A 144,179-nucleotide genomic window follows, 5' to 3' on the forward strand; every position below is an offset into this window, starting at 1 on the left:
GTATAAAATATAAAGAATTAGACTGATACAGAGTTCTATATTTCTGGAATGTAAGAACTTTACTGACATTTCTTGAAGGGTCTAATCTTGGTTTGATGAATTGGGCAAAAGATATGTGGGCCTCTCAGATGGTGCCAGTGGTAAAGAATCCACCTGTCAATTAAGAAGACATAAAAGATGCAGGTCTGATCCCTGGGTAGGGAAGATCCCCTGGAGCAGGGCATGGCAACCCACTCCAGTATTCTTGCTGAAGAATCTCATGGACAGAGGAGCCTAGCAGGCTACAGTCCATAGGGTTGCAAAGAGTTGGACATGACTGAAGTAACTTACCATGTATATACATATATATGACAATAAGTAATACAGGTACTATTGTTATCCTCCCATTTGAAATGAGAAATTTGAGGTAATTTGATTTGTTCCTTCCCCTTATTATACATATAGTAACATGCTAAACCAGTATTATAAATTGTGGTACTATACCTCCAGGAACCTTGGTTTTAACCACCATACAGTAGCTATGTCTCTATTCCATACATCTAATTTTACCTTTGACTTGAGGCATTTTTAACTTGCATCTTTATGAAGACAAGGAATTTATTTATTTTTTGTCCATAATGTGCAGCATTCAGGATCTTAGTTCCCTGACCAGGCATTGAACCTGCACCCCTGCAGTGAAAGCATGGAGTCTTAACAACTGGACCACCATGGAAGTCCTAAGAAAAGTGTTTATTGATGCTTATTAAACATGAAGTATAATGAGAACTTTATATAGCATGATTGTTGTTGTTTAAACACCAAGTTATATCTGACCCTTTAGTGACCCCATGGACTGTAGCCCACCAGACTCTTCTTTCCATGTGATTTTCCAGACAAGAATACTGGAGTGGGTTGCCATTTCCTTCAGGGATCTTCCTGACCCAGGGATTAAACCCATGTTTCCTGTCTTGGCAAATGGATTCTTTACTATTGAGTCACCTAGGAAGTCCATATGGTTGATGCAGCTAGCTATATAGTCATCTACAATAAGCCATATATGTTTTTCTTTGTATTCTCTTAAAATGTCTATTTCTTTCTAAGCAAGAAACTTCTGGGAAGTTTTGTTGTGGACAGCTAAATATTTGTATTAGGTGTTCAGTGTCCTTTTTGTAGCTTTTCCCTTCTAGACATTTTGAGGTTCTATTTCATGGGAAAAAGCCCAGAAAGATTAAAAGCTGAGTAAGAAATAAATACTATTTTAATGATCTTGAGGAGACCTGTGTAATCATCCAGAAAGCAGATGTTACCATTTAGGATGTCATGGTACAAGTTGTAGAACACACTATGAAACTGACTTAAATGGTAGAGAACTTACTGTTTCGCATAAAAGTCTTCTAGAGCCAGGCTATATTTGGTACAAATGCATAAAGGCTCAATACTGACTTCTGGGACACACACACTTTCCTTCCTGCCTCCAGCACCATCTTCAAGGTGCTGGCTTTCATTTGGAGATGTATTGCTTCCTGGTTGCAGGAGGAGAGCTTCACCTCCAAGCATCACATCCTAACACAACTGTGCACAGCACAGAAAACTGTATTCAGTATCTTGTAATAACCTATTGTGGAAAAGAATATACACATCTGAATATACACATCACTTTGCTGTACACCTGAGAGCAAGACAATATTGTAAATCGAGTATACTTCAGTTAAAAGATCATATGATCCTCTCGATCTATAGAGGAAATTCATTTAACAAAATTCAGCACTCTTACATAACAAAAGTTCTGAATTAAATGGATATAGAAGGGAAAAAAATCTCAGCAAAATAAAGGCCATATATGACAAACCCACAATTAATATCATACTAAGCAATGAAAAGCTGAACAGTGAAAAGTTTACCTAAGATCAAGAACAAGACACAGATTTTCACTTTCATGACTCCTATTCAACATGTTACTAGAAGTCTTCAGTTCAGTTCAGTTCAGTTCAGTTGCTCAGTCCTGTCCGACTCTGCAACCCCATGAATAACAGCACTCCAGGCTTCCCTGTCCATCACCAACTCCTGGTGATTTTACCCAAACTCATGTCCATCAAGCTGGTGATGCCATCCAGCCATCCCATCCTCTGTCGTCCCCTTCTTCTCCTGCCCCCAATCTCTCCCAGCATCAGAGTCTTTTCCAATGAGTCAACTCTTAGCATGAGGTAGCCAAAGTATTGGAGTTTCAGTTTCAACATCAGTCATTCCAATGAACACCCAGGACTGATCTCCTTTAGGATGGACTGGTTCGATCTCCTTGCAGTCCAAGAGACTCTAAAGAGTCTTCTCCATCACCACAGTTCAAAAGCATCAATGTTTTGGTGCTCAGCTTTCTTCACAGTCCAACTCTCACATCCATACATGACCACTGGAAAAACCATAACCTTGGCTAGATGGACCTTTATTGGCAAAGTAATGTCTCTGCTTTTTAATATGCTATCTAGGTTGGTCATAACTTTCCTTCCAAGGAGTAAGCATCTTTTAATTTTATGGCTGCAATCACCATCTGCAGTGATTTTGGAGCCCCCCAAAAATAAAATCTGACACTGTTTCCACTGTTTCCCCAGCTATTTCCCATGAAGTGATGGGACCAGATGCCATGATCTTCGTTTTCTGAATGTTGAGCTTTAAGCCAACTTTTTCACTCTCCTCTTTCACTTTCTTCAAGTGGTTTTTTAGTTCCTCTTCACTTTCGGCCATAAGGGTGGTGTCATCTGCGTATCTGAGGTCATTGATGTTTCTCCCAGCAATCTTGATTCCAAATTGTGCTTCTTAGCCAGAGAAATTATGCATTAACAAGAAATAAAAGGCAACCAAATTGGAAAGAAAAAAGTAAACCTGTCTCTGCGCATGACATGACCTAATATATAGAAAACACTAAAGACTTCACCAAAAAATGTTAAAACCAATTAATGAATTCAGTTAAGTTGCAGGATATAAAGCCAACATGTAAATAAGTTGTGTTTCAATACACTAACAATTAAAACTCTGAAAGACACATAACAATACGCTGCTAACAATAGCATCAAAATGAATAAAACATTTAGGAATAAATTTAACAAGGAAGTGAAAGATCTGTATACTGAAAACTAGAAGACTTTGATGAAATAAATTTAAAGAGACACAAGTAAATGAAAAGATATTATGTGTTCATGGCTCAGAAGAAGTAAGATTGTTAAAATATCCATTCTACCCAAAAACATCTACATATTCAGTGCAGTCCTTACTAAAACTTCAAGGGTATTTTTCCTCAGGGTACAAAAAAAAAATCCTAAAATTAGTATGGAACCACATAATAATATCTAAAGCAATTCTGAGACTAAAATAAAATTGGAGGCCTCACACCTGATTTCAATCTATATTACAAAGCTATAATAATCAAAACACAGCTATATAAACACAAACACAGACCAGTGGAATGGAATAGAGAGCCCAGAAATAAATCCATGCATATACAGTCAACTGGGCTTCTCTAGTGTCTCAGTGGTAAAGAATCCACCTGGCAATGAGGGAGTTTAGTTCAGTTCAGTCACTCAGTCATGTCCAACTCTGCAATCCCATGGACAGTAGCACGCCTGGCTTCTCTGTTCATCACCAACTCCTGGAGCTTGTTCAAACTCATGTTCATTGAGTCGGTGATGCCATCCAAGCACCTCATTCTCTGTCCTGCCATCCCCTTCTCTGCCTGCCTTCAATCTTTCCCTGCATCAGGATCTTTTCCAATGAGTCAGTTCTTCATATCAGATGGCCAAATTACTGGAGCTTCAGCATCAGTCCTTCCAATTAATATTCAGGACTGACTTCCTTTCAGATTGATTGGTTGGATCTTCTTGCTCTCCAAGGGACTCTCAAGAGCCTTCTACAACACCACAGTTCAAAAGCATTAATTCTTTGGTGCTCAGCTTTCTTTATGGTCCAGGTCTCACATCCATACATGATTCCCGGAAAAAAACCAGAGTGCTGACTATATGAAACTTCATAGGAAAAGTAATGTCTCTGCTTTTTAATATGCTGTCTAGGTTGGTCATAGCTTGTCTTCCAAAGATCAAGCATCCTTTAATTTCATGGCTGCATTCGCCATCTGCAGTAATTTTGGAGTCCCCCAAAATAAAGTCTGTCACTTTTTCCATTGTTTTCCCCATCTCTTTGCCATGAAGTGATGGGACAGGATGCCACGATCTTAGTTTTCTGAATGTTGAGTTTTAAGCCAGCTTTTTTACTCTCCGCTTTCACTTTCATCAAGAGGTTCTTTAGTTCCTCTTCACTTTCTGCCACTAAGGAGGTGTCATCTGCATATCTGAGGTTATTGGTATTTCTCCCACAATCTTGATTCCAGCATGTGTGTCATCCAATCAGGCATTTCACAAGATGTACTCTGCAGATAAGTTAAATATGCAAGGTGATATTATACAGCCTTGAAATACTCCTTTCCCAATTTGGAACCAGTCCATTGTCCCATGTCAAGACCTAACTGTTGTTTCTTGACCTGCATACAGATTTCTCAGGAGGCAGGTAAGATGGTCTGGTGTTCCCATTTCTTGAAGAATTTTCCATAGTTTGTTGTCATCCACACACTCAAAGGCTTTAGCATACTCAATGAGTAGAAGTAGATATTTTTCTGGAATTCTCTTGCTTTTTCTATGATCCAACAGATGTTGACAATTTGCTCTCTGGTTCCTCTGCATGAAGCTAGACCCCATTTTATACCACTCTCAAAAGTTAAGTAAAAATGGATTAAAGACTTAAATATAAGACCCAAAATTATAATGTTCCTAGAGGAAAATACAATGGAAAGTCTCTTTGATATTGATCTTGGAAAGAAACAAAAATGTAAAAATAAACAACTACAATCACATCACACCAAAAAATATCTGGACAGCAACAAAAGCATCAGTGTATGGAATGGGAAAATATTTGAAATCATGTATAAGATAAGGGGTTAATATTAGAAATATATAAGAAACTCATGCAAGTCAAAAGCAAATTAATAACATTGGGAGTACAACCTGAACAGACATTGTTCTAAAGAAGATATAGATGGTCAACAAGTACATGAAAGAGTGTTCAACATCACGAATAATCAGAGAAATGAAAATCAAAACCACAGTGAGATATCACCTCATACCTGTTAGAATGGTTATTATGAAAAAGAGAAGAGATTAAAAAGGATTGGAGAAAGGGAACCATTTTGTTCCATTGGTGGAAATGTAAATTGGTCAAACATTATGGAAAACAGTATAGCATCCTCAAAAAATGAAAAATAGAGCTGCCATATAATCCAACAACTCCACTTCTGAGTATATATCTAAAAAAAATCAAACCACTATTTTGAAAACATATACACATCCCATATTCATTGAAGCATTATTCACATGGAAACCACCTAAATGCCCATTTATGGAGGAATGAAAAAAGAAAATGTGATATAAAGAATTCCCTGGTAGCCAAGTGGTTAGGATTCTGGGCTTTCACCACCATGCCCTGGGTTCAGTCCCTGGTCAGGAAACTGAGATCCAGCAAGCCACCTGGCATGGTGAAAAAAGAGAGAAAAAAAGTGTATATATACACATATATATGTGTATATATAATGGAATATGACTCAACTTCATAAAAAGGAAATCCTGCCATCTGCAACATGGATATTAGATCTGGGTAATCTAATAGTTAGCATAGTGACCTCAGTTGGCAATATTTATTATATAATTGAAATTTGCTATGAGTAGATCTTAAATGTTCTCACAACACACATATACACACACACTGTAAAAACGTGAGGTGATGAATGTTATCAAAGTAATACTTTTGTAACACATACATATTTCAAATCACCGCATTGTATACCTTGAGCTTCCCTGGTGGCTCAGATAGCAAAGAATAAGCCTTAATCCATATCTGTATGCCTGAATCCATATACCTTAAACTTACACAATGTTGTGTGTCAATTATATCTCAACAAAGCTGGGGAAAATATAGAAGATATCATTAATATAGAGGAAAATGGCTTTTGGTAGTCTAGGAAACCATCAAATGTTGTAGGTCTTAGGTTCATGTAGCCCTTTCTACTTCCTCCTCAAATCTAAATCTAGAAGCCAGAATTCCCATGAATACAGAGGCAGACTGTGAAAACCATAACAAATTAACAGGTTATTGCCTAAAGAGAGGGCCTCACCAGCTTGGTTTTACCTATAAATTGCAGGCAGATTAAAGATGTAGCAGGAGGGTCTTCTCTTGTCATTTTGAAGACCTTTCCTTTGTACTTTTGAAGAAGCAACAGTGCAAGAGTGCCTTTTATACCTAAGCAATGGATGTGAAAATAAAAAGTTTAGGACTTGTCAGAAGGGCACAGACCCTCAGTGGGGTCCAATTAATTGTCTGGATTCTGATCAATCAGAATATTTAACATCTTTTTCCAGGAGAGATTTTGATCAAGGGATAAAGAGTCTAGCAAGTTGGCGGGAAAAAGAGAAGCAAGCATTCCCCTGCCCCCATATTAGTATTCTTGGCTGGAATTACTTTTTGATTGATTGGTGTCAAGTGTTTGTGAGTTCTCCTGATCCTCCTCTGTGTGCACCTACCTATTTTGCCTCACCTCATTTAATTTAGGAAAAAAGGCATTCATGAATTAGAACAGTTACTTCTCTCTGAAGATTGTGCCTGTTCTTTGCACATGCAAATGCTCAAAATTCATTTTCAAATCAAGTCTCTATACATTGATACTTCTGAGGCCTTGAACCTTTCATCATGCTCTAAAAATTGTTGACTTCATTTTTTTATGGTGCTGGAGCTGTCTTAGGACTGCCCGCCTGGCTCTTTAACATCTCTCTTGCATCTGAGTATAATCGAAAGTTGGACCATAAAGAAGGCTGAACACTGAAGAATTGATGCTTTTGAACTGTGGTGTTGGAGAAGATTCTTGAGAGTCCCTTGGACTGCAAGGAGATTAAACCAGTCAATTCTAAACAAAATCAATCTTGAATACTCATTCGAATGACTGATGTTGAAACTGAAGCTCCAATACTTTCACCACCTAATGGGAAGAACTGACTCATTAGAAAAGACCCTGATGCTGGGAACAACTGAAGACAGGAGGAGTAGGGGATGACAGAGGATGAGATGGTTGGATGTCATCATTAACTCAATGGACATGAGTTGGAGCAAGCTCTGGGAGATGGTGAAGGACAGGGAAGCCTGGCATGCTGCAGTCCATGGAGTCGCAGTGTCAGACATGACTGAGCAACTGAACAGTAAGTCTGAGTTTTGGGTCTGTGTGTTTCAGTGAAGAATATTTGATTTTAGGGATGCAAATTACAAAGAACGTCTTTGTTTTGAAAAAATACTTCTGATTGAGATCTGAGCAGAAATTTAACTGTACACTCCTTGAGTAGAGTCATAACATCCTGTGTGACACTATTTAGCATCATCTCCCAAACCCCCAAAAGCAAAGGGGGCATTAATGTTTAATCACTGCAGGTCACTCTGATCTTTAGGCACTGATAATACAAAGCTAGAAATGAATTTCAATTGCTTTTCCAAGATCTTAATCTAAAGAGAGTCACACACAGGTAAGGGTGATACAATATGAATTTAGAAATTTGAACAAAATAGCACAGAGGCTACAGAAGAGATAGATCCTAAGTATTTAGGGCAGCCATCAGATTTCTGTAATTACTGTACCTTGGATAGATGTTAGTGATTGGTCATCTACCTAGCCTTATTTGTGTATATAAAAAATAGAAAATTATTTGAAACCCATTTATAAGTCTCCAATCTAAATTTCACCAAAGCTGTTGTCTTGGAAAATATGTGATAGGCCACTGAGTGGACAAGTGAGACTGTCTGTCTTAATGCCCATAGAAATAAAAGTAACACACACACACACACACACAAAGATCCCTCTTTTAAGAAGGCTCAGATTTTCCTTCTTCAATAAAACTGCTCATTTTCTCTTTGCTCCTCTGTACTTTGTCTTTGCCACACAAATGTGAAACATTTTAATGAAGTCCTACTGTTGAGAATAAAGAGCATTTTGGAGCCCTAGGAAAGCCTCACTGAGAGTTTCTGAAAGCTGTCTGAACTCACTGGGCCATCCTGGATTGGTTCTTGCGTTGCTACAAGATATTATTACTGAACTGGAAAATTTTTAATGTATCGATATTTGACAAAAGACTAATAAAAAAGACAAAGTCATTTGGAGGAGCAGTTCATGAAGTAAAAAAAACAAAACAAACAACAACAACAAAGAAAATAAAAATTTTACTGTACCTGCTGCTGCTACTAAGTCACTTCAGTCGTGTCTGACTCTGTGTGACCCCATAGACGGTGGCCCGCCAGGCTCCCCTGTCCCTGGGATTCTCCAGGCAAGAACACTGGAATGGGTTGCCATTTCCTTCTTCAATGCATGAAAGTGAAAAGTGAAAGTGAAGTCATTCAGTTGTGTCCAACTCTTAGCTACCCCATGGACTGCAGCCTACCAGGCTCCTCCATCCATGGGATTTTCCAGGCAAGAGTACTGGAGTGGGGTGCCATTGCCTTCTCCATAACTGTACCTAGTGTTATACAATTAACATGCAATTAATTTTAGGAAACACTAAAAGTGTCTATAGTTGTTCTCTTCTGCATGTTCTCAAACAAGATGGAGAAGAAGAATGAGGTTGTTTAAAAAGTTAATATTGTCAGACTAAAAACTGTTCATCTAGAGGAAAAAAAGATTTACCCAGTTAAATTTGTCAATGTTAAGAGCAGAACTAATAATAATTTTGAGCTCTATAATTTCCTTTTTTGGGGAAAACACGTAAAATAACATTTCAAAAAATATATTATTTCACCACGTATGTATCAAGTTAATGCTACAAAGAAATTGCTAAATGAAAAATATGCCTGGATTCTTTTAGCTCACAAAAATACCTGGTGTTTTATGAAACTGTGTAATATTTCTTAAATGTATTTTACAGACCAACAGCATCACAATAACCAAGGTGCTTAATGAAAACTAAGATTTCCGAATGACTTATTCAGAATCTCTGGAGATGCTATTTTACAGTTTCTATTTTACCTGGCTCTGCATGTGTATTAGTTTCCTATTGCTACTGTAACAAGTTGCTGCAAATTTATGCTTGTGGGTGCACACGTGCTAAGTTGCTTCTGTTGTGTCCGACTCTTTGCAACCCCATGGACTGTAACCTCCAGACCCCTCTGTCCATGCTCAAATGTCATCTCTTACTGTTCTGGAAATGAGTTTCAATGGGCTGAAGTCAAGATTTCAGAGGCTTTCGTGAGCTCAATCAGAAAATAAGTTTTCTTCTAGCTTCTGGAGATCACCTCTATTTCCTCCTTCACTGTTCCTTCCTTCCATCACTTCAACTCCTTCCTTTTCTTGTCCCATTTTCTACTCCTTCTCTGATCTCTAGTTCCCCTCTTACAAAAACTCTATGATTATAAGGAAAGCACCTGGTGAATGCAAAATAATCTCCTCATCTCAAGATTCTGACTTCAATTACATTTGCAAAGTCCCTTTTATCATATAGGTCTTCCCTCGCGGCTCAGACGGTAATGAATCTGCCTGCAATGCAGGAGACCAGGGTTTAATCCCTGGGTTGGGAAATCCCCTGGAGAAGAGAATGGCTACCCACTCCAGTATTTTTGCCTGGAGAATTCCATAGACAGAGAAGCCTTGTGGGCTACTCCTGGTGAGTCTATGGAGTCACAAAGAGTTAGACACGACTGAGCAACTAACACTTTTCACTTTTACCATATAAGGTGACATTTCCAGATTCCAGGGATAAGGATATGGACATCTTTGGAGGGGGGCTATTATTCGGTCTACCAAGGAGTGCTGTTTAGCAAATATAAATTTAAGAATCATTGTCGCAGAGTAGACCAGGTATCTTAGAGTAACAGGATGTTTAAATTTGTAAAACTTCAGTAATGATCTAGATCATTGGCCAGATACACATGATATTCTAAGAAATTAAAATACTAACTCAACTATTATTAGATCAATATCCCATCAAGTGTATAAAATAGTTCAACGGAAAAGTCGAGAATGGGATAAGTTTTTAGAGATTGCTTTGTTGTCCCTTATGGAGACAGAGAGGGTGGAAAGGGCATGTAATTTCTTTTAATTCATATTCCCTGCTATATTTATGAACTTTTAACATATTGGGGCATCTCTAGTGGGCTCAGATGGTAAAGACTCTGCCTGCAATGTGAGAGACCTGGGTTCAGTCCCTGGGTTGAGAAAATCCCCTGGAGAAGGGAATGGCTACCCACTCAAGTATTCTTATATGGAGAATTCCATGGACAGAGGAGCCTGGTGGGCTACAGTCCATGGGGTCACAAAGAGTTGGACTTGACTGGCCAACACTTTCATTTTAACATATTAATCATAGCTATTTAAAATTCCTTCTTTGGGCACTTCTGAGTCTGGTGTATTTAATGCTTTGTCTCTTGAGAGCAAATTATTTTTCCTTGATCTTTCTTGGTTTTATGGCTTCTCTCTCTTTGCTGAGCATCATGTGTAGAACAGAGGGGCTTGGGACAAATAGCACAGAGGTCTAGAAATGAGCATGCCTCCTCTACTAGGTTGTTAACATGGAGAATGTCAAGCTGGTTAGCCATTGATCTAAGATTGGCATTTGGTTTTGCTCTTATTAGCTTCAGTTTACCACCAACTCCAGACTCCTCTAGAGTCACCTGTGCTTCAAGGTGAAGTTGGGTTGCCAGATATTTTTCTTTTACCATCCTCAAGTCAGCTTCCCCACACACCTGCTACAGTGACTTAAAAAAAAATGGTAATATGCTTTCTGCTGTATTAAGTACGATAATTTTCTGTGACTAAAAATTACATAAATCTGTCAGATTGCGAACTGTTTTCTGTTCCTTCAGGTCACCCTTGAATCCTTATTCCATAGCCCACCCTTGGTCAGCAACATCCTTGATCAGAGCCTCTCTTATTTGGAAGAAATTTGTCTTTTTAAAGGGTTCATGTGATTAGGTTGAGCTGACTCAGATAATGTTCTTATTTTAATTTTAACTGATTAGTAACCTTAATTACATATGCAAACTCCCTTTGCCATGTGATATAATCCTGAGAGAAACACCAAGGGACAAGAATCATGACCGCACCATGGAATTCTTTCTACCACATTCTGCCTTGTAGTCTCCATAAAGCCAGCCTATATAATATGAAAAATATATCTACAACTCCCAATGTTCCCAAGGATCTCATGTCATTAAAGCTTTAAAATTCAAAATCTCATCTATACCTCATCAGCTCAAAAGTTCAAAAATGCATCACCTTAATTAGGTATGGATGAGGCTTCTAAATTTAACCTATTAAGTGTCATTCCTCACTATCTATTGGCCTGTGAAACTAAGAAGACAAGTTACCATTTCTAAATACTCCTAACATACAATGGTTAAGATAATAGATATGTACATTCCTGTCCAAATGCAGGAATAATAGAAGGAATTGAAAATATAACCAGTTTTGAAATCCAGTCTGGAAAAATCAGATGGAACCTTGATTACATTCCAGCGTGGAATAATCCTCCATGGTCCTAGTCACTGTCTGCGTGCTCTTGGTTTTGTCCTCTGAGCTTTCTTTTTTTGAATCGTTACACATTGTCTGCAGCTGACTAGTTTTGTCAGTCTGTCTCCTAGTTTTATCAGCCTGTGGTCATTTCTTTAGGAACCTTCAAAAGTACTAAACTGACCAGAAAGGGGAAAAAACAAGGTATGGAGAAGGGAGTCAAGATAGCATCGCTTTTGGTATCAAATATTTGTAGACCCATTGGTCATGGTTGTTGTTGTTTACTGAGCTCTGCCTCTTGACAGTTGTATGACCCTGCCTAACTTATGTGACTACTTTGATCCTCACTTTCTTCATTTCCAAAACGAGGCTTTATTACCAATTTCATAACATTCTTACAAATGCTAAATAGAGTAAGGCATTATTACCTTATAAAGTACTTAGCTCAGAGGCTGAAATTTTGTCAATGCATGGAAATTACATTGTTGATATTTTTTTCTCTTCCTCTTTCTTTTCTGCTATTGTGAATTCCAAACAATAGTTTCCATTTATAGTTGACATTGGGCTTCCCAGGTGGCTCAGTGGGTAAAGAATCTGCATGAAATGCAGGAGATCCTGGAGATACGGGTTCGATTCCTAGGTCAGGAAGATCCCCTGGAGGAGGGCACAGCAGCCCACTCCAGTATTCTTGCTCAGAGAATCCCATGGATGGGGAATGGTCCTATAGGTCACAGAATTGGACATGACTGAAGCAACTGAGCACAGCACAGCACAGCATAGTTGCTACTGCAGTCTCCTCAGTTCAATTCAGTTCAGTTGCTCAGTGGTGTCGGACTCTTTGTGACCTCATGAATCATAGCACACCAGGCCTCCCTGTCCATCACTAACTCTTGGAGTCCACACAAACTCATGTTCATTGAGTCAGGAATGCCATCCAGCCATCTCATCCTCTGTTGTCCCCTTCTCCTCCTGCCCTCAATCTCTCCCAGCATCAGGGTCTTTTCAGATGAGTCAGCTCTTCACATCAGGTGGCCAAAGTATTGGAGTTTCAGCTTCAACATCAGTCCTTCCAATGAACACCCAGGACTGGTTTCCTTTAGGATGGACTGGTTGGATCTCCTTGCAGTCCAAGGGACTCTCAAGAGTCTTCTCCAACAGCATAGTTCAAAAGCATCAATTCTTTGGTGCTCAGCTTTCTCTATAGACCAACTCTCACATCCATACATGACCACTGGAAAAACCATAGCCTTGACTAGACAGACCTCTGTTGACGAGGTAATGTCTCTGCTTTTTAATATGCTGTCTAGGTTGGTCATAACTTTCCTTCCAAAGGATAAATGTAGCTTTAAATGTACTGACACTTGGGTTTTACCTTCAGAGTTTCTTACTTAATTGGCCAGGAATCTGGTGTGGGCTTTGGTATTGGTTAAATCCTCCAGCTAATTCTAATGTGAAGCTAAATTTGAGAATCAATTCACAAAGTTAAAACTTTGTAAATTGTGACCACCACCTGAGCCTTCTCTATGACTTTCCCCTTTCAATTCACTCATAGGTGGCCCATACAGAGGCAGAGTAGGGTTGACCCAGACAGTGGACTCTGAGGAGTTCCTTAAGGCCTTTCTCCAGAACATCCCCTCTCAAACCCCCTTGCTGCTGCTGCTGCTAAGTCGCTTCAGTTATGTCAGACTCTGTGCAGCCCCATAGATGGCAGCCCACCAAGCTTCCCCATCCCTGGGATTCTCCAGGCAAGAACACTGGAGTGGGTCACCATTTCCTTCTCCAAGGCATGAAAGTGAAAAGTAAAAGTGAAATTGAAGTCTCTCAGTCGTGTCCAACTCTTAGCGACCCCATGGATTGCAGCCTACCAGGCTCCTCCATCCATGGGATTTTTGAGGCAAGAGTATTGGATTGGGGTGTCATTGCCAAACCCCCTTAGATACCTACATATTAATACCTCTAATAAAGCACATTTTTTAGGGAGGCTTTACAAGATCATCTTAAGATTTGTGTTGCTTTGTTGTATTTTGTTGTGTTGGGGTCCTCACATAATGTCAAGAGTACCATCCAGACCACCTGACCTGACTCTTGAGAAATCTGTTTGCAGGTCAGGAAGCAACAGTTAGAACTGGACATGGAACAACAGACTGGTTCTAAATAGGAAAAGGAGTATGTCAAGGCTGGATATTGTCACCCTGCTTATTTAACTTATATGCAGAGTACATCATGAGAAACGCTGGACTGGAAGAAGCACAAGCTGGAATCAAGATTGCCGGGAGAAATATCACTAACCTCAGATATGCAGATGACAGCACCCTTATGGCAGAAAGTGAAGAGGAACTCAAAAGCCTCTTGATGAAAGTGAAAGAGGAGAGTGAAAAAGTTGTCTTAAAGCTCAACATTCAGAAAACGAAGATCATGGCATCTGGTCCCATCACTTCATGGGAAATAGATGGGGAAGCAGTGGAAATAGTGTCAGACTTTATTTTTCTGGGCTCCAAAATCACTGCAGATGGTGACTGCAGCCATGAAATTAAAAGATGCTTACTCCTTGGAAGGAAAGTTATGACCAACCTAGATAGCATATTCAAAAGCAGAGACATTACTTTGCTAACAAAGGTCCGTCTAGTCAAGGCTATGGTTTTTCCTGTGATCATGTATGGATGTGAGAGTTGGACTGTGAAGAAGGCTGAGCGCCGAAGAATTGATGCTTTTGAACTGTGGTGTTGGAGAAGACTCTTGAGAGTCCCTTGGACTGCAAGGAGATCCAACCAGTCCATTCTGAAGGAGATCAGCCCTGGGATTTCTTTGTAAGGAATGATGCTAAAGCTGAAACTCCAGTACTTTGGCCACCTCATGCAAAGAGTTGACTCATTGGAAAAGACTCTGATGCTGGGAGGGATTGGGGGCAGGAGGAGAAGGGGACGACAGAAGATGAGATGGTTGGATGGCATCACTGACTCGATGGACGTGAGTCTGAGTGAACTCCGGGAGTTGGTTATGGTAGGGAGGCCTGGCGTGCTGCGATTCATGGGGTCGCAAAGAGTCGGACACAACTGAGCGACTGAACTGAACTGAACTGAACCATCCAGACATACTTATTTACAGTTTGTCAATGGAAGTGAAAACCTGGGTGGAGATGAGACTTACTGAGCTGGGACAGCCTGGAGTGACTATGGTCAGAAGTGTGGAGTCAGAGAGAGTAAAAGTAGATGAATGTGACTTTGTGCAAGCTGGTATAGGAGGTGTTCTAAAGGCACTGATTTTGAAATGAAGACAGAAGGATTAAGGAAGGAAAGATATATACAGAAGAACTATACAAAACAGGTCTTAATGACTCAGGTAACCACAATGGTGTGATCACTCACCTAGAGCCAGACATACTGGAGTGTGAAGTCAAGTGGACCTTAGGAATCATTACCGTGAACAAAGCTAGGAGGTGATGGAATTCCAGCTGAGTTATTTAAAAGTTCTAAAAGGAAAGATGAGAAAGATGGAGTTGAGAAAACAGAGTTCAGAATGGAAGGGATAAAAGATCCAAGAAAAAAAACAGTGACTTTACATTGTAGTTACATATACAGTTCATGTGTACTCTATGTAGTACATTTATACAATAGCTATAGCTATTAAAACATTTTCTTATGCCTTCTAGAGTGTACAGCATCCTTCCTATTATCAGGGGACATCGGAGTCTCAAGAGAGAGGTAGAATTTCAATAACAGCAACATATTTAATTATGTTGCTTAAATTGTTTAATTAAGTGGCTCAGTTACTCTGTTAATCTGTAGGCAATTTCTAAACATGCATTAAGTGCAAGGCATCCTGAAGAGTTTTAAACACAACCAATCTTCATAATCTGTATGTGAAGGAAGCAGTTGCTGCTCATATTTCCTGCTGGTGACACCTATGAATTAAACTTATTAGGGGTGGTGGCAGGAAGTGGAGGGAGAAACAGCTGGCTGGTCAGGGAGCCTGTGTTTAGTTCGAGTTCAGCTACCCACAGGGTAGGTGACTTAGTGGAAGTTGGGTCTCCTCTCTCTGATCTCTGGTCTCAACACTATATACATATATCAAATTAGATCCTGCCAGTGCTGACATTTCCAGACTCAATGATAATATACTCAGACATTTAGAAAGTCAAGGATATAGAAAATTTATATTGATTGACATTGTTTGGAAGATTCTCAGGAAAAATCACCAAAAAATTCCTGAAAATTCTGACAGCTATATAATAATTCCCCCCACCCACACCGCACCTTAGGAAATCAGGTTGTATTTGTCGATACAAACATTGGACAGGAAGCTATTCAACAAAGGATTCTGAACTTTTTCTCATAACAAAAGCATACAGAGGAACATAGGACAGAGCTTCTTCTTTTTTTTTTTATATAATTAGAAAAATTTTATTAGTATTTTTTTTAATTTTATTTTATTTTTAGACTTTACATAACTGTATTAGTTTTGCCAAATATCAAAATGAATCCGCCACAGGTATACATGTGTTCCCCATCCCGAACCCCCCTCCCTCCTCCCTCCCCATTCCATCCCTCTGGGTCGTCCCAGTGCACCAGCCCCAAGCATCCAGTGTCGTGCATCGAACCTGGACTGGCAACTCGTTTCATACATGATATTTTACATGTTTCAATGCCATTCTCCCTAATCTTCCCACCCTCTCCCTCTCTCACAGAGTCCATAAGACTGTTCTATACATCAGAGCTTCTTACAAGCTTATAATCTGTCCTTTTATTCCAAATGCAGTCAAAGAAAGCTGTGATGAGATTGTAGACCTGATCAAGATTTATAATTAAATTTTGCATGGAAATCTTGCCTTCAGGAAAGTTGATATGAAAGATCCCTTCAACTTAGCTTCTTGAGGAAGTTTCCTGGGCTTTGAGTTACAGGCTGGTCTTGATCTCTGTCCCTATCACCAGGCAAGCCATGCCACTGTAGTGACAAAGACTATTTGGGTGATTGACACCTCCCCTCTTCAGGGTAGCATTAGCAATCTCTACCTTTTATTTTGTGCAGTGCCTTTGATGTCTCTGACACATTATGTTGTACAATGCATAAACCAGCATACATGTTGTCCCAGAAATTACAGGTCTCCTAACTGATGGTCAGATCAATGGCTGATAACAAAAGAGCTCATTCATTTAATGGTAGCAGAGGCAAGGAGTAGCCTACACAGCTCAAATTTGGTTTCCACTTTATGTCTATAGACTGATTGCTTCATATAGTGAACTCACTCGTTTCCTGTAGCTGAACCTCTAGTCCCAGGGTTTAGAATAGTGGAATTTATGTAGCTGACCAAGAATGATTTGTCCAAATTGGTTACTCCAGAGATAAGATCACAAATACGCCTCCCTTAAGAAATAAAAATCTTTAAAAGAGTACAAAGCTATGTAATCAAAACAATATGGTACTGGCATAAAGACAGACACATAGACCAATGGAATAGAGTAAAGAACCCCAATGTAAACAATTGCACATGTGGTCAAATGGTTTTTTATAAGGGTGCCAAGACCTTGGGAGGTCTTCAAGGGGAGAACAGTCTTTTCCACAAATGATGTTGGGAAAACTGGATATTCACATGAAAAGTAACTAAGTTGGATCCTTATCTTACAGTATAAAAAGAATTAACTCAAAATGGGTCAAAGAGCTAAAACTACAAAAAGCTGAGAAGAAAGTATAAGGGGAAGTCTTCAATACAATAAAAAATAGATAAGTTGGAAACCAAACTTGAGCTGTGTAGGCTACTTCTTGCCTCTGCTACCATTAAATGAATGAGACCTTTTGTTATCAGCCATTGATCCGACCATGAGTTAGGAGACCTGTATTTTCTGGGACAACATGTATACTGGTTTATGCATTGTATAGCAGAATGTGTCAGAGACATCAAAGGCACTGCACAAAATAAAAGGTAGAGATTGCTAATGCTTCTCTGAAGAGGGGAGGTGTCTTTTATATATCAAAGAACAGAGTGAAATGGCAGCCTTGAAATGGGAGAAAACAATTTGAAAATCACATAAGGGATTGATACCAAAGTATATAAAAACTTCTACACCTTAAAAAAAATCAAAATATTCAGTTTTACTATTTGAAAAACATAAAGAAAGCATAAAAAGTATATAGTATATAACTCCATTAGTCAAGAATTTTAAAAATTTCTCACTTTATACTGAATAAAATCTTCAAAACAACCTTTCCTTTTTTAATCTTTGGCCATACTTCTCTCAAGATATGATCATCTACAAGAAGTTATTATTTGCATGATTCATGCTTCAGATTTTATATTTACAATTTTTAAATGAAAACACTTTTATTTTCATTCACTTAGATGGAATTTGTTGAGTTTGCCTTTAAAAAATTCTCCTAACTTCTCCCTAGGAAAGCATCCCTTGTAAGTATCTTTCCAGACTAGGATTCATGTGTATTGAGGTAATACCTGCTTTCATTTTTTTTTTTTTTCTTAGAAAGGAGGCATGGCCTGTTTTAAGAGACTCTGATTGGGTTAGATGGGATGAAAGAGTGAAAGACTTTTGGTGCTGAGCTCCCAAGTTCAGGAATCCAATTTAAGAGGAGAGAGAAAAACAAAGGAAGGCTATTCAAAGCAAAAAAGAACAGCATGTGCGTGCATGCATGGATGCTAAATTGAGTCTGACTCTTTGCAACCCTATGGACTGTAGCCCGCCAGGCTCCTCTGTCCGTGGGATTCTCCAGGCAAGAATACTGGAGTGGGTTGCCATGCCCTCCTCCAAGTCATCTTCCTGACCCAGGGATCAAATCCGCTTCTATTATGTATGTCTCCTGCATTTGCAGGCAGGCTCTTTATCAGCATGTGCAAATCCATCTAAATCTAAGGCAATTTGCTATTGTTGAAATGTAAACTGAGCTGGAGGTGGTGTGAGAGAAAAGAAAATGGGGGAGAGGGATAAAACTGAGGCGGCACCTTGGCAAAAATCAGATGACAAAGTGCCTTGTGAACCATACCAGGGATTTAAGTTTATACTTAAAGATGACAAGCAAGTGATCAAAGGTTCATGTGAGATCACTCTGGCATTAGTTGGGAGGATGGGTTGAAGAGTTAGTGAGACTCAAGAAATGTTTTGCTGAAAAGCAAGTCCTTGAGAGGGAAGTGGAATCTGGTTGACTCAAAGGTAACAAGTAGGAATAAAATGTAGGTGATAGAGTAAACAGTCTTCAGTTACCAAACACCTGTGGAGATTAACCTGGAGACTGCTGGTATGTTTTCCAGATTCTCTGTTTAATCATCTTTGCTAAGATGGGGAAGAAGGGTAGGTGTTGGAGTGGTTTTGTAGAGGAAGGGGTTGCCCAGGCCTGTATATTTAGAGGCAGAGATGCTCCATCTCTTGGCTTAGTCTACAGAACTCACCTGGATAAAACTTTTACTTTGAAGCAATGATACCCTGTCCCATCCACCTTTAAGTACCTCTATTACAATCCTATAGAAAAACAGATGAAAATGTCTATCTAATGTCTGGATTGCTCCTGTGGATTGGATTTGTTTTCTAGGAAAACTCCAGTCTCCTAAAATTTTATTATTATTACTTAAGGCAATCGCCACTGCAAGTGTCCACTGACAAAAATGAACAACCTAAAAGTTGAGAGTTATGTTTTCTCTGTAGTCTTGCTGAGGATTTAAGTCCAGGAGCCAGCCTCTCAGATTGCTCTGAGGGGCTACTCTGAGGAAGTAAGGGAGGAGCCAGGATATACAGGAGCTTTGACAATAAAAACCAGGTAGTTGGAACATTAAAAGATTATTGTTAGAGAAAAACAGATATCTCAAGTGAATGAATTCCATACACTTTTCTGTGTATGGAAAGATGCAAGACTCTAGCTCACTGAAGTCATTCCTTTGATAGGCACCTTAGCTGTCTGGGGCCAGTATCCTGTGCTTTCTCATCCTGAATCTCCTCAGCACATGCAGTCAGGGTGGCTGCAGTGGCTGATGGATTGATAACTGCAACATCCTTTGTTTACTAATATAGCAGGTGACATCTGTTATCCACACAAAGAAACCTGCTTCCAGTCTTCAAGGAACCACTAGGCACTCTTTGAAAACATGTAGGACCAGTCCTGTCCACATGTTCCTCTAGAGCTAATCACTGATATACAATGACCCTACAATTAGTATCTCAACTCTTTCCAGGCTGTCAGTTGTCTGGTTTAACTTTTTGTCTCTAATATTACCTTTTCTGTCCCCTTGCAGCTCATTTCTTTTCCCTGGGTCAAAAGTTTCATTATTCAGTTCAGTTCAGTCGCTCAGTCGTGTCCAACTCTTTGCAACCCCATGAATCGTAGCACACCAGGCCTCCCTGTCCATCACCAACTCCCGGAGTTCACTCAGACTCACCTCCATTGAGTCAGTGATGCCATCCAGTCATCTCATCCTCTGTCATCCCCTTCTCCTCCTGCCCCCAATCCCTCCCAGCATCAGAGTCTTTTCCAATGAGTCAACTCTTCGCATAAGGTGGCCAAAGTACTGGAGTTTCATTATTACTGCACAACTAAGCTGACTCCCTGGTCAAGATTTGCAATAACAATAGTTTATTGTTTTCCTGGAGCAGTCCCTTTCTCCTCAGGGCTGCCTGACCCTTTTCCTTTAACCCCTACCCTCAGAGTGACACTCTTGCTGGCTGCTGAGTAAAGGAACACTCTTCCCCATATACAGTTGTTTTGCAGGATTTGCTAGGGATTAATTCTTTCCTTTCAGAGGCGGTTTGTCAGAGACAATGAGTGAACAAAGAGGAACATTAGGAATTGGAGATAGACTCTTTGGCTTTGTCTGACATCAACTCCTATTCACTAAGCCAAGTTTCCTGATGCTGCTGTGACAAAGTATTACTGTGGGTGGAGAGCTTGGAGCTATGATGTATGCTACTGCCATGCACAGCCACAGGTCTCTGCTTGGAGCTGGAGCAGAATAAACCCCTGTTAATTTGAGTCTGAGCACATGTTCCTTCCTCATTTGCATCCTGGGTAGCTGGGCTGTTCAACCTATAAAGGAGCCTAGTGGGCTTGGCCCTTTGGGGTTCCAGATCTGAGAGTCTCATTAGGAGCTGCAGTTTGCTTTCTGATACAGTAGAACAAACACTGTGGGCTTCAGTCTCAGACTCTCATTCTCTACCTGTTTAAAATAATAATAATAAGTATTTGCTGAGACTTTAACAGAAGTGGATACATGTGAAATGTACCCATTTCCTGGAAACATGCTGGGGAGTCATTGCCTAGCAATGCATTTGTTCTCCACTCCCTGATTTCCCAGACCATTTGCCATTTACCCATCCAGACATGATGACTGTTGCTCTGATTTCTCTGGCTCTCTGACCCCACTTTAGATTTATACCTTAGTGAATTGGCTCAGGAACCACTACTCTAATTTATCTTTCCCTCCACTTTGTCCCACTACAGTCTATCTGATATAGTCCTGGGACAATGATCATTATGGTTGTAAGAATTCATCCACCAGCAAGGTCACCTCCAGCTTATAATTATAATGGAATCTAAGCTTTATTGAATGTGTCTATGTGTATTAGTTGCTCCGTCGTACCTGACTCTTTGTGACCCCATAGGCTGTAGCCTGCCAGGCTCCTCTGTCCATGGGATTTTCCAGGCAAGAATACCGGAGTGGGTTGCCATTTCCTTCTCCAGGGGATCTTCCTGACCCAAGGATCTAATCCAGGTCTCCCACATTCCAGACAGATTCTTTACCATCTAAGCCACCAGAGTTTCAATACAGGAGACCTGGGTGCGATTCCTGGGTCGGAAGATCCCCTGGAGAAGGGAATGGCTACTCACACCAGTATTCTTGCCTGGAGAATTCCATAGACAGAGGAATCTGTCGGGCTACAGTCTATGGGGTCACAAACTTGGCTGAATGAATAACACTTTTTTGAATGTATATAATTTATATTATTATTGATGAACTTACTTAGAATTAAATTTATATTTATTAATATATATTATAAATATAGTTCTAATACCTTTAATTATAATTATATAATTTTTACAGTAAAGGCAATAAATACTGCAAAACTCAACATTTCATAACATCAAGGTTCTGAATAGTACTGGGAACTGTATCCAATATCCTGTGATAAACTATAATGGAGAAGAATATGAAAAATATATGTGTGTGTGTGTGTGTGTGTGTGTGTTTAACTGAGTCACTTTGCTGTACAACATAAATTAAACACAGCTTTGGAAATAAAGTATACTTCAATAAGATTTTTATAAGTTCACCATTTCATAATGATTTTAGTGCCCCTGACCCTTGTATATGCTCTTAACATTATTTATATGTATAATATTAATAGAAGTACATGTGTTATGGTGTCCAATGGTACATCTCTTCCAAATTCTGGATTCAGAAGTATCACATTAATAGTTTAAAATCAGCCATGAAGCTATTTAGATGAGAGAAATAGACAAATGCTGCAAACCAAACCTTGGTTAACTGTTGTATTGATTGCCTACATAAAGGATCACCGAATGAAGGCAACTGGGGCAAATTTGGCTTGAAAGCTAAGACTTAATTTTACATTTTCAAAGAGTTTTAAACAAAAATCAAAGAAGGCCCTGCTACACAGACTTTATGTGGCATGCAAAGCTTAAAATATTTAGTACCTTGCTCTTTACAGAAAATTTCCTCACCTAGTACAGAACAAGTTTTGATAGATGATGGCTATTGACCAAAATCAGCCTGTTACTTGTTTGTATAAATAAGTTTAACTGGAACACAACCAGGCTCATCCATTTATGTTTTGTCTATCTCTGCTTTCCTACTGCAATGGCAGAGCTGAGTATTTGTGACAGAGACTGCATGCCCTGCGAAGCCTAAAGTATTTATGCTATGACAGTTAATAGTAAAAATTTCCGACCCTTGGCTACACTAGAGAAATTCATGAAGAAAAGTTAGTAATGCAGATTAAATTTCAAATATATTGTGTCTCTAGTTGTTCCATTGCAAATAGCGCAAAAATTTAGGGAACTTTCTTTGTGTTTAATCTTTGTTAATTTGATTAGTATGCGTCTCAGTATGTTTCTCCTTCTTCTGATTCATGATGATGTATGACAGAAACCAGCACAATATTGTAAAGCAATTATCCTTCAATTAAAAATAAATAAATGAAAAAAAAAAAGAATCTGACTCAAGAGAGGGTCTACAAGATTTATTCCATCTACAGACATTCTACTCTGATGGTTTGTCAAGTTCATAGAACTATCCTTGAAAACTGTAGATTTTACTGAATGTGAACTATACCTCAATAAATCACTATAGCTTTTTACAATAGTTTGAAATCATGGAGTGTAATATCTTCCACCTTGTTCTTTTAGGGGGGTCTTTTAAGGGGGTCTTATGTGTTTCCATACAAATTTTAGAATTATTTTTCCTAGTTCTGTGGGAAAAAAAAGAAAAAACAACACCTTTGATATTTTTGATAGGAATTGCATTGAACCTGTAGATTGCCTTGAATAGTATGATCATTTTAACAATATCAATTCTTCCAATTCCAGAACACAGTATGTTTTTTCACCTGTTTATCCTGTCTTCGGTTTCTATCACCAGTATCTTATACACACACCTAGAGTGTATGTGTGTCTTTTACATATAAAGTGAATCTCTTGTAGGCAGCATATACATGGATCATTTTTTTTTCTTCATTCAGCCACTCTGTGTCTTGTGATTAAAGTGTTTAGTCCATTAACATTTAAACTAAATAATAATAGCTATGTATTTATTTCCATTCTGTTAATTGTTTGGGGCTTTTCTATAATTCTTTTCCATTTCTTTCTTCTACTTTTGCTCACTTCCCTTGTGAATTGATGACTATCCTTAGGTTTGGGTTTGGTTATTTCCCTCATATTTTGTGTGTGGGTATCTATCAGGTTTTTGGTTTATGGTAAACATTATATATGTAAGCTGATGATCTCAAATTTAAATACATTCTAACACCCTACAATTTTTATAATTCCATTTCACATTTAATGTTTTCAATGTGATATTTTACAATTTTTGTGTGTATTCCTTACCTACTTATTGTGGATATAGATGATTTTACTACTTTTGTCTCTTAAGCTTTTTACTAGCTTTTTGGTCATCTACTATATATTTGCCTTCACCAATGAGATTATTTTCTTTTATAGTTTTAATGTTTCTAGCTGTGATATTTTCTGCTTAGAGAAGTCCTTTTAACATTTCTTATAAAACCAGTTTTGTGATGTTGAACTCTTTTAGCTGTTTGGTTGTAGGTTTTTTCCCTTTCATCACACTGACAGTCAACTCTCTTATGGACTGCAAAGTTTCTGCAGAAAAATCAGCTTATAGTCTTATAGGAGTTCTCTTCTATATAGTTGATTTTCTCTAGCTTCTTTTAAGATTTGGGAAACATGTGTACACACATGGCAGATTCATATTGATGTATGGCAAAACAAATACAATATTGTAAAGTAATTAGCCTCCAATTAAAATAAACAAATTTATATTAAAAAAAGATTCACTCTTTATCATTAATGTTTGCCTTTATAATTACAATGTGTTTGGATGTGGATCTCTTTGGGCTCATTTTGTTTAGGACAGTCTGTATTTCCTGTTTCTGATCTGCTTTTACCCAGGTTAGGTAATTTTTCAGCTATTATTTCTTCCAATAATTCTCTGTGCTTTTTCTCTCTCTTCTCCTTCTGGGACCCCCTATAATGCTAATGTTAGTAGGCTTGATATTGTCCCAGAGCTCTTTTGAATCATTCTCAATTTTCTTAATTCTTGTTTCTTTCTATTCTATGATTTTCATTTCTTCATGTTCCAATTCACTGATCCATCATTCTGTATCATCTAATCTATTGTTGGTACTTTCTATCATATTTTCATTTATTGTATTCTTTGAAAACCTCACTGTGTTCATCCATTTTTTCTCCTGTGTTCAGTGAGCTTCTTTATTATCTTGAACTCTGTGTCAGTTTTATTGTTTATATCCACTTCATTTAGTTCTTTTTCTGAGGTTTTGTTTACACCTTCATTGGAAACATATTCTTCTATCTCTTCATTTTGCCTAATCCTTTTTTACTTCTATAATTAGATCAGTTATGCTTCCTGTTCTTGGGGAAGTGGTTTTGTGTAAGAGACATCATATGCAGTCCAGCAGCTCTCTCCTCTCTGGTAAGGATTCCTCCTACATGGGCTACATGTGCCTCTCTATTGTGGTACCAACTCTTGTGTGAGTACTGGTAGCTGAAGCTGGCTCCAAGCCAGGTTGGCTTGAGATCCTGCTTTGTGTGGTCACTGTGATCCCACTCAAAACCCAGGTAGGCTTTCATGCAGTTGACTGTAGGGCTTGGTGATGTTTGGTGACTCTGGACCTGCCAGTAGGCAAGCCCATGTCCCTTCATGACTGGTGGCATGGCATAGGAAGCATGGAGAAGCTGCCAGCCCACTGGAAGATAGTAAGTCTCCAGGATTAATAGGCTAGAAAGACAGTTCCAAAATGGTGCTTGCCAGTGCTGATGTCATTGTAGTAAAATGAGCTCCCCAAAATGACTGTGACCAGCATCACTGTCCTTAGGGCCTGCCTCCTCCCTCTCCAAAAGGCTCATCAAGATCAGCAAGTGGGTCTGACTCAGACATCTTTCAATCTACTGCCTTTGTGCCAGGACTCAGAGTTTGTGAGATTTTGAACATGCCGTTCCAGGCCAGAGTCTCCATTTTCTATAGTTCTCTGGCTCTCCCTTAGGTTAGACTTGCTGGTTTTCAAAATCAGACATTCTGAGGGCCCATATTCCAAGATCAGGAAGAAAGACCTCCAGACTGAGGAGCCCTGGGTGGGGCTTGTTCCCCTTTCTCCTTGGGGAGAACCTGTATGACTGTGACATCCTTCCATTTGTAGGTCACTAAGCCAGGGGTGTGGATCCTGACCATACAACGTCTCCCTCCTTCCTACTCATCTTACTGTCGTTTTTTCATTGTATCTTAAGTTGTGGAGAATCATTTTTGTTACTCTTCAACTCATTTACATAGACAGTTGCTCTGTATTTAGCTTTAGTTTTGGTGTACCTGTGGGAGGAGATGAACTCAATGTCTTTCTACTCCACCAACTTGGATACACCCCATTAAATAGTGTTTTGAAAAATCAGAGCTGGCAGTGGAGAAATAACTATATATTGCAAAAAGTTCTCAAGTGTCAGAAAAAGAACTGGGTTCAGCATGAGATCTTTCAGTTTCTAATTTGATTCTTTCAGGATTTAAGTTCCTCTGCTCTATAAAATTAAGTCACTACAGGAAATGGTCTTCCAGGCACTCCCCATGCCTTACATTCTGTGCAAGAGGGGAATCTCAATGATAGCTGCTGAATTTAGGCCCAAGTTGGCATGTCTGGCACATAAATGACTTAGTCACTTAGGGCCAACTCATAGAAAGTGGAGGAAACTGTGCCACTGCTGGAGAGAAGACACGTATGTCACATCGTGAGCTGGGCACTTCACAAGGTGACATGCACAAGAGTTACAAGGTGTCAGGAACAATGCACATAAGTCAAGGAGGATGCTAATATCCCAAGTAGACCTAGTCATAAAACCTCAATGATTAAGAAGGGAGAAGTGTTTAATTAAACTTTGTATTTTGAGATAATTACACTGGACATTTAACTATAGGAAATCATACAGAAAAATTCAATATGTCCGTTTTCCTACCCTCCCTAGGCGGCAATGTCTTGCAAAATTACAATACAAAATCAAGCAAGGTATTAACACTGATATAGTCAAGATATCAGAGACGGCAATGGCACCCCACTCCAGTACTCTTGCCTAGAAAATCCTATGGACGGAGGAGCCTGGTGGGCTGCAGTCCAAGGGATCACTAAGAGTCGGACACAACTGAGCGTCTTCACTTTCACTTTTCACTTTCATGCATTGGAGAAGGAAATGGCAACCCACTCCAGTGTTCTTGCCCGGAGAATCCCAGAGATGGGGGACCCTGGTGGGCTGCCGTCTATGGGGTTGCACAGAGTCAGACACGATTGAAGCAACTTAGCAGTAGCAGCAGCAGTCAAGATATAGAACATTTTCATCAGCAGAAAAATCTCTCGTGTTCCCCTATCATAATTACATCCACTTACCTTGATTCTTACTCCCTCCTTTAATACCTGGCAAACACTAGTATAGTATATGGGCTTCCCTGATAGTTTAGTTGGTAAAGAATCTGTCTGCAATGCAGGAGACCCCAGTTAGATTCCTGGGTAGGAAAGATTCAGTGGAGAAAGGATAGGCTACTCCAGTATTCTTGGGCTTCCCTTGTGGCCCAGCTGGTAAAGAACCCACCTAAAATACTGGAGACAAGGGTTTGACCCCTGGATTGGGAAGATCCCCTGGAGAAGGGAACAGCCACCCACTCTAGTATTCTGGCCTGGAGAATTCTGTGGACTATATAGACCATGGAGTCACAAAGAGTTGGACACGACTGAGTGACTTTAAAAAAAAAAAGAAAAAAGAACACTAGTATATTCTACTTATCTTTATTTTTTTTTTATTTCATGTTATATAAACAGAATCAAACAATATATAGCTTTTAGGGGTTGACTTTTTGTGACTCAGTGAAATTCTCTGGAGTTTTATCAAAGTTGTTGCATGTGTCAATAATTTGTTCTTTTTGTTATTGAATAGCATTTCATAGTTTGTTTAACCATCCACCTGTTAAGAATCTCTGAGTTGTTTTTTATCTACTAGGAATAAGGTCACTCTAAACATTCATAGACCTAGTGGTAAAGAACCCACTTGCCAATGCAAGAGACACAGGAAATGCAGGTTCAATTCCTGGGTTGGGAAGATCCCTTGGAGAAGGAAATGGCAACCCACTCCAGTATTCTTACCTGGAGAATCCTATGGACAAACTAGCCTGTCAGGCTACACTCCACAGGGTCACAAAGAATGGGACATGATTGAAGCGATTTAGCAGTCATGCAAACATTCAGTTGTGTAAACATGCTTTCTTTTCTTCTTAAGATTTATTTATTTATTTATTTTTGGTTTTGTTAGGTCTTCATTGCAGTGCTTGGGCTTTCCCTAGCTGTGGTGAGCAGGGGCTACTCGTCGTTGTGGTATGTGAGCTTCTCATTTGCAGTCTCTTCTCTTGTTGCAGAGAATAGACTCTAGAGTGCTGGCTCAGTAGTTGTGGAACATGGGCTTTGTTGCTCTGTGGCATGGGGGATCTTCCCAGACCAGGGATCAAACCTGTGTCCTCTGCATTGGCAAGCAGATTCTTAAGCACTAGACCACCAGGAAAGCCCTCGAACATAAGTTTTTATTTCTCTGGAGTGGGTGAACAAAAGTACTTAGTCAAGTGGTGGTTGCATGGTTAGTATTATAAGAAGTTGGCCAGCTGTCTTCCAGAGTGGCTGTTCCATTTAATATTCTCAACAATAATGTTTGAACAACCCAGTTTCACCACGTTCTCGCTAACGCTTGGTGTGGACACTATTTTTTTTTTTCATTTAAGTCATTCTGACAGGTGTACAATCATTTTTTATTGTGGCTTTAATATGTATTTTTGTTCCTGATCTTATATAGTATCTATATAACCTTTTTGGTACAATATCTCTTCATGTCATTTGTCCAGTCCAAACTTAATAGCTTGTTTTTGCTGTTTGTTTTGTTTCGATGAGTTATTATATATTCAAAATATTACAGATTTACCCTACTGAAAGTAGAGTGTTCCTATGAAACCTTTCTTAGCCAAAATGGAATAAAGAGAAGAAGCATTTAACCTAGGACACATCTTGCTAAGGGAAGCACAAAATAAATCAAGATAAAGCACAGATGCCCAGAGTCGCAGTTCAAGGTTGCATTGGCTTGATCCTGAGATGTTGAGTATAATCCTTGGAAGGAGCTGAGGAGAGCCACTCCTGCTTTTCCTCAAGACGCAAACTTCCTCTTTAATAGTTCCTTGCAAAACAAATGCTGAACGCTATTAGCCTTTTTTTGCAAATCCAAAAATTTTCTTGGAATTTTTTTCAGTTGGCAAAAACAAATGCTTATGCAGACTTTCCTAAGGGTACTGCTGTGTAAGGTGAACTTTTGAAAAGTGTGGATACGTTTTCCAGATATATGGTTACAAATACTTTCTGCCAGTCAATGGCTTCTCTTTTCATCATCTTCATGAGGTTTTTCTCAGAGCAAATGTTTATATTTTGATAAGATCAATTTTTTCAAATTTTCCTTGCTTTTGGTATCATCCTGAGAATTCTTTGCTTAACCTGATCCTGAAGACCGTGCAGATGTCCTTCTATGGGTTTTTGGCAAAATATTTGGAACTTTATGTTTTATGTTTAAGTTCTGATCCACTTTGAGTTAATTTTTGTGTAAGGTAAGATTTGATAATATTTTATCAATGATTTTTATGTTTAATTTCATGAGAGATATTGGTCTTTAGTTTTCTTTTTTTTTAGGTAAATAATTTTTAATTGAAGTATAATCGACTCACAATATCACATTAGTTTTGGGTGTACAACATAGTGATTTGATACTCTTACACATACAATTATGTAAAGTTTAAAAATGAAATAAAATTAAAAAAAAGAAAAAATGGAGTGTACAATTCTGAAGAAAATTTTAGGTAAGCCCTTGGTTATGGAAATTAATTTCTAAGAATAAGGAGTGTAGTCAGTAATATTGTACTACCTTTGTGTGGCGACAGTTGATAACTAGACTTCTTGTGGTGATCACTTAGTTTTCTTTTTTTAACATCTTTCTCTGGTTTTGTTAACAGCTTAATATTTTATAAAATTAGTTGGAAATTTTTTATTCTGAATTTTTTTTTTCTGGAAGAGATAGTATAAAACACAGGTTATAGATAGATAGATAGATCGACACAGGTTCAATCCTTGGTCTGGGAAGATCCCATTAATTAATTTAATTAATCAATTCCAAGTATTTAATTCTTTAATATTTGTCAAAATTGTAGGGCTCTACATTGTATAGTTGGAATTTTATAATAAAACTAGGTGGGCCTAGAATTTCTTTGGGGGAAGACTTTAAATTACAAATTCAATTCCTTTAATGATTAAAATAGTACTCAAGTAGTATTCAAGTATTTCATTTTGTTAATTTGTGATTAGCTTTTTTCTAAATTGTCACATATATGGATGTAAAGTTGTTTACAAGTATCTCCTAATTATCTCCTTCCTGATTGCAGGGTTTACTGAGATATCCCCTACATCTTCTATTTAATTCCTAATATTGGGGAACTGTGCTACTATTTTTCTTTTTACTTTTGCAGTCTTATCAGAATTTTATCAATTTTACAGATTAGTTCTGAATAATCAACTTGATGCAGTTATAGTGTTTTTAGTGGTTGCTCGCTTTTTTTTTTTCTTATCACTTTGTTTAGTTTTCCAGTGGCTGTAAGTGAAAGTCACTGAGTGGTTTCTATCTCTTTGTGACCCCATGGACTGTAGCAGGGTTTTCCTGGTGGGTGGCATTATTGGTAAAGAACCTGCCTGCCAATGCAAGTGACACAGCAGACATAGGTTTGATCCCTGGGTTAGGACAATCCCTTGAAGGAAGGCATGGAAACCCACTCCAGTATTCTTGTCTGGAGAATCCCATGGACAGAGAGCCTGAAGGGCTACCCTTCAGGCTCTCTGTCCATGGGATTCTCCAGACAAGAATACTTGTCTGGATCACAGAGTCAGACACTACTGAAGTGACTTAACATGTACTCATGCACCGTATGTGATAGTTTTATAATTTTTGTTTCAACCATCAAATATGATGTAATAAAATCATCATTAAGATAGGCTAGTATATTTCTCCCTGCATTCATCTGTTTCAAACTTTTCCTTTCCAAAGTTTCAAGCCTTCTTCTGTTACATTTTCTTTTGTTTAGAGATTCTTCTTTAGCAAAGCTTTAGAGATAGGTGTACTAACAACTTATTCTTCTAATTTTCCTTCATTTGAGAGTATATTTATTTCCCTTTCATTTCTGCAAGATATTTTTGCTGAATCGAGAATTCATGGTTTGCAATTCTTTTTCCTTCAGTATGACTGACCTTTAATAGACTGCATGGGAATTGGGGTGTCAACCCTTCCACCATCAAAAACATATATAACTTTACAGCTGGCCCTTTGTGTCTGCAGTTCTGCAACTGTGAATTCAGCTAACTGTGGATCATGTGTACTGTAGTCCACATTTAATGAAAAGAAAAAAAAAAAATCTATGTGTAAGTAACCCCATTCAGTCCAGATGTGTGCTGTTCAAGTATCAACTATACTTAAAAAAAAAAATGTTTTATTTCCTTCTGGCTTCCATTGTTACAAATGAGAAATCCACTATTATTCAAATTGGTGTTTCCCTGTAAGTAATGTATCTTTTCACTCTTGACACTTTCAAGATTTTCTCTTAGGCTTACATTACCCAAGTTTAATTATGATATGTTTTGGCCTTGACTTCTTTGAGTTGATCTTTTGCAATTTGTTCACCTTCTTGAATCGATAGGGTTTTGTCTTTTGCCAAATTTGATGTTTCTGTAATTATTTTTTGAGAACTTTTTCAGCCTCAATTTCTGTTCCATCTCCTTGAAATTTGATGATACAAATGTCAGGTCTTTCATCTTTCAGGTTTCCTGAAACTCTATTTATTTTTTCACTCTATTTTCTCTGTGTTGCCCAAATTAGAAAAATTATATTAATCTGTCTTCAAGTGTTCTGATTTTATCATTTGTCATCTCCAATCTACAGTTGAACTCATTCAGTAAGTTCATGTTTGTTTGTTTTGGAATGGGAGCTATTTCTTATTGATTGATTTATTTTTATAATTTTTACTTCTAATATCTTTGTTTCCAAAAAATATATAATTTTAAGTTGAAACAGTTTTACAATGGCTGCTTTAAAACTTTGTCAGATAATTCCAGCCTTATAATTCATCCTGGTGTTTGTGACTGTAGATTTTCCTGGTTCTTAGTTTGAGTTGTTTATAGTTACATTCTGGGCTTTCTAGATAGTCTAATATGAAGCTCTGGATTCTATTTGTTATGTTTTGTTTGTAGACCTTCTTTTTGATGTGGCATGATATCAGGGTGGCTGTGTTTTCTTAGCTTCTCACTGGGCCCTCCTGTCCTGGTGAGGCAGAAGCAGGGAGGATGAACCCTGTTGATAACCAGCTTCAACTCACTCCACCTCATTAAGACTCTTTGCTGCTGGGTGGCAGTCGGAATACTGCCTGCTTCAGCTGTGGTGGGAACAGGAGGATCCCCTACTCAGCCTTACTGACACTTTGCTGTGTGCCCCTTGCTTTTGGTAGAAGAGTGATGGAAGATCAGCTCCTTGCTCAGCCTGTCTGACAATACCCAGAGTATAGATGGTAGCATACTGCTTGTATCCAAGGGTAGCAAGAAGATGGTGTGGAAGATCAACTTTTTGTTCACCTGTGCTAAACTTGCCAGGGCTGAAGACTATGTAGTTTCCACTAGTATTTGACTGGAGTAATCTGTTGCTAGGCCACACTTGCTTGCACTTTTCCTAGGGAAACAGACTGCATGTAGCTTCATTTTTCTCTGACTATTGGTTATTCTGGATCTGAGGCTTCCTCAGCACCTTATGTTGCTCTTAGTCACTCATTGTGTCCAACTCTTTGTGACCCCATGGACTATAGCCCACCAGACTCCTCTGTCCATGGGGATTCTCCAGGCAAGAATACTGGAGTGGATTGCCTTGCCCTCCTCCAGGGGATCATCCCAATCCAGCAATCAAACCCAGGTCTCCCACATTGTAGGCAGATTCTTTGTGGCCTGTCCAAGCCACCAGGCAAACCCAAGAGTACTGGAGTAAGTAGTCTATCCCTTCTCTAGGGGAATTTCTCAACCCAGGAATTGAACTGAGATCTTCTGCATTGTAGGCAGATTCTTTACCAGCTGAGCCAACAGAGAAGCCTCATTAGCACCCTACCTAGAGGCAATAAAAAGACCCAGAGAACCCACCACTGTGCTGTTCCTCAAGTCCCAAGGGACATATCAAGCAAGCAGTCCATCTTCTTTCTACATTTCAGAGACATTTCCAGCTGGATTATTCTGTTATGTCTAGGGCTTTTCAGCTATAAGATAGAGGGCCTTCAAGGAATGGGGTGGCTCCATCTTGGCAGAAAGAGAAGGCCATGAGGAGAAATTTTTATGTGAAATATTTTTACTGTCAGGTGACTATATGTGCCACATAGCTCCATAGATGAATGCCTAGGGAGTGGCTGTTTCACTAAACACCTTGTTAAAATGTGAGACCACTGAAACCCAACAGAAAGTAGGAGGAATGCGTTTTCTCCCCAGCTTCTCCAGCAGGCTAAATGGGGATCCACTCATTATTGGTGACTCTGACCAAAAGAGTTCATTTCCAAGGTAGCCCTTGATATCCAGCATGGCACTTCTGGTCCTCAAACAAAGCTGGCTTGTAGAAAATAAAAACCTCCACAGGTGCTGGATTTTTCCAGTAATATCTGCGCTTTGAATAGTAACCTATAAAACATGAAGACATTCCTAAGAGAAAAGTTCTTAAAAGTTGGAAGTCCTGGGTTAACCATGCCTATTTATTGTTAAAGGTTGCTGCAACTTGGAGTTTATATTATGCAATAATTCTAAAGTTATTGTATGTTAATATTCAATTCAGTTCAGTGCAGTATCTCAGTCATGTCGGACTCTTTGCGACCCCATGAATCGCAGCACGCCAGGCCTCCCTGTCCATCACCATCTCCTAGAGTTTATCCAAACTCATGTCCATTGAGTCAGTGATGCCATCAAGCCATCTCATCCTCTGTCGTCCCCTTTTCCTCCTGCCCCCAATCCCTCCCAGCATCAGAGTCTTTTCCAATGAGTCAACTCTTTGCATGAGGTGGCCAAAGTACTGGAGTTTCAGCTTTAGCATCATTCCTTCCAAAGAAATCCCAGGGCTGATCTCCTTCAGAATGGACTGGTTGGATCTCCTTGCAGTCCAAGGGACTCTCAAGAGTCTTCTCCAACACCACAGTTCAAAAGCATCAATTCTTCAGTGCTCAGCTTTCTTCACAGTCCAACTCTCACATCCATACATGACCACTGGAAAAGCATAGCCTTGACTAGACAGACTTTTGTTGGCAAAGTAATGTCTCTGCTTTTGAATATGTTATCTAGGTTGGTCATAACTTTCCTTCCAAGGAGTAAGCGTCTTTTAATTTCATGGCTGCCCTCACCATCTGCAGTGATTTTGGAGCCCCAAAAAATAAAGCCTGACACTGTTTCCACTGTTTCCCCATCTATTTGCCATGAAGTGATGGGACCAGATGCCATGATCTTCATTTTCTGAATGTTGAGCTTTAAGCCAACTTTTTCACTCTCCTCTTTCACTTTCATCAAGAGGCTTTTGAGTTCCTCTTCACTTTCTGCCATAAGGGTGGTGTCAGCTGCATATCTGAGGTTATTGATGTTTCTCCCGGCAATCTTGATTCCAGCTTGTGCTTCTTCCAGCCCAGTGTTTCTCATGATGTACTCTGCATAGAAGTTAAATAAGCAGGGTGACAATATACAGCCTTGACGTACTCCTTTTCCTATTTGGAACCAGTCTGTTGTTCCATGTCCAGTTCTAACTGTTGCTTCCTGACCTGCATACAGGTTTCTCAAGAGGCAGGACAGGTGGTCTGGTATTCCCATCTCTTTCAGAATTTTCCACAGTTTATTGTGAAAATAATAGGGTCTAATATTCAACAGACCCTATTAAATATAATACATGTGTTATCAACCTCTTCATAACACAGCATGTGTGGCATAGACCCACTTTCCTAGCCAATTCATAGTTATCAGTTGAATTTAAGCTTCTAAGTAGTGTCTCCAAGTGCCATTTTTTTTTTTAATTTCCACTGAAACATAGTATAGTGAAATATCTGAGTGCTCATGAAGGAATCCTCATGTGGAGATTATGAAAGATATTTTCACTTTTCTGATTTTATAGCTTCCAAAATGTTGGGCTGTTTCATTATGACATATAATCTGTGGGCATAATGCATTCTATGATGATTTATATGGACCAATGAGAATTTTGTGTTTTCCAATTTTATTTCTGAACATTTCCCCCTCTACTTTCCTACTCAAATTCTTACTCTTATTAGGTCCATATCCTTACCGTTCTCTTCACACAATTAGTATAGCAGACTGCATTAGTCAAAAAAAAAAAAAATCACAGCAATATTTCCAGTCCCACACACTCTTCTAAAACACCACTATTGTTCATCAATTGGTTTTCCCCTTTAACCACAGCAAATTTTGTGGCCACTTTGATGAGCAGAATGTGATAGAAGTGATACCAACTGACTTTTAAGGTTAGATCATAAAAGTGACATGGCTTATAACTGGCTCTCTCAGGGTGCCTTTGATACTGAACCAAATTTGAGTCTACTTTCTGGCACATGAAGCATGTCTGTTTCCCCAAAATTTTAGACTATGAAAAATTTTCCCCTACATTTTACTTTAGTACTTTCATAAAGTATGCTTTGGGGAAATTCTTTAACATAACCTCCCTCTCTCTCTCCCCAAGGTAATGAAACTCTGTGCAAGAACAAAATGGAGTTCATCTCAGAGACAACTAGAGGTGAGTCTTTGTGTGAGAGAATTTGATAGATTATAAATTGACCTTGACAGGGGCATACTAGCCTTTCACCCTGTTTTTGACTCCTGTCTCCTACCTGTTTCCATTTTCATGTTTGCAACATGCTGCTTCCTGAAATGTGTCCCTAAACTCTGATCTCTAGTGGAAGCTTCAGAAAGGAGGGTAGAGAAGAAAGGCGCTTAGAGGAAATATTAAAAGGATAAGTTTGCTTGAGGGGACATGACTCAAATTTCATGCCTATTCAGCCCAGGTAACCTTTAGAAAGAGCAGACAAGAAATTACTAGTAAATATCTATGTAGTAAGGAAGAGAGTGCACTTACCAGGAGTATCATTTGAGCCATACATTTCTCCTCACAAATATTTGTGTGTGTGCATGTCAGGGAGACCGTGCTGATGTCAGTGAGAAGGAGATGAAACATATGGGAAAGGAGGAAGACAGGTTTGGTCTGGCAGTGGTAGAATCAGGAGTCTTCACTAGGGTATCTGCTGTCTATAGTGAGAACCAACAATTGTGGCTTATCTCACTTATTTTCCACTCATCAGCATCCATCATAAAATATTAATAACTCCCTAATTCCTGATAGGTTCTGAGGATGAGTGAAACTTAGTTTCAATCCATGAGAAAGATACCAAGGAAGTATGATACATCTTTCACTAAAAAATGACCTTAATTATCACCTCTTTGCAAGATGATGAGCAGCAACTCCCACCCTTTGTGTCTGGTGGAGCCTGGGTTCTTCTCAACCAATGTCAGATGGTAGAAATGGCACTGGGGCATTTTCAGGTCGCAGCACACCTTGAGGACTTCTGCTCTTGCTTTTGAAGCTCCATCAGCTGCCATACAAATAAGCCCAGGCTAGCAAGCTGAATTTTGGGGAGACATCTGGCCCGGTTCTTCCATCCCCAAACCAACAGCCATGTAAGAAAAACTATCCTTAAGTCAGCCAGACCCCAGGTTGCACATAAACTGACTACAGACACATGACTGTTCCCTAATAGGTCAACCCAAACTAGCTCAGGTTGGTAGACTACTCCTCTGAATCTTAGATTCAGGATCAATAATAAATGATTATGGTTTTAAGCCACTAAGTTTTGAGATGGTTTCTTAAGCTGTGACTATTAACTGATCCAAGGAGAAAGAAGCATAAACAAATCAAATAAGTGCAGTTTTAGAGGTAAGCCTAGGATGCTTGTGTAGCCAGAAAGAGGGTGACTAATAAGCCTTATAGAGACTATGCATGGTTTAAAAGATAACTCTCAAGGAAGATTTAGGCATTAACCACATGGTGAGCATATTATTAGCAGAGCATATGTAGGGGCAAAAGCACACAAGTGAGCAGGAAGCGCCAAATGTGTGTAAGGAAATAAAGGCACTATAGGGCTTTCAACATGCTGGCATGCATGCTTGCTAAGTTGCTTCAGTCATGTTTGACTCTTTGTGACCCTATGGATCATAGCCTGCCAGGCTCCTCTTTCCATGGGATTCTCCAGGCAAGAATAATGAAGTGGGTTACCAGGCCCTCCTTCAGGGGCCCTTCCCCATCCAAGTATGGAACTCTCATTCTCTTCTGTCTCCTGCATTGGCAGGCAGGCTCTTTACCAGTAGCACCACCTAGTGGGGCCCTTCAATATGTTTGAAAGTGAAAGTGAAGTCGCTCAGTAGTGTTCCACTCTTTTCGACCCCATAGACTGTAGCCTACCAGGCTCCTCTGTCCATGGGATTTTCCAGGCAATAGTACTGGAGTGGATTGCCATTTCCTTCTCCAGAGGATCTTCCCAACCCAGGGCTTGAACCCAGGCGTCCCGCATTGTAGACAGACGCTTTACCGTTTGAGCCACCAGGGAAGTGAGGAAATCAAATAGAAAGGGGAGCAGAGTATTGCCTTGTTAAGAAGCCTGCATACCTAGTTCAGTGACCTTTCAAGGCTCGAGTCAGTCCCCACATTCTGAGGCTGACCTGTCTGCTCTCTGCTCAAAACTAGTGTCCACTGTTCTGGTTTTTCTTGCTTTCTGTAATATTCCTTATCTTTGCCTTTCACTGGGCATTTACACAGCCCATGGGAAATTATTTAGTTCTCGTACTTGTAAATGTGTCAGCTGTGAGAGAGCTTTCTCATCTAAAGATTCCACATTTGTTTTTGTCTCCATAACATCTCTGTTTCAGAACTGCAACAACAGCAGTTAATGAAAAGAATGATAATTCACCTCAACTAACATTTGTTGGCCATCAATTATTTGTGAGACAGTGTGTTCTCTGCTTTCCATTCAAATAGAGTGGGATTAATTAGATACGAAGACAAGTCCCTGGGGCTCTCTTGGGCCTAGAGCTTCAACTGCTCATCTGAATATGGCTGAGTATCAAAAACAAACTGAAGCAGACAAACATCTCAGGGACGGGAAGCCATGGACCTACAGAGAGAGGCATAACGCCAGCTCGGCATCAGCAGCCCTGTGTTTGGACCCAGTCCTTCCACTTGCTAACATTCTAAATTGGGGAAAATTCCTTGCTTCTCATAGCCTTGGCTTTAATGCTTATGAAAAATGTATAATAATATTTTTATTTCATTTTGATTAAGTTAATTGAAGTAGCCACATATGACTCGCAGCTACTTTATTGAACAACACAACTCTAGAGTCTGAGCACCCTGGATTCAAATCCTGTCTATCTCACTTGGTAGTTGTGTGACTTTGGGAAATATACTCAACCTTGTTGTGCCTTGGTTTCCTAATCTGTAAAATAATTATAAAAATATTTTAAAAGTTATTGGGAGGCTAAAATGAAATATGTGGGCTTAGTAGCTGATATGCAAAGAGCATTCAATAAATATATTTTGTTATTTTATTATTTCAAACATTTATAATTTCACAAATATATGGATTATCATTGTCTTCCTACAAAAGCTAATGAGACATATGACACAGGTTTTATCTACCAATTCTGTGTTACAGATGAAGTACAGGAAGCTTAGGGCCTGACTTGAAGGGCAAAGGTATATGTGATCCAACAATGCTTGAGTATTTGTTTGCTGGGTGTTCAGGATCTTCATGACACTGTGCCGAGCACAACCAGGGTTACAGAAGACATGTGCAACACAGACCCTTTTCTCAAGCTGCTTAGTGTCCAACAGCAAGATGAATTTGATACATGAGTGGTGGGGGGAGTAGGAATCAATGCTCTGATAGCTGCATAGTTCTGATCATGCCTATCAATGGTCCAGCAACATCCTTGGAGACAGTCCAATCATTCAACAGTGGCTTAGGAACTGCACCAGGCCCATAAAACTTAATATCTTATTCAATGTTCACACCCATCTTTCAACAGTATTAAAATTATCTGTGGTCCACAAATGAGCAAACCAAGAATTTGAGAAGTAAAACAATTTGACCTAGGACACTATCTGGTCTGTGATATGATTTTGTCCAACTTTTGAGCTAGTAAGCTAGCTTACTGTATTGAGGGTGTTGACAGAGGACACAAGAGTCTTGGATCAGAGACAAAAAGTTTATGACTCACAGCACAGCAAGCAGCATAGTTTAAATGGTTTCTCCTGAACCCTGAGTCCCATCACGTTCCCAGATGGGTGCTATGCATGTAGTAGGTTTGTATCACAGCTGAAAAACAGGGCATGGGAAATCTATTATCTTATAATGAGAAGCAAGCAAAACTGCTTTGTTTCCAGCGGAGACTTGACTTCATCCCCCAGGGTTGTTAGTAGAAAATATTACCCTGGAAGAGGGCTCAGTAGAGAGTGGTTGATGCTTTGCATGTGGGACCTACTCTGCTAGGAGGGTTCAGGGAGATTTAGGGCCTATGGCTGATAGCCTCTCCCAAAGATCCCCAGCACAGGTGGGGCTAGTGGCAAAGAAACTGCCTGCCAATGCAGGAGACTTTTTTTTTTTTTTAATTTTATTTTTAAACTTTACATAATTGTATTAGTTTTGACAAATATCAAAATGAATCCACCACAGGTATACATGTGTTCCCCATCCTGAACCCTCCTCCCTCCTCCCTCCCCATTCCATCCCTCTGGGTCGTCCCAGTGCACCAGCCCCAAGCATCCAATATCGTGCATCGAACCTGACCTGGCAACTCGTTTCATACATGATATTTTACATGTTTCAATGCCATTCTCCCAAATCTTCCCACCCTCTCCCTCTCTCACAGAGTCCATAAGACTGTTCTATACATCAGTGTCTCTTTTGCTGTCTCGTACACAGGGTTATTGTTACCATCTTTCTAAATTCCATATATATGCATTAGTATACTGTATTGGTGTTTTTCTTTCTGGCTTACTTCACTCTGTATAATAGGCTCCAGTTTCATCCACCTCATTAGAACTGATTCAAATGTATTCTTTTTAATGGCTGAATGCAGGAGACTTAAGAGACACAAGTTTGACCCCTGGGTTGGGAAGATGCCCTGGAGGAAGACAAAGCAACCCACTCCAAAACTCTTGCCTGGAGAATTTCATGGGCAGAGGAGTCTGGCAGGCTACAGTCTATAGGGTCACAAAGAGTCAGACATGACTGAAGCAACTTAGCACAACAACAGCAAGAAGTGATTAATGGTCTTTGGTTTTAAATCCAATATAATATGGCAACTGCAAGTCACACAGGCAAATTCAACAGTCCTGCCCTCCTGGAGTGCTTCTGACATCACCCTGTGCCAGTACTATTTCAAATCCTAAAAGATGATGCTGTGAAAACTCAATATGCCAGCAAATTTGGAAAACTCAGCAGTGGCCACAGGACTGGAAAAGGTCAGTTTTCGTTCCAATCCCAAGAAAGGCAATGCCAAAGAATGCTCAAACTACTGCACAATTGCACTCATTTCAAGTAATGCTCAAAATTCTCCAAGCCAGGCTTCACCAATAAGTGAACCGTGAACTTCCAGATGTTCAAGCTGGTTTTAGAAAAGGCAGAGGAACCAGAGATCAAATTACCAACATCCGCTGGATCATGGAAAAAGCAAGAGAGTTCCAGAAAAACATCTATTTCTGCTTTATTTACTATGCCAAAGCCTTTGACTGTGTGGATCACAATAAACTGTGGAAAATTCTGAAAGAGATGGGAATACCAGACCATTTGACCTGTCTCTTGAGAAGCCTGTATGCAGGTCAGGAAGCAACAGTTAGAACTGGACATAGAACAACAGACTGGTTCCAAATAGGAAAAGGAATACATCAAGGCTGTATATTATCACCCTGCTTATTTAACTTCTATGCCGAGTACATCATGAGAAACGCTGGACTGGAAGAAACACAAGCTGGAATCAAGATTGCTGGGAGAAATATCAATAACCTCAGATATGCAGATGACACCACCCTTATGGCAGAAAGTGAAGAGGAACTCAAAAGCCTCTTGATGAAAGTGAAGGAGGAGAGAGAAAAAGTTGGCCTAAAGCTCAACATTCAGAAAACGAAGATCATGGCATCCGGTCCCATCACTTCATGGCAAATAGATGGGGAGACAGTGTCAGACTTTATTTTTCTGGGCTCCAAAATCACTGTAGATGGTGATTGCAGCCATCAAATTAAAAAATACTTATTCCTTGGAAGGAAAGTTATGGCCAACCTAGATAGCATATTTAAAAGTACAGACATTACTTTGCCAGAAAGGTCCATCTAGTCAAGGTTATGGTTTTTCCAGTAGTCATGTATGGATGTGAAAGTTGGACTGTGAAGAAAGCTGAGCGCCGAAGAATTGATGCTTTTGAACTGTGGTGTTGGAGAAGACTCTTGAGAGTTCTTTGGACTGCAAGAAGATCCAACCAGTCCATCTTAAAGGAGATTGGCCCTGGATGTTCATTGGAAGGACTGGTGCTGGAGCTGAAACTCCAGTACTTTGGCTACCTTATGCGAAGAGTTGACTCATTGGAAAAGACCCTAATGCTGGGAAGGATTGGGGGCAGGAGGAGAAGGGGATGACAGAGGATGAGATGGCTGGATGGCATCACAGACTCGATGGACATGGAGTTAGGAGTTGGTGATGGACAGGGAGGCCTGGCGTGCTGTGATTCATGCAGTTGCAAACAGTTGGACACGACTGAGCAACTGAACTGAACTGAATTGTGCCAGTGAAACTTTCCTTGTTATAAAAAGTTTAAAAGACCTAGATTTTTTACCTGCAATCTGCATACAGTATTTCTAATACTTATAAAATATTTCAAATACCATGTCATCCTAAGTTTATATGAAATGCAGAGGAAATTTACATGCCCTGCCCAAGGCAAACCAGAAACTTGGCCTCAGGAAAATGTATCACAATTTATTTTTCTCTCCTTACCTTCTGTCTTTCTCATTTCCTTATTATATTCATGTCCAACATTCTTTCACAGAAAAAGCTGGCCTTTCGCTGCTGTCAGCAACCACAACGCAACCTTCCTGACATGGATCCATTTCCCTGTAGTGCCCAGCATAGAGCCCTGTGACACCCAGAAACAATCAATACCTCTCAGCTTCCTGTGTTTACCTTTCGTGGGTGCCCAAGGAGATTCATAGGAGGCTGACACTTTAATACAAAAATATCTGCTAAAAGAGCGAGGAAAATAAATTAGTCTAGGGAAAATTTAGCTAAAATTGGGCAATTTTTATAGCATTTAGAGGATTATTCTCTTTCATTAAGCAGAACGTAAATGATCAAACAAGTGATTTGATTTCATAAAGGGAAAAGTCATTGTATAGTTCTCAAAGAAGCAAAAGAGACACAGATGTATAGAACAGTCTTTTGGACTCTGTGGGAGAGGGAAGGGGGGTTGATTTGGGAGAATGGCATTAAAACATGTATAATATCATATAAGAAACGAATCGCCAGTCCAGGTTCAATGCAGGATACAGGAAGCTTGGGGCTGATACACTGGGATGACCCAAAGGGATGGTATGGGGAGGGAGGTGGGAGGGGGTTCAGGATGGGGAACATGTGTACACCCATGGCGGATGCATGTTGATGTATGGCAAAACCAATACAATATTGTAAAGTAAAAAAATAATAATAATAAAAATAGTATGATGTACCATCAAGTACAAAAGGGTTTCTTTCTCATTCGTTAGCCCCTGCAAATAGGATCTTTTGATGCCTCCTCTTGGGACTTCCCAAGATATTTTACCACATTTGTGAAAAACTCTTTTTTTCCCTATTTTCTACATGAGTCACAAATGAGCACCCAGGTAGTTATTATAGTATGTGGGGGCTCAGTCGACCCTAATCAGGGCCAGGACATATGAGCAGAACCATTGCTCGTGGCACTGTTTGCTTCTGAACATTTTTCAAGAAATTATAGGGAGGGATGACAGCTCTAAACCAGCTTTTTGCTGCTATGGGAGGCCTGAACATTAATTATAACTCTTTAGAAAATTGTTCTAATGACTTTGTGGATAAGGAGAGATGTCAAGAACTCCCTAAGTCCTCTTCTGATTCAAATTTCACTAATAAGTTGATGTGTTAGAACTCTCCCTCCCTAACTGAGGGATTACTTTCTCCTGCCTCCTATTTAAGTGGAGTCTTTAAAGCAGAGAAATTATTTTTTAACTTTATGTGTCTTAATTGGTAAAAGTTAAGTGTTGCATTGTTTTTCTTTCACTGGATTACACATTCCTTCAAAATGAATGGAAAGGAAGTCATATCATTAGTTGACTATCTACTATGTGCTAGACACTGTAGTTTCATATTTGTAATCCTCACAATGCCAGAAGCTGAGTGTTGTTATCTTCATTTTATTTTATTGTTTCCAGTTTATTTGTTTTTATTGAAGCATAGTTGATTTACAATGTTACATTAGTTTCAGGTATATAGCATAGTGATTCATTTTTATAAATTACACTTTATTAAAAGTTTTTCCAAGATGATGGCTACAGTTTCCTGTGCAATAAGTGTGTCATTGTTACTTACCTGTTTTATACACAGTACTTAGTATCTCTTTCCCTTATCCTTATCTTGCCCCTCCTCCATTCCTCATCACACTACTAACCACTAGTTGGTTTTCTATACCTGCGAGTCTGTTTTGCTATATACATCCATCTCTTTTATTCTTTTAGATTCCACAAATAAGTGACACCATTTAGTATTTTTCTTATTTCACTAAGCATAATATTCTCTAGGTCCATTCAAGTTGCTGCAAATGAAGAATTTTACTCTTTTTTATGGCTGAGTGATATGCCATATTTGTATGTATTTATATACCACAGTTTCTCCATCCCTATGTCTATTGATGAGCACTGGGTTTGCTTCCGTATCTTGGCTATGGACATAATGCTGCTAGGAATATTGGAGCACATGCACCTTTTCAAATTAGTGTTTTCATTTTTTTCTGGATATATCCCCAGGAGTGGGATTGCAGAATAATATGGTAGTTCTATTTTTAGTTTTTCTTGAGAACCTCCATACTGTTTTCCATAGTGGCTACACACATTTATATTCTTAGCAATAGTATAGGAGGGTTCCCTTTCCACAACCATCCTAATCAGCATTTGCTTTTTTGTAGACTTTTGGATGGTGGCCATTCTGACAAGTGTGGAATGGTACCTTGTTGTTGCTTTGATCTGCATTTCTCAAATAATCAGAGCTTTGAAACTCTTTTAATGTACCTGTTGGCCATCTGTATGCTTTCTTAGGAAAACTGTCTATTTAGGTCTTCTGTCCATTTTTTATTGGGTTATTTGTTTTATTGATATCGATTTTCATGAACTGTTTATATATGTTGGATATTAACCCCTTGTCGGTTATGTCAGTGGCAAATATTTTCTCCCCATCCATAGGTTGGCTTTTAATTTTTTTGATGGTTTCCTTTGCTAAGCAAAAGCTTTTAAGCTTAATTACATCCCATTTGTTTATTTTTGCTTTTATTTTCATTTTAGAAAATGGATTTAAAATATTGCTACAATTTATGTCAGGGTTCTGCCTATGTTTTCCTCTATGAATTTTATGGCTTCGGGTCTTACATTTATGTCTTTAATCCAATTGAGCTGGTTTTTATTTTGTTTTTATGGTATAAGGAAATGTTCTAATCCCATTCTTTTACATGTAGCTGTCCAGTTTTGAAGAAGAGATTGTCTTTTTCTCCACTATATGTTCTTGTTTCCTTTGTCACAGATTAATTGACCATTGGTGCACGGGTTTATTTCTGGGCTCTCTGTTCTGTTCCATTGATCTGTGTGTCTGTTTTGTGCCAGTACCAAGTTGTTTTACAACATAGTTTAAAGTCTTAGAGGGTGATACCTCCAGCTTTGTTCTTTTCTCTCAAGATTGCTTTGGAAATTCAGGATTTTTGTGGCTCCATATGAATTACAGAGTTTCTCTAGTTCCTTCAAAAATGTCATATTTAGATAAGAGTTAAGAAGTCGAAAGTGTTACAATATCTGCCCATGTTCACAGAGCTGAAAAGAGGTCAGGCTGGTACCTAACGCTGGGGCTGTCCCCAACCCTGTGTCCTTCTGTTTGGACACTGCTGTCTTGCTCTCTCTGCAGATAATGCTGACCTGCCTGCCTCAATGTCATACAATAGAGCAGTAACCTGTGGTCTAATGCTCACCTCATATGTGGACCATGTTGTATTTTAACCTTTTTACTTAATTCCTGATGGATTACCACTGCAGAAATGTAGACATTTTGTCCCAGATTTAGAGACTCTGAGATTCAAAGTGTGGCCCTTTCAGAAAATTGGCCACCTCTGGTCTTCAAACATCATTTTGCAAGACAGAAAGAGGCCTCAAGGTAGAAGTGACTTGACTGCATGAGTACCTGAGAGACAGATAGGGCTGGGAAGGGGACCTCACAACTTCCATCCCACCAGCTCAGCTCCTCTCACAAGGCCTGAGTTCTGAGATGGAGGGCTGTCAGTGAAAACTTAAGAAGTCTTTTTCATGAGGAAATCTGCAGGACACAAAAAAATACAGTGTTGTTTCAGGGCCCAGGGACCAAGTGTGACACACAAGGCAGAAACAAGCAGTTTTCCAGTTCTGTGGTGAGATAGCAGAAAGTAGGCATGAGGAAGTTTGCAGGGACCACATGATACCTGGAGCAGGAAGACATGCCTGGACAAAGAAGTATCTCTTCATGCCAGGATCCTGGCCACCAAACTCTGGGAGGATGGACACACTGGACTCCTGTAAGCCATGCTCCAGCCTCTTCAGTTCAGTTCAGTTCAGTTGCTCAGTCATGTCCAACTCCTTGTGACCCCATGGACTGCAGCACACCAGGCTTCCCAGGCCTCATAAGACAAAGAGGCCAAAGATGGAATGGGGGTCTTTATTATACAGCTACAGGACATAAGCCAGAGAGCTCCAAAAATCAATGTTATTTCAGAAACATTTACTTCCTTAAGCAAGAGAAATTCAGTTTATATAAGTGATGATGTTACATGGAAGCATAATTCTTTTTTTTTTTTTCTTTTACTTAGGAAAAGGCTAAATTTAGGTCACATGATAGTAATTCCCTTTCCAGGAACCAAATATATTGTAGGCCAGGGGTGAATGTTTTGGGAGCTAGGATGGGGAACAGTGTTCTAACAGGCTCTCCCGAATCCATCCTTGGTATTCTCCACAGATCCAGCGGGAGTGAAGGACTGTGAGCTGATAAACATTGAACAATTCACTAAGTACATAGATGTTCACCCTCACAGGGCCGAAAACACCCAGGTGTGTGTAGGAAAGAATGAGCATAGTAACCTGGGGTTTGAGTAACAGGCAAAAGCTGCCATTTACTCAAATGTCAGGAAAACTTTCAGGCAAAAGTGACTTCTGAGATTTTTCTTCAGGACAAGTCAGAACGAGTTGGACAGAACAGAGACAAGTTGAGACACCATATAGCTTGTACACTCCTTGAGAACAAAGCTTGTGTACATTGTAATAGTTTTAGTAAAACTGTTAATATCTAGTTTTTATGAAAATCAAGGTACATGGTGATTCATTCTTTCATTCTTCCAGCATTCACTGACTATCCACAACCCACCTGCACAGCTTGGAGGTACATGGAGGTACACGGAGGTACAAGGTACATGGCAATTCATTCTTTCATTCTTCCGACATTCACTGACTATCCACAACCTCCTGGCATATCTTCAACGTGCTCACTCTGAGATATGGGAGCAACTCAGCTGCATCAGTAAATGTGAGAGACCAGTTGTGCCAGGTGTGGTGAGCATTGACAAGGAAACAATAAAATCACTTACTCTGTTTCTAGCATAGACCACATTTTAGGAGAAACACTAAAGAAATGTAAGACATGGCAGCTGTATAAGTCCTTTTCATTTCCACAAAAGAGCTACCAGTGGGGGCTATTCCAGCAATTATTTTAAAGATATCTAATTTTCCAATTTTCAAAAAGAAATCTTTTTAAAAGAATGAAAATTTTTCATTTAATTAAATATTGTACTAGACATACTGCAGGACACCTGGCAACTGTTTAGGATTATTTTTCAGTCCTAGCTCTATATCCCACAGATAATTAGGGAAAGAGCAAGTTAGAAGGGTTAGAAATCCCTGCTGCTGGTGCTGCTGCTGCTAAGTCGCTTCGTCATGTCCGACTCTGTGCGACCCCATAGACGGCAGCCCACCAGGCTCCCTCGTCCCTGGGATTCTCCAGGCAAGAACACTGGAGCAGGTTGCCATTTCCTTCTCCAATGCATGAAAGTGAAAAGTGAAAGTGAAGTCGCTCAGTCGTATCTGATTCTTAGCGGCCCCATGGACTGCAGCCTACCGAGCTCCTCCATCCATGGGATTTTCCAGGCAAGAGTACTGGAGTGGGATGCCATTGCCTTCTCCGTAGAAATCCCTAGTCAGAGGCAAAAAACTTGAGGTGAAGAGAATAGAAAAATGTCCTCAGGAAGAAGTACATTCTTAAGTGAGAAGTTTCCCCAAATGTTGCTGAAGTAAATGACCTATAATTTTGACCATACAAGCCGGATAAACACAACTCACCACACTGCTTTGCTGTTCACACTGCACAGCCATAAAAGCTTCAACTGAAAGGATGTTTCCCATCAGAAAATGTGTCAAATTTTACATTGAAACCTACTAGAAAAAGAAGGCAAGATTCACCCTACAGATACATTTTCTGGATAAATTTATTCCTTAAAGCAAGTACACATGGCCAAGTACAAATAACTGGCTCATTTATCTGGTATAAGCCTCATTTCATGGACCAGCATAAAATAATCCTGACTTCTTACATATTCTATAGAAAGCATATCATCACTGATAATAAATTCATAAATTCTTACTTTTTTTGGCTTAGTTCCTTGAGGAAAAAGAGATAATATTTATTTTTTAGTCTTTTCCCTAGAATCTAGGTTAATGCCTGACACATATTTGTTGAATGAATAAATGAATGAATAGCAGGAGTTAGGAACAACTTCTGACCAGAAGTCAATATTGAAAGCAAAGACACAGACACATGAATCTGCCTTCAACCCTCTTGCAGGGTCCTTAGGTTCTCCTGTCATCTCAGATCGTAAGCTTTCCACACAATAAAATTAGAGGCCTGTGAAGATCCCCAGCAGGACACCTGTTGTATAGAAAAGGCGTTCTATACTCTGAGAAGCTTAGCCACTATTCACTAAGTTCATGCCATGTTTTCATAAAGATGAAGATAGACAGGGTACATTCCTTGATACAAGATCTCTTTCAATTTAACTGGAGAAATGAGACAGCAAAAGCATAACAAAGTAGTGAGCAAGTTTGCTATAAATAGCAAAAAGCTATTACAAAGTGGTGTGTGAGATACAAAGGAACACATGAACATTGTTTTGGCCTTGAGAAGACTTTGGGGAGGCAATCCCTACTCACTTGTGCCATCACAGGTAACAGCAACACCAACACCAACATCTGGTGCACAGAAAGGACCCAGACTTGGTGGAATTGAGCTCAAGCCCCTCCCACTTCATTGTGGGGCAAGTTCAATAACTCAGGGTTGGATCCAGATTTTCTGTACTTAAGGTATATACTGTTTTGATGTGTCATCATTAAGTTAAAAGAATGCAATTATAAATTGAATTATAAGAGTGATTATTAAGAATTAAAAAGTATAAATCATAAGATATTTCTGGAGACATGGACAGTCTGATCCCTTTTTCTCTTGAATACTAGAAATGTTCAAATAGAAATGCTTCCTGGGGTTAGTCTAGTTTCATATCCATAACTGGAACAACTCCCAGAAGCACTGGCAGGACCTTGCACAAGTGAAGACACTGAAAGCTTAAACTTCCCAGGGAATTTGCCTTTTCAAATCTCTTAAATTCTTGCCATCTCTTTTTTTTTTTTTTTCCTAACAGTGCTGTGTGGTTTGTGGGATCTTAGTTCCCTAACCAGAGATGAGTTCAGGGCCACAACAGTGAAAGCACTGAGCCCTAAACACTGCACCACCAGGGAACTCCAATTCTCAATATTCTTACTTATAAAATGCATAACAGTAAATCTCAGAACACTGGTTCTATAAGAATAAAATAAAAAATATACATGAAATTACTTTGGTTAGCTAAACTTTTGAAGGTTGAGAGTATGTGTGCAGTGTTCCATGTTGGCTAGAGCCTGCATGCAAGACATCGAAAGTAGGATTGACATGGAGAAAAGAGTGGTGTGAAGAAGGCTAAGGACTGTGTGCTGGCTGGACAACAATGATGTGAGAACAAGTCAGAAACTTGAATTGTATCCTAAGAGCCAATGAAGTAGGAGACAGTGGAGATATCGATGGCTAAAGCATTCTGATATAATTAAAGGAGTATTTTGAAAAATGAATTTAGGGTATAATTGTGACATATCATTATCAGGCATTTGGTACTTTAGCTCAAATATGCAAATATAAAAATTATGTCTGATATTGGAAACGAAAACACTGTCTTGTGAAATGGAGGACTGGGCATATAGGTTTTAACAAGGATGTGAAAAGTGATTAGAAAATATCCTGAAAACTGAAAGAATAGGTTTGTGATAATTCTGTGCAGAACACTTTGAGACAGGCTGAGATCTGGGACCATTTGCTGCAGTGCTTGCACCTGGACAAAATTCTCCTCCAGCAACAAAATACAAAGAAAATATAGGAAACTAAAAATAACTGCATGCATGTGCAGTTGGAGCAAATTCTGGACAATAAGATAAAAGAGACCAAAAATCCCAGTTGTCACTTCTGAAGAGCGGGTAACAAAAGCAGAGTATTGTGCCTGCCCCCTGCATACAACACCACTAAAGGGGTGGGCAAACCACATACACCACCCTCCTCCAGCCTGACCCCTAGACACACCCCTGCCTTCACTCTTTATAAGGAACAAGCTCATCCCCCTTCACCCTCAGGGAGCAAGCAAGCAAAGGAAAATGCTTCTTGATCTCATTCCCCTCTGCTATAGCAGGAACCCCAGTAAAGCCTTCCCTGAATCTTTGCTGGCCTCTTATCAATTTCTATTGCTTGGGGAAAGCCAAGAACTCTGATGGGTAACACCTTGACTCCTGGAGGGTATCTGATGAGAAAATAGCTGTATACCTATTAGAAGGAGACACCAAGGGTAGAAGGGCTAGATGGCCATAGACCAATAGAATTGGCCACAGAGTAAAAGAATCAGGGATGACCTGGATAACCATGATGGTGTGCTCACTCACCTACAGCCAGACTTCCTGGAGTATGAAGTCAAGTAGGCCTTAAGAAGCATTACTACAAACAAAGCTAGAGAGGTGTGATGGAATTCCGGATGAGCTATTTCAAATTCTAAAAGATGATGCTGTTAACCTGCTGCACTAAATATGCCAGCAAATTTGAAAAACTCAGCAATGGCCACAGGACTGGAAAATATCAGTTTCCATTCCAATCTCAAGGTAGGCCAATGCCAAAGAATGTTCAAACTACTGCACAATTGTACTCATTTCACATGTGAGCAAGGTAATGCTCAAAATTGTTCAAGCTAGGCATCAACAGTACATGAACCAAGAACTTCCAGGTGCACAAGTTGGATTGAGAAAAACAGAGGAATCAGAGATGAAATTGACAACATTCGTTGGATCACAGAAAAAGCAAGAGAATCCCAGAGAAACATATATTCCTGCTTCATTGACTATGCTAAAGCCTTTGACTGCATAGATCACGACAAACTGTGGAAAAATCTTAAAGAGATGGGAATACCAGGCCACATTACCTGCCCCTTGAGATACCTGTATGCAAGTCAAGAATAAACAGTTAGAACCAGACATGGAACAATGGATTGGTTTGAAACTGGGAAAGGAGCATAGCAAAGGGCTGTATATTATCACCTTGTTTAATGAACTTATATGCAGATTACATCATGCAAAATGCTGAGCAGGATGTATCATAAACTGGAATCAAGATTGCTGGGAGAAATATCAGCAACCTCAGATATGCAGATGACACCACCCTAATGGCAGAAAGTGAAGAGGAACTAAAGAGCCTCTTGATGAAGGTCAAAGAGGAGAGTGAAAAAGCTGGCTTAAAACTTAATATTCAAAAAATATAGATCATGGCATCTGGTCCCATCACTTCATGGCCAACAGATGGGGAAAAAATGGAAACGGTGATAGGTTTTATTTTCTTGAGTTCCAAAATCACTGTAGATGGTGACTGCAGCCATGAAATTAAAAGATGCTTGCTCCTTGAAAATAAAGCTATGACACACCTAGACAGCATATTAAAAAACTGAGACATCACTTTACCAACAAATATCCATATAGTCAGAGCTGTGGTTTTTCCAGTAGTCATACACGGATGTGAGAGTTGGACCGTAAAGAAGGCTGAGCACTTAAGGATTGATACTTTCAAACTGTGGTGCTGGAGAAGACTCTTGGGAGTCTCTTGGACAATGAGGAGATCAAACCAGTCAATCCTAAAGGAAATCAACCCTGAAGATTCATTAGAAGGATTGATGGTGAAGTCAAAACTCCAATACTTTGGCCACCTGATATGAAGCATTAACTCATTGGAAAAGACCCTGTTACTGGGAAAGATTGAAGGCAAAAGGAGAAGAGGGCAGCAGAGGATGAGATGGTTAGATAACATCACCGAGTCAATGGACATGAGTTTGACCACCTCAAGGAGATAGTGAAGGAAGAGAAGCCCGGCAGTCCATGGGGTCACATGCAGTCCATGGGGTCACAAAGAGTGGGACACAATTCAGTGACTGAACAACAACAACAAGCATCGAAGCATCAGCTTTCACATCTGTAAAATGGATAATATAATAATACCTGCCCTCAACTTTTTATTTATTCATATATTTTTATAGGGGTACACTGAGAAAAGACTTGAGAGAGATATCCTCCAATGAGTTTTTATTTTGTTTCTTGGAGTCTATATTTTGTTTGTGGGGTAAGATGAGGCAAGAATGACCAAGGTTGCTTTTTGTTCATTATCTCTTTGTGTGTATGTGTGTGTCTGTCTGTCTGTCTGACTGATCACCCAAATGCGGCTAAGTACATATACAGCCTCTGCTCTCTTTCACTGACCAAACAGCACTCTTTCCAAGAAATTGTATGCTAATAAATAGAATTCATGACCTTGCCCTTCACTTCCCAAACAATAAGATTTGTTTTCTCTGATTCTCTGTTTAATCTGGGTAAACACTTTATTTTTAATAGGCAAACACAGCCTATTTCTGAAGGATGTCTCTGAAAGCACATCTACATTTTTCATCATATTTTCTGCATGTTTTTTTAAACCGACATTGAAATAGAATACCCAAAGAGGTTCAGTGGGCCAATAAAGCAAATGTCTTTTTTAAAAAATGCTTGTGACACGATCCAAATGTCCCCATCATTCCCATTCAGACCCTCAGCTCCCATTACATGTACATCAGAGTTCTCAACATTCACGTATTCATATGTGACTGGCCTCAAAATTTCATTTTCCTTTAGCAAATCAATTTTAGCCAATTTTCCCCAAGGAATATGCAGTGAGATTTCCAGTCCCAGATGTAAAGTGCACTCTAGGGACCATAGCACCTCTGGGATGTGGCCCACAAGTCTTCAGAGAATTCATGTCCTCTGCCAACTACTGCGTGTCCATAGTAAACACTAGTTTGCCTTCTCTCAAAATCTTGAAGCTGGTATGAAATGTGCATTCATTCAAGTACTTGACAGATTTATTTAGAAGTTTCTATTTGGGGATTTTTTTTTTTTTTCTTAAAGACTTAAAATCCAAACAAACTGCGTGTGCTTAATGACAAAGGGGAGCTGAGCCTACTAGGATACTTGAGTATGCTGCGCTCATTCCCGGCCCCTAGAGAGACAATGCAAAACAAGACCAAACTTTGCAAAGGAGAGGGTTTTTGTGTATTTTTTCAGTTGGTTTAGCTTGGATTTTTTTTTTTTTTTTTCGCAATTTCAGTTTCTATTTTTTATTTTTGCTGTGAAGGTAAATTACTTTGTGAAGGTATTAGAAGTGGCCCTTTGACAGCCAGATAGGACTGAAGTAAAATTTCCATTTTAGTCAAACTGGCTTCATGCACTGCAATTTTCTTTATCCCCCAGTTTCAATTCAAGGCTCCTCTAGTGATATCACGCTCAATCAAAGCCGACAGGTTATTTCTATTAAAGTTTGGGATTGAATGGAGACTAACTAGAAGAGTACTTCTATTGCTAATATTTCATTCCAGGGGCAGAAGGCAATACCTTGGGTAGAGCTAAGAAGATAAAATTTCTAGTTCTGTTGAAATTGAAAAACAGCTTGTTAGGGTAATTCAGTTTATTTAAATAAAATCAGTTTATTTTGATGTCCCCTCTGAACTACAGAGCTCCTAACTCCTTTGTTGCTCCTGCCTGCCTGCACTTTCCTGAGGCTCTTAATCATTACTCTCTCAGGAGACCTAGATCTTTACACTGGGCAAAGAGGACAGCAGTGACAGAGTCTGCTGACCTGCCAATTCCTGGTATTTGTGCAGGAGGAGAATCCATCTTATTGGATAATCTCTGGAGGGGAGGGGGAAAAAATACACATTTCTGCTTTACACAGGCTTTAACTACCCTGTTACGTTGGGTCCAAGTGTTAAAAAAAAAAAAAAAAAAAGAAGCTAATTCCCAATGATTATATTGGCCTCTGTGAAAGCCAGAACTGTCACTAGGTGTATATAAAGAATTCAGAGGAAGATAAAATAACAGTTAATTAGGCACACATATAAGTGTGTAACTATTGCTTTTCCTTTTGGAAAAGAGAAAGTGAAACTCAACTAAAAGTCAAGTTCTTTTTTTTTTATTAATGTGTTTCTCAGGTGGCTCAGTAGTGAAAAATCCACCTGCCAATACAGGAGATGCTGGAGATGCAAGTTTTATCCCTGGTTAGGGAAGTGGCAACCCACTCCAGTACTCTTGCCTAAGAAATCCCATGGACAGAGGAACCTGGTAGACTACAGTCCATGGGGTCACAAAGAGTTGGACACAACTGAGTGGATGAGCACACATTTTTTTTTTAATTATTTATTTATTTATGTGGCTGTGTCAGGTCTTAGGGTTTCCAGGGTTGTTCAGTGGTAAAGAATCTGCCTGCCAATGCAGGAGATGCATCAATCCCTGGGTCGAGAAGGTAATGTCAATCCACTCCAGCATTCTTGCCTGGAACAGCCCAAGGACAGAGTAGCCTGACAGGCTACAGTCCGTAGGGTCGCAAAGAGACAGACACTGCTGATCACCAGGACACACCAAGTCTTAATTGTGGCACTCAGGATCTTCAGTCCTCACTATGGTATGTGGGATCTTTTGTTGCTGCATACAGACTTTTCAGTTGTGGCATGTGGGATCTAATTCCCTGACCAGGGATCAAACCTGGACCCCTTACATTGGAAGCATGGAGTCTTAGCTATGGACTATCAGGAAAGACCTAGTTAAGTCCTTTTGAAACAGGCATTTGTTTGTCAGAGGTACAGAAGATGATTTTGCAGAGGTCTAAACTTCAAAAGCAAATCAAAAAGCCCCTAAAAGTATATTTGCCAATATAAACAGAATGAGGCCATCATGCTTTTATGCATCCATCAATACTGAAGGAGCATCTATAGACATATAACATCTGTGTAAATAGCTCTTTGCTCAGCACTGTGGCCAACTTAAAGTTTGGGAGATAAAAATATTGAATTTGGATGTATCGCAGCACATACAACTTCCACAGCTCAGATATTAAAATGGGAGGAGGTGGAGTTTCAGAGCTGAAAAGAATACTTCCTGGGTCAGTTGAAAGTTCATTGTATATCATAAGCTCTTTATATCATAAGTTCAGCAGTTCAGGTTCCTGCTCTAACTCTGTCCCTATTTAGCTGTATGATGAGAGGCAATGGTATAACCTTTCCCAGTTTTCCTACCTGTAAAAATGAGGGTTACATAGAGTGATCCAATTCTATAAGAACTTCCATTTGTAACATGTGTAAGATTTTAGCAGAGATAAACACTATGGATAATTAAGAAAGGCTCTGTCATTCATAAAAGGACCATGAGTCTCTACCATGGACTAGGGCAGAGCTAGTGCTAGGGTGCAGACATGAGCAAAGTAGGCATGGTTTCTGCCTGGCAACTCACATCACCACGAGAGACTGTGAAATAGCAAACTAGCATGCAAATAAATGCAGAGTAGCAAACTGAGTTAAGTATTTAAAAAAGTAGCAATATGGTACTAGGGGAGAATCAGAAGATTGACTTTTAAAATATTATTCTCAATGTTATGATACTGATAAAAGTGTTTAGGATTTATTGACTACTTTCTCTTTTAAAATATTTAGATTTATTTATTTGGTTGTGCCAGATCTTAGTTGCAGGATCTTTGATCTTCACAGTGGCATGTGGGATCTTTAGTTGTAGCAGGGGAACCCTCAATTGCAGTATGTATTTCCCTGATCAGGGATCAAACTTGAACCCCTTGAATTGGAGTGTAAAGCCTTAGCCATTGGACCACCAGGGAAGTCCCTGAATACTTTCTTTATATCCCACCCATTGTTAAGCATTTTGTGGTTATAATTTTATTTAATTTTTATTTTTTTAAATTTTATTTTATTTTTAAACTTTACATAATTGTATTAGTTTTGCCAAATATCAAAATGAATCCTCAACACTTTGAAAGAAACAGTGAAAGTGTTAGTCACTCAGTCATGTCCAACTCTTTGCAATCCTATGGACTGTAGTAGATCATCAGGCTCCTCTGTCCACTGTATTCCCCAGGCAAGAATACTGGTGTGGGTAGCCATTCCCTTCTTCAGAGGATCCTCCCGAACCAGGGATCAAACCCAAGTCTCCTGCATTGCAGGCAGATTCTTTACCACATGAGCCACCAGGGAAGCCCTCATCCCCTTGAGGTAAGTGTAATTATTAAACTCATGAAAGCAGAGGAGGAATCTGAGTTGATGGATTAAGTAACTTACTTATCTGACTTAGGAAGTGGTAAATGCAGAATCTGAGCAAGTCTCTTTAAATACAAACTTAATTTCATTTTAATAACTGTTTTTTTTCTGTCCTCTACTGAAAAGATTTGCTTTAATTTATTTTTCCTTTCCCCCTACAGTAATACAGAAAATTGAACATTTTATTCCTATTCCTCAAATGATTACCCTTAATTTCTAATAAATATTATTGAAACATAATTTATGTACAATAAGATGCATAGAATTTAATAATGCAGTTTGGTGAATTTTGACACACATATGTATAACCACCACAATAAACAAGACATGAAACATTTTCATTACCCATAAATTAACATTATTATGCCATTTTTCAGGCTATCCCACTCTTCCCAGCCCCAAGCAACCATTGAACCCCATTATGTCATTAAAATTCAGATTTAGATTTCCTAGGTAATATAAATGTATTTTACTGTATGTACCCCCTATTATCTGCTTCATTCACTGTTTGTGTATGAGATTCATCCATGTTGTTACGTGTATTGGAGAGTTAATTCTGCATTATTACTGAGGTATATTCATTGCTATGGAATTACCACAATTTGTTTATTCATCAGTTGATAGGCAATTGGATTGCTTCCAGATGTTCAAGCTGGATTTAGAAAAGGCTAAACCAGGAGATCGAATTGCATCATTGAAAAAGCAAGAGAATTCCAGTAAAACATCAACTTCTGCTTCATTGACTATACTAAAGACTTTGACTGTGTGGATCATAACAAACTGTGGAAAATCCTTAAAGAGGTGGGACTACCATACCACCTTACCTGCCTCCTGAGATACCTGTATGAAGGTCAAGAATCAACAGTTATAACCAGACTTGGAACAGTGGACTGGTTCCAGATTGGGAAAGGAGTAAGTCAAGGCTGTATATTTTCACCTTGCTTATTTAACTTATATGAAGAGTACATCATGCAAAATGCTGGTCTGGTTCATCCAGCACAAGCTGGAATCAAGATTGTTTGGAGAAATATCAGTAACCTCAGATATGCAGATGATACCACCCTAAAAGCAGAAAGCTAAGAGAAGCTAAACAGCCTCTTAATGCAGGTAAAAGAGGAGAGTGAAAAAGTTGGCTTAAAACTCAACACTCCAAAAACAAAGGTCATGACATCTGGTCCCATCACTTCATGGTAAATAAATGAGGAAACAATAGAAATGGTGACAGACTTTATTTTTGGGGGGCTCCAAAACCACTGCAGATGGTGACTGCAGCCATGAAGTTAAAATACGCTTGCTCCTTGGAAGCAAAGCTATCACAAACCTATACAGTATATTAAACAGCAGAGACATTACTTTGCCAACAAATGTTCATACAATCAAAGCTATGATTTTTCCAGTAGTCATCTATGAATGCGAGAATTGAACCATAAGAATACTGAGCCCTGAAGAATTGATGCTTTTGAACTGTGGTGTTGAAGACTCTTGAGAGCCCCTTGGACTGCAAGGAGATCCAAACAGTCCATCTTAAAGGAGATCAGTCCTGAATGTTCATTGGAAGGACTGGTGCTGAAGCTGAAGCTCCAATACTTTGGCCACCTGATATGAAGAGCTGACTCATTAGAAAAGACCCTGATGCTGGGAAAGATTGAAGGCAGGAGGAGAAGGGGACAGCAGAGGACAAGATGGTTGGATGGCATCACCGACTCAATGGATATGAGTTTGAGCAAGCTCTGGGAGATGATGAAAGACAGGGAAGCCTGACATGCTGCAGTCCATGGGGTCCCACAGAGTCAGACATGACTGAGCGACTGAACAACAACAGCAATATAGAAACACAACTCTTTTGTCCATTGACTTTTTTTCTGAAGTCTTGACAAATTCACTCATAGTTTTAGTAGCCTTTTTGCAGATTTAATAGGACTTTTAAAATTCATGTTACCTTTGAGAGAAAACCATTTATATATAAATATAATTTAATTTTTATGGCTTTGTTTCTTTTTCATGTCCAATTTCTCTTTCAGAAAATGTGGAATGAAAGTGATCAGAGTGAATATTCTTTCTTTGTGCTTGATCTCAGGGAGGAAATTTTTAGTCTTTTACAGTTAGGCATAAATAATAATGTAGTTGTACTTTGAGAGGGGGATGCATTTTCTTTATCAAGTTGAAGAAGTTTCTTTTCAGAGAGGTTAAGAAGCATAAAAAATAGTTAATTTTATCAGATGATTACTATACAACTATAAAGATAATACTGATTTCTCCATTACTTTGCTAATGAAGTGAATCATAATGACTAATACCTTAAATATTAAATCAAACTTGAATCCTTAAACACCACACATGATTGTAATGCATTGTTCCTTTTATTTTTTCAAATTCCATGTGCTAATAATATGTGTTATTGGTTGAATTGTGTCTATGAAAAAGATGTGATGAGTCCTAGCCTCCAGATTCTATAAATTTAAACTTATTTGGAAATGGGGTCTTAACAAATCTGAGGTCATTTGGGTGCATCCTAAGCCAATATGATTGACGTCTTATAAAAAACAGAAACTTAGACACAAACACACATGCACAGAGGGAAGATGATGTGAAAATGGAAGACTGTGATAAAGGAGGCAGAGATGGGACTGATGTAGCTTTCAGCCAAGGAACATTAAGGATTTCTGGCCTCTACGTGATGCTAGAAAGAAGCAAGGAAGGATTCAGATTATCAGAGAAAGTATGGACCTCCCAACACCTTGATCTCAGATTTCCAGCCTCCAGAACTGCAAAAGCATAAACGTGTGCTGTATTAAGGAACCCATTATGTGGTCCTTTGCTATGAAAACCCTAAAGAACTAATAAAATGTGCAAGAATTTTTGTATCTATTTAGAAATCAATTGTCAATTTTCAAAAAAAAAAAAAAAAAACATGAGCCCACTTGAATTTTGATTTGCATTCTGTTGAAAACATAGTTCAATTTGACGAGAACTGATATCTTAACAATATTTAGTTTCCCAGTCTAAGAATATAACATATTTTTCTACATAATAACTCTTCCATAAGCGATAAGTGAAAGCCATTCATTCATGTCCAACTCTTTGCAATCCCATGGACCTCAGCCTGCCGGGTTCCTATGTCCATGGAATTCTCCAGGGAAGAACTCTGGAGTGGATAGCTGTTCCCTTCTCTACGGGATCTTCCTGACACAGGAAAAAACTGAGGTCTCCTGCATTGCAGGTGGATTCTTTTTTTTTTTTTTTTTAATTTATTTATTTTAATTAGAGGCTAATTACTTTACAGTATTGTATTGGTTTTGCCATACATCAACATGAATCCTCCACGGGTGTACACGTGTTCCCAATCCTGAACCCCCCACCCACCTCTCTCCCCATAGCATCCCTCTGGGTCATCCCAGTGCACCAGCCCCAAGCAGCCTGTATCCTGCATCAAACCTGGACTGGCGATTCGTTTCTTATATGATATTATACATGTTTCAATGCCATTCTCCCAAATCATCACCCCCATCCCTCTCCCATAGAGTCCAAAAGACTGTTATATACATCTGTGTCTCTTTTGCTGTCTTGCATACAGGGTTACTGTTACCATCTTTCAAAATTCCATATATATGCGTTAGTATACTGTATTGGTGTTTTTCTTTCTGGCTTACCTCACTCTGTATAATTGGCTCCAGTTTCAGTCTCTTTAACAAGTGGTGCTGGGAAAACTGGCCAACCACTTGTAAAAGAATGAAACTGGAACACTTTCTAACACCATACACAAAAATAAACTCAAAATGGATAAAGATCTAAACATAAGACCAGAAACTATAAAACTCTTAGAGGAGAACATAGGCAAAACATTCTCCAACATAAATCACAGCAGGATCCTCTATGACCCACCTCCCAGAATATTGGAAATAAAAGCAAAAATAAGCAAATGGGATCTAATTAAAATTAAAAGCTTCTGCACAAGAAAGAAACTATCAGTTCAGTTCAGTCGCTCAGTCGTGTCCGACTCTTTGCGACCCCATGAATCACAGCACGCCAGGCCTCCCTGTCCATCACCAACTCCTGGAGTTCACTCAGACTCACATCCATCGAGTCAGTGATGCCATCCAGCCATCTCATCCTCTGTCCCCTTCTCCTCCTGCCCTCAATCCCTCCCAGTATCAGAGTCTTTTCCAATGAGTCAACTCTTCACATAAGGTGGCCAAAGTAAGCAAGGTGAAAAGACAGCCTTCAGAATGGGAGAAAATAATAACAAATAAAGCAACTGACAAACAACTAATCTCAAAAATACACAAGCAACTCCTGTAGCTCAATTCCAGAAAATTAAACGACCCAATCAAAAAATGGGCCAAAGAACTAAATAGACATTTCTCCAAAGAAGACATACAGATGGCTAACAAACACATGAAAAGATGCTCAACATCACTCATTATCAGAGAAATGCAAATCAAAACCACAATGAGGTACCATTTCACGCCAGTCAGAATGGCTGCGATCCAAAAGTCTACAAGCAATAAATGCTGGAGAGGATGTGGAGAAAAGGGAACCCTCTTACACTGTTGGTGGGAATGCAAACTAGTACAGCCACTATGGAGAACAGTGTGGAGATTCCTTAAAAAATTGGAAATAGAACTGCCATATGACCCAGCAATCCCACTGCTGGGCATACACACCGAGGAAACCAGAATTGAAAGAGACACGTATACCCCAGTGTTCATCGCAGCACTGTTTATAATAGCCAGGACATGGAAGCAACCTAGATGCCCATCAGCAGATGAATGGATAGGAAAGCTGTGGTACATATACACAATGGAGTACTACTCAGCCATTAAAAAGAATACATTTGAATCAGTTCTAATGAGGTGGATGAAACTGCAGGTGGATTCTTTACTGTCTGATCCACCAGGGAAGCCCAAGAATACTGGCATGGGTAGCCTATTCCTTCTCCAGGGGATCTTCCTGACCCAGGAATCCAACTGGGGTCTGCTGTATTACAGGGAGATTTTCTACCAACTTAGCTACCAAGGAAGTCCTTCTATAATTAGCTTCTAGTGTCATTGTCTGGTTTCAGCATCAAAGTAATATTAGCCTATGTAATGCCCTAATAAATTCTTTGCTTCTTTGTCTTCTAAAAAAATCTCTGTAGTATTCATGTCATTTCTTTCTGACCTATCTCACAAACTTGACCAGTAAAACTAACAGAGCATAAATATTGTTTATGTAAAGACTTTTATTTAATAATTCAATTTCTTTAGCAGATATTGTCCTACTTCTATTTCTTCTTGGCATAGTTTTGGTAATTTTGCCTTTTAAGAAATGTTTCCATTAAATTAAGTCATAGTATTTATTTCTATTAAGTTGCTCATAAATTTATTTATTGTTCTTTAAACATTTGCATCACTAAAAGTGATTCCTATTTTATTCCTGATATTAATAAAAACTTGTCTATTTTTTTCCTCATTAGTCTAGCTAAAAATTTATCATTTTATTGACTTTTTTTTTTCAAAAATAAACTTTTGATGTTAAATCCTTTATTCTTTGCCCATTTTCTATTCAACTGATTTCCTCTTTTATCTTTAGTATCTCATTATTTCCATTCACTTTTGGTTTAATTTTCTTTTTTAGTTATTTTAAAGTTTTAATAATTTCTTTCAGATTTACCACTTTTAAATATAATAATTTAAAGCTATAAATTCTAAGTACTAATTTATCAGCATCCTACAAATTTGTATGTGCTTTGCTTTTATTTTCATTCAGTTTACATTTTTTTAATTCCCTATGCTATTTCTTCTTTTAAAATTTAATTAAGACTGTATTGCTTAATGTAAAATTATTTGGGGATTTTCTAGATGTATTTCCATTATTTGTTTCTGAATTTTCTGGAATCATAAAATATTTTCTATAATATCAGCTATAAAATTTTCTTAGACCTCTTTTATATAACAGCATGTTATCTACTTAGTGAATTTCCCTTAATCATTTGAAAACTATTTTCTGTGGTTTTGTGTTGTGGTGTTTGGTAAATGTTAATTAGATCAAGTTGATCAATAGCATTATTGAAGTCTTCTATTTTCTATAATTTTAATTTTGGTTATTTGTTCTGTCAATTTCTGAAAAAGATATGATAAAATATCCAAGCACAGTTGTAGGATTGCCTATTACTCTTTTTACCTTTGAAAGTTTTTTTCTTGATGTATTTTGAAGCTTTGTAATTAGCAGCATAGTATCTAGAATTTTTATTTCTTCCTGTGAATTGATCTTTTTGTGATGATAAATTATTTCTTTTAGTTCTAATTCTTCTTTATTTTCCTGAAGTTTTATACTAATACAACCCTTCCAGTTTTCTTATGCTTATAGTTTTTATATTACATCTTCTAAATCGTGTATTCTAACTTATCTCTGTCTTTATATTTAAAATGCATATTGTGTAGAAAGCACAGAGTAGGTATTAAGCAACTTGGAAGTTGCCACATCATCATAGCAAGCAACAAGTTGAACTACCTGAAAAATCCACAACTCTTATTGGATCTGCAGAAGAGGATCCAGACCAAAATGCTGCCCCCAAGGCTAGAGATACACACAGCTGAATATAAGGAGCTCGTGCTTACTGGGGCAGAGACTCAAAAGTGGAATCCACCATGGGACTTAGAGCTGGGGTAGGAAAACTTGAAGTGCAATTAACAAATTGTTCAAGGCTTAGTGTGGCAAGAATGAGAGTTAACACTCCAGGGGGACCCACACAAAATTGTGAGATCTACCTTCAGGAGCTCTAGCAGGTACCCACATAAAATATTGAAGAAAAATCACTTTATGCTTCTAAGCAAGGGAAAAGTCAGAGAACTCTGTTTTTTTTAATGTCTGGCACTCAGAGGAAACTAATCAGAGCCTGACATGATGAGTTATTATGAGAGCCTAGCTGACCAGGGAAAGGAAAAATAACCAAGTCCAGCAAAAATGATCCAAGTCTAGCCATCCTGTCCCATCTAAAGAAGGAAAAGAAAAACAAAAATAAGAAAGTCTTCTGAAGCTCACAGTCCAGGAGCATAAGCTCACTAAAGGACTGAGGCCTAATCAAAGAACATTTGCCTCCCCTGACAGCTCACCACCACATTACTTAAGGCCTATTTATAGCAGTTTCTTTTACCTAGTAACTCATGCCTGGCTATCAAGGAAAAAAAAAAAAATGTAAGCCATACCAAAATGCAAAGCAAACAATTTGAAGAGACAAAACAAATATCAGAGAAGGACATGACAGAGATGCTGAAATTATCAGATCAGGCCTTAGAAAGCATCACTACGAACAAAGCTAGTGGAGGTGATGGAATTCCAGTTGAGCTATTCCAAATCCTGAAAGATGATGCTGTGAAAGTGCTGCACTCAATATGCCAGCACATTTGGAAAACTCAGCAGTGGCCACAGGACTGGAAACGGTCAGTTTTCATTCCAATCCCAAAGAAAGGCAATGCCAAAGAATGCTCAAACTACCACACAATTGCACTCATCTCACATGCTAGTAAAGTAATGCTCAAAATTCTCCAAGCAAGGCTTCAGCAATATGTGAACCGTGAACTTCCTGATGTTCAAGCTGGTTTTAGAAAAGGCAGAGGAACCAGAGATCAAATTGTCAACATCCGCTGGATCATGGAAAAAGCAAGAGAGTTCCAGAAAAATATCTATTTCTGCTTTATTGACTATGCCAAAGCCTTTGACTGTGTGGATCACAATAAACTGTGGAAAATTCTGAAAGAGATGGGAATACCAGAACACCTGATCTGCCTCTTGAGAAATTTGTATGCAGGTCAGGAAGCAACAGTTAGAACTGGACATGGAACAACAGACTGGTTCCAAATAGGAAAAGGAGTTCCTCAAGGCTGTCTATTGTCACCCTGCTTATTTAACTTATATGCAGAGTACATCATGAGAAACGCTGGACTGGAAGAAACACAATCTGGAATCAAGATTGCTGGGAGAAATATCAATAACCTCAGATATGCAGATGACACCACCCTTATGGCAGAAAGTGAAGAGGAACTCAAAAGCCTCTTGATGAAAGTGAAAGTGGAGAGTGAAAAAGTTGGCTTAAAGCTCAACATTCAGAAAACGAAGATCATAGCATCCAGTCCCATCACTTCATGGGAAATAGATGGGGAAACAGTGGAAACAGTGTCAGACTTTATTTTTCTGGGCTCCAAAATCACTATAGATGGTGACTGCAGCCATGAAATTAAAAGACGCTTACTCCTTGGAAGGAAAGTTATGACCAACCTAGATAGCATATTGAAAAGCAGAGACATTACTTTGCCAACAAAGGTCCGTCTGGTCAAGGCTATGGTTTTTCCTGTGGTCATGTATGGATGTGAGAGTTGGACTGTGAAGAAGGCTGAGCATCGAAGAATTGATGCTTTTGAACTGTGGTGTTGGAGAAGACTCTTGAGAGTCCCTTGGACTGCAAGGAGATCCAACCAGTCCATTCTGAAGGAGATCAGCCCTGGGATTTCTTTGGAAGGAATAATGCTAAAGCTGAAACTCCAGTACTTTGGCCACCTCATGCAAAGAGTTGACTCATTGGAAAAGACTCTGATGCTGGGAGGGATTGGGGGCAGGAGGAGAAGGGGACGACAGAGGATGAGATGGCTGGATGGCATCACTGACTCGATGGATGTGAGTCTGAGTGAACTCCGGGAGTTGGTGATGGACAGGGAGGCCTGGCATGCTGCGATTCATGGGGTCGCAAAGAGTCGGACACGACTGAGCGACTGATCTGATCTGATCTGATGATTAAACTGCTGAAAGTTCTAATGGATAAAGTAAAAAGCATGTCAGAATACATGGGCAGTGTAAGCAGAGGTGTGGAAAACCTAAAAAACAAAGAGAAATGCTAGAGATCAAAAACACTATAACAGAAGTGAAGAATGCCTTCAATGAGCTTAGTAGATTGAGTACAACTGAGTACAGAATATTTGTGCTTAAATTTGAAGCCAGATTTATAGGAATACAAATTTAAAAGCAAGAGAAACAGGAAAAAAAACTAAATGGAATATCCAAGGACAGTGAGACAACTACAAAAATGTAGCATATGCATAATGGGGAATACCAGAAGGAGAATACAGAGAAAGCAACAGAAAAAAATATTTAAAATAATAATGATTGATAATTTACCCAAATTTATATCAAATACCAAACCAGAAGCCAAGGAAATTCAAAGAACACCAAGTAGGATAAATGTTCCAAAACTATACCTAGGCATGCCACTTTTACTCCAGAGAATCATTTTTTTTTTTTTAATCCCAATAGAAGCCAGATGGCAAAAACAAAACAAAAACCTTGCATATGGAGAAATGAAGACAAGAATTACATCAGATTTCTCCTTAAAACCATACAGGAAAAGAATGTGATGAAATATTTAAAGTATTGGGAAAAGCTCCACCAACCTAGAACTTTATATCATGCAAAATTATCCTTCAAAAGTGAAGGAGAAAGTGAAGTCACTACGATGACAGAGTAGGAAACCCCAGCCTCTATGACCCACTAAGAAAGGTAATTAGACAGATATCAGTGAATAAAACAGCTCAGGGAATCCTCAGTAGTTCATTTAAGAAGACTCAGCAACACTATGGAAAAAAACACCTTATAATAACAGCAGATAAAGGGTAAGAAGAAAAGCTCCATTTTGCCTGCATCATCCCATCTCCCAGGCTGCCTTAGAGCCAAGAGGAAACTTTCTGACCTGAGAGAATTCCTCTCACTGGAAAAAGGAAAGCAGAATGAGTGACCAGCTTTGGGGGCACTTCAGGAAGGACCTGCCTTGGTTTCACCCTACCAAAAGCCTAGTATCTGAGAGGTCTGCTGCTGCTGCTGCTGCTGCTAAGTCGCTTCAGTCGTGTCCGACTCTGTGTGACCCCATAGACGGCAGCCCCCCAGGTTCCGCCATCCCTGGGATTCTCCAGGCAAGAACACTGGAGTGGGTGGCCATTGTCTTCTCCAATGCATTAAAGTGAAAAGTGAAAGTGAAGTCGCTCAGTCGTGTCTGACTCTTAGCGACCCCACGGACTGCACCCTACCAGGCTCCTGCATCCATGGGATTCTCCAGGCAAGAGTACTGGAGTGGGTTGGCATTGCCTTCTCCAATCTGAGAGATCTAGGGACCAATAAGAGCAAAGAAGGAGAGCAGGGACTGTCAGGACCAACCTTGTAGTGGGAAGAACTGTGGTTCTCAATACCCTGCTCTATAAAAGATCCCAGCAGCCTTCACCACTGAGGATCTCAATAAATTTTCCAGATGTTTCAGAGCCCTGCAGCACTGAAGATCCCACCACAGACTCTAGTAAACCGCTTTGTAGAGAACCCCAGCAGTTTTTACCACTGAGGGAACCAAAAACCAGCACTGCTAACACAGACTCTCTGCAGATTTCACCACTGAGGGCCCCACAAATTGTGTCAATCTCAGACTCCAGCTGTCTGAGTAGCTCTTGGCCCATGGCCCCCATCCCAAAGTCACCCAAGACACTAGTACTTCTGCAGATTCCTTTAGCCCCAGGATCCACACTGATAACCAGCCCTTGCCTCTATAACTGTGCATGTGTACAATGACAATACAGGATCACATGACTGGACTCCCCCCCCAACCAACAACCATTACCATGGCCTTGCAGCCCAGGCACCCACATCTGCTCAGGCCTTAGAGTAACCCCAACTCCAATCACTAGCCATTATTCTGCAAATGCACACAGTAAACTCCATGCTATGATATACCTGTATACCAGCAGCCCTGACTCCTTTCACTGTTCTGTAATACTGTGTACATGCCTACAGCTAAACCCTGCAGCCATACAAGTGTATATCAACAACCAAAGTCCAACAGCTATTTTTAGGCCCAGGTCTAGGTGAGCTTTTGCCACTAACACTCATGTATGCACACATATATAGCCACTGAAGCTGTGCACCCACATGTTGTTTGCCTTGACTTCTGTCACTGGCTTCTAGCGGCTCACCTTCACAGCTAGCTGAACATGCACACTGACAACCACAGTCATAACTGCTCATATACTGGGAGCATGTCCTGACCTTTGCCACAGTCCTACACTGCTGTGCACACTCACAACTAATACCTAAAGATACACACCGTTAGCCCCATGTCATACAACAGGTCTTCAATGCCATGCTTGTACCTTCAGGTAGATCACATAGCTTCACAAGTACATACTGATAACCCAGGCCCCCAATTCTGCTTGAGCACCAATCTGGCCCCAATTCCCATCACCGTAACTGTTGCTATGCATGTGGCCATTCCTACAGTCACATAAAGGAATACTGACAGCTTAGGTTCACATAGATGTTCATGGACCCACATTCCTAGGCCCTACCACTAGCCCAGGCCCTCACCACTACTGGTGTGCTTATAGTCAGCTGCTGCCAAGATATAGTCACCTGTAACCATCCCAAAAGTAAGTATAGGTATACTACAGTCTCCAGACACCACTACTGCCTACCCTGGTTCCATGCTGTAAAAATGCAAATGAAGTCCCCACCAGCCCTTGAAATTACTACAGACCCCCCTCAGCTATTGACATCAAAGATTATGCATTTGGTTAAGTCATGGACCTTAACTGCCTAAGTCAACAAGGCACCACACCCACACTAGACCAGAAGATACCACACACCCTACACTTGGTACCAAGTACCATCAGACCCTGCCCTCTCGACCATGTCTCCACTGCAGGTAAAGATCTTTCCTAACCAAAAAAGTTAATAAAATTTGGAAGAGGTGAATATATCTTCAAATGTGTGGTCACCTAACCAAGGCAACAGAGATCATGAAGAATAAGAAAAACATAACACTCCCAGAGAAAGGCAATAAATTTCTAAAAACTGACTCCAAGGTGGTGACGATCCATAAATTTCCTGGTAAAAAATTCAAAACGATTATTCTAAAGATGATCAGAGAGCAGGAAAACAGTTATCAGTTTAATAAATCAGAAAAGCAATACAAGACAAAATGAGCTGTAATATGAAGAGTTGGAAAGCATGAAAAAGAGCCCAACAGAAACTGTGAATCTGAAGAATACAGGGATGCAACTAAATAATGCAATAGAGAACTTCAATAGCAGACTCATTCAAGCCGAAGAAATAGTGAACTCAAAAATAAGTCACATGAAAGTATACAACCAAAATAGAAAAATAATTAATGAATTAATTAAATTAAAAGGAATGAAGAAACCTTACAAGACTTTTGGGACACCATCAAACTAAAATATACACTTTATAGGAATCCCAGAAGAGCAAGAAATGGCAGAAAGTTCATTTTAAGAAATAATGGATGAAAACTTCCCAAATATTAGGAAAAATATGGACATACAGGCCTGTGAAGCTCCAGGTCCCCAATCAATATCAACTCAAAGAAGACTTCAACAAGACATATATTAATAAAACCATCAAAAGTCAAAAACAAAGAGAAAATCTTTAAGCCAGCAAGAGAAAATGTCATACATAAGACTGTAAGCAGATATCTCAACAGAAATCTTGTAGGCCAAGAGAAAGTGAAATAATATACTCGAAATGCTGGAAGTAAAACCTGCCAACAGTTTTTTACTTGGCAAAACTAGTCTTCAGAATTGAAAGAAAAAAAAGTGATTCCCAGACTGCCCCCCCCCCGCCCCCGCAAAAAAGAAAATTCAAGGAGTTCAAAACAAATACCACCTTTAAAGAAATGCTAAAGGGAATCAGATCAGATCAGTCGCTCAGTCGTGTCCGACTCTTTGCGACCCCATGAATTGCAGCACGCCAGGCCTCCCTGTCCATCACCAACTCCCGGAGTTCACTCAGACTCACGTCCATCGAGTCAGTGATGCCATCCAGCCATCTCATCCTCTGTCATCCCCTTCTCCTCCTGCCCCCAATCCCTCCCAGCATCAGAGTCTTTCCCAATGAGTCAACTCTTCACATGAGGTGGCCAAAGTACTGGAGCTTCAGCTTTAGCATTATTCCTTCCAAAGAAATCCCAGGGCTGATCTCCTTCAGAATGGACTGGTTCGATCTCCTTGCAGTCCAAGGGACTCTCAAGAGTCTTCTCCAACACCACAGTTCAAAAGCATCAGTTCTTCGGTGCTCAGCCTTCTTCACAGTCCAACTCTCACATCCATACATGACCACAGGAACAACCATAGCCTTGACTAGACAAACCTTTGTTGGCAACGTAATATCTGTGCTTTTGAATATGCTATCTAGGTTGGTCATAACATTCCTTCCAAGGAGTAAGCGTCTTTTAATTTCATGGCTGCAGTCACCATCTGCAGTGATTTTGGAGCCCAGAAAAATAAAGTCTGACACTGTTTCCACTGTTTCCCCATCTATTTCCCATGAAGTGATGGGACCAGATGCCATGATCTTCGTTTTCTGAATGTTGAGCTTTAAGCCAACTTTTTCACTCTCCACTTTCACTTTCATCAAGAGGTTTTTTTAGTTCCTCTTCACTTTCTGCCATAAGGGTGGTGTCATCTGCATATCTGAGGTTATTGATATTTCTCCCAGCAATCTTGATTCCAGCTTGTGTTTCTTCCAGTCCAGCAAAGGGAATACTTTAAGCCAAAAAGAAAGTATGTTAATAAGTAACAAAAAAATCACATAAAAGTATAAAACTCATTGGTAAAGCTGAAATATACAGTCAAAATAAAAATATTCTAATATTGTAAGGGTGGTTTGAAAATCACTTACAACTCTAGTATGAAGATTAAAAGACAAAAGATCAAAAATAACTATAGATATTAATTTGTTAATGAATATACAATTAAAATATGCAAATTGTCACATCAAAAACGTAAAAGGTATGGGGGGAGGGTAAAAGAGTTGAGAATTTGTGTGTGAACAAAGGTAAGGTGTTATCAGATTCACATAGACTGTAATAGATATAAGAATAGATATAAGAAATTTTATATGTGTCATGGTACTTATGAAGTAAAAGTTCACACCAGGTACAGAAAAGATAAATAATAACTGAAAGCATACCAAATTAAAATCATGAAATCACAAAGGAAGACAGGAAAAGAGAAAGAAACAAACTGAGAATCTATGAGACACTTAAAAAATAGTAACCAAAATGAAAATGGTAAGTTATCTATTAGTAAGACTTTAAACATAAAAAGACTAAATTCACCAATCAAAAGACACAGAGTTGCTCAATGAAAAAAAAAAAAAAGTTTCAACTATATGCTGCCTACAAAACATTCACATCAGCTTTCAGACAGACATAGACTGAAGGTTAGCAGGTGGAAAAATATGCCCCATAAAAATGGAAACAAAAGAGTAGGTACACTTATTTAAGACAAAATAGAAAGTCAATTGAAATAAGAGGCAATGAAGGTTATACAGAATAAACATCAACTCCTCAAGAGAAAATGACAGGAGTGAATACATATGTATCCAGTTTTGCAACACTTACATATATTGAGCCAATATAGACAGATCTGAAAAGGAAAAAAACAGCAGCACAAAAGTAGTAGAATATTTCAAGACCCCACTTTCAACAATGAACAGATCATCCAAACAGAAAGTCATTAAGAAAACACTAGACCTGAACTACGTTTTAGAACAAATGGGCCTAACATATATAGAGAATATCCATCCAATGACAACAAATACACATTTTCTCAATCATACACAGAAGGCTCTTTGAGAAAGATTATATATTAGGCCACAAGAAAAGTCTTAATTTTTTTTCTTCATATTTATATTTCTTGTTTTTAATTGAAATATAGCTGATTTTCAGTTTTGTATTACTTCCTGTTGTACAAAAAAAGTGAATCCTTTATGCATATACACATATCCACTCTTTTAAAATTATTTTCCCATTCAGATGATTATAGAGTATTGAGTAGATTTCCCTGTGCTATACAGTATGTCTTTATTAGTTATCTACTTTATATATAGTAGTATACATAATTTCAGTCCCAATCTCCTAATTTATCCCTCCCCCCTTCCCTCCCCATAATTGTAAGTTTATTTACCACATTTGTGACTCTATTCCAGTTTTGTAAATAGGTTCATTTATATCATTTTTAGATATAAAGTGATGCAATGTATTTGTCTTTCTATTTCTGGCTTACTTCCCTCAGTTTGACAATCTCTAGATCCATCCATGTTGTTATAAATAGCATAATTTTATTATTTTTATGGCTGAGTAATAGTCCATTGTATATATGTACCATATCTTCTTTATCCATTCCTCTGTCAATGGACATTTAGGTTGCTTTCATATCCTGGATGTTATTTAAAAAAAAAGAACTGCTACAATAAAAATTGAGATGTATGTATCTTTTTGAAACATGGTTTTCTCCAGATATTTGCCCAAGAGTGAGATTGCTAGATCATATGGTACTTCTATATTTAGTGTTTTTTAGGAACCTCCATACTGTTCTCCATAGTGATTGTACCAATTTACATTCCCACCAACATTATAGAAGGGTTCCCTCCACACCCTTTCCAATATTATTGTTTATAAATTTTTTGATGATGCACATTCTGACCAGTGTGAGGAGATACCTCATTGTAGTTTTGATTTGCATTTCTCTAATAATTAGCAGTGTTGAACATCTTTTCATGTGCTTTTTTGGCCAGCTTTATGTCTTCTTTGGAGAAATATCTATTTAGACATTCCACCCATTTTTTATTTAGATATTAACCTGCATGAGCTGCTTGTATATTTTAGAGATTAATCCTTTGTCAGTCACTTTATTTGTAAGTATTTTCTCTCATTCTATGGGTTGTCTTTCTGTTTTGTTTACATTTTCCTTTGCTGTGTAAAAGATTTAAGCTTAATTAGGTCCCATTTGTTTATTTCTGTTTTTATTTTCTTTACTCGAGGAGATGGATCAAAAAAGATATTGCTGCAATTTATGTGAGAGAATGTTCTTCCTATGCTTTTTGCAAGCTTTATCCAGCCTTATATTTAGGGCTTTAATCCATCTTGAGTTAATTTTTGTTTACTGTGTTAAAGAAAATTACAGGTCAATATCATTGTTGAACACAGATATAAAAGTCCTCCACAAAATACTAGCAATTCCAATCTAAGAACACATTAAAAGGATCTTACAGTATGATCAAGGGAGAGTTATCCCAGGGATGCAAGGAGTCTTCAATATAAGCAAATCAATCTATGTGATATATCATATTTACAAATTAAAGAATAAAGCCATATGACCACCTCAATAGTTGCAGAAAAAGCTTTCAACAAAATTCAACATCCATTTATGATTAAGTTCTCCAGAATGTGGACTTAGAGGGAACCTACTTCAACATAACAAAGGCCATATATGACATACTCACAGATAACATTGTTCTCAATGGTGAAAATCTGAAAGCATTTCCTCTAAGATCAGGAACAAGGATGTTCACTCTTGCAACTTTGATTCAACATAGTTTTGAAAGTTCTAGCCACAGCAATCAGAGATGAAAAAGAAATAAAAGGAATCCAAATTGAAAAAGAAGTAAAACAATCTCTGCTAGTGGATGACATGATACTATACATAGAAATTTCTAAAGATGCTACCATAAAGCTAGTAGAATGAATCAATAAATTTGGTAAAGTTGCAGAACACAACATTAATACACAGAAATCTCTTGCATTCCTATAAACTAAGAAAGGTTGATCAGAAAAAGGAGGAAATAATAATCCCATTTACTATTGCCTTAAAAAGAAAAAAATACATGGTAATAAGGCAATGGCACCCCACTCCAGTACTCTTGCCTGGAAAACCCCATGGACGGAGGAGCCTGGTAGGCTGCAGTCCATGGGGTCGCCAAGAGTCGGACACGACTGAGCGACTTCACTTTCACTTTTCACTTTCATGCATTGGAGAAGGCAATGGCAACCCACTCCAGTGTTCTTGCCTGGAGAATCCCAGGGACAGCGGAGCCCGGTGGGCTGCCCTCTATGGGGTCGCGTCAGACGCGACTGAAGCGACTTAGCAGCAGCAGCAGCAAGCCTACATAAGGAGGCATAATATCTGTACAAAGATACTGATGAAAGAAATCAAGGTGACAGAAACAGATGGAGAAATACACAACTTTCTTGGATTGAAAGAATCAATATCATGAAAAAGCATACTCTACCCAAAGCAATCTACAAATTCAATGCAAATGCTATCAAATTGCTAATGGCATTTTTTATGGAATTCAGTGCAGTTGCTCAGTCGTGTCCGACTCTTTGCAATCCCATGGACAGTAGCCTACCAGGCTCCTCCATCCATGCAATTTTCCAGGCAAGAATACTGGAGTGGGTTGCCATTTTAGAACAAACAAACAAACAAAAAATTAAATTTGTATGGAGAAACAAAAGATCCTGACTAGCCAAAGCAATCTTGAGAAAGAAAAACAGAGCTGGAGGAATCAGGCTCCTTGACTTCAGAGTATACTACAAAGCTACAGTCATCAAAATGTATGATACCAGCACAAAAACAGAAATTCAAATCAATGGACAACAATAGAAAGCCCAGAGATAAACCCACATACCTTTGGTCAATTAATCTATGACAAAGGAGGCAAGAATATACAATGGAGACAAGGCAGACTCTTCATTAAGTAGTGCTGGTAAAATTGAACAGCTTCATGTAAAAGAATGAAATCATAACACTCTCTTAACACGACTAACAAATTTTAAGATATTACAATTATATAAAATATCTCTTCCAAGTACAATGATATTGAACAGAAATTAATAACTAGAGAAAGCATGGAATATTCACAAATATGTGAAGATTGAACAACACACTTCTGAATAACCAATGGGTGCAAAAGCAATAAAAAAGGAAATAAAAGAAATACCCTGAAAGAAATGAAAATAAAAATACATGCACACAAAAAAAATCCTTAAGGTATGTGGCAAAAGACATCTAAGAGCAAAGTTTATAGTGATAAGTGCCTATGTTAAGAATAAAAGAAAGTTCTCAAATAAACAATGTAATTTTACAACTCAAGGGACTAGAAAATGAAGAATAAAGAGCCTAAAGTTAGAAGAAGGCAGGAGATAAGAATGATCAGAGAAGGAATAAATGAACAGAGACTAGAAATATATATAGAAGATCAATAAAACTAACAGATTTTAAAAGATAAACATAGTTGAGAAAACTTTATGTAGACTGACAAAGAAAAAAACATGAGAAGACTCAAAATCATAAATGTAAGAGAAGATATTACAGCTGATACCACAGAAATAAAAAGAACCAGAAGAGAGAACTTTGAATAAATATATGTCAACAAATTCAATAACCTAAAAGAAATGGATAAATTCCTATAAATATAAAACATGCTCTTACCATTTTATCCAGCACTCATGCTCTTTGGTATTTACCCAAAGGAATTGAAAACTTATGTCCATACCACACAAAAGCATGGTTTGGACCAACCATGGTTTAGACTGTGAATGTTTAGACCAACCTTTTTCATAATTGCTAAATTTTAAAAATGAGAAGTCCTTCAGTAGGTAAATAGATAAACAAATTGTGGTATATTCAGACAAGTGACTATTATTTAATTATTAAAAAAAGAGCTAACAAACTTAAGAAGTGGAGGAATCTTAAATGCTACTTAAATATTAAATATTTAAAAATCTTAAATATTACTAAGCAAGAGCAGCCAATGTGAGAAGGTTAAATACTGTATGACTTCAACTGTAAAATATTCTGCAAAAGGTAAAACTATAGGGTAAGTAAAAAGATCAGTGGTTTGATGGGAAGGGAGGCATGAATATGTGGAGCACATAGGATTTTCAGGGCATGAAATATATTATATTGTATCATAGTGATAGATACATGATATATTTGTGAGGACACTAGAATGTACAACAGCAGAATTTGACCATCATTTAAACCACAAACTTGCGTGATTATGATGTGTCCATGTAGGTTTATCAGTTGTAAAAAATGAACCACTCTTTGGGGGATATTGATAATGGTGGAGGTTATATGTATGTGGGAGCAGGAAGTCTCTGAAACTTCCTTTTACTTTACTATGACCTTTAAACTTTCCCCAAAACTATGTCTTACAAAATCTATAAATATATTAAAATACTTATAATAAATGTTTTCAGTCCTTCATCTGCTAAGTTTCATCCCTCTCCCATTTATGGATCTGTTTCTTGTGACTGAATTTGACCTTGTTGTGAGTCACCACTTGCTGTCTCTTTGAATATCTAATTATTTGTACTGGGTGCTGGACAATGTGTTGAGTTATATTATTGGGTATTTGGAATTAATCACATCGTTTTAAAGAGTGTTGAAGTTTGCTTAGCAGGAAGTTAAATTATTTGTGGATTAGGTTGGTTTTAATTCTTGTTAAGTTGAATGTAGTGTACCCTTTAGTACGATTTTATCCATACTGTTAATGGGTGACATTTTTTATTACTATTGATTCAGTGTCTTCAGTGTAGTTTATCTCATCCTTATACAGGATGAGATTCTTATACAGGAAGAATTTGAACATCTCCGAACTCTACGTGAATTCCAGGCAGCATTTACTTTGTAACTCTTCATAAAGTGTTCTTTTTTTGTCTTCCTGGAAGTTCTACTTATTCATGTGCATTGTAACATAAAGCCAAATATTCAAGACTACCACCTATGAAAATTTGTGAAGACTTTCTTGTCTATATCTCTTTTCTTTGATATTCTTCTCCATGAGTGTCATCCAACTCAACTTTACTAGACTATTCTCTCTGTCTGATCAATTCAGCAAGAGTCTTGTCTTCTGCTTAAGTTGCCCTCCCTAAGTTGTGGTCCAGAAAAATGCCTTCAGTATAAAGCTGGGGCATTCTGAGGGCTGGCTGGCCATATCGGTCTTCTTTCTTTCCAGGATCACAGTTATGAATCACAGGTCAATTTTGTCTTTTTTATGGCAGGAGGGTAAGATTGATTTTGGTAAGTGCTTCATGCCCAAAGCAGAAAATTACACGGAATATCTCTAGAATTAACGATAATACATTAATGACGATTTTGTGATTATTTTATTGAATATAAAAGTTTGTGGGATATTCACTTGAAAATAATCATCAGGCAATTGAATATTTGGCAACTCATGTAGTGATGCAGACAGGATGTATACTGAAGAGCTATTTTTATGGAGAGAATTTATGACAGGAGTGGAAGTAGGGACAGTCATAGTCAAGTGATGGTACATTTAAAAAGTTGCTGGATGTTAGAGTTGTTAGAAGCAAGGAAGTATAGTAACTACATTTTATGAATTAAATTTTATAATTTTTTTCAGAAGAATATGCATTTGATATTGCAGGAAATAGCAGTTTGGATTTTTCCCATTATAAATCATTTAAATTACAGATCGTCCTTGATTTATGATGAGTATGTCCCAATAACCACATTGTATATTGAAAATATATTAAGTTGAAAAACATTCAAATATACTTGACCTATGAAACGTTGTAGCTTAGCCTATTCTACCTTGCAAGTGTGCTCGGTCACTCAGACGCTCAGTCTTGACTGACTCTTTGGACATCCCATGGACTGAAGCCAACCAGGCTCCTCTGCCCATGGACTTTTCCAGGCAGAATACTGGAGTAGGTTGCCATAGGGAAAGAGCAAATTAGCCAAGATGGCACAGTCAGGCTCTCTTGCCCCATGGCCTCTTGCCCTTGCCACACATTTTGTAAATAATGATTATGTAACAGCTGAGATCACTTATAGCACTGCACATGCCCATCACGAGGTACCCACTCGGTTACGGATACTTTGTGCAGTATGCCTGTATGAGCTCCACTTAGAGTGGCAGTATTACTGCTGCCTCATAGCTGTGTTTGTTGGGTCAGCCATGAGAGGAGAGAATATAGTCTGTCTGCTGCTATGGCTGCTGTGCCAGCTGGGAGAGAATAAATATGTCTGCAGTTCCTATGGCTCCTGAGTGTTCTTCCAGCTTGCCTGCTTGCACCTTGTTTAGCATGGGTTCAATGAACAGCGTGCACAGTGAGATACAGTGAGACAACCGGCACTGTGAGAAGGGTCAGCCATACCGTCACCATTTCCGATTCTACCTTATTGTGGTTATTGTTGTTCAGTCACTAAGCTGTGTCTGCTATTTTGCAAATCAGTGGATTGTAGCCTGCCAGGCTCCTCTGTCCTCCACTCTCTCCTGGAATTTGCTCAAATTTATGTTCATTGAGTTAGTTATGCTATATAACAATCTCATTCTCTGCTACCTGTTTCTCCTTTTGCCTTCAGTCTTTCCCAGCATCAGGATCTTTTCCAGTGAATCAGTTCTTCTCCTGAGGTGGCCAAAGTATTGAAGCTTCAGCTTCAGCATCAGTCTTTCCAATGAATATTCAGGGTTGATTTCCTTTAAAATTGACTAGTTTGATCACCTTGATTCTATCCTAAAAATGCTCAAAATACTTACATTAGCCTGCTGCTGCTGCTGCTAAGTCGCTTCAGTCGTGTCCGACTCTGTGCAACCCCATAGACGGCAGCCCATCAGGCTCCATCGTCCCTGGGATTCTCCAGGCAATAACACTGGAGTGGGTTGCCATTTCCTTCTCCAATGCATGAAAGTGAAAAGTGAAAAGTGAAAGTGAAGTCGCTCAGTCGTGTCCGACTCTTCACAACCCCATGGACTGCAGCCTACCAGGCTCCTCCGTCCATGGGATTTTCCAAGCAAGAGTACTGGACTGGGGTGCCATTGCCTTTGGCAAAATCATCTAACACAAAGTCTATTCATATTGATATCTCAAGTAATTTATTAAATACTGTTCAGTTCAGCTTCTCACTCATGTCTGACTCTTGGCGACACCATGGACTGCAGCACGGCAGGACTCCCTGTCCATCACCAACTCCCAGAGTTTACTCAAACTCTTGTCCATCAACTCAGTGATGCCATTCAATCACCTCATCCTCTGTCATCCCCTTCTCCTCCTGCCTTCAATCATTCCCAGCATCAGGGTCTTCTCAAATGAGTCAGTTCTTCACATCAGGTGGCCAAAGTACTGAAGTTTCAGCTTCAGATTCAGTCCTTCCAATGAACATTCAGAACTGATTTCCTTTAGGATGGACTGCTTGGATCTCCTTGCAGTGCAAGGCACTCTCAAGAGTCTTCTCCAACACCACAGATCAAAAGCATCAATTCTTCAGTGCTCAGCTTTCTTTATGGTCCAACTCTCACATCCATACATGACTACTGGAAAAACCCTAGCTTTGACTAGACAGACCTGAGAGAGTCAATTCCTAGGCAGGTTGATAAGAAGTCTGGGGGTCCCCAAGGAGAGAGGAGTCTGGGGTTCTCAAGGAGGAGGAAAGGACAAACTTTTTTTTTTCTTTTTTCTTCTACATTCCTTAGTCTTGATCACATAAAATGTTTGTGTCTTTAAGCCTGGAACTGATGATTTACAACAAACAACTCAGTTTAAACTCCATACTATGGATTATATAACAACAATGTATCCTGCTTGAGGACAGTCTCTCCTTCCTGAAAACTTCTGGCTAATCCAGTTATCTTTATAAAGTAAATTATGAGAGTGGGTCTCAGTTCAGTTCAGTCACCCAGTCCTGTCCCACTGTTTGAAACCCCATGAATCGCAGCACGCCAGGCCTCCTTGTCCATCACCAACTCCTGGAGTTAACTCAAACTCACATCCACCAAGTCGGTGATGCCATCTAGCCATCTCATCCTCTGTTGTCCCCTTCTCCTCCTGCCCCCAATCCCTCCCAGCATCAGAGTCTTTCCCAATGAGTCAGCTCTTCGCATGAGGTGGCCAAAGTACTGGAGTTTCAGCTTAGCATCATTCCCTCCAAAGAACACCCAGGATGATCTCCTTTAGAATGGACTGGTTGGATCTCCTTGAAGTCCAAGGGACTCTCAAGAGTCTTCTCCAACACCACAGTTCAAAAGCATCAATTCTTTGGTGCTCAGCTTTTTTCACAGTCCAACTCTCACATCCATACATGACCACTGGAAAAACCATAGCCTTGACTAGATGGACCTTTGTTGGCAAAGTAATGTCTCTGCTTTTGAATATGCTATCTAGGTTGGTCATAACTTTCCTTCCAAGGAGTAAGCTAGTAAGATCTTTACAACCTCTAGACAGTCTTTTGATTCATTGTAATAACTAATTTAAAAGTATATAACTCCATGGCTAACACTAGGGAATCTTCTCTTGTGTTGTTGGAAGAGGGTGTTTGCTATGACCAGTGCATTCTCTTGGCAAAATTCTATTAGCCTTTGCCCTGCTTCATTCCATATTCCAAGGCCAAATTTGCCTGTTACTCCAGGTGTTTCTTGACTTCCTACTTTTACCTTCCAGTCCCCTATAAAGAAAAGGGCATCTTTTTTGGGTATTAGTTCTAAAAGGTCTTGTAGGTCTTCATAGAACCGTTCAACCTCAGCTTCTTCAGCATTACTGGTTGGGGCATAGACTTGGATTACTGTGATATTGAATGGTTTGCCTTGGAAACGAACAGAGATCATTCTGTCATTTTTGAGATTGCATTCAAGTACTGCATTTCAGACTTTTTAGTTGACCATGATGGCTACTCCATTTCTTCTAAGGGATTCCTGCCCACAGTAGTAGATATAATGGTCATCTGAGTTAAACTCACCCATTCCAGTCCAGTTTAGTTTGCTGATTCCTAGAATGTCGACGTTCACTCTTGCCATCTCTTGTTTGACCACTTCCAATTTGCCTTGATTCATGGACCTAATGTTCCAGGTTCCTATGCAATATTGCTCTTTACACCATCAGACCCTGCTTCTATCACCAGTCACATCCATAACTGGGTATTGTTTTTGCTTTGGCTCCATCCCTTCATTCTTTCTGGAGTTATTTCTCCACTGATCTTCAGTAGCGTATTGGGCTCTTACTGACCAGGGGAGTTCCTCTTTCAGTATCCTATCATTTTTGCCTTTTCATACTGTTCATGGGGTTCTCAAGGCAAGAATACCGAAGTGGTTTGCCATTCCCTTCTCCAGTGGACCACATTCTGTCAGACCTATCCACCATTACCCGTCCAGTCTTGGGTGGCCCCACATGTCATGGCTTAGTTTCATTGAGTTAAACAAGGCTGTGCTCTGTGTGATCAGATTGGCTAGTTTTCTGTGATTATGGTTTCAGTGTGTCTGTCCTCTGATGCCCTCTCCCAAAACACCTACTGTCTTACTTGGGTTTCTCTTACCTTGGTCGTGGTGTATCTCTTCACAGCTGCTCCAGCAAAGTGCAGCTGCTGCTCCTTACCTTGGGCAAGAGATATCTCCTCAGGGACGCCTCTCCTGACCTTGGATGTGGAGTAGCTCCTCTCGGCCCTTGCGCAGCCACCGCTCCTTGCACGTGGGGTAGCTCCCCTCGGCTGCTCCTGCGCCGTTGCAGCCTGGCACTCTTGGTCACTGCTCCTGACCTTGGGCGAGGGATAGCTCCTCTCAGCCACGCTTCTGCCTGGTCCATCGCAGCTGGCGCGCTTCTGCACGGTCCAGATTGTCAACACGGAAATCAGATTGATTATATTCTTGGCAGCCAAAGATGGAGAAGCTCTACACAGTAGGCAAAAATAAGACCAGGAGCTGACTGTGGCTCAGATCATGAACTCATTAAATACTGTACTGAAAGTGAAAAACAGTGCTCATGTGGGTACAGAACAATCGTTAACTGTGTATATTGATTGTTTACCCTTGTAATCACAAGGCTTACTGGGAGCTGCAGCTCATACTGCTATCTTAGCTACATGAGAACATTTCATGCTATCCCTATCCTGGGAAAAAAGTTAAAATCCAAAATTTTAACTACAGTTTCTACTGCTTATCACTTCTGCACTATCACACACACAAAAAAATCACAAAACATAAGTCAGGGACCATCTGTAGTAGTTAATTGTGCTCCCCATCTCAGATTACAGAATTCTCACATTCTGGAGATCATTTTCACTTTTTATAGATGTCATTCAGGAACTTAACCAAGATGGGAAAGTAATAGATGAGCAGATTGAGATAAACTAAAATTGTGTTTACACTCTATAGAACTCAAAGTTGTAGGCATGACTAATACATACATGGAGTTTTGAAATGCTTTAGTAGGTATAAAGCAGCAATCAGGATCAATTTTAAGATATAGAATAAAGATAGAGTAACCAACAACAACTAAAAATAAATGGTCTCTTTCTGTTCATAAACCTTCCTTTCTTTTCATTGTTAATACAAATTTATAATACATTAAAACTAGAAGCTTTCTTAGTGATCATATATTATAGTTTATTGTTGATATGAAATTCAATATCTGGGGAGGTTAACTAAATGAGGAGATTATGGATTAAATTAGTGGCAAAACTAGAACTAGGTAGGACTCAATCCTTCTGCATTTCAATCCAGACCACTTTTACTTGAGCAGGCATATGCTAACAGCTGGCTAGCTGTTCTCTAAATGATTCCTTTTTCTTTCTGAGCACAGAATTCAACTAAATCTCTAGCTTCACTTGAATTTAGGTAACTTCATCTGTCCTTCAGTCTTGTTAAATCTTCCTACAGCAGGCTCTATTCTTACTCCTCCCCTGTCTGTTGGCACCTATTAAAGACCAGATAATCCTAGAAACCACACATTGAAATGGAAGACCTTCTGTTAGTCTGGATCCTGTATCATTGTAAGGATATTCCTCTTCTTCTACCACCTCTATTTAGACTTAGTGTGAGTGAGAAATATACAATTGTGTTGTCACTGAGATTTAAGGATCCAGCAGTGAGTGCTGCCTTAATTAATAAAGGTCTATACCTTTTGTAAAATAATAATCTGAGACATATTTTAATAGGCTAAGAACAGAGACCAGTGGGCAAATTGGTGCAGACAAAGCTATAATCAATAGGTGCTCTCTTCTACATGTTCCATTTGTGCCTTGTCCAAACGTATCTCTGTCATAAAAAGGGTAACTGGCTCTGGCAAGGACGGTTTCTTTACAACCTGAGATAGAATGTGTCACCTGTATTCAATCCACAGAAGATGCTAAAGCTGAAACAGAAAGCTGTCAAAAGCAGTGCAATGGGAAGAAGCTCTAGGAAAAACAAACAAGAGCAAGCAAGAGTAAATGCGGTAGTGGGGTGAACAATTTACTTGAAAAAAAAAAATTAAATTTTTCTCCATGAGCCATCTGGAGCATGGTACATAGGTGGGTTTGTATTCATCACCCCATTTTAGATAGATGTCCATAACATATTTTTTTATGTTCATGGCAATAGCACTATCTCCTTTCTTCTGAAAATAACCTCCGAGATCCAATATACATCATCCTTTCCTATAAGAAAATTGGTCATCCATTACCATCAGCAACCAGTCCTAGTCACTCAATATCATCCAAGGAAGCCACTTAGGACAAACCGCAGAACTGGTTGCTATGAACTGGACTACCACATCAATTTTTCCTTGTATTGGAATTTGCTCACCTCATTTAATTGTCTCCCTTAACACAGTCGTCTATCTGGGTTCATTGACTGGTCTGGATTTACACAGGTTGTTTGAAAGATAAAGGTCAGATACACACCAGACTGCTAGAACCACATTTATTAACCACAGTCCTCCAACCCCTTTCCCCCACCTGCCTCACTGACTTTCAACATCATCAGTGTCATCTGGAGCAAGAGAACAATAAATTATTAAGTGTGGCAGAACATGAAATGGAAGCCAAAAACAAAGCCACAGATTAGTGATAAATGATGCCAAGTTCAACCTTATTAGCCTTTGAAAAACCACACAGTTCTGCCAAGCCAGTATCTAAACCTTATTTATATATAAAACCCCTATATGGTCCAGTTGCTGCTGGCTTTAATCAGAGGATGACAAAGAGGCAATTAGATATGGCTTGAAGATGAAGTCCTTCCTCAAGGGGATTTGCTACTTGCTGAGATGTCAGCCTACGAAGTTTTGAAAATTCTTTCTTCACTCTCTTCCTTCGAGCCTTGCTAATTTTACACCATCAGCCTGCAGGCTTTTTTTTTTTTTAATATTCACATGTCTGCATTCATAGAGCATCCTCAGGAAAGGAAATATCAAAGTAGTTCCAGTGCAAAGAAGAGAGCTACTCATGCTCTGCTAGTTTCATCAAACTGTAACTTCGATGCTGCCCTTTGGGACAGGATCTTTCTTGGAGGCCAACACTTAGAACTGGGACATATCACAGGATCCAGATTCTGAGCAGTATAGCTGGTACTCAGTAATTACTCCTGGGATGATGGCTATATTTAACTACCTTTTTCTCAACTGATATTGTGTGAAGTGGCAAGTTATTCAAGGGACCAAGGTGAGGGTGTTGATAGGTCCAGAGAACTAACTCAATATCACAAAGCCCTGAAAACTGGGACAGAATAAAGATAGTTAACCCAGATATCAAACAGAGACTTAATTAAGGTAAATCAAGAGAATAATTCTTGAGAAGACCAGAGCATGCCTTGTAGCATGCCTTAGCAGGTTAGGCAATAGTGTGCATCAAATCCATAAAGTGAGGAGCACGTCAAAATCCAATTTTTTATAAATAAGTCAGAATTAATTGTATCGAACATCTCCTAAAGAGGGTATGCTTTTAGTACTAGTGTAAAAACAGTACTGGAAAACAGGAAAGCTTTGTTTATTCAGCATATTGGAAATTGATAGGAACAATTGATGAGAGAAAGGAAAAGTCATTGGGTTGACAAGAATAGAAGAAACCCAAACTGAAAGCACACAGAGAGGGAAAACTACATGCTTAGTTATTAGAAACAGATCTGGAGGAGTTGGACGCTTAAAATTAATAAATTCAAACATGAAGATGCACTGGTACAGTGGTCAAAGCACTGAATTAAAGCTAAAGCCTTGTTACTGAAAGTAGGGTCCACTTTCATCTGCAACACATGGGAGTTTGATGAAAATGCAGAAACTTGGGCCCCACCCTACCTCCTAAATCAGATTCTACATTTTAACAAGATGATTTGAAAGTGTGTAAGGTTTGGAAGCATCACTTTGAAGATTTGCATCAGAAAGAGCAAAACAAGTCTGACCTCACAGCAGCCCCCGTAAATACTTGAGGAACGGAATTCACAAGTGGTTCAGTGATAAAGAATCTGCCTACCAATCTAGGAGAGGAGATGCACAAGACATGGGTTTGATCCCTGGGTCAGGAAGATAACCTGGCATAGGAAATAGCAATCCACTCCCCAAGAAAAATAAATGCAAATAGCCAAAATGGTTGTCTGTGGAGGCCTTACAAATAGCTGAGAAAATAAGAGAAGTGAACAGCAAGGGAGAAAAGGAAAGATACGGCCTTCTGAATGCAGAGTTTCAAAGAATAGCAAGGATAAAAAAAAAAAAAAAAAAGCCTCCCTAAGTAAACAATGCAAATAAATAGAGGAAAACAATAGCCTGGGAAAGACTAGAGATCTCTTCAAGAAAGTTAGAGATACCAAGGGAGCATTTCACGCAAGATGGGCCCAATAAAAGACAGAAACAGTATGGACCTAACAGAAGCAGAAGACACAAAGAAGAGGTGGCAAGACTACACAGAAAAACTGTGTAGAAACATCTTACTGAGCCAGATAACCATGATAGTGTGATCACTCACCTAGAGCCAGATGTCGTGGAATGCAAAGTTATCTACTAATATTCATATCCAATTAAAAGTAAAATCTTCCAGATGGACAAGCTGGATTTAGACAAGGAAGAGGAACCAGAGATCAAAATTGCCAACATTCGTTAGATCTTAGAAAAAGCAAGAGAATTCCAGAAAAACATCTACTTCTGCTTCATTGACTATGCTAAAGTCTTTAACTGTGTGGACCACAAAAAAACTGTGGGAAATTCTTCAAGAGATGGGAATGTCAGGCTACCTTACTTGCCTCCTGCAAAACCTGTATGCAGGTCAAGAAGCAACAGTTAGAGCCAGACATAGAACAATGGACTGGTTCAAAAATAGGGAAAGGAGTATGTCAAGACTGTATACTGTCACCCTGCTTAACTTACATACAGAATATATCATGTGAAATGCTGGGCTGGATGAAGCACAAGCTGGAAATAAGATTGCCAGGAGAAATATCAATAACCTCAGATATGCAGATGACACCACCCTAATGGTAGAAAGCAAAGAGGAATTAAAGAGCCTCTTGATGAATGTGAAAGATGTTAGTGAAAAAGCTGGCTTAAAGCTCCACATTCGAAAAACAAAGATCATGGCATCTGGACCCATCACTTTTTGATAAATAGATGGGGAAACAATGGAAACAGTGACAGAGTTTATTTTCTTGGGCTCCAAAATCACTGCAGAAGTTGACTACAATCATGAAATTAAAAAATGATTACTCCTTGGAAGAAAAGCTATGACAAAACTGGACAGCATATTAAAAAGGAGATCCATTACTTTGCTGACAAAGGTCCATATACTCAAAGCCATGGTTTTTCCAGTAGTCATGTATGGTTGTGAGAGTTGAATCATAAAGAAGACTAAGTACTAAAGAATTGATGCTTTTGAACTGTGGTATTGGAGAAGACTTTTGAGAGTCCCTTGGACTGCAAGGAGATCAAAGCAGTCAATCCTAAAGGAAATCAACCCTGAATATTCACTCAAAGGACTGATCCTGAAGCTGAAGCTCTAATATTTCAGCCACCTGATGCAAAGAGCCAATTCATGAGAAAAGACCCTGATGCTGGGAAAGATGGAAGGCAGGAGGAGAAGGGGACAACAGAGCATGAGATGGTTAGATGGCATCACCAACTCAATGGATATGAGTTTGAGCAAGCTCCAGGAGATGGTGAGAGACAGGGAAGCCTGGTGTGCTGCAGTCTAGTGGGTCAAAAAGAGTAGGACATGACTGAGTGACTGAACAACAACAACAACCAGTCTTATTGCTTGGAAAATTCCGTGGACAGAGAAGCCTAGCAGGCTACACTCCATGGGGTTGCAAAGAGTCAGACATGACTGAGCACACATGAAAGCAAGAAAGCAAGGTCATGATCTTTGCTTCTATGCTAAAAGTCTACACTTTCTATAAGGGAACTGAGGTGCCTGGCTGGATAGGGTTTGAACCTGAGAGGGAAACAACACATTGTTATGATGTCTGTGGCTTTCCACAACAGACAGAGAGGGGAACCCAAGAAATAGTGTCCTTCTCAAGAGGAAATAAACTCAAGACCACATAGCTTTCTCACCAAGTCCCACTCTGCCATCTCTTGGTCCACAACCTGAGGTGAATCCTGACTGTCCATCTGCCCCAATACCTGATAAACAGCCCCCAGTTATCTATTGAGGAAAACAGACCTACACATTCCAAAGATGGCTAGTGTCAGTTGCCTTTGCCAGTTCACCCAGCTCTTTATTTAAAATTGTGAAAAGACAACCAAAGTCACCAAACATTTTAGAGAAGTAAACATTGCAAAAAAGTTGAAGATGAAAAAATATTTAACTGCTAATATGGCATTGACACTAATAACCAAAACATACAGAAACATGAAGATTTGCTACAATAATGTCAAAGAGCAAAATGTCACAGAACATGAAAAAGCAGCCACTGACCAGAATCACTCAGAGGGCTTGTGAAAACACAGCTTTCTGGGACCCATTCCAGAGTTTCTGTTTCACTGGGTGTTGGCAGAGCTGGAAAATATATTTCTGACAAGACCACAGTTGATGCTAATATTACTGGTTCAACAACACTGGGAACCACTGATCAACATGATCCAGCAGAGCAGTCAACCTGGGAATAAAAACAGATATTACTCAGGAAATAATGAGCAATCCCAGGTGTGACCGTCAAAATTGTCCACACATTACCAGATGTCCCCCAGGAGTCAGGGGAGACTATCATACCGAGTTGAAAACCACCAACTTGATCCAAATACTTGTGAGAATAATGGGGCCAACATCATACATTTAGACTAGTAGTTCTTAAACCATGCATGTATCAGGATCTTCTAAAGAAACTATTAAAACATGAACTGTTAAGACTCCAGATTTTCTGGTTCCCAGGTAATAATAAGGCAGCTTGTCTATGTACCACAGTTTGAGAAGGACTGGTTTAGTCCATCCAGGGCTTAAAAAACATTTTTTACTCCCTGGAGCTGGAGACAGGGCTTTCCTCCTTGGTGGCCCTGTGGATTTAAGGTGGAGGACACATCTCTGCCTATAGTCTGTGTCCTCATTGAAAATGAAAATGGGGATTGAATGTTATTAGGGAAGCAATAAACAAGTTCTGCTACTGTTCATATTCATAGAACTGGCCTGGCCAGTGGACGTGAATGGCCAGTGTTATGTTGAAATATGATAGGAAGACAGCAGAGGCCAGAGCAAGAATTTTAGCTGTGTGAGTTGGGGCCAGAGGGATCTGTTGAGCCTACTAAGGGTGACCACAAGTCCACTATCCCATGAAGTTGTATGGAGCATAAAAAGTAGAAGGGAATGGGGTGAAGAGTGAAGGACTGTAACACAGCTACCTTTGAAGACAGTGTTAGCTTTGCCAGTCATAAAAAGTTGTCAAGTGTAGTCTGAAACTTGAATCAATCAGATTAGTGCCTCCTTTTGTGTGCCAGAGGGGAGCAGGTAAATCATAGTGTTAGTTAGAAAGGAAATATACAGAATAGATTTAGCATAAGAAGGAGAAAGCATTTCCTGCCCCTGAGAGAGAAGTTTTCCTTCTTGTTATAAAGGGCTCTGTCTCCAGGATTATCTCCTTATACTTCTAAACTGGATCTCACTTTCCATTATGGCTCAATTGAAGTTCCACTTGCTTTGCGTCCAGTGCAACTCACCAACTCCATTCAAAGCTCACTTGACTCTTTTCTAACTCCTTTGAATATTTAATTCTGTGCTGTTCCATCATATTTTTAAGGTGGAAAATCTGACTAGCCGACAAAACTATATGCAAATACCTCTAGGAGTACAATGGAACTATTTTTCTATTGATTTCTTTCATTCCAGGCCAATGTACTGTCTTTGAGTAGCCACATCCATTTCTGCAGTGAAAAAGAGGCACCACATAACACTTACAGAAATCAAGGACAAAGTTAAAAGCAACTATGCCTTGAATCCTCCATTCCTTCAATTACTGGTGTGAAATCAGGCAATTTAATCTAACTCTCTGCCATTTAGTATCCTCTTCTGTTGGAAAGAGGATAACAATTGCTTTCAGAATGAGACATAATGTACAGAAAAGGCCTGATACCAAGGTTTATAAATAGTAGGACAAAATAAATGGAACAATTTTTATCCTTATTAAAAGACAAACATATGGATGCATGCTTTGTTTACAGGCTGGCTGCTCACTGGCACAGTCCAGTGTATATTTCACATTTTATCCTAACTTTCCTGTCCTACCTCACAATTTATCGTTTTCATTATGCATCTGCCTGATCTATCATATATACCTTTGTCTTTTCTTGGCTATTTTTCACGCAGATTTCTTCCTTATTCTGTAAATAGATTCCTAGGTGGACCATCTCTGATGTCTTGCCTCCCAGTTGGGTTCAGTCTACTAGGAAAAACTTTCTAGCTGAACATAACTGAGGAGAGTGCTCACAATGAAATCAGTCCATATTACAATAGGGCCTTTGAGCCCCTAAGTATCCTTAAGTTATACCTGACATCACAATAAAAGTTTTCCAAATCTTACCTTAGATAAGGAAGTTGAAGCTCAAACGGCAGGTAGAAATATGTGAACTGAAGCATTCAGTTTGCTTTACAGAAGGTCAACTCCCTGTCAAATACATGCCTCTTTTAACTTTTCCATCTCCCATTTCTCTCCTTTTCTCTCCTGGAAACCGATGCTAGAACGTCTTTGGACTCAGCAGGTAGGCTATTATTTTTGTCCAAGGCTAATTTTTATCATTATACTTGGGCTTCTGTTGGTAAGTTCTTAATGAGGTCCTGCACCACATGTGGTGGGTCAATCCACATGGTTTTTGCAAGAAGTGAAAACTCTGCAACATGGCTAGAACAGGAAGTTGGCAAGCCTGCTCCTATTCTGGGCATCTCAGTCCATGCCCACTTAGAAATATCAAATTAGAGAAGATAGTAATCTTCCTAGAGGCATGCCCTTCAACAAGAAAAGGCAGCTGACAGCAAAGAAGACTGAATAACTGTAAAAGTAACATACAAGAAAGCAAAAATTTATAGTAGAAACAGTGATGCTGTTCAGAAGCTCTTCCAACCCTACTTCTCTCCCAGTGCCCCTATTATTCTCTTTGATGATTACAACATTTTCTTAATGGTGTCTTGCCTGAGCCTTCCTTCACTCCAGCTGATGCTCAACTGTTACTAGTTATTACTAGTTATCTTCCTGTGAAAGAAATCATAAGCTATATTTACTTTAATGCCTCTGTCACACTACTTTTGCCTTCAGGAACACTGTTTTTAAATGTACCCAGAAATTTGTTTTTATTTCAGATATGATGAATGTGACAGATCAGGAAATGGCTGCCATTGAAACAATAGCTTGTTAATTATATTAATAATTCCAAAGAAAAAATGTCACATCACACCAATGTAAGACCACATAGAGAAGCACCAGGATTGGTCAGGAGACAAAAAGAATGAGAGAAAAACATGAGCAAGAGTTTTTATTGTGGTTTTCACAGGAAAAACCAGTGAGACACAGTCAGCAGCTGAGCAGGCTTAGAATTGGATAGTTTGAATAACTGCAGTGAACTCTTGGTTATGTGGGGGAAGGCAATGGCACCCCACTTCAGTACTCTTGCCTGGAGAATCCTATGGATGGAGGAGCCTGGTGGGCTGCAGTCCAGGGGGTCGTTAAGAGTCTGACAGGACTGAGTGACTTCACTTTCACTTTTGACTTTCATGCCTTGTAAAAGGAAACAGAAACCCACTCCAGTGTTCTTGCCTGGAGAATCCCAGGGATGGCAGAGCCTGGTGGGCTGCCGTCTATGGGGTCACACAGAGTCGGACACGACTGAAGTGACTTGGCAGCAGCAGCTTGGTTATGTGAGCAGTTTCTACTTGTCTGGTTTAATAGCTGACCCTGGAATGATAGAGGGAAGGGGAAGTGGTGCTCTGGGTTGCAGGAGCCTGACAATATGAGACAAGTGGGAGTTTGAACTTGAAATGGGTTGATTACATATCAAAGACATATTTGCAAGCAAGAATTATGCTTATAAAACTAAAACAAAGCTACTCAAAAGCTCATAATGATTGTATACTGCCCCCCTTCATACACACACACCAAAACATATTCCATCCTACACCAGATTACAGATATAAAATTAAATACTGTTACCATTAGTTATTAGAATAAATGCTTTTCTTTCTGTTTACCATTAAGTATGTTTAGGTTATGCATCTGAATTATAATTAATTTCATTTGTTTCCATTTTCTTTGTCTTCTTTCCATTCTTATTGATTTGATTTTTTTTCAATATATAAACCATTGAAAGGCTTTAGAATGTCAAAACATGACAAAGCTATACTCAGAAAATTGTACCTTCTCATGTATCCTTCAACACAGCCCTCTCACTGTTGTCTTCTTATAGGTAATAAACTTGGTTGTTTTTTCATTTATTTTCCCTATATTTCATCTAAATAAATCTCTTTAAGTAAGTCTCCCTTCATCTTGAGTGGCAGAAGTTAAAAACAAGCTCCTACATTCATCAGATGCCCACACCATTTAACTTCCACAGTATCACTAGAAAGAAGGTATCATCTCAGTTTGAGATAATGGGATTTTTACTTGGGAATATGCCATTTATATTGGAATGGTAAAAAAGAATACATGTCACATCTCTTCAATTTTTGGCGCTAGGAGGTCAGGAGTTAGAAATGGTTCAGGGTCCTAAATGTTTCTATGACTAGATACCCTCTAAACCCAGCCATCCTGAGACTATAGCCATGGCTTAGGAAGATGAATTGCATCAGATCAGATCAGATCAGTCGCTCAGTCGTGTCTGACTCTTTGTGACCCCATGAATCGCAGCACGCCAGGCCTCCCTGTCCATCACCAACTCCCGGAATTCACTCAGACTCACGTCCATCAAGTCAGTGATGCCATCCAGCCATCTCATCCTCTGTCGTCCCCTTCTCCTCCTGCCCCCAATCCCTCCGAGCATCAGAGTCCTTTCCAATGAGTCAACCCTTCGCATGAGGTGGCCAAAGTACTGGAGTTTCAGCTTCAGCGTCATTCCCTCCAAAGAAATCCCAGGGCTGATCTCCTTCAGAATGGACTGGCTGGATCTCCTTGCAGTCCAAGGGACTCTCAAGAGTCTTCTCCAACACCACAGTTCAAAAGCATCAGTTCTTCAGCGCTCAGCCTTCTTCACAGTCCAACTCTCACATCCATACATGACCACAGGAACAACCATAGCCTTGACTAGACGAAACTTTGTTGGCAAAGTAATGTCTCTGTTTTTCAATATGCTATCTAGGTTGGTCATAACTTTCCTTCCAAGGAGTAAGCATCTTTTAATTTCATGGCTGCAGTCACCATCTGCAGTGATTTTGGAGCCCAGAAAAATAAAGTCTGACGCTGTTTCCACTGTTTCCCCATCTATTTCCCATGAAGTGATGGGACCAGATGCCATAATCTTCATTTTCTGAATGTTGAGCTTTAAGCCAACTTTTTCACTCTCCACTTTCACTTTCATCAAGAGGCTTTTGAGTTCCTCTTTACTTTCTGCCCTAACAGGAGCACAAAAACCAGGGGAAATGTGCCACTAAAGAGCTGTAACTTTGAAGCTAAGATCCATGGCAGAGTACCACTGGTGAATAACCTAACACTGCTGGAGAGAGATGCTTCCTTCAGATCCCAGCTCCAAGAGCAGTTGTAGATGCCCCAAGTCTCATCTGTAGGAAATAGGGATAGTGCCAAGCTTCTTGGCCATCAGGTTTCAGTGGTGATCCAACAGGGACAGACAAGATGGTGTGAGCAACCATACTTAGTGGGTTAGACACCATGTGGTCATTACAATAGGCAAAAAGACTGTATATGGCCTACCATCTACATTCCCTCCCTTGGAAGTGATCATAACCAGAAGTGACTTCTTGGACTGAGTAAACTCACCCTGATGCCCTGAAGTTATCATAGCAGGAAGGATGATGAGGACAGAGAACAACATTCTCCTAATCATTTGGGAGTATTCCAAAGAGCATAATCATATTTTGTACCCACATCAGAGAAGGTTACGCCAAATTTATAGATGGGAAAACAGGCTGAGGAATACACACAGCTTGGTGACCACCACATAGTAAACAGAAGAACTAGATTTAGAACCTTGACCTTTCCAAATACAAAGTCCATGCTCTGAGAACAATACACAGGAAGTCTGGGACCTGAGTTTGCTACCTGCAAATCCTTCAACAGCTCACATCCCCTCCCTATGTCTCATTTCCCCCATCTGTCTAAGGGAGTGGATAGAATTATCTCTAAACTATCTTCCAGTTCCAAAATGAACATTTGACCTTTGTGTGTGTGTGTGTGTGTGTGTGGGAGTAGGGAGTCATTTTCCAGTGACAAGGGTTTTAACCAAAAATAAATCAATACAGGTCATGAAAGCTCAGGAAAAATATGAGGAATACACGGATTGGCTGGGCAGCATGGATATTGGGGTTTCCTGGTCACTAATGTCATACTAGATGTAGGGAGCAGTAGAGAAGAGAAGATCTGGGAGACCCCGGGGAGAGGAACCTTGGGATCAGCAAGGAGATCCAAGTTGAATCAAGCATGGCAGGATGGGAACAAGAAATGACTGTTGAAAATCTCTTGGAATTTCCCTCTGGCAAAGAAGTTTTTTAATTTATGTTTCCATATTTAAGTACTACAGGAATTTTGTGAAATAGATGTTAATACCCATATATGCTGCATATGAGCAGATTGAGTCTCAAAGAGGTGAGGACCTTGACGATGACATATGGCTAATTAAGGAGAAAGTCAGAATGTTTCACCAGCCTTCCTGGTGAAAGATCATCTTCCCCTGTCCCTGGCTTCAGTACCAAGGAGAGAGAGCAGTGAGAGTCAGCAAGGGGAAGAAGCCACCTACTTTTCCCATGCTCTCTGGACTCTAAGGTGTCACTGTGTAGACAGGGTTCCTGGCTCTTGGATTAGTTTGCTTCTGTTTCCCTACCTAGTTTTGTGAAAGAAGACATTTGGTCATTCATTTTTCAAATCTACAAGGCCCATGTAGAAAAGGCTGTAAATTAATTCTCAGTTCCATAGCATTGCATTCCAGAGAGCATAGCTTTACGATGCATCCCTGGAACAATGATGCCTAGCTTTTACTAACCAGAGGTGTCGGATGCAAAAGCCCTGCTCTGTGATGAAGTTAGGCATGTGAAACAGAAAAATAATCAGACCTGTTTGTCTCCTGATTTTTTCAAAATATAAGTCTGCTGGATAGGGCTATGAGGCACTGCTTCCTAAGACAGGTCTACTGTATGAAAAATGATGAAAGAAAAAAAGGATAATTTAATATGCAATTTGTATCTCATGCTGTAAAGATTAGAAGTGGATACTGCAATACATGAAGTAGAACTTATGGAAATAGATGAAGAGGGGGTTTTAGTGAGTGGATGAGAAAATAATCCCATAAAAGTGTATCCTGGGGGCATAGACACACCAGTTAGCCATAGACTGGGGTCTCAGTCATGTGGGTTGTGAGGTCAGGCATTTGACTCTTGACAAAATTCAAAGCAAGACAGGATATCAGTTCCTTAGCCATTCCTCATCAGGGCCAGCCATCCAAGCAGAGACCAGAAAAAAGAAAATCCTCATTAGGAGGATCTGAAGTCAGGCAAGGAGATGAGAGAAGAGGTCCTCAACTGTACCCCGACAGGCTCTAGAATGGGCACTGGAAGGGCAAGGAGCAAAGCCATTTCTAATCTTAAAAAGACACCTGTATATGTCAGTCCCAATCTCCTAAATTATTCTACCCTCACCATCCCCTCAGTGTCCATATGCTTCTTCTAAATGTCTGTGTCTATTTCTGCTCTGCAAATAAAACCAACTATACCATTTTTTTTCTAGATTCCACATATATGCATTAATAAACAATATTTGTTTTTCTTTCTGACTTATTTCAACTGTATGACAGTCTCTAGGTCCATCCATGTCTATCCTACTATATATAAAATAGATAACTAGTGAAACCTACCATATAGCACAATGAGCTGTACTCAGTGCTCTGTGGTGAACTAAATGGGAAGGAAATCCAAAAAGAGGGGATATATGTATATGCATTGCTGTACAGCAGACACTAGCACAACATTGTAAAGCAACTACTCCTCGTAAAAAAAAAAAAAAAAAAAAAAAAAAAAAAAAAGCCTAAATCTGAAAAAGCCAAACTCATGGAAATCGCAGAATAGTGGTTACCAGTGGCTGGGAGTGGGGTACCTGGGGAGACATTGATGAAAGAGTACAAACTCTCAGCTGTAAATAAATAAGATCTGGATATCTAATGTATAGCATGGTACTCTAATTAACAATACAATATTATATACATGGAAGCTTTTACGATAGTAGGTTTTAAATGCTATAACACACACACAAAATCATAATTATCTGAAAAAATGAAGACTTTAACTAACCTCATCGTGGTAATTATTTTGTAACATATATATATGTATATAATCAGTACATTGTCCACTTTGAACTTACATGTTTTTTGTTTTTTATTTAATTTATTTATTTTAATTGGAAGCTGATTTCTTTACAATATTGTGGTGGTTTTTGCCATATATTGACATGAATCAGCCACGGGTGTACATGTCGCACCATCCTGAACCCCCCTCCCACCCCTCTGAACTTATAATATGCTATATATCAATAGTGTCTCAATACAATGGGAGGAGTAATTCTAACTGTGTTCCTCATTAATGGCACATGTGTACTGAGTGGAGCTTCCTAGGCTTCTACATTGCAGGCAGATTCTTTACTAACTGAGCCACCAGGGAAGCCCAAGAATACTGGAGTGGGTAGCCTATCCCTTCTCCACAGGATCTTCATGACCCAGGAATCGAACAAAGTCTCCTGCATTGCAGGAGGATTCTTTACCAGCTGAACTACCAGGGAATCCTATATTTCTCACAGTTATTTATAATTATTATAAAAATATGTAGAGGACTTTCATTGTCAATAACTGTAAAGAAATATGGGGTTGAACATACTGAAGATTTCTCAAAACTTTTAATATATTGATGTGTAATCTGAATTTCAAAGAGGGTACATGAAGCATTTCTTGTGTTTATTGGAAAATGGAATAGTTCATTTTTTTTTCCAACTCAAATATAAATGAGACACTCTAGGAAACTGGGCTTAAACATTCTGGATAATCAAAGAATTTAAGGCCCATGCCTCCATTTATCTCATCTTGCAAAATTTTCTCCTAAAAGTATTCATGTTGTTTTTCAGTCACTAAGTCATGTCCAACTCTTTACAACCCCATGAACTGCAGTAAGACAAGCTTCCCTGTCTTCCACTATCTCCCCGAGTTTGCTCAAACTCATGTCCATTGAGTCAGTGGTGCCATCCAACCATCTCATCCTCTGTCACCCCCTTCTCCTCTTGCCCTCAATCTTTCCCAGCATAAGACGCTTTTGCAATGAGTCAACTCTTTGAAGCAGCTGGCCAAAGTATTGGAATTTCAGTATCAGTCCTTCCAAAGAATATTCAGGGTGGTTTGCCTTTAGGATTGACTGGCTTGATCTCCTTGCTGCCCAAAGGAATCTCAAGAGTCTTCTCCAGGACCATAGTTCAAAAGCATCAATTCTTCAGCACTCAGCATTCTTTATGGCCCAACTCCCACCTCCATATATAACTACTAGAAAAACCATAGCTTTGACTGGAAAGACCTTTGTCAATAAAGTGTTATCTCTGCTTTTTAACATACTGTCTAGGTACTCTTGTCTGGAAAATCCCATGGACGGAGGAGCCTGGTAGGCTGCAGTCCATGGGGTCGCTAAGAGTTGGACACGACTTGAGTGACTTCACTTTCACTTGTCACTTTCATGCATTGGAGAAGGAAATAGCAACCCACTCCAGTGTTCTTGCCTGGAGAATCCCAGGGACGATGGAGCCTGGTGGGCTGCCATCTATGGGGTCACATAGAGTTGGACACGACTGAAGCGACTTAGCAGTAGCAGTAGCAGTAGGTTGTTATAACTTTACTTCCAAGGAGCAGGGGTCTTTTAATTTCATGGCTGTAGTCGCCATCAGCAGTGATTTTGGAGACCAAGAAAATAAAATCTGTCGCTTTTTCCACTTTTTTCCCACCAATTTGTGATGAAGTGTTGGGACCGGATGCCATGATCTTCCTTTTTTGAATGCTGAGCTTTAAACCAGCTTTTTCACTCTCCTCTTTCACCTTCATCAAGAGACTCTTTAGTCCCTCTTTGCTTTCTGCCATTAAAGAGTAGTCATAGTATATGGTAATTGTTTGCATCCCAGTCTCTCCATAGACCTTTACTGTCAAGCTGGTGACCACTAGCTACATGTGGCTCTTAACCATGTGAAATGTGACTGGTTTGAATTGAGATGTGCTGTGAGTGACTGGGAAATTACTAGAAGTATATATGTGTCTTGCATATATTTTCATTGGACAGCATTACTTAGGCTATTTGAGTGTGGGAATCTTATCCATCTATGTATTCTTATTGATTAACACCTTCTTGTCATATATTAAATAAGAATTTAATAAATAATTGTTGAATGGACAAAGTAGGTAAATAAGTAAAGCCCTATCCATAAATACTTGCTGCACTTAAAGCCTGATACCAAATGCATGTGCCCATTTTCTCAATTGAAACTTAAAAGGCTCTTTCTACTTATAAACAATCTCTTCACTGATATAAATACCTCATTTGCATGTATGAAATATATCCCTTAAATTGTTTTTACATATCCTGGAAGCTAAGTCTCTAAGAAATAACATTTTAGAAGAATTCAGAATTCTTGATATGAAACCATTTGCCACAGTTGGGAATCCTGCTTATGAGCCAGTTCATGTAATTATATGGCTTCCTTCACTCTGCATTCTCACTTCTGGCCTCATCTCCTTTTTTTCCTCTTGTCCCCAGGGAAATTTCTCTATGGAAAAAAAAAAAAAGCAATCTATAACTCCCTGAATCTCCAAAGCCTTGTCTTGTACTCACAGGTCTAGACTTTGGAAAGTGTTCTCTCAAGCAAGGTTCCAATTGCTGTAATAGCCCACCCTCCAGACAATGCTCTGATCTCCTTCTGCTACACCTTCTTCTTCCAGGGCCTTTCTTCCTTCTCCCTCTTCTCCCTGCTCTAACACTCACTGGGATCTTGGGCAAGTCTCAGCAATCTTTGAAATCTAGATAATAGCATGTGCCATTACTACCAGGTACCTTGAAGTAGTGACTTAACAAAAGGAAGGAAGAAGCTGTGTAAACCACCAAATGTGAATAAGATGTGAAGTACTATATGTAAGGGACACAGGTTCAATCCCTGGGTCAGGAAGATCCCATGGAGGAGGGCACAGCAACCCACTCCAGTATTTTTGCCTGGAGAATCCCATGGATAGAGGAGCCTGGCAGGTTGCTCTCCATAAGGTTGCATAGAGTGAGACACAGCTGAAGGGACTTAGCACACACTCAGTCAGTTCAGTTCAGTCATTCAGTTGTGTCCTACTCTTTGTGACGACATGGACTGCAGCATGCCAGGCTTCCTTTCCATCATCAACTTCTGGAGCTTACTCAAACTTATGTCCTTTGAGTCGGTGATGCCATCCAATCATGTCATCCTCTGTTGTCCCCTTCTCCTCCCACCTTCAATCTTTCCCAGCATCAGAGTGTTTTCAAATGAGTCAGTTCTTTGCATCAGGTGGTCAAAGTATTGGAGTTTCAGCTTCAGCATCAGTCATTCTAATGACTATTTAGGATTGATTTCCTTTAGGATGGACTGGTTGGATCTCCATGCAGTCCAGGGGACTCTCAAGAGTCTTCTCCAACACCACAGTTCAAAAACATCAATTCTTTGGCACTCAGCTTTCTTTATAGTCCAACTCTCACATCCATACATGACTACTGTAAAACCCATAGCTTTGACTAGACAGACCTTTTCTGGCAAAGTAAAGTCTCTGCTTTTTAATATGCTGTCTAGTTTGGTCATAACTTTTCTTCCAAGGAGCAAGAATTTTTTTAATTTCATGGCTGCAGTCACTCTCTGCAGTGAGTTTGGAGGCCCCCAAAAAATAGAAGTCTCTCACTGTTTCCATTGTTTCCCAATCTATTTGCCATGAAGTGATGGAACTGAATGCCATGATCTTAATTTTCTGAATGTTGAGTTTTAAGCCAATATTTTTACTTTCCTCTTTCACTTTCATCCCTTGAACTGCAAGGAGATAAAACTAGTCAATCCTAAAGGAAATCAGTCCTGAATATTCATTGGAGGGACTGATACTGAAACTGAAACTGCAATACTTTGGCCACCTGATGCAAAGAAGTAACTCATTGAAAAAGAACCTGATTCTGGGAAAGATTGAAGACAAGAGGAGAAGGGGACAACAGATGATGAGATGGTTGGATGGCATCAGTGACTCAACGGATGTGAATTTGAGCAAGCTCAGGGAGTTGGTGATGGACAGAGGAGTCTGGTGTGCTGCAGTCCATGGGGTTGCAAAGAGTCGGACACAACTGAGTGACTGAACTGACTGATTAGTAGATGACATTTAATATATTTCTTTTCTCAGGAGATGCATTGGCTATATGGATTTTAGTAAGATGTTTAATTTGAGGCCCTATAGATTAAATGCAAGACTATGGATTAAGATCAATTAAGGTTTTGTTGTACATTGAAAAACTGACCAAGTTTCTCCCATTTCATCAAGAGGTAAAGTCTGTTTCTCTGTTATTTGCATATGGGTTATGTGACTGGCTTTAGCCAATGCATCACTAGCTGTAATATGAGATATGAACAATAAACTGCTAGTGAGGTTTATGCTTTCGCCATTTGGGGATTGCTTCAAACACTCTGAAGAAGAAGCCTGGGGAAGCCTACAGAAGACGATGGACATGGTACCCCAACAAAACTCTCATTGTTTCAGGCAAATGTCAGACATATGAGACCATCCTAGACCATCCAACCACTGACCAGCCTGTGATCTCATCACTGACACATGAAAGAACTGGAAAATTTCCCAGGAAACAACAGAACACATAAGCTAAGTAAATGGTTATTGTTTTATTGTGTTCTGGGTTGATTTGTAACGCAAGAAAAGGGAACTGATACAGAAGCATTTAAAGTGGGGTGCTACTGGGCTTCTCTGGTAGCTCAGCTGGTAAAGAATACACCTGCAATGCAGGAGACCCTGGTTCAATTCCTGGGTTGGGAAGATCTCCTGGAGAAGGGATAGGCTACCCAGTCCAGTATTCTTGGGCTTCCCTGGTGACTCAGATTGGTAAAGAACCTGCCTGCCATGTGGAATATCTGGGTTCAGTCCCTGGGTTGGGAAGATCACCTGGAGGAGGGCATAGAAACCACTCCAGTATTCTTACCTGGAGAATCCCCATAGACAGAGGAGCCTGGCAGACTGAAGTCCATGGAGTCATAAAGAGTCAGACATGACTGAGTGACTAAGCACGCATTCATAGAGTGCAACCATTAAAAACAAGTCCTCAAACACAGGGCATTGACTTTGCAACTGGACAGTGGATGGAGACAGGGAAGCAGTGGGGAAATCCTTAGCAAAGGCAGCAAACTTCCAGTGGAGGCTAGTCAACAGAGGAGGAAACTACTAGAGAAGCTTAAAAAATACCAACACCTTTTGCATAATCAGTTCAGCTCAGTTCAGTCGCTCAGTCGTGTCCGACTCTTTGCGACCCCATGAACCGCAGCATGCCAGCAATTTTTAAATTAATTTATTTATTTTAATTGGAAGCTAATTACTTTACAATATTGTGGTGGGTTTTGCCATACATCAACATGAATCAGCCACAGGTGGAAGCAATTTGAAAAGTTGTTGCCTGGAGTAAACTGAAGATGGAGTATAGTCTTGACAGAGAGAACAGCTAAACAAAGAGCACACAGAAGTTTGAGAACATATAGAGTTACTCATACTTGTTGGGCTGGAATATAAGATCAAAACAAAATTTGACTGTAGGTTTCTTAGTTAAGGCTTCTGAAAGATTTACCAAGGTATCCCTTTCACCAAAACAAAAAATTTCTCTGTATCTTAAGGTTGGGCTCCCCAGGTAGCACTAGTGGTAAAGAATCCACCTGCCAATGCAAGAGACATAAGAGATGTGAGTTCAATCCCTGGCTCAGGAAAAGACCCAAAACATGGCAACCCACTCCAGACTTCTTGACTGGAGAGTCCTGTGGACAGAGGAACCTGGCAGCCTACAGTCCATAGGATCACAAAGAGTCAGACACTACTGAAGTGACTTAGCACAGCACATCTTAAGCTTATTTTCTTACAGAAAGCTAATTCCAAGATAACTAGTTGCAAGCCTACAAAAGGGAAGTCTACACTTAATTGTGGGTATAACTTTCACTGCATGGGTTGGAATATGATCTGATGAATAAAGAGTCCACAGTATTTTTAAAGAGTTCAATTAATAATAGCAAAGGGCAATTACCTTGAACAACAAGGAGCAGAGATTGTTCAAAATCCAGAACACCCCTAATGCTCTATGAAAAGCAGGACTTAGGCCGAGAAAGTTACTCACAGTAAAGGAAAACCTCCTGAGAAGGCAAGCTAAAAGTCTAGAGTAAGAATCTACTCAAGGAAGAAAAATCAACCTCTAACTTGGACCAAAATTTCTTCAGCTCATACACATAACTATGAGCTAAATTTATTATTGTTTTAAGCCACTATGAGATGTTTTGTCACAGAGCAGAATCTAACTGATAGATCTTTGTATTTTGGCGCCTCAGTTTCCTGAAATAACTGCCACCACTGTGTCACTTTAGACAAATATGAATTTGCTCTTTTTGATTTTTAGTCTTCAGAAACATAAAATAAGACTAGTATACAGACCCCATAAATTTTTTGTGTGCCAATGATATAGTACATGACCTGGGTTCTGTTCAAAAGTTTGATTTCTTTAAAAATTACAATGATTGTATCATTATTTTATGATCTTCCATTTTCTCATCTGTGCAGGATGATAATAATCATCTTCTCTTGATTTTGAAAAAATAAGAATACCTTGAAAAAGTAGAACCAATGTGTCTGGTTAGAGATCAATAAATCAGATTGCAATCAAGCATGTAGTTGTGACCTTAACTGCTGTTATCTTTTCTGACATGGAAAGAAGTACATTTTTAAGAGTAAAAAAATAAATAAATACATAAGGCTGTACATATCTCTTTTCTAAATTTCAAATGTGGACTAGTAATCTGAATAAATTACTGCATGCTATATTGGGAATGCCCTATGTCTTTATAAGGAGTTTTCCTGGTGATTCAGTGGCAAAGAAGCTGCTTGCCAATGCAGGAGACACAACAGGTTGATCCCTGAGTGAGGAAGATCCCCTAGAGAAGGAAATACAGTCCACTCCAGTATTCTTGCCAGGAGAATCACATTAACAGAGAGGCCTGGCAGGCTATAGTCCATGGGGTTGCAAAGAGTTGGACACAATTTAGCAACTACATAAAGCAATGTCTTTATGAATATAATCACCATGGTCCCAGACACTGCTCTTTCCAGGATTCAGTTCTGCCCCTGTGAATTTACCCCTACTCTTCCCCAGAATTATCTCAATTTTCCAGCAGTTTCTGTTTACTCCTCTTGCAAACCAGCACTCCACCCTCTATCATCTGTACTGTCCCCCACCACAGGAAGAAGCACCCTTCAACACACTCACAGATTTACAGAAAGAACTTAAGGTTACCAGGGGAGAAGAGGTGGGGAGGGATAGATTGTGAGTTTGGGATTGACATGTACAAACTGCTATATTTAAAACAACCTAAATGGACCCAAAAAGACTTTGAAAAGAACAGATACATGTATATGTATAATTGGATCATTTTGCTTTACAGATGAAACTAATACAACATTGTAAACCAACTATACTGGAATAATTTTTTTTAATAAATAAAATAAATAAGCATTCTTCAAGTGCATGGACATTCAAACTCAAACCACAGGGGAGAAAATGCCTCAGGGAGAGGATGACAATCAGGAGACCACAATCAAAGGAGATAAGGAAACACAGAGGGAGACTTCTGAGGGTTCCCTGGAAAAGAAATATGAGAGAACATGCAGTGATGCTAACTAAACAGTGCCTGCAGATAGTACGTGGGAGGCACCAAGGAAAGGGTATATGTCTATGGACTGCGCAGTGATCTGTGAGGGCTCTCTGAAGGAGAGAAATTGGAAAAGACTTGAAAACAGGTATTATTGAAATGGACATTCATACTCATTTGATAATTATTTAATGAGTACCTTCTGTGAGCAATGTATTATGTTACTCAATGAGTGAATAATAAGCAATGTTAATAATAATGACTTCCCTTCGTGTTGCATTTTCTAATTCATAACTCAATCAGGAATCATAATGTGAACATCAGAGAAGGAAAGGAAAGGGCTGGATGAGAACTGGAGTGGACTGAACACCTACTTCTGTGTTCCCAGTCCTGTGCTAGCATTTGACATCAATGATTTCAGGGAAACCACTCTTGGAGTCCCGTTCAATCATTATCTTCATTGGGGGTTGAAGAAAAGTAAATCAGGAAAGATATTAGGTGACCTATGTTATGGAGCTCATGCTGATAGAACTGGAAACTGAAGCAAGATTTGAGCTTCTCCAAACCAAAACTTTTCAGTGTGTTTGCCCTCTGATACCCTCTTGCAACACCTACCATCTTACTTGGGTTCTCTTACCTTGGGCGTGGGGTATCTTTTCACGGCTGCTCCAGCAAAGTGCAGCCATTGCTCTTTACCTTGGACGAGGGTATCTCTTCATGAAAGTGAAAGTGGAGAGTGAAAAAGTTGGCTTAAAGCTCAACATTCAGAAAATGAAGATCATGGCATCTGGTCCCATCACTTCATGGGAAATAGATGGGGAAACAGTGGAAACAGTGTCAGACTTTATTTTTCTGGGCTCCAAAATCACTACAGATGGTGACTGCAGCCATGAAATTAAAAGATGCTTACTCCTTGGAAGGAAAGTTATGACCAACCTAGATAGCATATTCAAAAGCAGAGACATTACTTTGCCAACAAAGGTTCATCTAATCAAGGCTATGGTTTTTCCTATGGTCATGTATGGATGTGAGAGTTGGACTGTGAAGAAAGCTGAGCGCCGAAAAATTGATGCTTTTGAACTGTGGTATTGGAGAAGACTCTTGAGAGTTCCTTGGACTGCAAGGAGATCCAACCAGTCCATTCTGAAAGAGATCAGCCCTGGGATTTCTTTGGAAGGAATAATGCTAAAGCTGAAACTCCAGTACTTTGGCCACCTCATGTGAAGAGTTGACTCATTGGAAAAGACTCTGATGCTGGGAGGAATTGGGGGCAGAAGGAGAAGGGGACGACAGAGGATGAGATGGCTGGATGGCATCACTGACTCGATGGACATGAGTCTCAGTGAACTCTGGAAGTTGGTGATGGACAGGGAGGCCTGGCGTGCTGAGATTCATGGGGTCGCAAAGAGTCGGACACGACTGAGCGACTGATATGATCTGAAACCAAAACTTGGGGTTCAGGATCAGGAGTTGTACTCAGGGTCTATTTGAACAGAGCTCTGGGATGGAGGGAGAGTATAGGGAGGAGTGGAGATGGTGAGCGGAGAACAGGGGTAGAGAGAGAGGAAAGGGGAAGAGAGAAAGAGAGATCAGGAAGAAGGGATCCAGATCCTTCAGAAGCCAAGTGCATTCACCCAAATTCCATCTGCCTGCCAGAGGAAGGTTGTCATTACAACTACTTAGCACCTGGAGCACCTTTTCCAGTCCAAAGCTATTCTTTCCTATAATCACCAATTAGCATCTGTCACAGTCGTTTCCTTGGGTGGTTGATGAGGATTGAAATGCTGGCAGGTTGGAGAGTTCACGAAAGCCCCGAAGTTAATAGCAGTGATATTCAGAGCAGAACTAACAGTTCATGCTTGGAATGAGTTCCCTCTTTTATATGAACAGATTCTCCCAGGACCTGTACAGCTTGATTTTCCTGGGCCCAAGCATGTTAACAAGCTATTGTTAGCCAGTAATAACTTGTGGAGCCCCCCTGGCCAGAGAGCAGAGCACTTTATCACTGAATAACCCAGCTGATTTATTTTATTATTGGGGGAGCTTGTAAAAAGACAATTCATTTCCCCCCTGCTCGGAGGTGATTCCCTGAGCCATCCTTCTCAATACTGCACACTGACTCCCATTGCTGAAGAAACTGTGACATACAAAGTTCCCACAAGAACTCAGACTGGAGAGGCAGTGGCCAGAGTGTGAGCTCTGCAGTGAAAGCAGTGCACTTCGCTTTCCACTCACAAATTAGAATATCTCATTACAGAGGGACACACCTGAGCCAGATCACACAGAGCCCTCCCTCCTCTTGCATACATACCACAGCGTCTGCAGGACTCGATGACACTGCTTTTTTTCACCATGCTGCTGTGCATCCTTCTATGTCTTTCCCTGTGATTTAACTCTGGACCACATCCAAACCCAGAACCCAACCCTAAGTAAGAGCGACTAGAGCTAGCATGTGTTCATTTGCTTTCCCAACATCTGTTGTCCTGATAATGTCACTTCAATATTATTTGAAAGAGTCAGTCTTTCCCTTTCTCAGTTCCTATTATTGAATGAGGTTAATCTTTAGCCAGGCAGCAGGGTGGGCACAGAACACCAGAGTGGTCCCTCCAGTCTGCAGTGATTGGTCAAGCTTGAGCACATTACCGGATTTGTGCCAAGGAGAGTAAAGGCCAGGGATTTTCTGCAGATATTGAGAAGGAAAATTTCTCTTTGCTTAGGGAGCCCAAACTTGGCAAGATGTAAACCTGAACAATATGTGGAAACCTCTGTTATTATATACAAAGAATCTGACTAATGATGAAAAGAGATGAGGATGAAAATCTTGGAGACAACATAACCCTAATGACAAAATCCAAGCCTCTGCATCTACACCTTTCTGAAGCCGTTGCCCACTGTCTCCTAGACATACTAGTCATCTCTTCCTATATAGCATGAGTCCACTTTACATTGCTGCAGAGCAAGCTCTCCCAAAACCCAGTGACATTAACAGTCACCCTGCTTGATACTCAAAATGGCCCAGTGAGGTAAGTACTGTAGAAATAGAGGGAAAGAGACTTGAAAGGTTAAGCAACTCGCCTTAGTACATGGCATAGTAGGTGGTCAGTTAGTGTATTAATAAGTTACTGATTATTTACTGAACATAGAGAACTTATTCATTCTCATCCCAGACTCCAGAAGAAAAGGGCCTTGTGCATCAGTCCTTGTGGTTTGCTTTCTGGTCCCTTCTTGCTTGATCCTCTTGTACATTGCCATGCCCGGTGTTTTTAAAGCCAATCTACTCCACACTGAAATCTGTGTACTGGAAAAAATCTAAAATCTATGGACCACCAACCAGTCTTGCTCAGCACTAGACTTTGCTGAAATGCACATTCATTTCCTACCCTGAATCCCCCTAAGTCATAGGCCCCTTCTCCCAGGCTGGATCCCTTTTGCAGATCCATCTCTGGGTTCTATTCACACATACTCTCACAATCTTTGTCTACCATCCCCTGAATCAGGAGTCTGGGAAATCCTGAGAGGAACTATCAAGGCAGAGGGGCAGGGACAGTTTCAATGGGGCTGGAGCTGGAGCATAGCTCATCCTATTCAGAGAAACGTGGTGCTCAAAGAGGCTGAAGAGCCAGGCTCCACAGGGAAAGTTGATCTCTAATGACCAGAGAGCTGTCTCCATTAGAGAGGACTGATGTCCAGGGAGAAGCACCCCTGATGAAGTGAGGTTCAGTTCAGTTCAGTCGCTCAGTCGTGTCTGACTCTTTGCGACCCCATGAATCGCAGCACTCCAAGCCTCCCTGTCCCTCACCATCTCCCAGAGTTCACTCAAAATCACATCCATCGAGTCAGTGATGCCATCCAGCCGTCTCATTCTCTGTTGTCCCCTTTCCTCCTGCCCCCAATCCCTCCCAGCATCAGAGTCTTTTCCAATAAGTCAACTCTTCACGTGAGGTGGCCAAAGTACTAGAGTTTCAGATTTAGCATCATTCCTTCCAAAGAACACCCAGGGCTGATCTCCTGCAGAATGGACTGGTTGGATCTCCTTGCAGTCCAAGGGACTCTCAAGAGTCTTCTCCAATACCACAGTTCAAAAGCATCAATTTTTCGGCACTCAGCTTTCTTCACAGTCCAACTCTCGCATCCATACATGACCACTGGAAAAGAAGTGAGGTTAGGGATGTGGAAAGGATTAGCTCAGTGTGAGTCAGGGTGGTCAGCAGAGGCACTGAAGCCGGGCTGCCTGGATTTGAAAGCAGTCTCCATCATCTTGAGCTAATTAATCGAATTCTCTCTGCCTGGTTTTCCTCATCTGTTTCCCTCATCACTGCTACTGATGATGCCAGGAAATTGTCCCTTTTGAGGTTGCTGGGAGACTTAAAAAGAGTCACTACAGGCAAAGGGATATCCATGGCAGTGCTCAAGGAGGGATCGCCTTGAGTGGCATTACTGGGTCTCTGGACATGTCTGAGTGATGTAAGCAGAATCCAGCAAGTTCAGTGTCTCTTTAATGTTTCCTAATTCTGCAACTTCTCTTTTTCACTTTTTCTTATCCTCCTTAAAACTCCTCTATTTTAAGCCATGAGCTTCCCTCATAACTTAGTTGGTAAAGAATCTGCCTGAAATTCAAGAGACCCTGGTTCGAATCCTGGGTTGGGAGGATCCACTGGAGAAGGGATAGACTACCCACTCCAGTATTCCTGGGCTTCCCTTTTAGCTCAACTGGTAAAGAATCCACATGCAATGCAGGTGACCTGGGCTCTATCCCTGAGTTGGGAAGATCCCCTGGAAAATGGAAAGGCTACTCACTCCAGTATTCTGGCCTGGAGAATTTCATGGACTGTATACTCCATGGGGTCGCAAAGAGTCGGACATGACTGAGCAACTGTCACTCACTCATTTTAAGTGACATACTACTTCTCAAGAACAACCTCAACTTTGCACCATCAGGTAAAACAAATCACTTCTAGGACCCTGCCCAGCTTGTGAGACCCAACCCAGCACTGTCCCATCCAGGTGGCATTCTTGCAGAAAGAAAATCCACTCAGAAATAAAAACTGCAACCCCACCCACATGCGTGCTTTCCTCAAGGAAAGTGCACCTGAAAAACATCAGAGATTTGACATAAAAGCTGTTTCTGCTGTAAATTTCAGAGTTGTCATTCACTCAGTGGTGTCTGACTCTATGACCCCATGGGCTACAGCAAGCCAGTCTTCCCTGTCTTTCACTATCTCTTGGAGTTCACCCCAGCTCATGTCCATTGAATTGCTATCCAATCATTTTATGCTCTGTTGCCCTCTTCTCCTCCTGCCCTCAATTTTTCCTAGCATCAAGGTCTTTTCCAATAAGTTGACTGTTCACCTCAACTGGCCAAAGTATTGGAGCTTCAGCATCAGTCCTTCCAATGAATATTCAGAGTTGATTGCCTTTAGGATTGACGGATTTGATCTCCTTGCTATCCAAGAGACTCTCAAGAGTCTTCTCCAACACCACAGTTCAAAACCATCAATTCTTCAGCACTCAGCCTTCTTTATGGTTCAACTCTCACATCTGCACATGACTACTGGAAAACCCATAGCTTTGACTAGATGGACCTTTGTCAACAAAGTGATATCTCTGCTTTTTATTATTCTGTCTAGTTTTGTCATAGCTTTTCTCCCAAGGAGAAGAAAATTCTTTTAATTTAGTAACTGCAGTCACCATTGGCAGTGATTTTGGAGGCCAAGAAAACAGTTTCTCACTGTTTCCATTGTTTCCCTATCAATTTGCTATGAAGTGAAGGGATAGGATGCCATGATCTTCATTTCTTGAATGTGAAGTTGTAAGCCAGCTTTTTCAGTGTCCTCTTTCACCTTCATCAAGAGGCTCTTTAGTTCCTCTTTGCTTTCTGCCATTAGAGAGGTGTTATCTGCATATCTGAGGCTATCAATATTTCTCCTGGCAATCTTGATTCCACCTTGAGCTTCATCCAGCCTGGCATTTCAGATGATGTACTCTGCATATAAGTTAAATAAGCAGGGTGACAATATACAGTCTTTTCTTACTCCTTTCCCAATTTTGAGCCAGTCAGTTTTTTTCCATGCCCAATTCTAACTGTTGCTTCTTGACCTGCGTACAGGCTTCTCAGGAGGCAGGTAAGTTGGTCTGGTGTTCACATCTCCTTAAGAATTTTGCACAATCGGTTGTGGTCCACACAGTCAAAGACTATGGGAATATTATGGTTTTCAACATCCAGATGCTTCTTGTTTTCATATTTTCATTCTATTTTTTTTTTCATTTTTATTGGCGTATAAAAGTTGCTTTACAATATTGTTAGTCTCTGCTGTATGGCAAAGTGAATGAGCCATACCTGTACATATATCCTTTTTCTTTTGGATTTCCTTCACATGTAGGTCACCATAAAGCATCAAATAGAGCTCCTTATGCTATAGAGTAGGTGCTCATTACTTATCCATTTTATACATAAAATCAATAGTGTATATATGTTAATACCAATCTCTCAATTCACCACATCCCCCTTTTTCCTGCTTGGTAATGATGTTTATCCTCTACATCTGTGTCTTTATTTCTGCTTTGCAAATAGGTTCATCTGTACCATTTTTCTAGATTCCACATCTATGCATTAATATACAATATTTGTTTTTCTCTTTCTGAGTTCACTCTGTATGACAGCCTCTAGATCCATCCACATCTCTGTGAAGGGAATAGTTTCATTGTTTTTTTTGTGGCTAGTTAATAATCTAATCTATGCACACCAGTTCTCTATTCTCCTGAGTGTGTGAGTGATTTTTTGAACTGAAGGATGCATCTAGAACTTCATCTAGAACTGGAAGAAAAGCAAGCTTCTGAGTCAGGATTTAAAAAGTGCTCATCTGTGAATCTGAGTGTTTCCATAACTATAGATTCTGTCAAGGGACCATTTTGTAAATAGATATTATATATGCTGCATAAAGCATTTGCTTTAGGTCATACCAGAATGACACAGTGGTTTTCTCTACTTTCTTCAGTTTAAGCCTGAATTTTCCAAAAAGGAGCTCATGATCTGAGCCACAGTCAGCTCCAGGTCTTGTTTTTGCTGAATGTATAGAGCGTCTCCATTTTGGATGCAAAGAATCTAATCAGTCTGATTTTGTAGAGTAACCTCCTATGTTGTTGGAAAAAGATGCTTGCTATTTATCACCAGCATGTTCTCTTGATAAAACTGTTAGCCTTTGCCCTGCTTCACTTTGTACTCCAAGGCCAAACTTGCTGATTATTCTGGGTATCTCTTGATTTCCTACTTTTGAATTCCAATCCCCTATGATGAAAAAGACATCTTTTTTTAGTGTTAGTTCTAGAAGATGTTTTTGGTCTTCATAGAATCAGTCAACTTCAGCTTCTTTGAATCAATGATGGGGCAGAGACTTGGATTATTGTGACGTTGAATGGTTTCCCTTGGAAACGAACTGAGGTTATTCTCTCGTTTTTGAGGTTCCACCCAAGTACTGCATATCAGACTCTTTTGTTGATTATGAGGGCTACTCCATTTCTTCTAAGGTATTCTTGCCCACAGCAGTAAATATAATGCTCATCTGAATTAAAATTCACCCATTCTTGTCCATTTTAGTTCACTGATTCCTGCGATATTGATATTCAATCTTACCATTTCTTGCTTGACCATGTACCATTTACCTTGATTCATGAACCTAACATTCCAGGTTCCTATGCAATATTGTTCTTTACAACATCAGACTTGATTTTCATCAGTAGACACATCCACAACTGAGCATCTTTCCCACTTCAGCCCAGCCACCTCATTCTTTCCAGAGCTATTATTAATTGTCCTTCACTCTTCCCCAGTAGCATATTGGATGTTTTAGGCCTGAGGGGCTCATGGTCTGGTGTCATATCTTTTTGCCTTTTCATACTGTTGATGGGGTTTTCAAGGCAAGAATACTAGAATGGGTTCCCCCTCTTCCTCCAGTGGTCCACATTTTGTCCAAACCCTTTACTATTACCTGTCCATCTTGGGTGATTCTGCATGGCATGTCTCATAGCTGCCTTGAGTTATGCAAGCCCCTTTGCCATGACAAGGCTGTGATCCATGAAGGGGAGCCATTCAGGTATGACCTAAATCAAATCTCTTATGATTATAAAGTGCAGGTGTTAAATAGTCTCAAGGGATTAGATCTGGTAGACAGAGTTCCTGAAGAACTATGGATGGAGGTTCATAACATTGTACAAGAGACAGTGACCAAAACCTTCCCAAAGAAAAAGAAATGCAAGAATGCAAAGTAAATATCTGATGCTGCTGCTACTGCTAAGTCGCTTCAGTCGTGTCCAACTCTGTGCAACCCCATAGACGGCAGCCCACCAGGCTCCCCCGTCCCCGGGATTCTCTAGGCAAGAATACTGGAGTGGGTTGCCATTTCCTTCTCCAATGCATGAAAGTGAAAAGTGAAAGTGAAGTCGCTCAGTCGTGTCCGACTCTTCGAGACCCCATGGACTACAGCCTACCAGGCTCCTCTGTCCATGGGATTTTCCAGGCAAGAGTACTGGAGTGGAGTGCCATTGCCTTGTCCAAATTATCTGATGAGGTTTTATAAATAGCTGAGGAAAGAAGTGAAGTAAAAGGCAAAGGAGAATGGAAATGTTATATGCAATTGAATTCAGAGTTCCAGAGAATAGCAAGAAGAGATAAGAAGGCCTTCTTAAATGAATAATGTAAAGACATAGAGGAAAACAATAGAATGAGAAAGACCAGAGATCTCTTCAAGAAAACTAGAGGTATCAAAGGAACATTTCATGCAAGGATGGGCACAATAAAGGACAGAACTGACAGAAGAGATTAAGAAGAGGTGGCAAGAATACACAGAAGAACTATACAAAAAGTCTTAATGACCTGGTTAACCACAATGGTGTGGCCACTCACCTAGACCCAGAAATCCTGGAGTGTGAAGTCAAGTGGGTCTTAGGAAGCATCACTACAAACAAAGCTAGTGGAGGTGACGGAATTTCAGATGAGCTATTTCAAATCATAAAAGATGATGTTATTCAAGTGCTACACTCAATAGGTCAGCAAATTTGGAAAACTCAGCAGTGGCCACAGAACTGGAAAAGGTCAATTTTCATCCCAATCCCAAAGAATGGCAATGCCAAAGAATGTTCAAATTACCATACAAATGTGCTCATTTCACATGCCAGCAAGGTGATGCTAAAAATACTTCAAGCTAGACTTCAGCAGTATGTGAACTGAGATCCTCCAGATGCACAAGCTGAGTTTTGAAGAGGCAGAGTTACCAGAGATCAACCTTCATTGGATAATGGAAAAAGCAAGAGAATTCCAGAAAAATATCTACTTCTGCTACATTGTCTATACCTAGGCTTTTGACTATATGGATCACAACAAACTGTGGAAAATTCTCCAAGAGAAGAGAATACCAGACCACCTTACCTGTCTCCTGAGAAACCTGTATGCAGATCAAGAAGCAACAGTTAGAACTGGATATGGACTGGTTATATAACAGACTGGTTCAAAATTGGGAAAAGTGTACATCAAGGCTGCATATTGCCACCCAGATTATTTAACTTATATGCAGAGTACATCATCTGAAATGTCAGGCTTTATGAATCATAAGTTGGAATCAAGGTTGCTAGGAGAAATATCAACAACCTCAGATATGCAAATGAATGCACTCTAATGGCAGAAACTGAAGAGGACCTAAAGAGCCTCTTGATGAAGGTGAAAGAAGACAGTGAAAAGGATGACTTAAAACTCATCATTCAAAAAACTAATCTCATGGCATCTGGTCCCATCACTTCATGGCGAATAGAAGGGTAAAAAAAAAACTGGAAGCAGTGACCTATTTTATTTTCTTGGGCTCCAAATCACTGTGGATGGTGACTTCAGCCATGAAATTAAATGACAAGTGCTCCCTGGAAGGAAAACTATGACAAACCTAGACAGCATATTATAAAGCAGAGATATTACTTTGCATATAAGATCCATACAGTCAAAACTATGATTTTCTTAGTAGTCATGTATGGATGTGAGAGTTGGACCATAAAGAAGGCTGAGCAATGAAGAATTTATGCCTTTGAATTGTGGTGCTGGAGAGGACTGTTGAGAGTCTCTTGGACTGCAAGGAAATCAAACCAGTCAATCCTAAAGGAAATCAATCCTGAATGTTAGTCAGAAGAACTGATGCTGAAGCTTCAATACTATGCAAGGAGCTGACTCATTGGAAAACACCCTAATTCTGGGAAAGATTGAAGGCAAAAGGATATGGGGTGACAAAGGATGAGATGGTTAAACATCATAATTGACTCAGTGAACATGAATTTGAGTCAGTTTTGGGAGATAGTGGAGGACAGAGGAGCCTGGCACACTCCAGTCCATGGGGTCACAGAGAGCTGGAAATGACTTAGGGACTGAACAACACAACAAATATATGCCGCATAATAAAATCATATTGTCTGTGTTATATAATAATATATATGGACTGGTAGATAGGAGTATATCAATATAAACATGGATCTGTTTAGTGCTATGCTACTAAAATGGGATCATCTTAGTAGCTATGCACACATGATCTCATGGCTGGGACCACAAGACTGACTAATTGGTTGTCAGAATAAACATAAATGAAGGAAATGAAGAAGAAAGGAATGAAGGAAGAAAGGGAAAGAAGAAAGGAGGGAGGAAAGGAAGAAGGAAGGAGCCACAGACAAGTATGATGCCATTTCTTCATTGTCATTAGCACCAGCTTCTCCATCTACCAGCTGGCAATTGCTGGGCCACACTACAGAAGATGCTATTGGGGAAGTTCCTTTGAAAAATTGCGCATATGGGTCATGGATCCACCTCTGAACACCCTGAGTGAGCATTCAGGTCCAATTCTTTGTGAACCTCTTCATTAGTGACCCATTAGTGAGGCAGTTTGATTTGACAAATATGTAATCTTGGTCTGACCCACTGAGAACTACATTAGTTGTTCTATTCATGTTTCTCAGGCTTTAAAAGATTTCCTAATCCATTGAAAGATTTCCTAATTCTGGAATAGGAACTAAAATACCTTGGCATCAGATTCCTATTGCTGTTGTAAGAAATCACCATAAACTTTGTTTAGTGGCTTAATGGAACCTACACTTATTCCATTATGTTTCTGGAAGTCAGAAGCCTGGCAGGGTCTTACTTTGCCAAAATTTAGGAGTTGGCTAAGCTGCATCCTTTCTGGAGGCAGGAGGAGAGAATCTGATACCTTGCCTTTTCCTGCTTCTAGGGTCCACCTGCATTCCTTGGCTCATGGCCCTTTCCTTCACCTTCAAAGTCAGCCATTTAGCATCTTCAAACCTCTCTGTTTCTGACCTGTTTCTCTCAACACTTCTTCGTCTTTTAATCTTAACCTCCTACCTCTTTTTATAAGGACCCTTTTGGACACATTAGATCCACTCAGTTAATGCAGCATAGTCAAGACGCTTAGTCTAATCACATCTTCAAAGTCTGTTTTACTATGTAAGGTAACATCACAGGTTTATGAGATAAGGACATAGACACCTTTGGCGGGGGTGCTGGGGGAGCATTAATTTTCTTACCACAGCTCCCCATCAATAAAGTGACCACTTTATGTATTTCCAGACCAGGGAAACAAAAGGGTGTAGCTAACTAACCCAGAGTATCCCATATGCCAGAAATTGTGATCATCATAGAATGTTTTTCACATAATGGATCTAAGTTTCAGGTCTCACAAGAGCTATGTAAGGTTGACACTATCATTCTCCATGAAGTATGAGAACGGAGGCTCTAGGAAGTTATCATTTATCTAAAGGCATTGGACCAAGGGCACATAGAATCCCTAGATCCAAACCAAATTTGCTGTGACCCCAAATTCCACCTTCTTTTATGTCACCCACAGTGCTCAACACAACTCCAAAGTAGGAATCCAAAACCAACACTAGAAAATGGAGTGTTTCCAAACTTAGCACCGGCCCCAACTGTCCTCATGCCTCTGTACCAACCAAGAGGGTAGGTTTGGAAAGCAGGAGTCCAGCATGGCCATTGTTGCCTTTGTTTCTTACTGCTGGCACACTGCTTGTTCACCGTTGGTGCTTTAGAAATATATGCTTTCTAAATAAACATTTAAAGAAACCCCTTCAAAGACCCAAGTCAGAGGGATGGACAAAACTGAGCCCCCCTGAATCACTCATCATTCTAGTAATCACAACTGAGCAACTGAACTGAACTGAACTGAATCATCCACAGACCTCACTGCTGCCTGTAACCACTCTGCTCCTTGCTGGCAGGAGATGCCAAGATACATAAACACTTAGAAGCTCATGATCAATTTGAAGCAACACCAAGAACCCAGGGATGTTGTTCAGGGCTTTCTGGTGCTGGTGAGGTGAGTAAGAAGAACAGCCTGAATCTGACAGGGCTCCAAGCATTGGATCATCGCCTCTATCCAGAACGCTGATATAGCTTGATCAGTGGCTGGAAATGCTGAGGTGCCTACAAATCTCTAGGGAAGATTGTCAGAACATGCACTACTGGACTCCAGCCACAGAGATTCTAATCAAGTAGGTGTTCAGGCATCTGCGAAGTTAACAAGCTCCCCTGGTGAAGGTAGTTGGACAACCATGTCTTGAGAAACACTATTCTAAATGCTTAAATATGTCTTCCTGGATTAAGAAGTGGCACTGTGACTTTTCTTGAAATATCCCTCTCATTCACTATGGACCAGAAAGTCATCTCAGAGCCAGGAAAAGCAGGAAACAAGAAAAGGCTGCATTAATTAGCAGAAATGTACTGAAGACTCATCAGCCATGAAAGCCTCCCTCTATAGAGCTCATGAAAGGAACTCTGACTTACCTTGGGACCTGCAGTATGTGGCAGTGGGCATCCTCGGCTCAGCCACTAAGTAACTGCAGGTTAAAGAAGGAAAAAAAAAGAAAAAGAATAGTTGAGTGGATAATCTAGCTAGCTCACTTCCAGGGCTAATGTGTAGTGTCTTCTTACACAAGAAAGAAACACTCTATCCCAGAAAATCTTTCCTCCCCTCCTCCCAAACACAAACACACACACACACACACACACACACACATACTCTCTTTTAAATTCTTAGACCCTTTTCCTCAGTTTCTCCCCAGGCAATTAACTTTATGAAAAGCTTCACTTAAAATGTTAGTTCCCAACCGCCAAAATATGTGTGGGTTATCCTTGAAGTTGTCACAAAATGTCCATAACCTTCTGTAACACACCACCAGGACATTCAGAAAAGAAGAATTTCACATAATGCTGTAAGACAGGAGAGAGAGGAACTTACATTCTTCAAATAACAGGTTATGCTTCTTGCTGAGATATGCATCTTCTTAACACTGAATCCAGTGCTAAAAGCCTAGAAATGTCAGGTGACCTCAGAAATACAAAACACTGTGTTTTATTTTGTATATTTTGTATTTTAAAACCAACAGCTCTTCATTCTCCTGCAGAAGCTTTTTTTAGTGTAATGTCTTTTTTTCATTTTGTAGAAACTCTCTGTCTAATTCTTTCTCCACTGATCTTGATTTATTGTTGAAAATAAATGACTTCCTTTAAAGTAACCTCCCACATTTTGTGCTGTGCTTAGAGAAAAAAAAAAAAACAGGGGAAAGTTAGCTATAAAGAAAACAATGACTTTGGCTGCCATGAGGTGGGAATGATTTAAAATGCTTCCATCCAATTGAGCAGAAAACCTGTGGCCCTTTCAAGCTGAACTCCTGGAAGCTGCACTGCACATAATTGGAATCAGTGTGAATATCCCATGCAGCAAAATGAGGAAATGTCACTAACTCGCCCTTCTTCAGTGAAGAAATGCTTACCTTTCTGTTCTAAGTGCCTGAAAAAACCAACTCAGATGAGAGCAATTTTTTCCCTATGTTTTTATGTGTGAGTTCTTCTGCCCCTCTGGAAAGGGAGCCCTGAATCAGAAAAAGCTATGGGGTAGTATTGCCTGTTTTCATTATAAATCTTCACTCATGACATACCAGAGGATACCTCCTCTATTAATGAGCCCACTGCATACACGGAACCACTCAGGAGGTGATGAGCAAGTGAAAACAAGGTATGGTGCAGCAGCACCGGAAGTGAAATTGGTTTGGGCCAGGACAAAGCACTTCAACAGTTCTCTGAAAGGGAATTGTAAATTCCACAAGCACCCCACAGTTCAGATGGGGCTATGAGAGAGGTGGCTTGGCAGCCAGACTACCTGAATTCATCCCTGCTTTGCTAAGGATTTCCAGGTAGAATACAATATGTCAATTAAATGTAAATATCAGATTAAGAATGAATATACTTTACTCATTGTTTATAAACATGAGCTATACTAAAAGTTGTATGTTGTTACAAAAGTTATGTGGGAGATTAAGAATTACAAACTTATAAATTCAAAGTAAATGAGTCATGGGTACGAAATGTACAGCATGGAGAATATAGTCAACAATAATATATTTGTATGGTGACAGATGGTAACTAGACTTATTTTGGTGATCATTTTGTAATGTATGGAAATATTGAATCACTATCTCATGCCTTAGAACTAACATGGTGTTGTTGGTCATTTATACTTCAAGACAAACAAACTCATAGAGAAATAAGCCAGATTCGTGGTTATCAGGAAGAGGGGGAATTGAGTGAAGACAGTCAAAAGGTACAAACTTTGAGTTATAGGATAAATAGTAGAAATGTAATGTATAGCATGATCAATATAATTAACACTGCTATATGCTATATATAAAAGTTGTCAAGAGAGCAGATTCTCACAATTACATCTCAATTAAACCGGAAAGGAAAAATTGTATGACAAAATCGGACAACTCTTAAGTTTACGATTTATTTGCTGTATGCCTCTAATCTTGCCATGCTTTGATTATCTCCCAGGAATAATAATATTTCCAAATAGTGATAATAATAACAATGTCCTCTTTGTAAGAGTGGTATAGGGATTAAATGAGTTAATATTTACTAAATGGTAGAATAGTCCCTGACACATCATAAGGACTATGTGTCAGTTTAAAAAAAATTAAAAGTGTATTTGTGAAAAAAAAATTTGGAGCCAGAAGAGTCAAAATGCACGTTTCACAAATGAACCCACCCATTACCTTTATCTTAGAGTTCTGAACACCAAGGATGGATGAGCTGAATGGGGCAGTCGGGAAAGAACCCAGCTTAGAACTCATAAGCACTAGAAGAGATGAACCTGTCTAGCTGGAGTAATAAAGGCTATGAAACTAGCTGGTGAGCCAATTAAATCCACTGTGAGTAGGGAAGAGGAAATTATTATCTCTGACCTGATAACTGTACCCAGCCACTCTTGCATGATTGATACACGAACTGTGCTTTCAAATTATTAACACGGCTTGGTCCTCTCCTCAGGAAAGAGCAAAGGACAAGCATGCGGCTGAGTGTAGGTGCAGAGCCATTGCTGAGGGATGATGTAGGATCACAGCCAAGAAGGATGTACCATTTTTCACAGACAGAAGGAGCAATAGGACAGAATTGGAAGAGTGGATGGTCTGCTTGATCGCCAGGAGGTCACAGGCAAGACCAGGTGAAAGAAGACACCGATGAGGTAAGCAAGTGTTGGCCCCTGCAGTCCCACTGGTGACCCAAGAGCAGCACCCCAGCTCTTGCAAGAAGCCCAGCAGTCTCAGTATCTCACTGGTCTTCCCTGAACAAATACATTGCTCTTGCATTTGAATTCATTATTTTGTATTTGTTTATCCATCGTTTTCTTCTGTAGACTGTGCCTTTCTTGGCCCCTTCCCTATTTTTCTCTTGTCAGCCTTTCTCAGTTCTGGGAGGAAGAAAATGTCCACAGATCCAACCTCACTTTGGTATCCACACCATACTCACATTCAGCCCAGGAAACCCCTTGTGCTCTGTTGCTGGGTGTGGAATGAGTGAAAGGACAGTCCCCAGTTATCAAATCAGATCTCCTAGGCCCTGGCCAAGGAATTAAGGGTCTTGCATTTAGCAAGACTCAGTAAGTCCAGGAGAGAGTTGCTGAAGAGAGGTGGTTCTCTCTCTGTTCTGTGCAGTTTTGTTGAGTTCAACAACATTTACTGACCATCAGTCACAGTCTGGCCCCATATGCAACACTACAACCTTGGTCATGTGTCACCTGATGCTTATGGAGGGCTGGCCATATGCCAAACCCACAAAGTATTTTATATACATATTGCTTCATTCTTTTATAGCAAATTTCTGGGGCAGACATAATTATTATCCTGTCTTACAGAGTCTTGTCATATAAAAGGTCATAAATGAGGAGGAGACATCAGACTACAATACAGTGTGAATATTATATTCAGTCAAAAGTGTGTCTTTGTTCCATGTAGTTAACAGTCACTCTACTGAATTCTGGAGAACAACAGCAGACTTGTTGGGCAAGGTCTCTGTCCCTGCGGCACATGCAGATGGCAGGAGGACAACACCTAACACGGAAGACTGCAGGGGGTGGCCCCCCTCAGGACTTATGGGAGGACATCACAGGGCAGGGGTATCCCACAGATCCTGGGGGAGAGCCTTCAGGACAGGGTGAGTGTTTCGGCTTCTCTTACATTCCCCAAAACTTAGCAGCTTACCTCATGTTCTATTGGTTATAAGTGAATCTCAGGTCGGCTCAAATTTAAAAGGAGCAGCCCTGACTCCTAAAGACTAACATATGAGGTCCTCAAAAATTATAATAAAAGTTGTTGACTGAGGATCAACTTGTTAGACAACAGACAAGTCAAGTATGTGGATTGCCATTTCCTTCTCCAATACATGAAAGTGAAAAGTGAAAGTGAAGTTGCTCAGTCATGTCTGACTCTTTGCGGCCCCATGGACAGTAGCCTACACCAGGCTCCTCCATCCATGGGATTTTCTAGGCAAGAGTACTGGAGTGAGTTGCCATTTCCTTCTCCAGGGAATCTTCCCGACCCAGGGATCGAACCCAGGCCTCCCACATTGTAGACAGACGCTTTACCATCTGAGCCACCAGGGAAGTCCATATATTAATATACTGTATATATAATTAAGATATACTACATTTCTAATTACAACCATCTTACAAAGTGGGTATCATCACTTTAGTTTTTAAAAGTGGGGGCTCACAGGACCAGATGGCTTCCAGGTGAATTCTACCAAAAGTTTAGAGAAGAGCTAACACCTACTCAGACTCTTCCAGAAAATTGTAGAGGAAGGAAAACTCTGAAACACATTCTATGAGGCCACTATCACCCTGATACCAAAACCAGACAAGGATACCACAAAAAAAGAAAATTGTAATCCATAGATACATAAAATCCTCAGCCAAATTCTAGCAAACAGGACCCAATTGCACATTAAAAGGATCAAACACCATGATCAAGCGGTATTTATCCCAGAAATGCAAGGTTTCTTCAATATACCCAAGTCAATCAACGTGATACACCATGTCAACAAACTGAAAGATGAAAACCATATGATCATGTCAATAGATACAGAGGAAGCTTTTGACAATGCAGCAACAATGGAGAATCAGTCATAGAGAACAGACTTGTGGGCACAGTGGGGGAAGGAGAGAGTGGGATGAATTGAGAGAGTAGCATGGAAACATATACATTACCATATGTAAAACAGATAGCCAATGGGAATTTGCTGTATGATGTAGGGAGCTCAAATCAAGTTCTCTGTGACAACCTAGAGGGGTGAGAGGGGGTGGGAGGTAAGAGAGAAGTCAAGAGGGAGGCGACATATGTACACCTATAGCTGATTCATTTAATGTATGGCAGAGACCAAGACAATATTGTGAAGTGATTATCCTCCAATTAAAAATAAATTTTTAAAAGTAGGCGTTCAGATTCAGAAAACTTAAGTAACTGCTCAAAATCAGATGTCTTTGAAGTGTTCACATTGGGATTTGAAACAAGGTAAGGTTGAATGTTGAGCCATACTCAAAGGTCACCTCTGCATAGATGGTCATCAGAGATTTCATAAAGGAGATGATGCACTCACACTGTTTTAAAAAATAAGTAGGAGCTTCCCAAGTACATGAAAAGAAGAGGAGGTACTAATAGGAAAAATGGATACAAAGGATTCCTGGGTTGAAAGCCTGGGCCCTGTTCATTATTGCTAAAGTGTGAAGTGCAGGGCAGTGCTCAGGGGTAGAAGGCACAGGAATGTCCTGGGGGCCAAGTCACTTGGCTCATAGCAATGGGGAGCTGCAAAATTTTTTTCAGTAGGTGAGTGGCATATGTCCTCTGGACCTTCCACGAGAGGTGTGAGGATCTAAGTCGCAGAGGGGCCTGTGTCCTTTTCTCAGCCAACAAGGGGATAGACCTCGGCAGCTGGTTACACAGACTGGGCTCCTAGATGACGGGGAAATTGTTGCATCACAGCTACTACTCTGATTCTCAGCACTGAGTTTGCCACCTCTTGGGTGACCAGTGAATGATGGAAGTATAGGTGGATGGACAGATGGATGCTTTAAATAAGCAAAATGTGCCACAACTGATAGCTTTTAAAAAGGAAACATGTAGACAAACACTGACAAGAGCAATCAACTTCCTCAGTTCAAAGTGCTGTTTAGCTTTGAATGCACAACTTTACGAATTTCCAGCAAACTTTCTACTTGCAGTGACCCATCTGGCCTGGCTATAACTGCTGCCATGGGCTTTTTCTCCCCTTCTCTCTCTTGTCAGGAGGAATAGTCCCAGTTGGACAATTATATTCACCCCCTTACTTAACTAGCTCTGTGGTCTTCAGGAGAACTAATCTCAAGTTTGATGTTCCCAGACCTGAACATTGTCTTCACTGCTATCTCAGAGATCTCAAATCTGAAGGAGTGGTCTCTTTCAAATCCCCACCTTCTGCCCCCAGTGAGCTCTTTAGAGTTGAGTTAATGGTACCATTGTCTAAGAAGTCAGAACCTGAAAGCTAGCTGAGGCTCTTCCTTTTTCATTCACCATCACATAACAGGTCAATGAGTCATGGCAATCTTACCTCCTAAGTAACTCATAAGGATGCCCACATGTGCACGTGCGTGCCCAGTCATGTCCAATTCTTTGTGACCCCATGGACTGTATCCCACCAAGTTTCTCTGTTTATGGATTTTCCAGGTAAGATTACTGGAGTGGGTTCCCATTTCTTTCTCCAGAGGATCTTCCTTACCCAGGGATCAAACCTGCATCTCCTTTGTCTCCTGCATTGCAGGCAGATTCTTTACCACTTGAGCTGTCAGGGAAGCCCGTTTACGTCACATGTCAAAAATGTAATTCCACCTAGTCACTTCCTCTCTTCACCAATTATGCTGCCAAGCCGCATGTCAGGATCTCAGCATCTTGCAGGAGCCTCGCAACTGGTTTCTGTGCCTCCAGTCTCAACTCCTCTAGTTGACCTCCAAACTACACACCCTCCAAATTTTCCTAAAAGGCAAATGCTATCATTTCATTCTGAGATTCAGTACTTTATTATTGTGGAGAAGTTCAAACCTGATAGCATGATTTTGTGATATGATTTCTGCTTCTTTCTTGTGTCCCATCCCCCACTGTCCTTCCTATGCATGTACTTGCTCATCTGAACCACCTGCATCTTCTTAGACACACCCCCACCTCAGTTCCAGTCTACCTTGCTTCTGAGCCTCTGTACACACTATTCTCTTATTCTTTCTACTTGGAATAGCCCTGTCTCTCTCAACTTCTGGGTAAACTTCTGCTCCTTCAAGAGTCAGCCTACACTGTGGAAACCACTATTGTCACAACACCGCTGCCCTGCCCCATTATATCACAATACCTTCTAATCCATGGAAGGCAACTTCTACTATTCATTTGCATTCAGAGCTCTCCTGAGGAATAAAGAAAAACATATTTAAAAGGAATTATTTTCCCTACCTCTTTCTGAATTCCTAAAATACCTTTCCTACTTGCCTTTAAAGAAGGATGTCTGTGACTTACACTTATGTTCATGGGGTGTAAAATAACATTTCTTATAAGCAATTTTAGTGGTCACAGGAACAGGGACAATGTAAATGCTGGTAATATCACAGGTTGGCTCACAACCACACCTGGTATAATCTTGCTTTCTAAATCTGTCATGCCATTGTTCCAATCTGAGCCCTCTTTGAATACCTAGCAGTTCTATATAAAATAAAAACTGCTAAACTTTCTGTGCCCAAGGTATAATCTTGTAATTATTGGAAGTCTGTCTGTAAAGAGATCCTTTGTTGATCTTTTATCAGGGCCCAGGTCGCCTCATTTCTTGCCCATATAACCATATCAGTTATATGGGTATTTTCAGTATGCAGTATTTTCAGTTCTAAATATTCCAACAATCAAGAGGGATCCTAGGGAATTGGAATAGGGAAAAAGATTTCCCTGGCAGTCTGTGCATGCATGCTAAATCTCCTCAGTCAGATCCAACTCTTTGTGACCCTATGGACTATAGCCCTCGAGGCTCCTCTGTCCTTGGGGATTCTCCAGGCAAGAATACTAGAGTGGGTTTCCATGCCCTTCTCCAGGGGATCTTCTCAATGCAGGGACTGAATCCGTATCTCTGATGTCTCCTACATTGGCAGGTGGGTTCTTTACCTCTAGCACCACCTGCGGAGAAGGCAATGGCACCCAACTCCAGTACTCTTGCCTGGAAAATCCCATGGGCAGAGGAGCCTGGTGGGCTGCAGTCCATGGGATTGCTAAGAGTCAAACACGACTGAGCGACTTCACTTTCACTTTTCACTTTCATGCACTGGAGAAGGAAATGGCAACCCACTCCAGTGCTCTTGCCTGGAGAATCCCAGGGACAGGGGAGCACGGTGGGCTGCCATGTATGGGGTTGCACAGAGTTGTACACGACTGAAGTGACTTATTAGCAGCAGCACCACTGGGAAGCCCTCCCTGTCAGTCTACTTGGCTCTATTCTGAATACCATCTTATGTAAACCTCTCTCAATTTGAAATATTTTTTCCTTCCATCAAGCAGGTGATCCCAAGGCTCAGAGAAATTGTGGCTTGTTTGTGATCACATGACTGATGACTGCAGCAGACACCCCAGCCCAGGTGCCTCAGACTCAGATGTCCAGTTCATCCTGCTACCCCAGCTTGCTACCTGAATTCACAGAATTATCCCTATCATCTCCTCATTGCCTTTTATACATTTACTTTCTTTTAGCTTCAGCAGTGATGCTATTACCAGTTTCTATTATTTGCAGATAGTACTCACTGTGAGCAATTTCTTTAAGAAAACACCCTGTCTGTGCTATGATAAGATATGTGTACTCAAAGCTTGCTATTTGCTTTTTCACCTTTCTTTGTCTTTTGACAGTGGATATTTTTCTAAGCCTCACTTTACTGCTGGTATTAACACCATCCTATTTTTAGGAAATTACTTCTTAGGGCTCCTCTGATGCACCAGAAACTGCTCCTCTCACCAATCTCTTTCCATTATACAATCTTCCCAGCAGATGTGAGAGGGCAGGAGATAAGCAGTAGTTTGAAGTGTCATTGAGAAGCCTTTAATTGAGCAACAATGAAAGAGGCGGTGAGAATGCACTCCTCAAATACAGGGTCCAAAAAAATAAGAAGCCGTAGCATTTGCAAAGAATAAAAATGCCCAATTGGTCATTTGCAGGAGGCCACTGAGGAGAAAGTCTCAGTTTCACAGAGGTATGAGGAGTTTAAAGGTATTTTCCAAAAAGTTCTGGGGACTCAGATAAGCTGGTTGTTTCAGTCCTCCCAGAAAGTAAATAAAGCCATGAATTCATAGAATTATTTTAACTAGGAGGTGAGGCAATAGAGAGAAATATCAATAAGTATTTTATTTAGCTGTTTTAGCTAATTTTCTTCTGTATATCTCACTGTCAAAATTGGAGATGGTTTATAAGGATACAGAGTTTCCCAGGTGGTGCAGTGGTAAAGAATCTGCCTGCCAACGCAGGATACGCAAGAGACATGGGGTTTGATCCCTGGGTCAGGAAGATCCCCTGGAGTAGGAAACAGCAACCCACTCCAGTATTCTTGCCTGGAAAATTCCATAGACAGAAGACCCTGGCGGGCTACAGTTCACAAAGAGTCGGACATAACTAAGCAACTAAGCATACACTTTATAAGAATATAAACTATAAAATTATAAAAATTTTTAAAGGACTGAGCATGATGTGTGTCATACATAGATGGTTGATAAATGTTCATTTGAGTGAGACAATGAATAAATGAGGGCTAATTGGAGTGAGGGATTAGGTGGTGTGGATGCTAGAGGAATAAACCACAGAGGAGTCGGGCATCAGATATTACACATCAATGCTGTTCAGTGATCAATCGCCTACAACTCTTTGGAAGACCAATGGGAAACAAGAAACAGGACCCTGGATGCTAGCCCCAGCTTTTCCACTGACCAAGTTGGAGTCTTGAGCAGGTGCTTTCCAAGTCTGCTTTTCCTTATAGGCACCAGCTTCTGAGCTATGAACAGGCAGGAACCTGCCTTCTATCCTCACCCCCACCCTTAATTAGCAATGACCCAGATAAGCTTAGTAAATATTTGTGGAGTGATCTTCACCCGTTTTATGAACAAACCTTCTGACTGACCCATCCCCCATGCTTTACTTTTGCCTCTTCCTTCACGGTACTGTACACAGAAAGTCCTTCCTGATCTCCACTGGAGGCAGGGCAGGGAAACCACCCTCTCAACTCGAATCAGGGTTTGCACTTAAGAGACAGTCCCTGATGTCATGTGTGTTGCAGGTCTTCTATGTGAGCTGACATTTCCAAAGGGATGTGGTAAAAGGGCACTGGGACACAGACTCCCAAGTCACAAAGCCCTTTTCTAGGATGCTGGAAAGAAAACTCCTGGGAACAACTAACCTTTCATTGAGGGCACCTTAACTCCAGATTCCTTTAAGAGTTATTCTCTGTGACCACCAGTCAAATAACTTGCCAAGATACAGGCTGGATGGAATTACAGGGCCATCTAATGCCCACTAGTATTAACACCATCCTTGTTTTGAGAAGCACACCCCTCATTCAGTGGGATTTCATGCTACATTGTGGATAAGAGCAAATTCTGATACCTCAATATATACAGGAGATGAATATATATGAAAATCATCTAAATATGAAACTTCTTCCCCCTGAATTCTCTGACTGCATATTCTATACTCAAATTCAGAGATACATTCTTCTGGGGAAATTTTTGTTCTGGAGACCACATTTATGCATAAAATAACTTCTAAATATATACACATCTGAATAAAAAAATTTCTAGTAAATAATTAACTATATTTGAAAGCTAACTATTCAGTGTGAATGCAAAAAGAGCTAGTCTTCTTTTTCAATAGGTGCCAGAAATGCTTAGCAATCCAAAAAAGCAGTAAAAACAAAGCTGTTAATTCAACTAAGCAAAATATTATTTTTCTTCTTAACTTCCTTTCTTAGTCTCTTAAGCAAACACATGGTTCTCTAGTTGGTGGCAGACTAGCATTCCATCAGAAACCAACTAAGATGGGATGCTCCTAAAAATGAGTCCTTAGTCATAGCTGGGGCCACACCACACACTCAGACTCTCTTACATGCATACACATATTCTCAACTTGAGATATTATGAGGAGAATCCAAACATCATGTTCACTAAGATATGTAACAGAGGGCTTGAAGGAATATAAAACAGATTACTTATAAAATTCATAGGAAACTTTTATTCAGACATCCTCTGTGACTGACACTAAATGTGTGAAGAAAGGTAAATGAGTGGTGGCAAAGCTGTTAAACTATAGTAAAGCCAACAGGAAATGAGTAGAAGGGGACAGAGCAGAAGGGGAAAGAGACTGTGTATTTAGATGAGAACAAATGGAAAAATATTGCCCTGCCCATAAGCAATCCCCAACCTGATGCCAGGCGTATGGGAGTCCAAGAAAGTGGAGAGCTGGGACTTACATTTCAATGACTGTGTGCTGAAAATAGGTTGAAATTTCAAGAACAACATTTGACAATACTCACTGCCACTTCTACACACACACATTTACACAGATATATAAATACACACACACATATATACACATATATATAATACTATAATCAGAGCCTGCTGCTTATAGAAAGCTTTTAAATACCAAACAATAAAATAATGAAAACTTAAAATTCCCTGTCATGCCACTGATCCAGGCTATCTCTCAGTAGCATTTTGGTATATTTTAGGAAAGCTTTGGTCTCTATAAAGTTAGGTAATATGAAAACAGATAATTTGTAGCTATTTATCATACAACCATTTGCTGTTGTTTAGTCGCTCATTCGTGTTTGACTGTTTTGCAACCCCTTGGACTATAGCCCAACAGATTCCTCTGTCTGTGAGATTTCCTAGGCAATCATACTGGACTGGGTTGCCATTTCCTTCTCCAGGAGATCTTTCCAACCCAAGGATTGAACCCGCATCTCCTGCATTGGCAGGTGGATTCTTTAACACTGAGCCACCAAGGAAGCCCCCATTGTGTAATAATAGAGCCTGATAAATATATAGCTCAATAGAAAAATATAAAGTGTTGAAAATATAGATATATAATATATATGTATATATGTACATATTAGTTTATAATTTAGAAATCAGTCTGTATCTATAATTTCATATTTTGCTTTTTCCACTTATGTATCTTCTAATGCCACTCAATATTCTTAGAAATAGAACTCTTAAGGATTGATTATATTTCTACTACACATAAATGACACTTATGTAACTACTAACCTATTGTGGATAATTGTTCTTATTTCTATTTGTTTGCTATGATAAATGGTGTTTAATGAACATTCTGGTACAAAATTACTTATTGGGTATTCATCTTACAACAGGTATTTACTTGAACAGTATCATATCAGTCAAGTCCCTTAAAGCATTATGAAATATTACTTAACACATCTCTGTGGATATATCTAATAATTTCCATAGGATATATTCCTAAAACCTGGAATAAAATGATGTAATTTTGCACCATTTGTAAAAATTTGTAAAAATGCATAAATGGATAAAATGATGTAACTATCTTAAGTCTTTTGAAGAATAAAGCAAAATTTCTCTCCAGAAAGACTATACCAATATGAATAGCCTCCAGTGAATGAAATAGACACTAAACCCATTAATATGGTGTACAATTTTTCAGTGTTTCAAGTCTGATTGAACAAAATGGCTTCTATAAGCTGGGTGGCCATTTTTATTTCTTCTTTTTAGATTGAGCTTCTCCATTTGAAGAACAAAAGCTCCAGTATCATATCACCTAGGCTGCATTTTGGCATCTCTGTTACTAGCTCTGTGGTTGTCAACAATTAAATTAAATGATCTGTGCTTCAGTTTTTTCTTTTATAAACTGATTTAGTAACACCATGTACTTCATAGAACCACTGTGAGGACTAACACTTTAACACTCATAAAATATATAGAACACTGTATGGCACGTGGTAAAGTTTTAATAAAGGCTGGAGCGATTTGTTGTTCTTTGGAGGAGCAGATGCCTATGTACTAAATGTGATTGCATTTTTGAACATCTTTCCATACGGCTCAGACGGTAAAGCGTCTGCCTGCAATGCAGGAGACCGGGGTTCAATCCCTGGGTCAGGAAGATCCCCTGGAGAAGGCAACCCACTCCAGTACTCTTGCCTGGAAAATTACATGGACTGAGGAGCCTGGCAGGCTACGGTCCATGGGGTCGCAGAGTCGGACACAACTGAGTGACTTCACTTCACTTCACTTTCCATACTTATTACATTAAATGATCTTCTCAATACCCCATGAGGTGAACATGGCAGGTAATGGTTCCCACTGGAAAAAAAAAATGAGGAAAATAAAACTCAGAAGGTTCAAATATCTCATAATTCAGTGATAGTCTTGAGATTGAAACATAGGCCTCCTGGGGTGTGCTCTCACAATGACAAACTAAATTTGGAGGAACGAACCTGTGCAAAGAAAACAGAGACAAGTAAGAAATTATATATATATATGTGTGTGTGTGTGTGTGTGTGTGTTAGTCTCTCAGTTATGTCTGACTCTTTGTGACCCCATGGACTATAGCCCGTCAGACTCCTCTGTCCATGGAATTCTCCAATCAAGAATACTGGACTGGGTAGCCATTCCCTTCTCCAGCAAAACTTCCCAACCCAAGGATCAAAGCCAGATCTCCTGCATTACAGGCAGATTCTTTACCATCTGAGCTGCCAGGGAAGCCATATGTGTGTATGTGTGTGTGTGTGTGTGTGTGTGTGTGTGTGAAATTAAAATATCTCCTGACATATTAATAAATAAAAAATGTCACAGCCATCAGTGATTCCTGGCCTCCAAATGTGAATGAGGGCTCCCAAACTTCAATCCAGTATTCCTTAACTTGATACTTGATCTTTGATGTTCAGACTGCTCCTCTGTTTGTTGCAAACTTGGTTTCACCTCCTGCCTCCTTATAGCAGTTTTCTCAGAGCTGAGATGCTGTCTCCCAGGCTCAGAGTCCCAAACATTCCCACCAAATAAAATAACTCCCTACTTTCAGGTTGTGACTATATTTTTTACTCAACATCACACACACACATAATTGAATACATTGTGTGCCTTCTCAGTCATGACCAACTCTTTGCAACCCCATGGACTGTAGCCCACCAGGCTCCTCTATCCATGGGACTTCCAACTGGAGTGGGTTGCCATATCCTTCTCCAGGGGATCTTTCAGAACCAGAGATCAAACTCACATCTCCTGTGTCTCCTGCACTGGCAGGCAGATTCTTTACCACTGCACCACCTGGGAACCCAGGGAGCTACATAGTTAGAGGATGTCTGCCCCTAAAGATTTGGAAGAGAGACATCAGGAGATGCAAGCTCTGTATTCGCACTATTTTCTCTTTTTGTGATTCCCAATTTCAAAATATTTACATAGAGACTGAAGCTTTATGAGGGTTTCATCAGTGTCATGAGGCTACTGCTGCTGCTGCTAAGTCACTTCAGTCCTGTCCAACTCTGTGCGACCCGATAGACGGCAGCCCACCAGGCTCCCCCATCCCTAGGATTCTCCAGGCAAGAACACTGGAGTGGGTTGCCATTTCCTTCTCCAATGCATGAAAGTGAAAAGTGAAAGTGAAGTCGTGTCCGACCCTTAGTGACCCCATGGACCGCAGCCTAGCAGGCTCCTCCTGAGGGCATCTAAACTGCCATGGCTGAGTATCTGGTAAACAGAACAGGCTTCTGGTTAGGTGTTGTAACAATTACACCTTTAGAATAAGAAAGAACTGGAAACAGACAGGACTTCACAAAAAATAAATCCCAAATTTTAATAATCTAAGCTCTTAGTTATAAAGCATTTGTCTTTAGTCTAGGTACTAGCCAAGGCATATATAAATCCTCAATGAGCAAAGATAACATTATGAAGAAACTCCATGATTTCTAAACATTTTCAAATACATGGCCCAGCCTTAAAAAATTAGTATACATATAAAAATACAGACTTGATTTAAAAACAAATAGACAGTAGAAGCAAGAAGACAAGAAATCTACCATATGGGAGGGTTATTTGAAAAGATAGTTGGAAGAGAATATGAGGAAACTGGCAAAATACTTCAGGTTGATCAATATGTATTACGGACTGAATATTTGCATTGCTCCCCTTCACATGCTGAAGCCCCAACCAGCAAAGTGATGGCATTTGAAGGCAGAGCCTTTAGAGGTAATTAGGGTTTGTTTGGAATATGAAGATATGCCCCCATGATGTGACCAGAACCCTTACAAGAGGAAGAAAGCCATCAGAGCTTTCTCTCTATACCATGTGGGAACAGAGCGAGAAGACAACCATCTGCAAGCCAGGAAGTGACTCTCACCAAGAACAGAATCTGCCAGCATCTTGAACTTGGACTTCCCAGCTTCCAGAACTGTGAGAAATAAATATCTGTTATTTAAACCACCCAGTCTGTGATATTCTGTCATGGCAACACAAACAGACGAAGACAATAAAAACAGCCCAAATCTAATATCATAAAAATACTACTGAAAACCAAAGGCTATGAGCAAAAGATATATGACCTTCAAAGAGTGACAATAAAACTGAGAACTGATTTCTTTATAGAAAGTATAAAAGTCAAAAGACAGTAGAACATAGAAATATATGTTTAAATTTACAATGATAGAAAAAGAACTGCCAAATGAGAATTCTACATTAAGCAAAACATCCTTGAGAAAAAAGGTAAAATAAAGACATATTTACCAAATATTTAATAAAATAATCTATTACAAATAGATGTGGACTAAAGGAAATACAAAAAGAAATTCTTGAGGGCAAATAAAAATTAGGTCTATTTGAAATTCAGATACATAGAAAAGAAAAATGATAAATAGGTAGATAAATCTCAATAAATAATAGCAGCAAAACAGTACTAATGATGAAAATAGAATATTAAAATACACTAAAACAGTGGCACAAAAGGTGAAAAAGTTTGGACTTCAAGTGTTCTATGATTGCTACATTATCAAGACAGTGGTTTAAAAAAGCTAATAAATATTATAGCTTAATGAGTGTACAATGCATATCATATATATTATGATATGCATTGTACACTCATTAAGCTATAATATTTAGCAACTCCAAAGACCAGGTATCAGTGATGAGGGTTTCATGGCCAGGTAAGATCTATGAATTCCAGAGCTTGAGTATAGATGGGACAGAGTTCTCAGAAGTCAGAGGCAACCAGGGGAACTTGAGTTTCTGAGAGATTAAAGACAATTCATCTCTCAATAATATATCTTGACTCTCATTTACTTTTACTATCAAGCCTGTGTATGAATCCCAGAAACATCCTATCATTTGCCCCTTTGCAAACTACGCAGATACAGGAGATTGTCAATGGATATAGAAACTCCAGAAATGAGCCCAAAAGCAGGAATCATCTACTTTTTGCAGAAAGTCAGAAGTTTGGATAAACAAAAACAAATCCAACAAACAAAATAATTTAATTCAAATCAACAAACTAAATAAAGTTGAATATGATAATATCCTCAGAACAATAGGAAAAATAAACATGTCTACTAGAAACAATGAAAATTTAATTTTTGTTTACTAAAAAAAATAATAACCAAGCTGAGGAATAGACTAAACAGAGCTGAAAGCAAAAACTGGATGCCTGTGGAATACTACTTAAACATAACATAAATGGTGGAAATATGAAAGTATGCATAGAAGCATAACACAGATGAAAATAAACCAGAGGTTTCAATGTCCCCCTAAAAGAAGATTGAAAAGAAATAAATTATAAATAACTAATGAAAGAAAGAACAACAGAAAGCTCCATATCAGATAAGAAGCAGAAAACTAGAAAAGTTTTCCTATTATATAAAATATGCAAAGGTCTTGGGTAATTGGGCTTCCTTGGTGACTCAGAAAGTAAAGAATCTGCCTGCAATTCAGGAGACAGGTTCAATCCCTGGGTTGGGAAAATCTCCTGGAGTAGGGGATGGCTACCCACTCCAGTATTCTTGCCTGGAGAATTTCATAGACCAAGGAACCTGGTGAGCTACAATCCATGGGGTTGCAAAGAGTAGGACACAACTGAGTGACTAACACTTTCATTTTCAGAATACCTGCATAAGATTGCAAAAATCAAAGGAAAAACTTTTGCCAAAACAAGAGCAAGCCATAAAGCCTCTGAAGTTGTGGCTGCCCTCAGCTCATGCATTCTCTATGGATGTTGAGTTTGAAAGGCCACACAAGAGGAAGAACTTGGGAGTATAAGACGGAGTTTGGGGACCAAGGCCTGTATTGCCTTTAAATAAAATGGCCTTAAGTGTAGTGAATGGTGGACTACAGAAATTCCATGCCTTGAAACTGGAAACAAACTAAAACATATTTTAATGACTAGTTATCTTAAATTGTACTGTAGATGAGAGGGAAATGTCTCCTCTGCTGCTGCTGCTGCTGCTAAGTCACTTCAATCATGTCCGACTTTGTGTAACCCCATGGGCTGCAGCCCACCAGGCTCCTCTGTCCATGGGATTTTCCAGGCAAGAGTACTGGAGTGGGTTGCCGTTGCCTTCTTCGAATTTCACATTCCCTTGTGACTGATTCAGTGTCATCATAAATGAAGAGAACTTCAACTATTCCTTGATTAGCAGCAATCTGGGGCAACTGGCATAAGCAAAACAATTAACCCCTGGGGGGGCAGCCAGCCTTCACTGAATTTACAACAAATATGCTTGTACTCTGAAATCTGTGTATGTGTGTGTATGACATGTACATGCTAATTATTGTGGTTATGCATCAGCACAGACAACTGACCACAGTTTCAAATAACAGAATGTCAAATATAGAACACAAAACTAGCATGTTTAAAATAACTGAAAAATATTTTTTATAAAACTAAAAGTGAGAAAGAAAAAAGAGGCCCCAAAATGTCAGCCAAACATGACTGCCCACCAACTAGAATGGTTATATTATAAAAGGATGCCAAAATCAAGTTTAGTGAAAATGTGGCATAACTAAAATTCTTATACAGTCCTGGGGAAACATCAGTCAAGGCAATCACTTTCGAATATTTACTAAAGCTAAATAGATACCAATTCTATGACCAAGTTCAATGCCTGGTTCAATTCCTGAGTCAGGAAGATCTGCTGGAGAAGGGATAGGCTACCCACTCCAGTATTCTTGGGCTTCCCTTGTGGCTGAGCTGGTAAAAAATCCGCTTGCAATGTGGGAGACCTGGGTTTGATCCCTGGGTTGGTAATATCCCCTGGAGAAGGGAAATGCTACCCACTCCAGCATTCTAGCCTGGAGAATTCTCTGGACTATATCATCCATGGGGTCGCAAAGAGTTGGACATGACTGAATGACTTTCATTTCACTTCACTTCACTATGACCAAGTATGATTTTATCTTGCTCCTAGGTAAATAGCCTATAGATGTGTGCACAATATACCCCAGATATTAAGGATTAGAATTTTAACAGCATCATTAATCAAAATAGTCCAAATATGGAACAAAGAAGCAGGAAACTGCTGACCCATACTTTCGCAGGAGACACACAAACACTCAAAGTCAGGTCTGGCTCAGTCTCTGTGGGTTCTCCTACTGTGCACTGTGGGTTTTGTTTGAGCCCTCTGAGTGTCTCTGGTGGGTATGGGGTTTGATTCTAAATGTGATTTTGCCCCTCCTACCATCTTGTTGGGGCTTCTCCTTTGCCCTTGGACATGGGCTCTTTTTTTGGTGGGATCCAACATTCTCCTGTCTACAAATGTTCAGCAGTGAGTTGTAATTTTGGAGTTCTCCCAGGAGAAGATGAGCATATGTCTCTCTACTCTGCCATCTCATCCCTTTGGAAAATGAAGCAGGCCAAAGGTTAACACAGTTTTGTCAAGAGAACTCACTGGCCATAGCAAACACCCTCTTCCAACAACACAAGAGAAGACTCTATACATGAACATCACCAGATGGTCAATACTGAAATGAGATTGATTATATTCTTTGCAGCCAAAGATGGAGAAGCTCTATACAGTCAGCAAAAACAAGACCAGGAGCTGATTGTGACTCAATTCATGAACTCCTTATTGCCAAATTAGACTGAAATTGAAGAAAGTAGGGAAAACCAATATTCAGGTATGACCTAAATTAAATCCCTTATGATTATACAGTAGACGTGACAAACAGATTCAAGGGACTAGATCTGATAGACAGAGTGCCTGAAGAATGATAGACCAAGGTTCATGACATTGTACAGGAGGCAGTGATCAAGACCATCCCCAAGGGGAAAAAAAAAATGCAAAATGGTTGTCTGAGGGAGACTTACAAATAGCTGTGAAAAGAAGAGAAGCTAAAAGCAAAGGAGAAAAGGAAAAATATACCCATTTGAATGCAGAGTTCCAAAGAATAGCAAGGAGAAATAAGAAAGCTTTCCTCAGTGACCAATGCAAAGAAACAGAGGAAAACAATAGAATGGGAAAGACTAGAGATTTCTTCAAGAAAATTAGAGATACCAAGGGAACATTTCATGCAAAGATGCACACAATAAAGGACAGAAATGGTATGAAATTAACAGAAGCAGAAAATATTAAGAAGAGGTGGCAACAATATACAGCAGAACTATACAAGATCTTCATGACCCACATAACCACGATGGTGTAATCACTCACCTACAATCAGACATCCTGGAATGCAAAGTCAAGTTGGCCTTAGGAAACATCTCTACAAACAAAGCTAGTGGAGGTGATGGAATTCTGGTTGAACTATTTCAAATCCTAAAAGATGATGCTGTGAAAGTGCTGTGCTCAATATGCCAGCAAATTTGGAAAACTCAGCAGTGGCAGGATTGGAAAAGCTCAGTTTTCGTTCCAATCCCAAAGAAAGGCAATGCCAAAGAATGCTCGAACTATTGCACAATTGCACTCATCTCACATGCTAGCAACATAATGCTCAAAATTCTCCAAGCCAGGCTTCAACAGTACTTGAACCATGAAATTCCAGATGATCAACCTGGATTTAGAAAAGGCAGAGGAACTGGAGATCAAATTGCCACAGTACTTTGGCCACATCCAACATCTATTGGATCATCAAAAAAGAAAGAGAATTCCAGAAAAACACCTAGTTCTGCTTTATTGACTACACCACAACCATTGACTGTGTAGATCACAATGAACTGTGGAAAGTTCTTAAAAAGATGCGAATACCATATCACCTGACCTGCCTCATGAGAAATCTGTATGCAAGTCAAGAAGCAATAGTTAGAACCAGACATGGAGAGTACATCATGTGAAATGCTGGGCTGGATGAACCACGAGCTGGAATCAAGATTACCAGGAGAAATATCAATAACCTCAGATATGCAGATGACACCACCCTTATGGCAGAAAGCCAAGAAGAACTAAAGAGCCTCCTGATGAAAGTGAAAGAGGAGAGTGAAAAAGTTTGCTTAAAACTCAACATTCAGAAAACTAAGATCATGGCATCTGGTCCCATCACTTCATGGTAAATAGATAAGGAAACAATGGAAACAATGAGAGACTTTGTTTTTTGGGGCTCAAAAATCACTGTAGATGGTGACTGCAGCCATGAATTTTAAAGACGCTTCCTCCTGGGAAGAAAGGCTATGACAAATCTAGACAGCATATTAAAAAGCATAGACATTACTTTGTCAACAAAGGTCCATCTAGTCAGTTATGGTTTTTCCAGTAGTCAGGTATGGATGTGAGAGATGGACTATAAAGAAAGCTGAGCCCTGAAGAATTGATGCTTTTGAACTGTGGTGTTGGAGAAGACTCTTGAGAGTCCCTTGGACTGCAAGGAGATCCAACCAGTCCATCCTAAGGGATATCAGTCCTGGGTGTTCATTGGAAGGACTGATGTTGAAGCTGAAACTCCAATACTTTGGCCACCTGATGCGAAGAGCTGACTCATTGGAAAAGACTCTGATGCTGGGAAAGATTGAGGGCAGAAGGAGAAGGGGATGACAGAGGATGAGATGGTTGGATGGCATCACCGACTCAATGGACATGAGTTTGAGTGAACTCCGGGAGTTGGTGATGGACAGGGAGGCCTGGCTGATATGGTTCATGGGATTGCAAAGAGTCAGACATGACTGACTGAATTGAACTAGCTTTCTTAACCCTTCAGCCTGAAGATGAATACATATCTTAAGAGTAAAGGTGGATAGATGATTTTGTACATCTCAATGTAATTCACTTTTCTTTGGTATCTTGAACTATCCTCAAATGACTGACTTTGAGTCCAGAGTCTGTGTGTAATCTCACAGCCTTACAAGACTGTCTAAGAATCAGATCGGTTTCATAACCATACATCACAGCCTTCTCCTTGTCTTCTGAGCTTCTGGACCCCATACCACTTATACTCTGTCAAATTCCTCAATAGGAAAATCCCTCTGGACTGTTGAACCCATCTCAATGTGCTTTCCTTCTCTCTCAGATTCTGGTCTCTTAAGTTCTGGCTAGCTTATCTTTCCTCTCATACCTTAAAAGAGATTTGTTTTGTGTTTTGTCTACATTTTATAGTTGTCCTTAGTAGAAGCATTGCCATATAACCAGCACTCTGCTCTTACTGGAAAAGAAAAACCCAAAGATAACTCATATATCCAACTTTTATGATCGATATTCTGATAGTAGTTCAATTCCCTGACCATTTACCCAAGTGATTGTTGTTCTGACTTCCACTGTCTTCAGTTTGCAATGATACAAAGGATTATAATTCATAATTTCTTATGGGAAGACCCATTGCCTATTTGGGTTCTGGACTGAAAAGCACTCATTTTGAAGAAACATGAATGTCATTATATCATTAAATCTTTCCTCATGGTCATAAGAACTTAGCGAGATTACTGTTTAATCATTTCACTTCTAGTGTCATTAAAAATACAACTAGACATTCCTGAACCCTAAGTCTGCTTAATTTGCTGACTGTGATGGATTCACTGAAGCTCTAACCAGATCCTTTCTATAATCCAAATACACACAAATGAGTTGCAGGGACTAATGGACACTGAAAGCTCACAACCGTATCCACTCCTGGTCATTACTCTTAACTATAAGAAACTGTGTGCCCAAGGTTATGCCATCACCAAGGAAGCTGATAAAGGAAACCAAAGGCCTGGTCCAGGGGAAGAACTTTCCAACCTCAAGAACTTCCTTGGCTTGGCTGGAGCCATAGTTGAGACCACATTGCAGGTCAACATTTCCCTCTTCCTAATTCTGACTTCTCAGTTCACCCGAGGTCTATCACCTGTGATCACACCACATAAAAGCCCTTTGCATATCACTCCCATCTCAGATTCTATTTTCAGGGAACCTACTCTAAGGCAGTGACCTAATGTTTATTACCATCTGTGACCACTGTACTGCCTGGTCCCCACACGAGCATGATATCTCTTTCTGTAATGTTATCTTCAACTCTAAGCAGATGACATTCAACTGCCTAGATGTGGCCAGCCTGCTTAAGGGCAATTGGATCAAAGTAGGAAAAAAATGTTGGTAAGGAAATTATGACATACTTACCTAAGCAAATTTTTAATCAGCTCAGCTCTTTCGTTTACTAGATAAACACAGTTGAGTGAACAACAGGGATTAATTGAAGCTAAATGTCTATTTACTAGATTTGATAATGAGCCTATTATAAAAACAGGCATGCAGGAACTTTCGGACTGAGCAGATAGGAGTTCAGAATAGACCGGTGAAAGTTCCATTTTGCTATCTCTAATGATTTCTGGGCTCAAAAGAGCACTAATTATAATTGGCTTGATTTACTCTTACCTTCTGGAAATCACTAAGGTAGAGGATCTCACTGGAGAAAAACACAGAGAAAGATTTCACTCCAGAGAAATTTAAAATTAAAAAGTAACTGAAAGTCTAATAATAAACTAGTTCACTAAAGATAGCTATACCTTTCAGTTATTTCATTATCTATACTTCTGACAAATAGCAATTGGTTTCCACTGATTCTGTGCTAGCAATTTGAACAGAAGGAAAGTTAAATTCATTGCAAACTCTTTGCTGGAAACCTCTGGACATAGTGATGAATGGTTGATATGAGGAGCAGTCAGTATTTCTGTAGATACAGAATTTATGTTTAACCAGATTGTAAATATAGGCCACTATATTACACAACTTACTTCATTTTGTTTCATTGTTTCTCTTTTTAAAAGTCTTATATTTAGTACACACACTTGTATCTGTATTCTAATATAACATTAAATTATATCACCTTGGAATCCTGATAAGTTGGATCTGTTTCTGAAAGCTACATTATAAAACACTTAACAGTGTTTATAATTAATTATGAAAAGTAGTATCTTAGTAAATAAAACCCTGCTAAGAAAATAATAGAATTTGAAAATAGTTAAAGTGAGCAGTTTAAGAAACATTTATCTTGGAGACCTGTGGAAGTCACGCAGGCTGATTTGTTTAGTATTCATCCTTCACTAAAATGAAAGTCCCTGAAATTAAGGGCTTCTTATCCACTATTTAGAGCAGTGTTTTGTGCATACTGATACAATAAGCATTGAAGTGAAGTGAAGTCAGTCATGTCTGACTTTTTGTGACCCCATGGACTGTAGCCTACCAGGCTCCTCTGTCCATGGAATTTTCCAGACAAGAGTACTGGAGTGGGTTGCCATTTCCTTCTCCAGGGGATCTTCCCATCCCAGGGATCAAACCCAGGTCTCCTGCATTGCAAGCAGACGCTTTACCATCTGAGCTACTAGGGAAACCCCAACAATAAGCATTAATTATTAATAAAATAAAGGATGAATGAAGGCTATACAACTAATATACCCCAACATTAAAAATGAAAAGATGTAGAATTGCCTGGCTCCAGTGATTAGGGCTCTGTACTTCCACTGCAAGGGCCATGGGTTCAATCCCTGGTGTGGGAAATAAAATGTTGCATGCCATGCTGTGCAGCAAAAATATATATATATATCAAATTTATTTAAAAGAATAGAAGAGAAAATTTTCATAGGAAGGTCATAAAGTTCTCCTATGTTCAATATTCTAACCTTAGTGTTAATAGTAAAAGAATATACTCTGTGACATATATTCTGATAACCCTGGTTAAAGATAGCAGAATAAAATATTTTATGACTAACCTTGGAATAAAGAAAAACAATAATTACAATAATAACAAACTAGGAAATGCCTAAAATCACAAGATACAACTTATGAAGAAAGCAATGCCAATATGGTAAATATTGGTTCAGGATGATACACGATGTCTAGTGAAAATATTGGTCTCTTCAGGTCTATGAAAGAAGTAAAAGTCCACAAATGTGTTTTATACCCCAAGGGGAAAAGACTCAATTATTCCTCTTTTAATTGAAACAAGAAAATTAAGTTGTCTGACAATCTACAAAGTGTCTTGAGCCTTGACATTCATGGAGTGTCAATTAATGTGGTGCTAGATGAAAAGTTACCAGATATCTGGGGGGGAGGGGGCAAATCCCTGTTGACATGGAATGATGGAGGAAAAATTGTGGATGATAAAAAGCTACACAGTTATTTGATCTTTGTCAAGCCCAGAGAAATACAGGTAATATACATACACACAATCACTTTACTCAGTACTCTATAATTATAATTATTTCCTAGGAAAGCCATACTCACGGAACTTCTTTTGAGCAATGAATACCTCAAATAGCTGAATTTATGCAGTAAATACACCTAGCATCTTCTTAATACTGTATTTTTTCCAAAAAGTCTATTAAAAATTAATTTCCACCAACTCTTTCCTCTATCTTCTTTAAGATATAGGTGAAAATTGGAAAGGAAATATTTGCATATCAAATATAAATATTGAAATTTTAAGAGGAGGAAAGGGAAAAAAACACTTAAGCAATTGATTAATATACATCAGACATACTACACAATCTACATGATGAAATTGTAATTAATATTTCTCTGAAAATAAAAAAAATAATATGTGATCTTTATAAAGCAAGAACTCAAAGAAAAGATACAAGATCTTTGATAAAAATTTATAGAACAAAATAAAATGCACTACATTGTGAAAATATGACAATATATTTTTTTTTAGTTTCCCTGATTCCTCTAAAATGTACATACATACACACACACAGGGCAATCAGAATAAGGTAAAGAAAAACATGCAGATAATATGTATGCCAAAATTTAGTGCTCAGGCATCCTACAGATCCCAAAACAGGAAAAAAGAAAGACTAGAAACACCTACAAAATCTACATCAAGATAAATGACAGGGCTTATCATGACCCTGAGAACAGACAACCTCCAAGGTTGACAACAAATGTTCACTGCAAAGTGTGAGAAATCAACTCAGAAGAGCAATCAAAACTTGAAGGGAACCTTGACATGCCCAATTCAGATTACTAACAGAAAACCTTGATGCTGGAATAATATGTTTTACGAAATCACCAAATTTACAAAGCAAATCTCCATTCTAGGATAATTCCCTCCTGTAAGGAGAATGCTGGGGATAGAAGTCAAATTAAACAATAGAACCAAATGAAAAAGAAATCCAAATAGAAGCAGAAGGCATATCTTGGAAAGCATGAGGCCATGTTTTTTTATCTATTTGTGAAACAAGAGAAATGGAATTTCCAGATAAAACTGTGAAAGTTTTCCTGCTTCACTTCTCTCTTCACAGGTATAAAAACTAATTCATCCAATGAAAATATCCCAGAAATATGTGCCCACAGAAAGAATCATGAAAAATTAAGAGGGGACTTCCCTGGCAGTCCAGTAGTTAAGACTCCAGGCTCCCAATGCAGGGTGTATGAGTCCTACCTCTGGTCGAAGAACTAAGATCTCGCATGCTACAGAACATGGCTAATAATAATGATAAAAGTAAGATAGACACTAAGTAAAGAAAGGCAACATAAATTACAATTAGACCTTAAAAAATTAAAAATAGAACTACATAAGATCCAGCAAATCCATGCCTGTGTTTACCCAAAGAAAATAAAAACAGTAATTAGAAAAGATGCATGCACTCCAATTGGAGAAGGAAATAGCAACCCACTCCAGTATTCTTGCCTGGAGAATGCTTTGGACAGAGGGGCCTGGCAGGTTACAGTCCATGGGGTCACAGGGAGTTGGACACGACTGAGCGACTGAAAAACAACAATGCTGTCCAATATTCATAGCAGCACTATTTAAAATAGCACATATATGGAAACAACCTAAGTGTCCACCAACAGATGAATGGATAAAAGATATGTGGCATATAGATAAGGAATACTATTCAATCATCAAAAGAATGAAATGTTGCCATTTGCAATAACTTAGATAGATGGACATAGAGAGTATCATGCTAAGTAAAATGCTAAAGATAAAGGCAAAACCTGTCTACTCTCATTTATATGTCAAATCTAAAACACTAAGCAATAAGCCTGCATGACAACACGAAAACAGAGTCATAGATAGAGAGACAAATTAGATGGTTGCCAGAAGGGAAAGAGGTGGGGGTGGGGGAGGAGAGAAACAGGTGAGGGAGATTAATATACAAACTTTTAGTTGCAGAAGAAATGAGTCACAGGTATGAAATGCACTGTGTGGGGAATATAGTCAATAATGATGCAATATCTTTGTATTACAGCAGATGGTAACTAGACTTATTGTGATGATCACTTTGAAATGTAAGAAATATCAAATCATTATATTGCATAATAGAAACTAACATAGTGTTATAGTTCATTTATACTTCAAAAACAAACAAGAAAACAAACAAACTCATAGAAAAAAATCAGATTTGTGGTTACCAAAGGTTGGGGGGAGGAGGAATTGAATGAAAGCAGTCAAAAGATACAAATTTCCATTTATTGAGATAAATAAATACTAGACATATAATGTACAACATGATAACTATAAATAGCACTGCAGTATGTTATAGATGAAAGTTTACAAATTAAATTCTGAGTTCTCACCACAAGGAAAATTTTTTTCTCTATTTCCTTAGTTTTGTATGTCTATGAGATGATGTTCACTAAATTTCTAGTGACAATTATTTCATGATATATTTAAGTTAGATCATTATTCTGTACACCCTAAATTTATACAATGCTATAATATAATGTCAATTATATCTCACTAAAATTGGAAAAAAAATTACTATTAGAAAATACTCAAAAGTTTGGTGATTAAATAAAGGATGACTTGAAAAAAAGAGATGATAGAATGCAGGAAAGTTTTTTTAAAAGGAAAAAATTATCTCAAAAATAAATAATTAACAAAAAGAATATAAGATAAACAAGCATAACAAATCACAATCTGTAACTGAAAGAGGAAATTATTTAAAATTTTTAAAAAATTAAGTGGAGCCAAAAAGGATTCAGGAGAATGTAAAAGTTATAGAAAAGAGCAAATGAAATCTAATATACTTAGATTTGCAATTTTTAAAGGAAAAAAGAAAAGCAATGAATGAAACGAAAACTTAATTCAAGAGAACTCTTTAAAAAAATAGAATGCCACATACCTGTGAAAACTTAGCCAGAACAACTTAGAGGAGCCTGGCGGGCTACAGTCCATAGGGTCGCAAAGAGTCAGACACTGATGAAGAGACTGAGTACTCACACATGTAGGACATTTATCCCCCCAATATCTGGAGGTTCCTGATTTTCTTTGTCTGTCCAAAGACTCCCAACATTTACAAGATGTGTGGTTTCCTGACACCTGACCCGTGTTCTCCTTTTGCTTCTCATATCTAGCTATCTGCCTATGCTAACAAAGTGAAAATGTTAATCTGTTATGTTCTACTCTTCATGACCCCAGTGGACTATAGTCAGCCAGGCTCCTCTATCCATGGAATTCTTCAGGCAAGAATACTGGAGTGGGTAGGCGTTCCCTTCTCCAGGTGACCTTCCTGACCCAAGGATTGAATCAGGATCTCCTGCATTACAGGTGGATTCTTTACCATCTGAACCATCAGGGAAGCCATGTTGAAAGTTCAGATAACAGATAACTTATTTACTGTGCTCTACAGATGGTGCTTTTAATGGAATTTCAGAATGCAGTCATCCTGTTTGGCTACAAGAGTACTGGCTTTCCATGGTTACCACAGTACTAAGCAGAGGATGACAGGATATGAAATAGCCCCAAGTTAAAAGAAGGTTGTGTTATGAAAGTTCAGTAGCTTCTCTTCTCTTAGACAAATGTTTTTCAGTTTGCTGTCACTTTGCTTAATTTCCACAGTTCTGAAATAGTTAATAGTTTTGTTTTTAACAGAACTAAGAGAAGCTACTGAAGAGAAGCTTCATGAAACAATGTCCTTTTCACTTGTGGCTACTCCATATCCTGTCATCCTCTGTTCAGTAGTGTAATCGCTATGGAAAGTCAGCCAGAAAAAATGACTGAATTCTTCTGAAACTGCATTAAAAGCACCATCTTCAGAGCACAGTAAATACATTATCTGAGCTTCCAACTACCAGAAAAATATCTAAGCTCAGGTACAGTGGGTATTCAACTCAATGCTCAGCTCCTTAAGAAAAAAGCCCTACTGATAGGGGATTGCCAAGGCAATCTCAATCTCTTGACAACATTGTAGCTGCCTAAGGCTATGATTTGATTTGTTTGTAGCAAACAACAGTTTGTGCTCAGTGCTCAGTCATGTCCCACTCTTTGAGATCCCTGCAGACTGTAGCTCTCCAGACTCCTCTGCCCATGGAATTTTTCAAGCAAGAATACTAGAGCAGGTTGCCATTTCCTACTCCAGGGTATCTCCCTGACTCAGGCATTGAACCCATGTCTCTTGAGTCTCCTGCCTTGGCAGGCAGACTTTTTACCACTGTGCCACCTGGAAAGCCCAAACAACAGTCTAGTCAGGAATATAAAAGGGAATTATGGAGAACAATATGACCATAAGGAACTTGAAAAGCTCTGAGATTCCTGCAGATCTCAAAGTTTGTCATGCACGACTATACCTATGCCCCAGAAAATAAATAAATAAATAAAATAAAATAAAATAATAAGAGAAATTTCCTCTGGATAAACTTGAAGACCTGCACATGTTGGATGTGAGAGCTAGGTCTATATTGCAGAGTATCTGAAGTTTGAAGGTTCACCCTCTTACATAGCTCCCCTTGACAAATAGAGGAAGACAAATATGCAAGCCATTTAAGTAAATCTGCTAACTTCAAAATGCCTACTTTAGGGATAAATCCTAGGAAGCTAAGCATAAAAATAAAAGCTTTATTAAAAAAAATAGCAGACAACTCAGTGTCTTCAACTGCAGAGAATACAGAATCTACAGAATTTTCCCTGGTAGTGCCTTAAATAGAAAAGCAACAACAGGAAAATAAATAACAGGAAAAGAACACCAGTAAGAGCACCAAAAACTGGATGGGGAAGGGACCTAACCAAAGTTACTACAAGATATTATCTGAAATATTCAGTTTTCAATAATAACAAAAAAAAAATGAGAAATGCAAAGAAATAGGAAAGCACATCACATACATAGGGAAAGAAAGTACCCAACAGAAAATGTTCCTGGGAGGAGCCTAGTTTAGAGTTAGTAGAAAGAGACCTCAAAACAGTTATTATAAATATATTCACAAACTAAAAGCAATGATAAAAGAAGAATTAATGGAAAGTATGAGAACTATGCCTTGTCAAATAGAGAATATCAATAATGATATTGAAAAGAACATATCAATATTGACAATAATATGGAAATTGTAAAAGAGCATGAAACAGAAATTCTGGAGTTGAAAAGTACAAAAAGTAGGGGATCAATAATGAGTTTGAATAAAAAAAAAAACAAGTGAACATGAATGTATGTCAAGAGAGATTACCCATTTTGAGGAGAAAGAAGAAGCAAAAATAAACAGAGCCTCAGAGACTTGTTCAGCATACAAACACACTCATAATAGTAGCGCCAGAGAAGAAGACAAGAAAAAGGAGTAGAGAAAAAATATTTGAAGAAACAGTGAACGAAAACTTCCCAAATTTGAAGTAAAGACATTGAAGAATCTCAACAAACTCTAAGCAGAAAAAAATGAAAAAGAAATCCACATCTACAAAAATAATAGTCAAACCAACAGAAGGAAAAAATTGAAAGCAAAAAGGAAAATGGCATTATATACAAATAATCCTTATTTGACTATATCCTTACTAACAGCTTACTTCTTGTTGGAAACTTTGGGGATTAAAAGACACTGAAATGTCTATCCTTATCA

This window comes from Bubalus bubalis, chromosome 2 (genome assembly GCF_019923935.1).
Source record: "Bubalus bubalis isolate 160015118507 breed Murrah chromosome 2, NDDB_SH_1, whole genome shotgun sequence".
In the NCBI taxonomy this organism is placed as follows: domain Eukaryota; kingdom Metazoa; phylum Chordata; class Mammalia; order Artiodactyla; family Bovidae; genus Bubalus; species Bubalus bubalis.